Below are 144,179 nucleotides of genomic sequence, written 5' to 3' on the forward strand. Positions count from 1 at the left end.
CAGGAAATGCGTGAAGGCCATGGCCTAACAAGGCTAAAATCCATTTATTATTCTTTGATCAGAATGCCCTTGCTCCTTTTCTAGACTGGTGGATTCTGACTTATCTTTCAAGACGAGTCAGTTCCTCTTTGAAGCTTTCTCTGACTTGGCTAGGAAAAACATTTCCTCTTTTGTACCTTGCAAGCTCATTCCTTGCACATTTTCTGGAAGAACTCTAATCATGAAGGTATCTGAAATGCCTCCCCTTTTCTCCATACCTCAATGAGTGCAGACCTCAAAAGTTCTTTATGGATGTCCTCTAGAAATAATTTTCCTTATGGATGCACTATACAAACAAAAGCATCAGTGAGCACTGCAGATTTTGTGAGTAAGGAAGGGATCCCATTGTTCAGTAGCTGTGCTTCGCCCATTTAGTTTGCTTTTTTCTACTTTTGGACCCTTGGAAGGGAACATAATACTCTTCTTGTCTCACAGCATGGCAGGGCCACAGAACCAAAAGACCTGGAAAGCCAACCTCTGGCCCTAGCAGGTCTTTCAAGCACTCGTTTTTTATATTTTTTTAAAAAACAAAGATGAATTTCTAGGGACAAATAACTTTACTAGAGACTAAGAGAACACACTTATATTTATATTGTTGTATATATTCATACGTAATATTATTCTCCAGTAGATATGGTACTCCAAGGGGGCAAAATATCTACATGTTGCATTTAATAAATCAATTGTGTTCCTTAGTACATGCTAATCTGCTATATTGGATAGAGCCGACCAATGTATAATGGCCCAAACACAATGTAATTTTATTTCTTACTCCTGTAGTAATCCAAAGTAGACGTCCACGGTGGTAGGCAGCTCTCTTCCATGCAGCAATTCAGGGATCCAACCTCCTTCCATATTGAGACTCCATTATCTTGTAGGATGCCATTCTGGTCTGCCCCAAATACCAGAAACAGAAAGAACATGGAGTGGCCTATGTGGCTTTTACTCAAGCCTAAAAAGAAGTAGAGATCATTTCTGGATAAGCAATCAGTGGTATCTCTCACATTGCTCAGGAGTTTCTAGCTTTTTCGTTGTACTTAACTAGATTAAAAGAAAATGGTATTGCTGAATATTAATACTTAAATCTACCCTAAGAAAAGCTTGCATAAAACTATGCTTTAATGTTATAATCTCACCCTCCCCTGAAGCACTTTTTTCCTCCTTTAATAATTACACTTACTGAGTGCTTACTATGTGTCCAGCATTGTATTAAGTGAATGATGGGCATTATCTGATTAAAGTCACAAAGTAAACAAGATGAGGCTGGTACTTCGAGACCCTCATTTTGTATATAAGGGAATAGAATCTTCACATGGTTAAATGCCTTTGCTCAAGCTCATACAACTAGTAAGTGGTGACAACTAGATTTGAACTCAAACCTCTGGTTTCAGAGTCTAGGTCCTTAATCAGTACACCATATTGGGTTTGTTTTCAATATTACTAAGCATCCTTTCTACCTGTGTTCCTCTGACCAATTCCCAGGTATCAAGACTTGGAAAACTTTGCCCCTACTAGACCAGCTGCAATAATATTAAAGCCAATACTTACCATAATATTTGGTTTCTAGGAACTCAGAGGTATTTTTTGCATTTACTTGCTGTTATTTTCTTCACTAGAAATTTTGGATAAAATTTTTTTATCTCCCATTATTATCCCTTTATTTTTTAGTGCTTAACTTTTGTCTTTTGCAATTTTGGGGGGAGGGTCTTAATGTATTCATGCTTTGATCAAGAACCATTTTGGAGGAAGAGGGGATTATAAACAAATCTAATGGTCATATGGCATGCATGCTGAAGGCTAAGGAATGTAAACTACTGGCGTCTAGAACTTATTTTGAAATGCACGTAAAAGTTAAATTTACGGATGGATGAGGAATGGATGAATTGATCAGTAAGTGTATAATAAAGCAAATATTATAAAAGTATAATTGTAGAATCTAAGTTGTGGGTATGTAAGTGTTCACAGTACAATTTTCCAACTTTTCTACACTGCAAACTTTCATCGTAAAATGCTGGAAAATATGTCAATAAGAATCTAGACCCATTTTTATAAGAGTCTTAGAAAAGAATAATTCCTTCTAAGTATCAATATTTAGGCTTTTTGTTAGTACCAGCTCCACCATTCCTCAAATCACACAGCCCACATGTGCAAGCACTAGGGAACGCACACACACGTGCACACACATACACACACATCACACACATGCACACTTTCCTTTGCTGTTTTATTAACAGCCCAGAGTTCTATACAAGGTTATGTTTTATATCTCCAAGTGGAAAGATCTCTGGGAAACCAAGAAGAGGTATCTTGGTAGGTTGAGCAGTCTTTTCCTCCCTCCTTCCCTCCCTTCCTTCCTTCCTCCCTCCCTCCCTCCTTCCCTCCATTCCTTCTTTTCTTCCTCCCTCCCTCTCTCCCTCCCTCCTTCTTTTCTTGCCTGCCTGCCTGTTTCCTTCTTTCTTCTTTCTCTTGTCCTGTCCCTTCCTCCCTCCTTTTCTTTTGTCATTCCTTCCTTCATTACCTCCCTCCCACAACATTCCAGGACTGTGTCAGTCACAAGGGACCACGAAGACCAGTCAGATATGAAAGTGCCTGACTCAAGGAGGTACGAGTCAAATAGATAATACTAGTATATAAGCAAATAAAAATAGAACAGTCTGAAGGGTGTATACAGAGGAGGACCCAGAACGGTTTCTCAAAGTAGGAGATGCTGGATTTTGAGAGTAAGGATTCTTCTGGCTGCCAAGGGAAGGAGAATATTTCAGGTAAAGCACCAAGTGCCAGATAGTAGAGGCATGCATCGAGTGTTGATAGCTCAGAAAAACTGAGCTTTCTGAGTCTTGGGTTGCAAAGGGTGGAGGGATGATGGAAGATGAGGCTCAAGAAGTAAGCAGAGGCTGAATAATGGAGAGTCTTATGTACCAGGCTAAGAAATTGGAACTTAATGTTCAAGGTAACTGAATGACTTTGGAGGATTTAAGTAGGCAACTAATATATAAGGTAGAGGCTGGATGCAATGACTCATGCCTGCAATTTCAGAACTTTGGGAGGTGGAGGTGAGACGATCACTTGGGGCAAGGAATTCTAGACTAGCCTGGACCACAGAATGAGACCCTGTCCCTATAAAAATAAAAAATAAAATTAGCCTGGCATGGTGGCATCCACCTGTAGTCCTGTTTTCAGAAGGCTGAGGTGGGAGGGCCGCTTGAGCCCAGGAGTTTGAGGCTGCAGTGAGCCAAGATTGTGCCACTTCGAGCCAGTCTGGGTGACACAGCCAGACCCTGTCTTTATTAATAAATATTTAATTACACAAATAAAATGTAAGGGAGACCTAGTGATGTGGAGGAAGAGTGGATGGGGATATGGTGGAAACAGAGATCAGTCAAGGGCTGTTGTAACAGTTCAGGTGAGAACTGAGCAAAGGGAGCAGCAGCGGGTGAAAGGATACAGGTGAATTCAAGAAACTCTCAAGAGAGAAATAAGGAGACATAACCCTGAAGACATGTAGGGATATGGGAACATCTAGGATGACTCAGGTGTCTGGTTTAGGGCAGTGGAAGTGGCAATGTTGTTTTCCAGGCTGAAGGCCACAGGCAGAGCCTTGCTGCTGAGGTGCCAGCACTGAGAGGTGCCTATTTCCCTCTCTGGGAAGTCCTTCAGCCCCACCATGGCCTGCTGAAGCTCGAGATTTCTCCTGCATGAATGAATATTTTTCCTTTTCTTGCTTCCAAGTGAAGTGAATGCCTGCTCTGCCTTCCTGTTTGGTCAAAGCCTGCTGGGAAAAAGCACTGCAAATGGCTTCCAACATGCTTTCCAAGCCATCTGGAGCACAGGTTGGAGAAAAGCCCCCCACCCCAACACAGACCCAGCTCTAACTCCTGGATCTCTGACTTCATACCCCCTGTCTGCTATCTCTAAGAAACAAACCCTATACGGCCTCACTTTATTATGAAATTAAAATTGTTTCCGAAGACCTCAAAGGAGGAAAATGAAATTGTTTTCAGCTTTGATTGCGGTCATAATAAAATAGCTATTTGCAGGGGGATTGTGTTATTCTTGGATAAACAAGAAGCAAAAATACTTTTTTACAGTTTGCCGTAAAGACAGCAATAGAATTTTTCACTAGACAAATGCAATCAATGATTCAGAAAAGATGAGGACATCTATATTTGTTCTCCCTCGGACATCACGCACAGTGGGGTATTTGATCTCTACCAAGCTGAAAAAGTAGCAAAACAGGCTTCTGATCTACATTCCCAGATACTTCAGTTCCCTCCAGGGCAGAGTCCTCCTCCCATTGCTATGCCCCATATTGCTTTCCTGCACCTCTCTCTTAGCTTCCTTGTTGAAATTAGTGCCTGGAGCCTGAATGAGATTCAGTGTGTTTATATTAAGCACCAACCATATACACTAAGCACATGCGGAACATTCTCGTGTGGCCACCTCATTTGGTCATCACAACTCCATAAAGTAAGGGATGATTCTTTCTATTCTCCAGATGGGAAAACTTAGATGAAGTGACTTGCCCCAGGTCTCATAGCTGGTGAGTTTAACAAACGTCACATTTTGAATGTAGATCTGTCTAAAGTTCTTTTCCCTACTCCAGATTTTCTCTTCTTGGGACTCAGGCCTTTATAGGGCACTGCCAAGTGGCATTGTCTAGAGGAAATGATTCGGGATTCAGTGACCAATCCCTGTGATCTTGAGAAGGTTGCTCTGAGACATTTTGCATCTTGGTATTCTCACTGGGGTAAAAGAGGAGCAATACATTTGATCTAGTGGGTTGGATGTTGTAAGGATTAATTGTTAGAATATGTATGAAATATGCATTTAAAAGTAAGGGATCCAAAAAAGTTAGTTACCTAATGAAGCATCTGTCAGCTCATTCTAGAATATGATGCCTTAACTCCCATGAAAAGGTAAAAAATGTTTTAAAATGATACTTAAAAAGACAACTTCCATATGACTTGCTGGCATGGGCCATGGGGGGTACTCTGACTCCAATGGCCTTGGAATAACCTGACATATCCCACTGTGTTTTAGCCATCCACAGATTCTGTACCCAGTCAGTACACCCTCTCTATCTTCAGCCTGAACTTCAGGCTGTGGTCAGAGTCAGTGAAAGCATTGCTTTCTCTTCTATCCAGAGACAGAAGGTTTATATACTACTAGAGTACTTCCAAAACTCAGTCTTTAATTCAGCATTTTCACTTCCCAAATGACCCAAAATGGTCTTGAAGAAAGGTTGGATTTTCAATCCCCTAGGTTTGCAAAACAGTATTTTTGAGTACGGGTCTCCAGTCTGCCCCCTTCTAAATGCCTGCGTGAAGAAACAAGTTACTCTCCAAACCCTGATTCTAGGGGGAAAGAAGGCAAAGGAAACTATGGCAGTGTGCACCTGCCTGATGTTTGTCCTCTGTCCCCACTCACCTCTGACTATGCACCTTGGGTGACTCAGATTTGAAACAAGCTGCCTCCTAACAATTAGCCCATGCTTTTCTGAGCCTGGTTCTGAACCTATAGATTTGAGTTGCTGCCAAATTAGATGCCTCTCCCTTTAACTCTCTTTTAAGTTTAAACATTTAAAGTCTTGGCCTGGAGATTTCATTGGCATAAAGTATTTGAGTTCTTTGATTTTCGAATAATAAATAAATCAGAGGTTAGAGTAAGAGCTGTTGAAATCTCAGAAATCTGCCCCCAGTTTATCACAAATCTTTTTATATATTCAGATGCTTTGGATACACATTAAAGATTTCAGCCCATAATTATGATTTTGATCATTGCTTTAGCTTTTGACAAATGCATCAATAATTGGCATGGGAATGGAGCAGGACCCACTTTGGCTGATGCCCCAACTACTGGCCTTTCTTGGCAATAACTTCTTATGTTTATGAGGAATCAAGGGTCATTTACATGTGTGAACACAGGTCTTTGCTCATTCACAGATTGTGTTTATGTGTCCTGGGAACTCAGAAGCCCTTGGAGAAGTAAAATTATCCTTAACATCATCATTAGAAGACAAGAAGACAAGGGAATATGAGTCCCTCTCCAGTAAACATGGGAGGGAGGGTGGATGCTGTGGGGACACAGAGGAAGGTGCTCATGTGAGGTCACATCAAGGACATCTGAAGGCCCACCTTCATCTCAATATTTTCTCTTATATCTGGCCTGAATCCAACAGCACAACCTTTCCTACCCTGGGCCATCAGTGAGTAGGTGAGTCAGGGACATACAAAGGTGCAAAGAAACTAAAGTTGGGAAGTTGGGGTAGAAGAAGAGAAGAAGAGACATGAAGGACACACTTCCCCACCCTCATTGCTTACTTTCTGATTGGAATTGGGACATTGTGAGAGGATCACTGGCAAAGCAGGATGCATGCAGATCAAGGAGTCCAGGATACAGGGGGGATGACAAACCACACCAGGTGGGAAAGAGCTGAAGAGTCCAAGGCCATTTTATGTGGAAGAAAAGGAGGCATGGGAGGGCAGTGAGAGCTTTTTGCCAATATTTGAAAGGTGAACATGAGGAAGACTTGCTCCTCATGGTCAGAGAAACCAGAACTAGAAAGCTACAAAGGAAAACATTCCCACAACATTTTAAGAGTTCTAACAATAAAGGAAGGGAGAAATGGAATACCACCATTTATTGAGCACCCACCATGAGCCAGGGTCTGTACAAGGCTTTTTGTATGTTTTTGATCATAAAGTCTTCGCCCTAGTCCTGAATATTGACCTGATGAGAGAACAAAAAGTGAGAGAAGTTATGGAATTTATCTGAGATCCCAGAGCTAGTGATGAGCTAGGGAAGAGCTTGAATTTGAACTTCTACCACTTCTCTACACTCACCCTATTATGCTCAGTGATCAAGCAGAATTTGTGTGACCTCATTTTAGGAGACTGAAGAAGGATTCCTGTGTGAATAAGGACTCATACTAGCCATTTCCTAAGGTCCCTTCCCATTCTGAGAACATTGTGCACAATCTTGGTGGCCTGAGACAGTGGCTGGAGTGTCGAGGACTGGAGAGAAGAAAGAGAAGGAATGTTTTGTGGGCAAGTCATCTGTTCAACAGAGTGAAATGAATGGCAAATGGGCTTCCCCTGGGACTGATTCCCTCCAAGTGTACTCAAAAATAAAATGCTTCACAAAGAAACCTGACAATTTAGTTGTTAATTCAAAACATCCTTCTCTAAGCTGCCTATAACTGCAACCTAATTGTTGCAAGTTGGTGGTTTAATGAAGGAAAGAAAAGAAAGTAAAATCACATTAAATACAAATGTGCATTTCTTCTGCAATAACTCATTCTGTTCCTATGTTCATTTTACTCTGTAGTCTTTCATGTTACCATCAAATACTTAATCTACACACTGAACATTTATTTCTATGAAAAGTTTAATGTTATTTCAAGAATTTACAGGTTTTCCACTCTATCTTGTAAGAGGCAGCTGAGTGATGGAAACAGTCTGGACTCTGATACATAGAACTTGATTTTAGACCTAGGGAGGAACGGCAGCTAGTTGGTGACTCAGGCAACTTCTTCAACCTCTTTGGATTTTGGTTTCCTCATCTTAAACTAGATAATAACATTACCATTACCATTGTTGGGATGATCAATAAGATCAAATCTATGAGAAGATATTTTAGGCTCTAGTAAATAATACCAATGTTTGTTATTCTTTTCTGGCTCAAAGAGCTTGCCCCATGAGGCATTATTTTGACTCCTGGGGCAGTTATGTATTTATTAATTTATCATCCATCTATCCATCTAATCAACCATCCATCCATCCATCCACCCATCCATCTACCTACTTTGCTTTTTATTTTCAAAATGTTGATTGAGTTTCTGCCATGTAGCACATACCAAATCAGGAGCTAGGAGTATAGGCGTGAACAAGAGAGACTACAATTCCTGCTGCCAAAGTCCTTCTGTCCAGAGAAAGGGGCAGACACACTTATGTATAATTATGCAATAAAGTCATCATGGTAGATCTCTTAAACCATGGGGGAAATGTAACAATTTCAGACTATTTTTTTTTTCTAATTGTCTATTAGAAACAATGGAGAATACCATGAGAATTTGAATTGCCAATTGTTCTGCACTGGGAAATAGGGCAGATCTCGGATATACAGAAGGAAGAGATTTTTCTGGACCTGGGGGCCAAATGGGGATGCCGAGGGAAGACTGCAGAACAATCCTGGTGGTAGGCACCAACTGTCTCTGCTTCATGGAGACAGGCCAGGTGAGAAGAACCTCTGAACCTCAGGTCTTCCCTTCTACTTAGGGCATTGGTGGTAGTGCCAGGGACAATAGCTGTGGGGAATGTTTCTTTTTCAAACTATCTTGGCAAGCAGCAATTCAGAGAAGTGAGAATTATTGGAGGACTCAGGAAGAGCAGATACTACCCCCACAATTATGAAAGATAGCTATTTCTTAGCACAATATTACACCTAACCCCAGCCAACCTGGCATAGTGGAAACACCACGGGAAAAAGATGTGCATGCATGAAAAAGATGATCCTAACTCGTTTCATGGGTAAAACAACTGGAAAATTATGGTATAGTTACCAGAGCCCTAGTTAACTGTGCTGGATTCCGGCTGGAGCTTCAGACAACAGGGAACTGAAGGTCAAGCAGGAACTGAAGGTCAAGCAGGAACTGAGAGAAGCAGACCTGTGAGATGGGCCTTTGCAGTGGGATTAGGTGGGCAGGAGCTTCCACCATGTCCTCGGTTGCAAGATTAATTACACCTAATGGGAGAGATGGGAGCCTGATGTTCTACCAGGTGGATCCTTATTGACTTAGTGGTATGTTGAAGAATTTCATTCTCTGCAGCTTGGCTGGTTGAGTTGGACAGTGCTGGTAATGTTTATCATATACTCTCCTTTACATGTCTTTATATACCCTCTTCCTATTCTCATCTATATACAAATGCAAACACACAACTTTGAGAGGTTGATGTAAGATTGAATTTTTCTATTCATCACTTCATTCTGTGTAATTATAGGTCCCATTTATGTTTCACTTATTATACATCAGTTTCTACACTAAATACTTTGTATGCATTATCAATATTTCTGTTAAGAATCTTTATGTAGGAAGTACCAGAAAAGTCAACTCAAATTAGCTTAGCAACAAGGCGGTACTTTGGCTGCTGCAAAGGAAGAATCCTGATGTAGGTTTGTTCAAGAAATCACCAATATTCAGTTTCTTTCTACCTCTTTGTTATACCATCCACAGTTCAGCTTCATCTTAAGGTTGACTCCATGGTCACGAGATGTCTACCAATTGCACTTGGGCCTATGTTCTTCCTTGCTCAATGTCCAGAGACTCACTTCCCCGACTAACAAACAATTGGAGTTACAGATTGGACCAAGTTAAGCCAAGTGCCCATCTCTGAACAATCACAACAGCAAGGAGGTGGAAGTGTGCTGATTGGCTGAGACCTACAGCAGTGACCCACTCAATAACTGACATTGGCATCCTTCCCTTCTTTGTCTCACCTGCCCATCCCTCTTCTCCATTTCTCAAGATCTAATTCTTGGGCTATCCAATCTAAAGTAGCACCTTGCCCTCCCTAGTCAGCTACAAGAACCTTCAGCCATCCTTACTGCAACTAAGAAAGTGCCATGGACATAACAGGTGCTGATAGGTGTTGGTTGGATGCATAAATACCAACCCAGGAATGTGGTGACCACACGGAACAGGGTTTTGTCCTGTAGGCACAGGGAGTGTGACTATGACCCTCTTTCCGGTGTCATTATTTCTTCACTGGGTCCCAGAATAATTTAAGGACAACAGAGACTGGTCTATCTTACTAAACCGTAGGAAAGTGTTTGCCTTGAAACTTTCACTGATATCGTGAGAGTAAACTATAACTGGCACCTGGTTATAAAACAATGCCAGAGAAAGAACGTTAACAGAGATTTTATAGATGAGATCCCACAAAATAGTCCAGTAGCTTCTCTAATGCCTTTCCAATTGTATCCCATTCCCAATTCCATGACAACTCACATAAAAGTTAGAAGGTAAGTGAAATGACTTCTGATATTTTATTCTGACATTGAAGGTACTACCCTACCAATTAAGGCATTTTGATTCAAAATATTCCTAATCTTTCCAGACTACCTATTGGAGAATGTAAACCAAGTTCTTTAGGGGGTGACAAAATATTAATCTCTGGTTGGTAGAGTGAGAAAGAAGGGGAGTAAATAGATTTTATCCTTTGCTGTTCAGAACAGTATAATTCTCTTTGAATTTTGGGTTTCTACGTGGCTAATATTAAAGATATAATATTCACAAAAATTAAAAACTAAATAAATGTGTATGTGTGTGCATTCATTTGTCTACAGAGATTCCGTATTATAATCAAGGTTAACTTCTAGGCAATACAAGTGAAAATATGGTGAAAAGACTTATGAAGGGAAATTAAGACTTTCCAGAACTTTCCATCTATATTTTTTATCCATTGACCCGAAAGACCTCAAACAATACTTTGTATGTGTTACATAAAAATATGTGGATAGTTATTTCTACCCGCGCTTAATGGAAACATCACAGAAGCCCACATAAGAAAGAATGATTTAGGCAAAAAGAAGATGAAAGGGAAGGAATTCCACATGTGTCATAATGAACAAGCTAAATTCATGGAGTAAATTTAGAAAGCAACTAATTATTTTTTAACTTTCCTGAGGGTATAATTGACATACAATAAACTTCACATACTTAAAGTGTCCAATTATGCCTTTCATAATTCCCTCCCTCCTTGGCAAAGTTATGCTTCAAGATACAACAAAAAAATACGTGATGACTTTTAGTGAAATGTGCCTGACATAACTGAGTGAAGCAAATGTTATACAACTCAGGGTCATCAAAGAGAATATGTTTCAAGAATAAAATAATGTTATTAAGTCCATGATTCATTCATCTTTGTACCTGCCCAAGCCCCTGACAACGGTCTTGGCACATAACAAGGATTTATAGATGTAGTTGATTTTGTACCAACTCATTTTTAGGTGTTGACTTCCAGGTTATGAACAAGGCCAACTAGATTCATGGTCCACATGCCTGTTGGCTATTTATTGGCTGAGGCCAAACAATCTAAGAGCATCCACTCTGAGGCCCATGTTGTCTACTTAGAGTGGTCACCTGCTGACTTTCAGAATCTTCCTTTCTGTTACTCAGGACTTGGGATGTGAATCCTAATTCCTGTTTTAAATCCCATATTCCCATAATGTCCCAGAGGCTCTATTTTCCTGACAAAACCTAGGCTGATAGAGGGGCTTAATATTCTGGGCAATGGAGAGCTTCTGAAAGTTCTTGACTAGAAAAGTCACATTGTCAAAGGAATATTTAAAGAAAACTGCATATGGGGAAGCCAGGAGCCTATCCAGCTGGTGTTGTTGATAACTACTTCATTTTCTGTGTCATCCTGCTTTGAAGATGTCCCTGGGGTGGTCTGATCATCTGAAGCAGAGGCTGGCTTGGTGTCATGATCCTCCCCTAGCTCTAGCTGAGTTTGTCTCAGTACACATGTTATGTGGACATAGGATGCATGACAAGAAGGCAGCATAGCATTCTTTGTTCACACTTGGTCCTGGTCTGTCACAGCCCAGGAAAGAGCCAGCATGATATTCGGAACACCTGGCTTTGGCTCTTGGCAACCATGTGAACCTGAGCAAGTCACTCTCCCCAGCTGTGCTTCCACCTACTCATCTGTTAATTGGTCCAACAAAGTAATTGTTCCAGAGGTGCCTTTGGCCCTAACATTCTGCAAGTTTACTGACAGCAGGCTGATTTCCTTGGCTCGCAATGTTCCTTTAGGCTGGGCCTAGGACAAGATCAGCAAGGACTAAGCCAGGCCTGGAAACTGTAAGCTCTCTCCTGGGCCTATGACAGCTGATTAATGGACATGACCTTGTTTTGGGATGGAACTTGAGGACAGCCAGGGAGGTGAGAATTCACAGGCACTAGAGAAGCAAACAGTTGTCCACAAAATCAGGGCCCAGCAAGGGTGTGGCCACCTTGGCTGCTGACAGACAAACACAGCGACATAAATCAATCTTGCCTCTTGGACCTTCCCTTGAGGGAGCTACTGCCACGTCTTACAGTGTGATGATTAGGTTAAGAATAAGCTATAGTGTAAATTTATGGTGGCTGCAAGCTCCCCATATTTTCCTGAAGAAGATTCCTTCACTAAACAGTCTCGCCTGTCCTGAGGCCCCAGGCTTAAGCCACATACACAAATCTTGATTTCATCAGAAGCTCTTTGTTCCCTCAGCTGCTCCTCCTTTTCCTCTGAATGCACACCCTTCCCTGGAAGTTTTATTGTTCCCCCACTGCCTAGTTTTCTCATGAGTTCCTTCCTGGGGAGCTGGGGCTTAGCCAGCCTCTTCTTATGGGAGATAGACCCTGGCACCCACAAAAAAGCCCCCTTCTCTCTTCACGGTGTCTCTTTTTGTCATTAAAAAAAGAAAGACAATAAAAATCTCTCTTCCTCCTGGTGCTCTTTATAGATTTTCTCATTAAGAGAATTAAGAGCAGTCAAAGCCAAATCCATGGCTGCTTCTCTTTGAACAAATCATCTTGAAACTCTTTGCTCCTCAAGTGAAATATGATGATTGTTTGCTGCCAACACTAAACTCCCAGTGGAGGTTCCCATCATCTTCTCTGCAGTGCAGTCAGAGGAAAGGAGAAAAGCAGTTGGTGGTGTTTGAAGCTGCACGTTTCCACCCAACGGCCATATTCCTCTGATGTTTAAGGGGAAGGAGCTCTACACTAGGTTTCTGACTGGGCTCTGTACAGGGCCTATACAATTGTTCCTTCTGGAAGCCATCCAGACCCAGAATGAGTAGAGATAATGAGCTTGCCATTCCTGGAAAGATTTACACAGAGGATGGCTGCTCCTCTATTATCTGATGAATTAGACTAAATGACTACTAAGTCCACTTCTATTTGGAGTGTCCTGAATCCAGGGTCCATTTGTCACTAGTCTTACAATGGTGTCTGAACAGCAGGTCCATCAAGGAAAAATCTGATGGGATATAGAGCCCAGGTACAGCCATCAGGAATGGGTAGGAAGAAACCCTCATGGCAGAGGATAGCTGTAATCCAGGTAGACATGTCTAATCAAATTCTTTGCAGCCAGAAGAGAACTTCTCAGGGCAGTGGTAAACATTTCACAATATAACATGTAAAATGCAATAGGCACATTTTAGGCTTCCAGTACATACTGAAAACCAGCTTATACTGACATTAGTTTGATGACTGTGAGACATTAAATTATATTGGAGCATCCAAGGATCTGAGAGTCAGGAGAACTTGGTTGCTGTTCTTTTCCTCTGTGTCCTTTTGGAGAAGTTGTTTTCCCATTCTATGCTTCAGTTGCCTCATTTGTAAAAATCTAGGATTGGTCTATATCTGCAGTCCCCAAAGAAGGTTCAAGGGAAACTAAGTCCTATTAGATACTTAACATGAAATTATATTATGGTATAATATGTTTAGAAACCCTGCATGTAACAATGCCCCTTAAAGAATGACAATGCTGATGTGCCTGTGAAAAGTTCCAAAAACTTCTGCAGTGAATACATCTATTTGTCCTTATTTAACCTTGTTTTTCTGGAATACATTTGAACACAGAAGTCTTTTATCCCAATACATACCTTTATCACCCAAGAAACCAATGCTCCTCAGCACACACTCTGGGAAATAGCGATCTAGATAATCTCTAGATAGTTTTTCTAACCCCTATGGCTCCGTAGTCCTAGGACATTATTTGCTACTCTAATTAGCCAGAGAATCACCAATATAAAGCTTTATCAAAATGTGCATGTGCAAGACCCATGCTGCCTGCGTCCCTGGATTGCATCTCTGATTACCCTCTCTCTCTATGGGCTCTGCACGCACTCTTTCCTCTGCCTAAAACACCTACCACATTTTTTGACTGGCTAACTCAACCTTCTCATCTCAGCTTCAGTGGTATTTTCTCCGGACTTCCATCTTCATCGCTCTGGTCTGGGATAGGTATACGTTGTATGTATCTTTTACTTTCCAAACCAAGTCTACAGGGGAATCCAAGCTCTGCAAAGGCTGGGGCCATGCATCTTGTGTTCTCCATTCTATCTCTAGTGCCTAGGAAAGTGTGAGACATATAGGAGGCCCTTGATTAATATGTATTGAATGATTAGATATAAATCAAGTGACTTTTGGGACTACTCTCTTAATTGGAACCGGGGGAGAGTGATGATCTCTTATGGGAAGCTTATTTTTTCTTGTCCCAGTTAGGAAGTTACAGATAGGAAGACATCAGACTTGTTCAAGACAGTACTGGCTGCCTCTGTAGGAGATAGTATCTCATAATTGAACACCTTTACCATAAACCCAAAGAGAACATCATCTATTGAAATTTTGACTTAAATGACTTTGACATCCTCTTCTAATGCAAAGAATCTATAATTTAATTCTTCTTTAATCAGCATTCTGTATAATTTACAGATCCCTATAAAATAAGGCCTATTTGGTTAAATGTCTGGTTTTTAAGAACAACTAAATTTAAACAATAACTAGTTTGCTAGCAGTCTATTACATTAATGCATTACATTATTAATGCATTAATAAAGTGAAGCTTAAATGCTAGAGTCAAGAAACAAACTATATTATACAGTTATCAATTATGATAGAGATTGTAACTTTTTAAAAGTTTGTGATATAATGTTCATTGAAAATATACAGACTCAAACTAGTATTATAGAGACAGAATGATCACAACCTGGTTACATGCAGAAGAAAAAAGATGGGAAGGAAATAAACACAAAGGCAGAGTATTTGGGTAAGGACAATGGGATCAGAAGTAGTTTGTCTATTCTGTTTTTTAATTTGCTCCTGCAAAATTTGTCTCTTTTTAATGTGCTTGTCTTAACCGTAAATTTTTCATAGATAAAAATAAGACTGGAAACAACAGAAGATACGTTCTTTGGCTTTGCAAACTTTATCTTGATTTTTTTCCAGCTGAGGTTTTGGGACCTTGTTCAAAGATGACTGGACCACAAGAAAGAATAATTCTGGCCTCCCTCTTATTTCCAAGCTGTTTTGAAACGTCCTTCATAACAAGATAGAATGACAACATCACCTCCAAATTTAAATACTTCATTAAATCATTGACAACCCCTGAGGAACCCAAGGTGGAAACTAAGCTGAGGTTGAAAATTTGATGTGTTTGGCCTTTGTCTGCCCTCATTTTGGGGTTAAGTTGATTTTTTATTTATTTTTTGAGAGGATGGGGGGTAGGAGGGTGGCAGTTAGCCCAGGTCAGGAACCTTTATTCTTTGTCCTAAGATAAATCCCAAAAGCTATTACCAGGAAAAAGAAAAAAAGTTTGTGTTTGGCTTTTTGCTGTTCTGGCCATAAACAGCAGTCTGAGATCATGGGGGTTGTGGGTGCACAGGATTTAATCTCCGCCAGGTTTTCTTCCCATAAACATCCTTTCAGCTGTCCTGGCCCAAGACATCTTTCCCTTTCTGAGGCTGACACCTGGTTCTCAATGGAGTGGCCTGCTGCAGCGTTCTCAATGGACCCAACTACCTGGTCTGACCCTTCATGCCTGGAAAATTTCAGTTCATTCATGCTTGAGATATTTGGACCCAAGACAGTCTCTCACTTGGCAGTTAAATATAATTTGATGGAACAGTGAAGCCTGGCATAGTAGAAAGACCATGGCTTTGGGGAGTCAGACAATCTAAGTTTGAGTCCCAGTGCCTCTGCTTGCAAACAATTTGACTTTGGTTAGACAAGTTACTTAACTTCCAGAAGCCTTCATTTCTTCTTGAGAAAATGGTATAATGATTTCTACCTGAAGGTTGTTTCGTAGATTGAAGAAAATATCAGATGCCTAATACAGTAAACCTGAGTTCCCATTCCTTTGGTAACTACAGTCACAGACTGAAGTGTTGAGCCACATTTCTGAAATACCACTGAGGAACTAGACTGAGTCCTGAAGAAACCACCCGAGATGGTGAGACGTCTGGAACCCAGGTCCTATAAAGAACAAGTAAAACAACTGGGCACATTTGGTGTACAGAAGACCAGGGTGCTGTAATAACTGACTTCAAATCTGTGATTCACTCAAATCTGAAAACGGGAATGATTTGTTCTGTCTTTATTTTTTCTTAGTTACTGAATAAATATTTGTTGGATGCCCTTGCTGTGCCAGATGCTGTGTTTATTACTGAGGATAAACTAGGGAACTGGAGATTTCCTACCTGCCTTGAGCTTGTGATCTAATTAGAAAGATGAACTTTGAATGAGCGATTTGAAGTATAATTGGTAATAAAAAGGGGAGAGACAAGGGCACTGTGTGGTTTTATAATCTGTCAGAATTAGGACCAATAGATAGTAACTATGGGGATGTTGGTTTCAACATCATAACCCAAAGAGAATCATATTATTGGACAGTTTATGTGCTTCACAAAGTTCCAACTGAGGGACGATTGAAGACTGGAATCTCAGCCTTATTTTATTCCTCAACCATGCATTTGCTTAGAGGTGACACCTTTTTTTTAGATTTGCACAGAAGTACCATATAGTCTAGAAAAGGTTCTGAATTGAAATCTCCAAATGGTGACCCATGAAAATATCTGGACTCTAGACATTCTTTGTTGGTCTATATATATATATATATATTTATCACTGTTGTTTTTGTTTTTAGTTCAAACTAGTCAGATTTTATAAAGTTCAGGAGGTTTCACATTAGAACCTAGATTTCTGGGTCCTTTGGATAAATTGGGAAGTCTGATTACAGGGCCACATGTTTCTTCATGGAGAATATTAGCTGGAGATGATTGATCCCTGCTACCCTTAAAAAACTATAGATGTCTTCCCCTTCTATTACCCCACTGCCTCAATCCTTTCACTCAAGTGATTTTTCTTCCCTGAGTCCTGGGTGTTTACATTTGCTATCCCTTCTCTTTTTGTGCCCAGAGCTGGAGGGAATGGGCTGCCCATTGAGGTGATGGATTTCATCCCTGGTGCTATTCAAGCAATGGCTGTGGGCTTCCAGTCAGGGATCCAGTGAAGTAGCCTCTTATACCGGGTAAGAATTTTTGACTGACCTTGAAGTTTTGTAGGTACCTGAAACTCTTTGGATGATAGTCTATCCTTGGTCTCAGGACACACTCATTATGTATACAGTACAAAAGTATATGGATCAAAAGGAGCTTTCCTTTATATGTTTTTTATATGGCTATGCCAAACACCTGAATTTATTCAACAAACCTTTAGGGAGTTCCTGATTTGCGCCTAACACTGCATTACACAATATGGAAGTGGTCATTCCAGTCAGAGCCTGACACCAGCCAATATTCACAAACGTAGTTTATTTTAGCTTTGTCATTCAGCCTACTAAATGACTGAATAATCAACTAACTAACTCGGTAATTGTTATGGGCTGAATTATGACCCCCAAAATTCACATGTTAAAGTCCTACCTGTATGACCTTACAATGTGACTGTGTTTGGAAATAGGGCCTTTAAAATGGTAATTAAGTTAAAATGAAGTCATTGGGATGGGGACTAATTCAATATAACTGGTGTCCTTATAGGAAGAGGGGGTTAGGACAGAGGGATGACCATGTGAGAATATAGCAAGAAGGTGGCTATCTCCAAGTCAAGGAGAGGGGTTTCAGAAGAAACCAAACCTGCCGACACCTTGATCTTGAATTTCTAGTCTCTTGAATTATGAGAAAATAAATTTCCATTACTTAAGCTACCCAGCCTAGGGTATTTTAGTGCAGCAGTTCTTGAAAACTAATATGCTAACAAACTAAGAAAGAAAAGTTAAAATCATATTTCCTGCCCTGGAAGAGCTGATATAATAAGAAGGGAGGCTTGACTTGTAAACATTTCCACCAATAGTCAGAATGATCTTACAGCAACAGCTGGATCACATTGCTTCCCTATTCTCAACCCTCTAGTGGCTTCTCCTTACACTTAAAATAAAAACCAAGCTGTGTCCTACAAAGATCCTAGTGTGACCCAGCATCTGCCTAATGGCTACCTCATTTTGTGTTCCCCACCTCTCCTCATAACACATGCCCCCCTCTCCCTTTTCTGCTCCTCTCACAAGCCTAACAAGCACGCCAAGGTCTGAGAATGTTCTGCTTTTTCTACGTAGTTCAAGCCCTCTTCTCATCACTCCCTGCTAGGGCTGCAGGAAGGGGAGGCAGAGGAAGAAGAGGGAGGAATGTCAGTTTTCTAAGCTACAGATGCATAGGAGGCAATGTGCTCGGTGCTTTGCATACATTATCTGGAATATTAACCTCACTTAACAGATGAGAAAACTGAGGTTCAGAGAAGTCACAAAACCTAAGTAGGAAGAGTGGATTGTATTTGAACCTAAGTCTTCCTGGACTGGAATGCCCAGCCTGACCCTGCCTAGTCATGCTGCTTGGTCACCTGCTTGAGGGGATGTGGAGGGGCTTGTTGGCCTTTTTCTTACAACTGTGAAGTCTTTGTGTTAAACAAGCCCCTCTATAGGCTTTCTTGTTAAATGCACATGACCATTGACATCCCTCCCCTCCCCTCCTCTTTGCTGAACTTAATGAATAAAGCTGTTCTTTTATTTAACCTGGCATCTTCAGAAGAGTTTCTGCCTGCGGCTAGACCAAGAAGAAAGGAGATTGAGCAGAGCAAATGAGAGAGTAAAGGAGAGGAGAGGGTGGGTAGGACACAAAGCTGAGGTGACTGGAGCAGCAGGAAGTAGGCAGGGCAAGAAGAATTGGGATTCATAGCCCTTGAATTTAGTCCCCAACTTCACTTATGGGGTAATGCTCCAAGTCACTCAGTCCCCCTGAACTTCAGCTGGAGAAGGGGAACAGGAATAATGCCTATCTTCCAGGAGCGTTCTGCATAAAACTGAAAGCACGGGTTAAAAAGTACTTTGCAAATTATAAGGTATCATAAAAAGGAGAGGTGTTGATATTATTATAATTTATATTGTTATTTTGTAAAAATACTGAGGGTGAAAGGAACCTAAACTCAGTCCCTTTGACCAGAGACAAGGCTCAAAGATTTTGACTTGGTTATAGAGTCATTGTGACCTGAGTGGGGCCCAGTGCATGGAGTCCCTGGGTACGGAAATTAAGCTTTATCCTAGCTAGGGTCAGTGTCCAAGGAGGTCCCAGCTGACAAAGCGAGCTATACTTTCTAAGCAGCCAGTAATGACCAAAATCCAGCAGGTACTGTCATTGAGGTCTGAAGTGATCATTCCAGTCAGAGCCTGACACCAGCCAATGAGCCAGGATGGTGATTCTGTTTCCCAAAGAGAGAGGTCAGAAAGAACTGGACAGTTGTTGGGCCGTAGCCAAATAAGCTGGTGTTTGAGGTAGGCTAAAATAACCAGTACACTGAATAAAATCCGAGGCCAAAGCCCAGTAAGATTGACAGCATACTGGGTAGATAGTGTCCTCTAGGTGAAGAACTTGTTGCCTCAGCTGCTGAAAGTTTTGCTGGCAGAAGGTTCTTCAGTTGTTGGTCCTCTCATAGACTGCCCAAGGTAACCAGGATCACACCCTGCCCATGGATCCCACATTCAGTGATTGATCAGTGAAGGAGTATAAAGTCCTGGCTATCATGACCCGACTAGGACAACCCTAAAGGGCCCTCCTATCTCCATAGCTTCCAGAGGGTGGTCTGAGGCTGTCCTGGGACTGCATCACAGCTAGACTTCTCCCTCTGCCCCTCCCTTTCACAGGTGTGGACCCCAAGGCCACTTCTCAATAAACACCCTATGTCCTAGACTCTGTCTTAGAGTCTGCTTTCTTGGGAATTCAACCTACAACAAATACCCGTTGGGGTTTAAATAAATGTACAGATTGGTGGGAAAGTAGAGCCAGGGTTCCTCTCAGGAAGAGAGGACACCAAGTCAATGATGGCACGACTCATTCCAAGCCCAAGAGGCTGGTTCAGCAGCTGGGCAACTTTGGGTGTGGAGTGGAATTCTCAGTAAATGTATATGTGCAAGGCTCAGAAGACAGAAACAGACAGGAGCGAATGCACACAGATTCACCATCTCACACGCTCAGAGTTTCATGCATAGAAACCATGTAAGCCCAGGGCTGGAGATTACGTTTCAGAGTGCTAACTACTGAAGGCCAGGGCTTCTGGGCTGAGAGGGGTATATGTTGCAAATATTCCTTCTGAACTGCCAGGATGCAGGTGGACTAAACTTTGAATTGACGGAACTAAGATATCTCCAGGTGCCATATTAACTCCTTCTGATCAGAGCTACTAACAAGCAGCCTTATTATTAGCCAGACACTCTGCTAAGTACACACCATAGGTGATCTCACTTAATGCTCACAACAAGTCTATGGGGTAGGTATGCTTCTGGTTTCCACTGTATGGATGCTGTGATTTGAATGCATGTGTCTCTACAGAATTCATTAGTTGGAGCTTAACCTCCAAGGTGATAGTATTAAGAGGTGGGGCCCATTGGAGGTGATTATGAATGGGATTGGTGTCCTTTTTTATAAGGCTCAAGTGGACTAGTCAGCTCTTCTGTCCCTTCCATACTGTGAGGACACTGTATCTGTTCTCTCTAGAGGATGCAGCAATAAGGTGCCATTTCAGAAGCAGAACACAAGCCCTCTTCAGACACTTGCCTTGATCTTGGACTTCCCAGCCTCTAGAACTGTGAGAAAAGAAAAAGAAATTCTGTTGTTTATAAACTACCTTGAGTATTTTGTCTTAGGCATTTTGTTGAAGCAGCAGAAATTGACTAAGACAACAGATGAAAAACATGAAGTTCAGAGAAGAAAAAGAAAGACTCACACTCAAGTACTCTTTTGCTTATACGGGACTTGTCCCATTAGACCCTTCAATTTCGCATATAGTATCTTCATAAGAGGTTTCTTTATTGCCTTTATGCCTTGGAAGTGGCTAATGGAATTATTACAGGTATCAGGGCACCCTGGGTAATAAAGACATGGGCTTCCTTGGCTTTTGGACCCAATAGTTGTCATCCTGCCTGTCCAGAAAGAAATTGCATTTGGTTCTTTTTACATCATAGTAGCATAAGTCAAAGCCCTTATAAGAGGCAGTAAGTATATAAAAAAGGAAACCAAGTTGGGGCAAAATTTAGTCGGCTTGTCTGTTAGAATGAAATAAATAATTTTTAAATAAAATACTGAATGAATGGATAAATTTACTTGAGTTTAAATGAGTAAGAGGTTTGCTATATATGTGGATGTGTGTGAATTATTGGTCTAACTCTGGTTCTCCACAAACTGTGAGATAAATCCAGGACAAATTTAATATCAAAGCAGTATTTGGTTTGAGCTCTCCCCCGATAACATTCATTCATTTGACAAAATTTTTATTAAAGTACCTACTCTGTGTCAGGTGCAGCTCTAGATGATTGAAATGTATCAGTGAATAAGACAAAGAAAAGTCTCTACACTCAGGAACTTACATTCTAGCGTGTATGCATGGAGCAGGGGAGAGAGGCCACATTAAAAATACACATAATAAACAAATCCAATGAGATATTTTAGGAAATAAGAACTGTCAAGAGAAAAAAAAATAGAGCTGGGAATCAGGGATATGGTGTGGGAATTTTTTGTATTAAAAGGCACAGTCAGGGAGGGCTCATTAAGATGACATTGAGCAGAGACTTGAAAGAGGGGGAGGGTATGCACCACACAGATATCCAGGGAAAAGTGTCTCAGGCAGCAGGAACAGCCAGTGTCAAGGCCCTAAGGTGGGAGCATGTTGGGAGCATTCTAGTAAGGAAGCTAACTGGCTGAGAGGAAGGGGGCAATCAGAAGATTAAGAGAACAAGCAGAAAGGTAACAACCGCAGGATCACGTAGTCCACACTGGCCTCTGTTAGCTCTTTGGCTTTTCCTCTGTGTGCTCTGGAGCCTGTGGAGGGTAATAGAATGGGGAGTGACATGATCTAATGTTTTAGAAGTATCCTTCCAGCTGCTGTGTTGAGACAGATGGCAGAAGTGCATGAGTCATAGGCATCGCTGTCCATCCTGGAGATGTTCCTCAATCAGAGAGGAGGGTCCACTCCTTCACTGCAAGCTTTTGGACTCTCATGGAGTTCTGGGGTTTCCTCAGGCTCGGGGTCCCTGGGGCCAGACTTCATCTGCAGGGATGGTCTGCTCCCTACCTATGGAAGCCACATTGCATAGTTTGCCCTTGTTCTCTTCAGACTCAGCTGCTGGCCCTTTCTCAGACTCCAGCGGATACCTCTGCTGGATTCTTGCTGCCTGTATCACAGGCATACTAAACTGAAACTACATACTAAACTGCATACTAAGCTGAAATAACTGACATTTCTGTCTGTCTTCCTAACTGATCTTGGAAATAGAAGCTTCCTTATTATTACTTTAATTTCAAACACAAAGTGTCTTATACAACTATGTTTTCATTATGTGCTTGATAACTGGCCCTATTCATTAATGTATAGGGCCAATGGGCAAACATTACAGGACATTTGAGCCTATTGGAAAAAAATTATAACAGCCAGAGCTGTCCAACAATGGAAAAGGCTGCCTTCTAAGGTAGAGAACTCCCCATCGTCAGACAGTCCAAGCAGAGGCTAGGTAACAATTTGGCAGGGCTATTAAAGATGATACAGGGAGTGTTGAATTAGGTCTCCTGGAGCAGCATTCATTAATGAGGATCTGCGTAAGCTTCAGTTTAAGGATGCAGTAAAAATATAACATTTCATCTGTGTGTTCAAGGTGAGCTTCAGGGATTGGGAACATCCTGTTAGGTAGTAAGGTCTTGGAGGTAATACACTTATCTCACACCTCTTCATACTGTCGGTCAGACCATTTGAGAAAGCTGCTGGAGTCAGAGAGGTGGAGATAAAAATTTGTTAAAAGCTGATGGGAGAAAATAGCTTGGATCTCTATCTCAGCTGGCTCCGTAATTCCAGTCCCCACCAACCGAACTTCTTGACCCATTTATGATGGATGGGCAGTCCCAGACCTTTCTGATAAAGACTCTAATGAGAGAAAACTTGAAGGGCAGATCCACACATGCTGGTGTCCTTCTTCCTCATCTCATCTGCTTTGTGGGGAGCAATTCATGGGCTGAGGAAGGGGTCACAATTTCCCTACCTTGAAACTAAAATAGAAATTTGTTCCCTGCAATGAATAGTTGAGAATGGGGAGTCAGTGTACTGTTCTAGGTACCACAAATGCAACAAGACAGCACACCAGGCTCTAAAGTGGGGGCTGCTTGCTGGCCCCCCTTGCCCTGAGGCGGCTGAGTCCTGTGGAGGGTTAGCAGACAAGCGCTATGCTTCTGTTTGATGGGGGAGAAAGACTCTTACAACTGAAGCTTTTACTTTAAGATACAATAAAAGACACTGACATGCTGTGTAAGCATTGTTCCTGGCTGTAGTTATTCCAATTATTTTTTATGTTTTCTCCTTAAATGAGAAACATATCAGACACTAACTCAAACACGGAGATACCTATTTATGCTTCAGAACAAACAGTTTAAGGGCATTATATACAGATGTCTAAATATTTAGAAAGTGTCTGTTTATGGGAGCAAAATGAAAAGTACCTGTTTTCATTTGAAGGATTTTATGTGAAATTTGCATGTAACAAAAGACAGCCCCAGTGGCAAAGGGGTGTTAGAGATGAGAAGTGTGTGCAGGCGTGAAGTTGTGGAGGAGGGGGACACGGGAGCATTGTGGGGTGGGGGCTGTCCTTTGCACTGACCCAGAACTGGGGGGAACTGGCAAACTTATGCTGGGGTGATGTTTCCCCTTTGGCTGGGGCGTAAATAAATTCCTTGAAGACATCAGAGTGTTTTAATGACCTAAAATGGGCTTCTGAACTCACAACTTTATCTTCTTATTAGACATTCTTCTTAGCCCCAAAGGGGCATTTAAAGAGTAATAGGATCCTGATCATTTTAGAAAAATGTAGTAAACTGGGGATTATTAGACTATCTGGGGATGCTGCGGGCATCATGGGAGTTTAGATGGAGGAACTGAGAGATCATCTAACTCTTTATCTGACATGGAAGCAGGCTTCAGCTCAATTTAAGAAAGAGCACAATGTGTGAAGACACTGTGTATGGTTTTGGGAAGTAGAGAGGTCTCTGTTGACTGAGGTGTTCTAAAATAAAAAGACCTTCTATCAGAGATGTTTTAGGGGATTAGCTAGATTGCAATTTTTCTCTGGCCTTTTTAGTCCTCATGATTCTGAGATTAGGTGATTCACAAGAGTTCCAAAGGCACTCTTCTTCCGCGACTTTGTTTCCTAGGGACGTACTGACAGCCCTGCAACTCCTGGAGCTGGCGACTCCTCAGCAGCTGATTGAATCTGCACTGAGAAAGTCAGAGCTATTTCTTGAGTGATCAGGAGCAGAACCTCACTAACTGGAGAGGGGTTGACAGGAACAAAGCAGGTCCCTCTTGCCCCTTAGAGGAAATTGGTGGCTAGAGAAGCTACCAGAACTTGGGACCAAACAGGCTAGTCCTATACCAGGAAGCACCTAGTAGAAAGTCTTAGCTCAAAACCTGAGTTATCTAGAGGTGCCCTAGCTAATTGGAGGTGATGGGGAGGGCAGCACAGAAACTTGATGGTTAACACAAACCACCCCCAGGCCAGACCAATGGAGAGGCAACTTAGGAAAAACAGTGGAATCCTGAACTCAGTGCCTGGGAAATGACTCACAGATGAAGCTAATAAACAGAGACAATCAACATTAAGCCCCATTGGACTGGATTCTGAAGATGCTTGAGGACTTCCTGCCTTAGTCAGATTTGGTTTGGAACTGGGGCAGGGCCAGGCCTGCAGGTGGAAGCAACATCAGCCCCAGCTGTGGGTCCTTCTGACCTCTTTTTCTCTCTACCAGAGAACTGGCTATTTTTACCTGTCAACTGGTAAGGTTTTAGGGAGATTGAGTTCAATTGACATTTACTTTGTGCGTGTCTTCACACCCAGACCTAGAGATAAAAGAGACAGCCTCTGCACTAGAAGAGACAATGCCTAGTGGGGAGCAGGCCTTCTAAACAGCCAATTGCACTGCAAAGTGGCAAGGGCTTATAATGGATTTGGATAAAGAGCTTGGGAGTCACGTAGAGGAAGAAGCCCATAAACATGCTATAGAACAGGCCCCTGACCATATGCTCATGAATGAATTAACAATCTGTTATTAGTTTTTACTTTTTTGTGTGTGTTTTGGTTCAGAGAAGGATGGATAGAGAAAAGCATCATTACAAAAGGTGAAATTTGTGAATTTTATCCTGGCTTTGAACATTGAGTAGATGAAGAAGACAATTCCAGACAGAGGAAACTCCACAATGAATATCATGGAAATTTGAAAGAACACAGTGGGCTTGGGAAGAGGTGAGTTGTTTTGTATGGCTAAAAAGAGATGAGGCTAGAGAGAGTAGGTGAAGTGCAAGGATCTTGAACACAGTGTTAGGTAGTTTTGCTGTGTAGCAAGCAACCACAGGATTTCAGGACACAAAAAAAGCTAGCATTGATGTCTAGCACATGCATTCACAAGGGGCTGGGATGGGTGTTTCAGGCTTGAGGTCAAGTTCAACTCTGTCCCACATATCTTACTGTGGGCCCAGGCTATCTGGTAGCAGTTTCCTGGGGTATGTTCTTCTCATGGAGCAGGTTGGAAGCTCTTAGAGGAGTAAGTGGAAATATATAATGTTACTCAAATTCTAGGCTCAGAACTTAGACACTGTTACTTCTACCAGTACAGAATCATGCCCCATGCCCAAGATGAATGGGGGCAAAAGAGCACTTTTCCAATAGAAGGTGATAGAGGGAGTGAGTTAAAATAGTTGTTTAACAATTCTCTTACCTGCCTTAAATACTATGCAATACTATTTTGTTTTGATTGTGGAAAAAATCGGGGATGTTGCCAAGTCTTCTTTGTAGTTGAGATGGTTCCATTTTAATAGGAGTGTTCAGAAACACTCACCATAATGCAAGGGGACATTTTATTCACACCTGAATGTAGTTAATATTCTTCACTTTGTTTACATATTGGAGTATCTGAAAGACGGGCACTGTGATTCATTTATCTCTATAGCTTCAACACTGAGCATAGCTTACAGCACACAGTAAGTGCTCATAACATTTGTTGAATAGAATGGCCTTACATTGTTCTCAATGTATGATTAAAATTTAATGGGCAATGCACATTTCTCTACCTCCATTGACAGTTCAATGTAAGGGTGGGGTAATGAGTGAAGAGCAGACATGACCCACTTGAGGTGGGAATGAAAATGCTAATCAGAGAAGCCAACAGCAGTCGGAAGCAGGTGGCCCAAACCCCAGCTGCTATAGTCAAGAGGCCACTTGATGTTGAGAGCCAAGAAGGACTTTGAATAATGGGACTTCTTCCAGGTAACCGTGGATTTGAAAGATATGTATATATTTCTAATGATAATGACTGACATATATTGGGTGCCTCCTATATGCCTGACACAATCTTAAAATGTTTTATTTATTATTTCATTTAATTGATTCTTCCTTTGGTCCACAGTTATTAATGAGAGATATCATTGAAGAGAATCATAGTCTATTTCTATTGTACTAGAGTTGCATTTTTATGTGCTGGTTCAGTGGCAAACAGGGACAAAAGAGGCTCAAGCAATGTAAATACAATTGAGTATTGTAAGCACAGCTGATGAAGTCAGTAAAACTGAGCAATTGCCGATGAAAGACTGAGAATGCACTGCAAATAGTTTCAGTTCTCAAATAAAAACATGACCAGATCAGTGAACAACAAAGAATGAGGACAAAAGAATGAAGGAGCCAGAAAGACTGATTCCCTCTCTACCACTTTTGGTTCAGAATTCCATTGATAATTCTGGTGAGGAAGCACTTAGGTCTCAGGGATCCTGTACAGTATATCTGGGCCTGCAGACCCTTGAGAGCAGGAATGTGATTGTTCACTTTTGATGCCCCAGAGCCTAGCATGGTGCTTGGCAAATAGTGCAAACTCAACATTCTTTAAAGACCTGAACTCTAGCCTATTATAGGGTTGGAAAGAAGCTTAAGGAAATTTACCAACCTCTTGACCAAGTTTCCACAGAGAATGCCTCTTTCTGTTCCTCTCTGTTAGAGATCTCAGTGGTGGAAGCACCATCATCCCAAGGAGACTTAGGGTAAGTAACTACTCTTCAGTTCTCTCCTTTAATATCTGAATATAATCTTTTCTCCATCCCTGTACCTGCCCTTCATATCTGGCCCAAGATCTTGGTCTGCAGGAAGCAGGCAGATGTCAAGAGGCCATTGAGCAAAGGCCTCTTGTGCTCTGAGTAGTGCTAAATTGTGGGGATGTGACTTTGAAGGCTGCCATGGGAATTACATGAGGCTGTGACCAGTGAATGGTACAAGCTTTCAATTCATTACCAGAAAGAGTATGCACTGGGGCCGGGTGCGGTGGCTCTCGCCTGTAATCCCAGCACTTTGGGAGGCCAAGGCGGGTGGATCACAAGATCAGGAGATGGAGACCATCCTGGCTAACATGGTGAAACACCGTCTCTACTAAAAATACAAACAATTAGCTGGGCGTGGTGACACACACCTGTAGTTCCAGCTACTCGGGAGGCTGAGGCAGGAGAATTGTTTGAACCCGGGAGGCGAGGTTGCAGTGAGCCAAGGTTGTGCCACTGCACTCCAGCCTGGGCAACAGAGTGAGACTCCATCTCAAAAAAAAAAAAGAAAAAAAGAGTATGCCTCGCTCCCAAGCCATCAGGAATTACCAAAGATTGTGCAAAAAACACCCCTCAATTTTTTTTAAAAAAATTCCTTCTTAGATCTAGTTCTGTCAAGTTCATCTTGAATGGGGAGGAAAGGGAAGACTTTTCATATCTATCTCCCTAACCCAATTCCTATAATATATATAGTAGAAATTGGCTATTAGACTGAGTAATTTCTAAAGAAAGGGGGCTTATTTGGCTTGCAGTTCTACACGCTGTACAAGCACAGCACTAGCATCTGCTACTGGTGAGACTGTCTCACGTGTCCGCGTGAAGAGACCACCAAACAGGCTTTGTGTGAGCAACATGGCTGTTTATTTCACCTGTGTGTAGGCGGGCTGAGTCCAAAAAGAGTCAGCAAAGGGTGGTGGATTATCATTAGTTCTTATAGGTTTTGGGATAGGGGTGGAGTTAAGAGCCATGTTTTGGGGGCAGGGGGTGGATCTCACAAAGTACATTCTCAAGGGTGGGGGAGATGATAAAGAACCTTCTTAAGGGTAGGGGAGATTACAAAGTACATTGATCAGTTAGGGTGGGGCAGAAACAAATCATAATGGTGGAATGTCATCAGTTAAGGCTATTTTCACTTCTGTGAATCTTCAGTTGCTTCAGGCCATCTAGACGTATACGTGCAGGTCACTGGGGACCTGATGGCTTAGCTTGGGCTCAGAGGCCTGACAGAGACCTCAGGAAGCTTTTAGTCATGGTGGAAGCTGAAGGGGGAGCAAGTGTGTCCAACCTGCTCTCATGTGAACTATGAAAGTGAGAACTCATTACTATAGGCAGGGCATTTCATGAGGGATTTGCCTCCATGACCCAAATACCTCCCACCAGACTTCCACCTCCAACATTGGAGACCGTATTTCAATCTGAGATTTGATATCTGAACCACATCATGGGATTAGTGCCCTTATAAAAGAGGCCTAGGTCTCTTGTTTGCCCCTTCCACCATGTGAGGCACATAGCAGGCACCATGTATGAGGAACAGGCCTTTACCAGACTCCGAATTGGCTGGCACCTTGATCTTGGACTTCCTAGCATCCAGAAATGTGAGCAAAAAATTCTGTTGTTTATAAATTACCCAGCTTAAGGTACTTTATTGTTGCAGCCAAAATGGACTATGGCCCTCTGGGTGATGGATTATGATGCAAGCATCTCTACGGCATTATGCAGGCAGAAATAAAAGGGTGTAGAATTGTGTACAGTCTTCAGAGGAGAGGTGCCCTTTTTCACTCGTGTCCGTGTAAAGAGACCACCAAACAGGCTTTGTGTGAGCAACAAAGCTGTTTATTTCACCTGGGTGCAGGCGGGCTGAGTCCGAAAAGAGAGTCAGTGAAGGGAGATAGGGGTGTGGTCGTTTTATAGGATTTGGGTATGTAGTGGAAAATTACAGTCAAAGGGGTTGTTCTCTGGCGGGCACTGGCGGGTGGGGGGGGGCACAAGGCACTCAGTGGGGGAGCTTTTGAGCCAGGATGAGCCAGGAGAAGGAATTTCACAAGGTAATATCATCAGTTAAGGCAGAAACAGGCCATTTTCACTTCTTTTGTGATTCTTCAGTTACTTCAGGCCATCTGGATGTATACGTGCAGGTCACAGGGGATATGATGGCTTAGCTTGGGCTCAGAGGCCTGACACCCTTGAGTCCAGTTTAAAAATAAATGTCCATTTTCAACAGTCTGATGATAATGTAAATTATTAAAAGGCAGGTAGAGGGAAGAGCATTTACATGGGCATGGAGGAATAATAGAAAATGGCGCGTTTGGGGAGCTTGAAGTATCTCTATTTGGCTAGAGTGTATGATCTCTACATGAAGGCAAAACAGGAGACAAGTTTTTTGTGTGTGTGGTTTTTTTTTGTTTTTTTTTTTTTTGAGATAGAGTCTCACTGTCGCCCAGGCTAGAGTGTAGTGGCGTGATCTCGGCTCACTGCAACCTCTGCCTCCCGGGTTCAAGCAATGCTCCTGCCTCAGCCTCCTGAGTAGCTGGGATTACAGGCATGTGCCACCATGCCCGGATAATTGTTTTTGTATTTTTAGTAGAGACAGGGTTTCATCATGTTGGCCAGGCTGGTCTTGAACTCCTGATCTCAGGTGATTCACCAGCCTCTGCCTCCCAAAGTGCTGGGATTACAGGCATGAGCCACTGTGCCCAGCCAGGAGACAAGATTTAAAAGGAAGATAAACAGAGTCTGCCCTACATCTTGGGTAAATCATTTTCCATTTCTAACTTTTAATCAGTTCCTTTATATAACTGGACTAGAGTCCCTGCCTTCCCTGATTCCTAGGGCTTAGCTTTAGAATTTATTTTAATTATTTTAGAGACAAAGTCTCACTATGTTGCCCAGGCTGGTCTCAAACCCCTGGCCTTCAGTGGTCCTCCCTCCTTGGTCTCCTGAAGCACTGGGGTTTCTGGCATGAGTCACCTTGCCTGGCAATTTTAGAATTATAAAGGGAGACAATATCAGCCAGATGGTGGAGTAGGAGGCTCCGTATTTTCTCTCTTCCTACAGATACATGGAATAAACAGCTACACATGGATCAATTCTCTGTGTGATAAATCTAGAATTACAAAGGTGAAAAAAGGGGCCCTTAAATATCATCTAGTCCACAGGTTTTTAAACCGTGTTGCCAGGGCTTCTTTGGGGTCTTGGGGGTCAGCTGCCCTCAGGATGGGGGCCAAATAGGCTGAGATCCCTGTCTCCAGCTTCAGTCAGAGCAGCTGTGCTTTGCTTTGAGTATTGGGCTTCTGCATATGAATAAAGAAAAAAGATGAGGTTCTTTATGTTAAAGTTTGAAAAATCACTGGACTGGTCCAACCTTCCCACTTTGTAGATGAAGAAAATTGAGAGGCAGGAAAAGTAAGGAAATGACTTGCGTGGGGTCAAGAATGAGTCAATTAATGGGCTTTAAGAGGAGACTGGGCTTCCTATTATTGAAGACACATTTTCATGCTCATTTTCTTCTTCAGATCAATCAAGGTGTCCCCCTCCTTCTTCTTGGAGGAGTCAGGCTCCTGCCAGCCAGATCTTCCACAACACTTGAAAGACAAAGGATCAAAGTGAAAAAACAAATGCTAATGCTCCCAACCCTGCTGACCACCTACTGGGCCCAAGAGGTTCAAAGCTTCAAACCCTGGAGGAAAAGCCCAGCCCCCTCCTATCACCTGGGCTCTCTGCAGCTTCTAGGACCACTCTCCAGCTTCCCCTTCCACATGGCTTGCTAGAGCCACTCAGGCCTCCTGACACACTTAGTCCAAAGAGGCTCCCAGAAGGCTCTGACCCCTAAATAGTCCCCATACCAGGACGACTACGTGTTTGCCTGGGGTTAACTGTGGTGGATAACTGTTCCATCTGTTCAAAATATGTTTACAGGCTATAGGCAGAGAAAAGGATTGGTAAGTACACACACTTCAAACTGCTGAAGAATTTTGTGAAAGTGTTCTGTGTGTTTTTAGGCAAACCACTCCAGTTTTCTGGGTCTCAGCTTTCCACTTTTAGAAATGAACAGCTGGAGGAGTTATTTCGAAGGCCCTTATCGGCTGACAAATGCCGCTCAGCCTTGTTGTTTTCTATTCTCTTAAGACATTCTTTGAAGAGAGTTTTCCCGTGAGGAAAGTGCTTCAGAGAAGAAAATACACCAGGTATGTGTTCCTAGCGGAACACATGTTTAGGACAGTTAGGAGCGTAAGACATTGTAAAAGATGGAAAGAGAATGGGGACAGAAGACTCATGCTGAGTCTGCAGCAGGGATTTGCTGCTCCTTTTAAAGAATGTAAAGAGCCACTGTGCCAGGAGTTGGGCTCTGAGCCCTGTTGGGAATCCAGGGAGGCCCATGGTGGCTTGATCTGCAGCAGGCTCAAATTCACCCCATGCCTGGCCCCTGGGAACTCTGACACCCTTAGACTCCAGTAAAATTTGAGTAGGGATGCATTCCAAGATTAAGTAGCAAAGAGTGCAAAGTGAAAGATAGTGAGAGGGCACCACCTGTGCCTTGTGCTTTTGTAATTCCTGCTTTGAACCTTTCCCTTTTAATGGTAATTTAAAAACACAGGTAAGTAAGTCACTTTTATGTTGTCATTTCCAAGACCCTCCTCCAGGCAGGACTGATATATAGTGGGTCCACATACCAAATGGGTTGTTTACTCCATTTCTGACCTGATTAGTCAGTCCTGTGCAATACTGGATTGTTAAATATTTTGAATACCACTCAAAATTCTAGGACTTTTTACTTGGGGTTTTGGAGCAGAGAGACAGAAATCCTCAGAAAGACTTCTTTTCATCAAAATTCAACTAAGCACCTACCATGTGTCAGACTCTTAGACATGTCTGCAGTCCCCAAACATCAGGTCTGCTAGGTGTGGTGCTGTCAAGAAGGAGCTATGATTTCCCAGTATTATCAGATCCAGTAAAGAACTCAGTGAGAATAAAGGCTGTAGAACTAACCGCAACCAAGTCCTAGTGCACCTTAGGCTGCAATAATGCCACCGCCCTATTGTCTTCTGGAGGGCAGGAAGTATTGGGCAGGAGGGAGAATGGAGGAGAAGCCCAATTGGGGTTATTATTTATATAGAATATAATTAAATTCTATAATTATATAGACTATATAGAATATATAAATTATATAGCATATAATTAAAAATTATTATTCTAAATAATTTTTTGCAATTATCTGAAAGGGAAAGGAATTGCAATAGCAGGGAATCAAATCCTCCTAACCTTTGCTTATCCGGAATTTCCTTCTTTACCTATTTTCTGAGAAGGAGGTTACCTCTTTCATGAAGTTTTGGTTTTCAGATTTTAGAATGGACTTCACTCTCTTTTTTGCTTCTATTGCTATTTGTAAGGTCAGCTACTACAGTCTCATAGCACTTTACTATATTTATCTATTTAAAATATTGTCTTCCCCAGCCAGACCCAGATCTTCTCTAAGAAAGGACTGAGTCCATTTATCTTTTCCTTCTCAATGCCTAAGAGTGCCTGGTACATAATGGAGCTTTGTAAATACTTGTTAAATGAAAAAATGAATGACTAAGTGAAAATGAATGAATAAATAAACACATTCCTAGACTCTGACTCTCTGTAGGCATCACTAAATTATGTTGCCTATCTGGCTCCTGGTGGCATTTGTGTTCTAGCCCCTGCTGTAGGTGATAATTAATTAAAATTAGGATCAGCTGGAGTGTTAGGAAATCCTGAAATAGCAGTGGCTTAATAAGAATCAAAGTTTCTTTCTCATCGAAAGTCTGAAAGAAACAGCCAGGGTTTGCATGGTGTTCCATGGTTTGTTTCTATCTTGCTGTGCATGACCTCCACTGCTAAGGTCTTTTATGGTCCAAGATGATTACTCCAGCTCCAGCCATCACATCTGTATTCCATCCTGCAGAAAGGAAGAAAGAAGGTAAAGAGCACATTATCACTCTTTAAGGACACTGTTTAAAGTTGCACATTCCATTTCTATGTAAATCCCATTGATTGTAACAGGATGAAGTCACATGGTCACACGTTGCTCAGAGGAGGTTGGAAGATACAGTTTTTGTTGTTAATAGCCACCAAAAATGTGGGAGTTTTATTACCATTGAAGAATGGTGATTGAAGAATAATACACAATGTCTGCTATAGTAACCACTTATGGTTTTTTTCTCTGTTTTTTGGCAAGAGAGTGGACGGATGAAATCAATAGTATAGAAAGATCAATATGGTGGCTGGAAGGAATAAGACATTAGAGAAAGAAGATACTGGAGTCAAGCAGACCAGTAGGAGGCAGTCTCACAAAAGTCTAGATAGATGAGATGAAATAGGACAGTAGCAGATAGGATGGGAGGGTAGATGCAGATTGGTAAAGCAGTTTGGTAGTGAACTAGTCAATGCCATGTGAATATCACTGGGGTGAGGAAAAAGAAGGAGTCTAGAATTAGGCTCCCTTTGTGATTGGTGCCCTCTGAAATGGAGCTGTCACTGATTGATTTGGGGAATTTCAGGAAGACCTCAGCAGGTGAGGTAGAGATGAGTACTGAGAGCAATGACTTTGATTTGGGACGCTTAAAGAGCTGAGCACTGACTGATTCAGGTAATCCCTAGAAATCTAGGTAACTCCCTAGAGTTTCCCAGAGTGCACCCCCAGAAGGAAACTCTAGGGGTTATTTGGATCAGTCAGTAAGAATGGACAGTTAGTCCAGTTGGAATGAGTATAGTGGAGTAGGAAACACAGTTGGAGGGTGAGGGTAGGGTCATCTTCCTGTCTTCTCTCTGGTACTCGTGGTCATTGCCCTGTTAGAAGGGCCCTCATTGTCGTAGGGGCTACCGACCAATTCTCAGAAGAGTTTGAAGACAGAAGTGATTTCAAATTCTCGCTAATTAAAATGGAGGCTATCAGCATGTGCCTGAAGTCCTGCTGCTGCTGCAGAGGAAGTAGGGAGGGGTTCTCAAATCCACAGCCAAGCCTCTAGGCATCATCCTGACTCCAGGGGGAGGTGCTGGGAAGCTGGGGAGGGGCAGCCACGTGCCAGCTGGCTGTGCCAAGTGAGGGAGCCACACGCCTGGGGTTCTGCCATGTGTTTGTTTATTTGGTTTGGCTGATGTAAAACATACACACACAGACTCACAGCCTTAGGGCCTGTGTGCAGAGCCCATGTTTAATCCTCAACTAAAATCAGGAACAGTACAGGAAAAAAGAAGGAAGCCAAAATAGCAGACTACAACCAGGTAGCAGAGTTTGTTCATTCATTCATTCATTTATTCATTCACTCATTTAGCAAACGAATACCAGGCAGTATGCAAGGCACTGGGGCAATAACATGAATACAACATTTCCCCAAGGAGCTCCAAGACAGGGTCTGGGAACAGAGACAAGGGAAGAGGTCATTTTAGTACAAAGTGAAAGGTGCATGATACAGATTTATAGCACAGCTCTAATCTGGGCATTTCCTGGCTCAAAATCCGACAGGGCTCCCCTCATATCTAAGAGGCTTTCATAGGCACGATAATGACACCCTTAAGCCTTCACCCATGCTCCAAGTTCAGGGGAATTCAAGCAGCTCCAGGATCATGCTGCCTCTCACATCTCCTGACCTGCTCACGCTCTGTTTCTCCTGCTTGTTAGGGCCTTCTTTCTTCTGATCTTTGTTGCTTCCCACTCAGCCTTGAAGGTCAAGTGTCATCATCTCCCAGTGACCATCCTCTGAGTCCTCACTACATGCCCTGCAGCCTTTATTGCTGGCACTGCTCAACTGCTACTTTCACCTGCCCATCTCCCCTGTGGCCTGTGAGCAACTCCAGCAGAGATGGATCTTGTCCACGTGTGTATCCTGGCAGCTAATCGATGCCTGGCACAGAAACAGTCTTAATAAATGCCTGTCCAAATGAACGGACATAATTTAGTGCCACTATGGATAGCCTCAATGTGCCATAATTAAAATACACTTGGATTCTGGAGTCAAACCCTGAGCTCTGTCACCTCCACCTTATCGTTCCCTTCTCTGAGCCTCAGTTTTCTTATTCTTCAGCTTAAGCTGATAATATTTCTGAGTATGTCTTATATGAAAATGCTTTCTTTGGTGTGTGTTCACCTTTCTTTAATGGGATAAACATGGAGCATTTATTTATTACTTTTATGATTATCCTCCTAAGAAAAAGACAAGGCCCTGCTCTGAGGAGTGAAGACACAATCCAGCAGGCAGGAGGGATGGCTAAGTTCAGTCTTGAGAATTGCCCCTCATGGACACCCCAGGGTGCCCATCTCCAGGTTACCACCAGGTAATATGGCCTTTCAGGTCATTACAAAGATGCATTTGATAATATGAAAGAGTGAAAACATTCTATTCATCAAGTTTGCTTTCTTGACATGTAACATTTAAATATTTAGATGTATGGTGCTTCAGTCTCTAGTTAGCTTGGGCTGCGTTTTAGTAAGTTTTGGCTGCCACAACAAAACATCATAGATGGAGTAATTTATAAACAATACAAATTTATTCCTCATGGTTCTGGAGGCTATGAAGTTTAAGATCAAGGTGCTGGCTAATTTGGTTTTTGGCGAGAGCTCTCCTTGCTGTGGCCACACTTTTGCAGTGTCCTCACATGGCAGGGGGCAAGAGGGGAGTCTCTTTTTACAAGGATGCTAATCCCAACATGAGGGATGCATCCTCATAACCTAATTACCTCCCAAAAGCCCTGCTTCCAAATACCATCACATTAGGGATTAAGGAATAAACATACGACTTCTGGGGAACACAGCTTAGTCTGCAGCAGCCTGCCTTGGTATCCTTGCTCTAGGTGCCATAAACGTTAGGGATGGGCCTTGGATGATGGAAGTGCAGGGGAGTTAGCTTCCCATGGGGGGGATCCCTCGGACCAGTGAGAAAAGGGAAAGGGAAAAAGAAGGAGCCAAATGCATAAATACCCAGTTAAAAGAAAAAACTTTAGACAAATTAAACTTTACACAGTTTAATTGGGCAAAGAACGATTTGCGAATCGGCCAGCCCCCAGAACCAGAATAGGTTCAGAGCTACTCCACATGGTCGAATATTTATGGACAGAAAAAGGAAAGTGACCTAGCAAAACCAGAAGTGAGGTACAGAAACAGCTGGATTGGTTACAGCTGGGCCTTTGCCTTATTTGAACCTGCTTTGAACAGTCAGCTGCCTGCGGTTGGCTGAGACTCTGGTACTTGTTACAAGAGTAGGTTACAGTCTGTTTACACATTAAGTTAGTTTATGGTTCACTGTGTATGGAGAAACCTTTAGGCCAAACTTATAATATGTATGGAGGCAGCTGTAAGGAAACTTAGTTCAGCAACTCCTTCCCTTCTCTCCCCTTCCCTTCTCCATTACCCTTAGAGGTGGTTTGTCCTTGCAAATGATCTAGCGGAATTCCAAGTTCTGCAACTTACCTACCCAGCAAGCTGCTGTATCTCAGAAAGAATCATGGGGAGGTGGTGGCCAGCTGCTGTGCATCACATTGCATCTTTTCTTGCCTCATTTCCCTTTTCAACTCATTCTCACCCTGGGCCTTACCCTCAAGGCCCTGGTTTTGCTTCTCCTAAATGTCAACACTTTAACCTTGGACTTTGCTTTCTAGAGGACTGAGAGTGAAGAAACTGCCTCTGTCACTCACTTGCTAGTTATGACTTTAAAGCAGGTTACTTGACCTCTTGTGCCTCAGTTTTCCCCTCTGTAAAACAGTGATAAATGATAATATCTCCCATAGAGAGTTTCTGTGAAGAGAAGACTAAATGAGTTATTAATATGTAAATTTACTGCCCCATAACTGTCAGGTTTTATAATTCTTCTTTCTTCAAGGATATTGTATTAGTTTGCTCAAGGCTGCCATAACAAACTACAGACTGGGTGGCTTAAACAACAGGAATTTATTTTCGCATAATTTTGGAGACTGGAAGTCCAAGGTCAAGGTGTTGACAGGGTTGGTTTCTTCTGAGGCCTCGCTCCTTGGCTTGCAGCTGGCTGTCTTCTCGCCATGTCTTCACATGGTCTTTTCTCGGTGTGTCCCCATTCCCGGTCCCTCTTTTCCTCTTCAAATTTCCTCTTCCTGTAAGGACACCAGTCAGATTGGAATAGAGCCCACCCTGAGGGCCTCCTTTTAACTTAATCACCTCTTTCAAAGCCCCATCTTTGAATACAGTCACATTCTAAAGTACTGAGTCTTCAAAATATGAGTTTTGGAGGGACACCATTATAGCCCAGGACAGACACTCGTTAAGTGCTACCTCTGTGTAGGGTGACCAACTCAACCTCAACCAGGTTTGCCTTGGATTTTCTTGGTTTTAGTACAGAAATTCCGGCATCCCAAGGAATCCCTCAGTCCTGGGTAAGCCAGGAAGATTGGTCAGCCTAACCTCTTCCAGAAGCTTTACCCAAGTCTTTTGCAATATGTAAGGACTAGAGGAACTCAATATGTATCTAGAACTCCATCCTTCCCAGTGGACTTTGACAGCCATAACTTGCTTAGTCCTCACTTCAGCCTCGTGGGGTAGGTGGGGAAAGAAATAATATTCCAGTTACATAAAGGAAGAAATAGGCTCAGAAAGATTCATCTTGGCTCCCTTGGTCCTGTTTATCTTTCTCTGGGTTCTTTCATTACTAGGTGCTTCCAAGACCAAGATAACTAGGCAATCATAGTAGATGCATTAGTACATCTTTGCCCAAGGGCCTAGACAAGAGGTAAGTAACCATGATGTATCAGTGAGTGAGTCCTGAAATTTCTCTTGTGCAATTTGAATTAAACAAATTACACAGATAATCAAACCTGTACTACTTGGGTAGCGGTGATAGGTGGGCCACAGCCTGGGCCTTAGAGCAAATGCCTCTGGCTGGAAAACTGAAGAGTGGGAGGGAAGCAGGGAGAGATGCAGGCTATGTTTGAGGATCTGCTCTGAAAGGCAGGGAGGGAAGCCATTGATTAGTGAGCTTTGTTTGATCTGCTCAAGGATCAAAGGGACAAATACCATGTGGGAAGATAAAAGTTGACCTGGAAACCCTGTGTCCCAGCCTGCTGGGATCCAGTCTGCCTTAGGCCCATGGCTCAGGCTGGAAGACTCTCATAGGAACCACGGGCAAGACTGCAAGCTCACTTTTTCCTCAATCTGACCCCTGACCCCTCCCTTACCCATTGCCTTTAAGAAGAGCTTTCTCCTATCTCTTGGGCACTCTCTGGGGCAAGGGGTGCTCAAGGGTAAAAGGGAGCCCAGAGATCAAGCATTATTTCTGGCCTTTGAAGAATATGGAGAAGTCACCAGATGATATGTGATGAATGCTGTGATTAAGCTGGGCTTGGAATACTGAAGGTATACCACTGAGAAATCCCTAAACCTACCCTGTGGGGCACAGAGGAAGGCAGCCCAGCATATGTCTCAGGGAATAAATTGATAGAGGAGATGGTTTCTGGTTTTCCTTTGGGAGGAGGGAGAGGAGGAGCACATATACAAAGCTAAGGAGGTGATTAACAACATAGTACAGTAAGGACCAGCCAATATTAACTGAATTTCTAATCTGTGCCAGGACCTCCATCATCTCATGGAATCCCAATGGCATTAAATGAAGCAGCCTTGGGATTCTTCCATTTCATAATGGAATGAGAGAAATGAGGCTCACAGAGGTTTGATAACTTGCCTGAGGTCGTACAATTGACATACAGCAGAGCCGGAATGTGAACACAGATCTGCCTACTTGAAAACCTGGCTTCTCACCCGTAAAGGTGTGGTTATATCCATGTTTTCGAAAGTTCCCTCTGGTTGCTGGGGGTAGACTGCAGGAGCTAGAAGTAGTGTCTGAGGAACCAGTTAGGACTGTATTGCAATAGTTTCAGATAGCTCGTATAGTTTCCTAACCCACAAGATCAGGTGTGCAAAACTGAAGCGAATTTTATATAAACTTGAACCCAAGTCCAGTGTTGACAGATATTTAATCTTAGTTCAGGGATTTCTCCATCTCTTCCTTCTCCTTGTAGTAGCATCTAAGTTCCACATGAGGAAGGGATTATATAGCATCAAGTCATGGAATGAGGATGAATGAGAGTTACAGTTGGGGGTTGGCAAGGGCTATCATCTATTCACACTTTGACATCCAGGGCCTTCCTGGTCACTTTTTCACTAAGATCATCATGTGACCTTTTCATTTTCTAGACAGGGAGATCTAGACACTACTTTTTTGAGGACTCTCCAGCTATGCTTTTTGGGGAATACAATGGGTCTGAATTAGATCCTAAACCTAGATGTCTGAAGCAACTACACCTAACCTTACTGTTCTGTTCCCTGATAGCTAACAGGAGAATTCTGGAGGTTGCCATCTTTCCAGGCAGAAGATGGGCAGGGGAGCACAGGCTCTCTGTGTCCTCAGATCCTTGAAATAAAAGGGAGAACTATTTTCTGCTTCCCACCCTTGGGCTCAGACTAGGCATGCAGGACACAGAGACCCCTCTCAGGGGTCCAAACAGGTATTCACTTGATTAATCTTCTGACTATCTGCCAATTCTACCAGCTCTTTAAACCTTATGCTTTCTGTAAGTATTCTTTCTAGTCTATTGTTCAGGCTAGGATTTTGGCTGCTGCATCCGTAATTAATTTGCTCTTTGTTTTTCTGTTATAGCTACCTTTCTCTGAGGCAATGGATGCTCAGGCTTTATGTTCTAGTTTTAATGGAGGAAAGACCATGGATGTGTAGAAATAATAATGGGAACAAAAGCACTGGAGTTAATGTTTCAAATTACTATTCTGTTATACATACAGGATATCTGAAGGTCTGGATCATGGCAGTGGCAGTAGGGGAGGCAATGAGGGAGTAGATTAGAGAGAGCTTTGAGGATCAGAATCCAAATGTTTTGGCGATTGGTAAAGTCTGGAGGATAAAGAAGAGAGATGTTTTCTGTATCTCTTTCAGGTCTTGTTTAGCTTCACATGAATTTTATCACCTTGCCTAGAATCAGCCACCATCTAACAGGGTAGGCTGTGGCTGGGCCATATCATGTAGAACCGAATCAAGGGTACCAAATTATTGTGGACTTACCCAATATCTGGCTTCCTTTTGTTATTTACTTAGGCCCCTGACTTTTTCTGGAATTACTAGACACTAAAACCTGCTGGGGAATTTCATGTAAATCAAGATGACTCAACCCAGAGTCCATTTCAAGGCTAGGATGCTAGAGGACCCCAACAATGGAGTAGGGAAGTGAAACAGATCAGCTCACATCCAAGTCCTTGCATGATCAATCCTGTAGTAGGACTGCTGCTCAGTTGGAACTCGTGACAGCCTGGAAGAGGAAAAGACAGCTCTAAGTATAGCAAGGAAACTGTTATGGAAAAGACCCAAATGTTAAAATGGTGGACATAGTAAAGTGTTTGTTCTACTTAGGGGAATCTAGATCCCCACATTTGGACCTCCACTGGAATCTCAGAAGAACAAGTGCCCGGGGGGCTTGTCACAGAGGCCAAGGTGGTGAATATCAGGCACATCACAGTCCCCAAGATGGGGAGAAGACTGAGATGCAGAGTAACAACCGAAATCCATTCACGGGAGCCATGTTTATCTTAAATCATTGACAGTGAGATGAGGATCATGTCAGCCTTCATACCTTTGATGATGATCCCAGGCTGCAACAGTGACACATAGAACTGGATTCAGTAACTAACTACAAATTCCATCAACCAGGGCTAGTAAAGTGAAAGGCAGAAATTGGGAGGAGGGGCTTCTTTCTTGCTTATAAAACTTATTTGGTTGTGTTGAGTATGTGCATGTATGTATGAAATCCCATAAAGCAGTCTTCTTAGGAACAAACCAGCATGCCACAAAGTAGGAGATCTTTGGAGCACTGGCCTAAATGGGCAGAGAGCTCAAGGTACTCTGCTTTGTACATGGCATGATTTGTACCACCACCACTATCCCTATTTCAGAGCACTGTCCAAGCCCGGATTTCTATGTCAGTTACTTGTCTATAGGGCTTGACTAATAAAAGCTAGTTTCTGAAATCTGCTTTGGTTCTGGAATTTATTAGAGGGCTTTTTCTTCTCATTTTATTACTTGTTTTTATTGTCATTGGTATATTCTCTTTTATAGTGAAAACATTCACAGGCTGATTGAAGAGAAGATCTGAAATTATTAGGCAGCAAGCATACAAAGCCACTGCTTTATAAAGATAGTATCTTAAAGGCCTAATGTCTATAGTTTAACATAGCCTGGAGATGTTGGCTAAATCTTCCATCATGGAGCCCTCATGGGATCTGGAAGTCCTGTTTGAATTACTGATTTATCTTCCTTCAGGCCCCGTAAGTTGGTTTTCCACAGCTATAGGTTCCACAACCAACCCTGGATCGAAAACATTTGAAAAAATAATAATATAACAATAAATAATAATACACATAAAAAGACAATACAACTATTTACATAGCATTTGCATTATATTAGGTATTATAAGTAATCTAGAGGTGATTTAAAGTATATGAGAGAATGTGTGGGAGTTATATGCAAATACTATACCATTTTATATAAGGAACTTGAGTATGAACAAATTTCAGTGTCTGCAAGGGGGCCTGGAACCAATTTGCCATGGATGTCATTACACAAAGACTAATTAGGAACTTTTGCATGGATATGGCACCCTTGGCTATTTAGAAGTGCCTTTGAGGTTGGTAGAGTACATTATTAAGTTTTAACAAAAACCTCTTGAGGTAGATAGGGTGTATGGTAGTATCATTTTTATTTAACATAGAACAGTGAGGTCAAAGAGGACCAATGTTGCTTGCTGCAGGCCATGTCATTAGTCTCATCCATTTGTTCATTCATTTATCTCAAATATTATTGCTTGCCTAGCCTACCATGTTCCAGGCTCTGGGCTTGGTACTTACTATGATGAAAGAAACAAGATCTAGTACTGAGCTCAGCTGCTCACAGTCCAGTGAAGGATACAGACACACAAAAGAACATTATAAACCAACTAATTTATTCAACAAATATTTATTGAGATCTTACTCGATGTCTGGTACTGGGAACATAGCAACAAGTAGGTCAAAGTCCATGCTCTCCTTTTTGGGAGACACAGATAATAAATGATTATGTAATATGTTAGGTGGTGGTAAGTCCTATGAAGAAATGTCAGGTAGGAAAGAGGACAGAGTGTGGCAGGTGTGGAACTGTGGCATTTTAGATAAGCCAGAGAAGGCCTCTCAGATAAGGTGGCGTTTGGGAGAGAATCAAGTGCAAAGATCCTGAGGCAGGAGCAGGCCTTGTGTGTTGAAGGAACAGCAGGAAAGGCAGTGGGGCTGGAGGGGAACGAATGGAGGAGGACAAAGGAGCAGATGAAGGCATAGAAGGAGAAGAGGGCCAGGTCATGGAGAGTGGAGGTCCAGCAGGCATGGTAAGGACTTTGGATATTTTTCAAAAAAGATAGGAAGCCACAAAAAGATTTTGAGCAAAGAATTGACATGACTAAATGATGTTTTGACAGGGTTACCCTGTAACTGTGCTGTGAATAGACTGTGAAGGTCAGGAGCAGAAGTAGAGCAGCCAGTTTGGAGATTGTTGCAAATGGGCCAGGGGAGAGGTCATGGTGCCTGGTACCAGAGCGGTAGCCAAGGAGGCAATGAGAGATGAGATTAGGGATATTTCTGTGACACATTTACTGACGTTTGGGTATTGGCTGTGAGAAAAGGAGAGGAATACACAAAAACATGGGCACACTGAGGAAAGACGCTGCTGTTGGTCAAGTTAGGTGGGAGACAGTTTCTAAGTCTTTTAAGCTTTGGGTGCAGGAGGTTTATTGGGGCACATTCTCAGAAACAACACCTTTGAAGGAGCGAATGCAGTCCAGAGAGGAAGAAGTTGTGCTGTGATACAGTCACAACAGAGGCTGCAGCTGATCCTACAGGAAGCTTGGGAACTGGGACAACCCTTTCTTATTGTCTCATTTAAGCAAAAGGGCCAGAAGTTTGTAGCCCCACATCAACCAGTCACTATTAACGGCACACTGCCCCAGGGATGGGGCATAACCATGGGTGAGGTGGCTTCTTTTTGCTGAGAGCGAGTGCTGGAGAGAGATTCTCCTGTGACTTCTTAGCACCCAATCCTATCAGCAGCCCAGGGGGTGAGAGCCTATGTCCTGAAAGGTGCCTGGGTGCCACACCACACACACACTGTCAACTGCAAATGCCCACTCCAGTCTAGGCAGGGAAGAGTCAGGGAGGACTTCCTGGAGGAGATGATACCTAGGCTGGTTTCAAAGCACCCCATGCTACTTTTCTTAGTTATGTGATTTTATTATGAGCAAGAAGGTGCTTAAACACTATCCTAACTCAAATACCCTAATTATGCTCATTTGTTAAATCTTCAATGAAACTGAACTCTGATGTTAATTGCCTTTTAAACTAAAGCATTTTCAGCTCCCCAAATTATAATAAATCCCTCTGATTTACAGCTAGGCCATTATATTTTTTAAAAAATGTATTGATTCAAAACATATAACTATTTTTAAAATCTATTAATTCAGAGCATACAACTGAGGCAAAATTGATATTCCAATTGTTCAAATTTCTGGCAACCAAATATTCCTCAATAAACAGAATTCTAACATGCTGATATTTTTATTAGCTCTTATTGGCAGGAAATCCCTTCCAAGAGCTAACATAAATCCTGTTTGGTACAATTTGGGACATTTCCTCTAGATTTTTCTGCAGAGGAGTTGGAGAATGGCTAGCAGCCGGATCTATGCGATAGGCTATTCCTGCACTTAAAGTCTTTTTATTTGGATGATTCTCATCGTTTTGAGAGAAAAATGTTAGAGTTAGACCCTGGCAACTGGCAGAATATATTATAAAATATATGCCCCATGAATGAGCAGGCATGTATATGTGTGTGGCTATGTATTTGCATCTGTAAGTATGTATAGTGCTGTGTGTATATATGCATACACGTGTATGTAGGCAAGTATGATGAGTATTAGGAGAATGTGTATATGAATATTTTTGCTTGTGTTTGTGTGAGAATCTTCATGTGTAGGGATACGTTTATAATGTATGTATGTCTGGGCAAGTGATTCAGGTGTGTGTATATATTGAGGTTTGTGCATGTGTGTGCATGAGAATAAAAACATGTGGGCATGTCAACAGTTCTTCCCAGACACATGAAGTAATCAGATCTCATGGTTCCATGGCAAGAATGTAAATGCCAAGGTCAGGTTTCTTGCCTGTATCAACTTTACTCTAGTGATCTCGTTCCAAACATTTTCCTTAGGGGCCTCTCTAGTTCCTCCTTCTCTTCCCACCAGGGGTGCAGGCCCAGAGGGTCTCAGACAGCTTCCCAGCCTTTGGAGTTGTGCTCTGATGTCTGCCCCAGGAGCCTTCACTGTGGCAGTCTTGTCATGTTGGACTCTGCTGTCACTGCCAAAGTGACAATCGATGATCAGAACTGGAGCTGCCCAGAAACCCAACTTCTGTGCGGGGCCCTTTGATCTGCCCAGGCTTGGAATGGAGCAGAGTCTGGCACAGGTGCCTTTGATGAGGCCAGGCCAATGAGGGGGCTGTAGGCTGATCCCACCCAGTCCCCACAGCCTTTGATGCCCACCTGCCCTGCAAGGATCAGGCTACAGAAGCAGGCTAGTTGGAGTAGGAGCCAGCCGCACTACACTCTGCTCCTCAGCTTCGTGGAAAATCACCATCTGGGTGTTTGGCCTGGAGATGCTTGGATCTTGGGGCTGCAGAAGCCAATTCTTAGAAATATTGTTCTTGCAACCACCCATCTATCAATTCAGCTAGTATTTATGGAAAACTTACAGAGTCAGCAGAGCTGACAAGTTATTACATACACAGCCTTTCGAGTCAGAATGCTTGGATTAAATTTGGCCACTTATTAGTTGTTCCAACTTGGGCGAGTTAAATAACTTGCATGTGCCCCTCTGTGTCTCCATTTTCTCATCTGTTATGAGGTTGTTATGAAGACCAAATTAGATAGTGCAAATAAGGCGCCTGATACCTATTAAGACTTCACAAATGTTATCTATTATTATTTCAGGGGGCCTGCATATTTGAGTGGAGAAGTCTTATCAGCTCTGAAGCCCTGACTTGGGTTCAAATCCCAGCTCCAGGTCCTGGCCCAATCGTTTTCCAGTTAACTTATCTCATGGGGTTATTATGAGGAGTAAATGAGCAAATATATATAAAGTACTTAGAATAGTGTCTGGCACTGAGTAAGTGCTTCATCAAAGTTAGTTTTTAATAATGATAATGACTTGATACGAGGCCAACCTGGGCCAGAAGGTATGAAGTTCTTTGACTATCTCCAGAATAAATCTTCAATCTTTGATTTATTTATTTATTTATCTGAAAGATCAGATCTACTCCTATAATTTTGACTGCTATTCTCTGATTCCCAAATCCCAAATTCAATCATGCCACTTTGCTGCTTAAATTCCTCTAGTGGATTCCACTTTCCAGAGAATATTCCAAACCACTTAACGTAGCATTTGAGACTCTCTGCCATCTGTCCTCTGCTGATCTCCTCAGTGTTGTAACTCATAACCCTTCCTGTTCCTACCTCCCACATCCACTGCCAAGCATACTGAGAATGCAGGCTCCATGCACCTTTATGTGCTTGTGCCCTCTACCTAGAATGCCCTTTCCTCCATTGTCTGACTGTGAACTCCTTCTGTTCCTTCAAGACTCAGATCTCAGGTCCTTCCCACATAAAGCCTAAAGCCTTCTTTTTTCTTTTATCTTTTTTTTTTTTTTAACTATTCCCTGCCCAGTAGAGTTAGGCATTACTTCTTTTATGCTTCTGTCTTAGACCCAGGACATGCCTTGGCTTCTATGACATGGAAGGACACTTGCTGGTCCACTTTCCTTATAGATCATGAGCTCCCAGAATGGGATCTTGAACCATCCCACTCTAAATCAACAGCATTAAGCACAGGGCTTGGCACCTAGTAAACACTCCATAATCATTTGCTGAGCAGATTAACTCAAGCTATCTCTCCCGCTTCTCAGGTCCGCTGACCTCCCGGACAGCTTCCCCTTGGAATGTCATGGCTCCTCAAGTTCAGCTGATACATGCCATTCCAATATCACTCTCCCTCATGCTGTTCCTTCTTAATTCAATGAATGCCACCATCCATCCATCCAATCTCCAGATATGGAAACTGGAGGGTCACTGGTAAAGTCCTTGCTCATAGTTATTACACACCCATCCCAAGCCATTTTGATGTCTTGGGACATCAAAAGCCCCAAGACATTTTTATTTGACCCCTTAAATGTTTCTTCTGTTTTTCATTCTTCTCCATTTGCATCCCCATTTCCACTCTGGATGATGCCTATTGAAATCTTCTCACATTCCTCCAGGACTTGAAAAGTTTCCCATCATTTCCAGGATACCATCCAAGCTCCCTGGAGTCACTTGTATGGTCCTCCAGGATCTTACCCCGGCTTTATTCTCCACAGTTACATCTCCTCATTGCATCCAGTGCTCTTATTATGCCAAACTCATCCTTCCAGAATATGCCAACTTTTACCCGCCACTAGCTCACTGGACAGTTGTTCCCTGGACTCCTTGGAATGCTGTTCTCCCACTTCCTCCCCTAGAATATTCTTCCTCTCCCTAGAAACTCAGCAAAAATGCCACCTCTGGACACCTTTCCAGACTTTTCTTCTATATCCTCCTGCCATCTCCTGCTATGGCCACGCTGAGACCATTGTTTCCCCCTGGGTGCTCTCACAGCTCTTAATGATCAGCTGACCATGCTGTACTGTATCTACTTATTTTAAAGAATGTGTTTATCCCCTGTCTAGACTATGAGCCCTTTGAGAACAATTGTGTGAACTTAAGTTAATAATTCTGTCTGACTCTCAGGTTCTTAATCTATCAAATGGGGATAATGTTAGCCATACCTTCTTGACAGGACATTGTAAGGGTGAAATGACACAATGTGTGACAAGGGTCTGGGCTCATAAGAGGCACTCAGTAAACAAGCATATCTGTATGATCTTGCTGGCAGGAACAATACCTGTCATGAGAGAGTTCCAGAGATGAGAGCCCAGAGAGCACCCAATCGCCCCAGCTGAGTTTTCAGCAGCTTAATGGTGCTTTCAAGTAGACTTAGTGAAATGGCTCCATCAATTTCTTCAACTCTCTACAACTGAATGACTTTGCACTTATTATCTTGCCTCTTTGTATCTCAGCTTCCTTGTTTGAAATATGGAGATAGTAATACTATACTTACCTCACAAGGAAGTTTGTTATGAGAATTTAATAAGATGCATGTAGGTATTTGTGTTAGCTATTGTTATTATTATTAATGAGTGAACATCGTGGAGCAGATGGATCTATGCTTGAATAATGCTTCATAAATAAATTATTAGCATCTTAAAGGGGCTACTTAAAGATACAGGTATTTGAAGAGATGGAAACTGAGAGATTCAAAGCCAGTGGCAGCAATGGTTGCAAGGAGTTATAAAGGTGAACCATGAAATCCCAATTCAGAATGGAGAATTCCTACCCTGCTTGCAGGCTTGAAAACAGAGGGGTGAAATATGTAGCCATCAAGTAGCTCAAACCTAGAGAAGGTTAGGAAGACATTTTTTAGTAATGCTAAAATGATGCTACCCCCCTCCCTAATCCTGAAATTAGAGGTCAGACCTCACTTCTACTTCCTATTCTTAACCCCTCCCCTACCACAACACCCTGTGATGATCAAAGGGCCTCTGGGTGTTGGACCGTGCTCAAAAGCTCTGGCTCATGCTAGTCTTGCCTAGCCCTCACCTCACCCAGCCAGCATCATGGTTAAATTCTGGGCATGGACGTGTCAGTCTGCATGGATCACATTAACAGCTATAAGGCTAAGACCTGGGGTAAGTGGGGGGAGTTAGTTGGCCTTTTTCAATCTCTGTTTCCTTGCCTGTAAAATAGAGATATTATAAGGATCAACCTCATAAGGTTGCTATGAGGATTACATTATATAATGCATATAAAGATCACTGTTTGATATATAATAACCTTTCAGTAAATGCTAGCTCTTTTGATTAGTTGCCTGCCAGCTACCACACACTTTCTCCTGGAACCAACGAAAAACCTGCTGGTTCATATGTCAAAATACTTTTCCCCACTTCCTGTTAAGTGGGCCATAGTGTATCCTGAAGGCTATATCACTTCCAGCACCTCAATAGACCATGTCTCAAAGAAGAACAATGCCCAGGATCCACTTTCTGGCACTCAAGAGTTCCCAACACAGTCCTCACCTCCAGCTGTATCTTCAGTGACCTTCATTGCCACACCTGACGCCTCATCCCAACTGGGCTTTTCCCAGTGATCCTAGCCAGCCCTGCCCTTTCTTGTCCCTGGGCTCTCCTCACCTCACTTCGCTTTTCTCAAATTCCACCTCTTCTATGAAGCCCCTGTTGATTTTTCTTTTTCACTTTCTTTCTTTTCTTTCTTTTTTTTTTTTGACAGAGACTCGCTCTGTCACCCAGGCTGGAGGGCAATGGTGCGACCTTGGCTCACTGCAACCTCCACCTCCCAGTTCAAGCAATTCTCCTGCCTCAGCCTCCCAACTAGCTGGCACTACAGGCACCCACCACTATGCCCAGCTAATTTTTGTATTTTTAGTGGAGACGGGGTTTCACCATGTTGGGCAGGCTGGTCTTAAACTCCTGACCTCAGATGATCCACCCACCTCAGCCTCCCAGAGTGCTGGGATTACAGGTGTGAGTCACCATGCCTGGCCCCCCTGTTGATTTTTCTAATGAGAGGGAACCATTCTTTCCTTGGTCTCTTCCCACTTCACCTTTAAAAGTGTATCTCATTCCTACTTCTTACCCTGGCCATCCACACTTACTGAATGCAAGCTTCCTCTGGGAAAAGATTTCAGTTTACTCATTGCTGTATCCCTGACATAGGTTCTAGCACACAGTAGGTTTTGACATATGACATTTTCCTTTTCATTATATACCCATCAAAGAGAATTTATGAGCTGCCCACTTCCCCCAAATATCTCTGCTTTGGGAAAGATAAAGCTGTAGGGGATAGCAACAGCCACCTAGCTAATGTGGTACCTGGATGTCTGGTCTCTCCCCAAGCAGAGCCTGAGAGAAGAACTTAGTTACAAGGAGATAATCCCAGTAAGCAGAGATTGGGGAGGAAAAGTCAATATAAAGGTGTATTATTGAGGTTGCTGCTTTGGGCCTCAGGGGCTATATTCTGCTGCAGGCTTCTGAGTGGTGTCTAGACCACATCCCAGGATGACTCATCTGAGGGACAGGAAGCTGGATGATTTACCTCTCAGTTCCCATAACCCCTCAGTTTAGGTTTGCTCACTTGAGGTCAATAGTTCATCTGCGTTTCCAGGCTCTGCATATGTAAAGACCAAGTGGCTTCTCACAGAGCAGATGAGGGCCCTAGATCCTCATGAAAGTGAATAGATGTGCAGCCTATAGTTGAGGTGGGGTCTGGTCAGTGTGAGGTAAGTCTGAGCTTGCATGGTGGTATTCGCTGAAGCTGTCCCTAAACTCAGAGGTGAGCTCAGAGGAGGTGATGTGGAGCCCTGTCTTAGGTCAAGGTTCCTGGAAACAGACTGTAGGTGATATTGGACAGCGTTGTGAAGAATAACTCAGAGGATAAGGGAAGCAGAGTTGGACAGAGGCAGAAATTAAATGGTAATGCACTTGCAACAGGGGATCTGCCAATTCCAGAAGGATCCCTGGAGCTGGGACGGTCTTTCAGAGATGTTCCAAGTCAAGACAGGGTACCTTCACTTTGGTACCCTCACACCAACCAGTCATTGAATGTGTCTTGCTGTAGGGAGGGGGCATAAATTAGATTTTCCCTTCTACAAAAGGCAATTCCAAGGAAAGAAGCTCAGCAGAAGCCATCAGCATGTGACACTCTCAGCAGCTGGAGAAATAAGAGCTTTAGTCATGAAGCAGGGACCCAGTTGGTGCCCACACAATCCACTGCAGACACCAAAGGCATCTCCAGACTCAATACAGGAGGCTTGGTTGAATAAACTCATTGGGGATTTTTAAATAACTGTGATCATCTCTCTTCTTCTACCCATTTTAGATTTTCCTCACCTTTGGTAAACACTTCAGGTTGTTTGTCCTGAGTGATCTAGACTGAGTGATTTTGGTGATCTAGACTTTCATCTCAGAGGAGTCTGAGTCTTAGTGGTCTTGCTCTGGTTAGGCCTTGAATGCTGCCATTGTTGATTCACGATTTCCACTAGTTGTAGAAGAACCAAAAGACTCCCTTTGAACTTTCTGAGTTCTGGTCACATTCCTCTTTGCCCTCACTTTATAGCAGTAACCTAAGTGCCTCCAGCAGGTCCCATTCCTTTACTTCCTGCTCTACCTGATGAGGAGCCCAAAGTGAGCTGGTAGGAATCATAGTTTCAACTTTAGTGGAATACTTATTGTGTCCCCTGGTGAAAATGCTCTTTCCCTGGGAAACAGAGCTATTAATCCAGCAGAAATTAAGGTTAGGGGGATGGGAAACACAAATACTGCAGGTGGGTCATGAGAGTGAGAGAGGATAATTCTACTTTCACATTTGGTTCCTGGACTACAGGAACCAATAGTGGGCTCAGTCATGGCCCTAAAAGATATCAAGTTTTCATCTCTGGAATCAGAAAATGTAATCTTATATGGAAAAAGTGTCTTTGTAGATGTAGATTAAGTTAAGGATTTTGAGATGGAGAGATTACCCTGGATTATCTGAATGGATTCTAAATGTAATCAAAGCATCCTTAGAGAGGCAGAGATGCAGACAGAAGAGAAGGCAATGAGAAGCTCGTGGCAAATGTTGGAAAGATATGGCCACAAACCAAGAAAAGGTGGCAGGAACCAGGAAGATGAGAGAGGCAGGAAATGGATTTGCTTCTAGAGCTTCTGAGAGAGGCATGGTCTTGCCAACACCTTGACTTTGACTCAGTGATACTGATTTCAGACTCCTGGCCTCCAGAACTGTGAGAGAATAAATTTCTAAGTCACCAAGTTTATGGCAAGTTTTTACAGCAGCTGCGGGAAACTAATACAGAAACACAGCATAATATATTGCTGTTTGATTTATGCTGATACCACATACTAGAAAACAACAACCTTGCCCTTCAGGGTTTTACTCCAAACTGGTGCCTAGCTGAGTGTTTAAGGAAGGGCTCTTCCACTATTCCAGTAGACCTGTATTCACTGATTCATCACCAATATTTGCGAGAAAATACATCTTTATAGACATTTTGGCAACAACATTTCTGAGCCCACCAGATCTGAGGCTATGAGGACTAATATGAATTTATATAAGACGCCTCTCCCCCGAGGTTCAGAATGACCTTGCTAGGCTACAGGTAGACAAAAGGCAAATGAGACCTTGGGCCAGAATCTATCTTCTACTTGGTTCACTTTCTCTGTAGAATGCTCAGATCAAATGGGTTTCTGATTTTTTAGCTATAGAAAGATGCCTGATGATAGCTGTTTCAGTTTTAGAAGTTTACACTTTGCATATGTTCTATTTTAAACTCAGATACCATGCTGAATTAAGAAGTAAAACATCTGAACCTCAGCAAGACCCTTTGTTTTCGCTTTTCCTTTCTTCCCTGCCACCCATCCCCCCCACCTCCCCACCATGTGGAGGGATCTTTATAGCTTAAACCTTCCTCTGCAAAGCAAAATGAGTCCACTTATTCTACCAGCCGACAAAGCCTGGGCCTGCCTTCCTCTGTAGCACAGAGTGCATGTCCTCCTTGGCAAGGAGAGAAAGAAAGGATATTGAATACTTTTATTCCCTGTGTGTTTGATAAAAAAGCATGTTTGTTTTTGTTCATAGATTTAAAGCCCAAAATGGGCCAGTACTGTAAATAAAACATGCAATCTCATTTGAAAAATTTATTATAAGGAATTTTGTTTATGATTTCATGTTCTCCAGTAATAATTAATTGGAGGTCTTCTGTGGTCCCCGCAGACCAACAATCATTCAGACGGTACAGAAAGGCGAGGATCCAACACAGCCTCTCTCCTGTCTCTAATCCATGGCCAAAGGAACCATCTCTGGTTTTGCTACCACTTTACCTATATCAAGGAAGTTAAATCCATAATATGACTTGCCTATTACAGTTTTTGGGGCATGTTCACTGTCTGTGTGTGACGCTGATGTCAGAACACCCTCTTAGGAATCCCTCAGGTCAGGAAACTCTACCTTTAAACTGTACTGAGAGTTTGAATTATGGCTCACCTGACTTCTCAAGTGCTGAGAATGGAAGGTTGTTGAAACAGTTTGATCTAACAAAGGAAACACTCTTATATACACACATCCCTACCCACACAAATACAGCTGCCTCTCAAACAGTGAAGGAGTTGGGAGTGCTGACCCCCATACAGTCAAAAAATCTGTGTATAACTTTTGATGCCCCAGAACCTTAATACTAATAATCTACTGTTGACTGGAAGCCTTACTGATAAGATAAATAGTTGATTAAGACGTATTTTGTATGTTAAATTGTGTTCTTACAATAAGGCAAGCTAAAGAAAGAGAACCGTCATTAAGAAGATCATAAAGAAGAGAAAATCTATTTACTATTAATTAACTGGAAGTAGGTCTTCATAAAAATCTTAATCCTTGTCATCTTCATGTTGAATAGGCTGAGGAGGAGAAGGACGAGAAGGAATTGGTCTTGCTGTCTCAGGGTGGCAGAGGTGGAAGAAAATCCACCTATGAGAGGACCTGGGCAGTTCAAACCCATGTTGTTCAAGGGTGAACTATAATGATAAAAATAGTCCCAGTCATACAAATGATAATAACTAAGGTTTATTGAGTATTTTTGATGGATTGGATAATGTACTAAGAGCTTTTCATATGAATTATCTCAGTCCTTACAACAGTTGTTTTAGTCAGTACAGGCTGGGTTGGGCTGTGTTAACAAACAATTTCAACATATGGTTTACCATGACAAGACTAATTTCTCTCTTTGTTCCCTCTTCATGGTGGATTGGTGGGGTCTGTGCTCCAAAGTTCTCAATCTGGGACTCAGGCAGCCAGTATCTGGAACATGGATGGCCTTAGTGGTAGAAGAAAGGAAAGTTCTAGAGGACCTCACATCAGCAGGTAAGTGGCACAGATGACTTCTGCTCACAACTTATTGGCCAGAAATAATCGCATGACGCTTCCTGCTCACAAAGGGATCACCCCCTCCTTAGCATAGTAGGTATAATCCTACTATGTTATAAACCTTATAAGGTAGGTACTTTTAAAAACATTGCTAATAGATTTACAGATGAGGAAACTGAGGAACAGAGAGGATATGTAACTTGTCCTAAACCATGCATCTAGTAAGTGCTGGAGCCAAGATTGAGACTCAGGCAGTTTGATATTTTCCTGCCATGTGCACTCACACATGTGCATTCATATATACACACATTTAAACACATGCACTCACATGCACACTCATATCCCAGGGTACTGTGTAAGCGGCCAAATGCTGTTGGGTCAATGCATTCTGTATACGCATCCAGGAGTGAAAATAGAGTGGTGAATGTGAGCCAAAGTCCCTAGAGAGAATTGAAGGTCAAACAGGGAAACTATGTTTAGCCACTAAATCCAAAAGGAAGGATCAAGGCCAAGAAGAAAAAAACAAAAAACAAAAAAACAACTAAAAAGCAAGGGTCAAGAATAGGACAAACTGAAAGCGGAACATGGTTGGCAGCAAAGAGGAGCTGGTCAATGCTGGACACTGACCACAAAGAAGCCTTTGTGTTGCTGTAGCGTGGGTGGGCTTGGCTGAAAGGTCCAAGGAGGAAGCAGCGCATGACACATTCTCCCAAGGCTGCCTCTGCCAATCCGCATTTTCACTGGGGTGTGCATCCTTCCCAACATGCAGGAGGTGGGAAAGACCTCAAAGATGGAGTTGGAATCTTCTTTGGGAATCGGACTTGGCAGTGTTGTTACTCAAAGAGGTTCTCTGGCCCTGCCCCTTCATGTGAAACTGGCCTGACCCCTTTTCATAATGGATTTAGAGGCAGAAGCATCACTATGCCATGATTTCTTTTCTTTCTGGCTCTAATTCCTTGATCTCTTATTATTGATGCTAGTCCAATAATTTTTTGAGCTGTGTCTGGCAGGGTTTTTCCTGTCTAAGAATGATTGAAAGAATTTAATGAAGGGACTATTTACAGTGGAGTGAGCAGGGTTGAGGCAACTCACAAGAGATGATAAGCACCCTGAGGCTGGCAGCTGTGGGATCCTGCCACTACCCCTAGGTCTGAAGGGGTAAAGGACAGGTGCGCTTACCAGTCCTAGGCTGAGCTATGGCTGTAGGAGAGCATTTACTGATAGGGGTGAGGGCATCAGTAAAGAAACATGGCAAGGAGGGAGCTGGAAGAGTAAGTATTCAGACTTCTCCCTTTCCACCTCTGATCTGCTGATGAAGCACCCCACTGGCTGAACTCAACCAGAAGCCAAAGGAAAAAGTAATCTGAATAATGCCTCTATAAAGCCCATCTTTTCAGAATGTAGAGCAGGGTAGAAAAGGGTGGAGAGGGGCAAAACTACCCAGGATATATGCTGTTCTTGAATCTTATGGTGCTTGGTTTCTAGTCTTGATGCTTCTGAGGAACCTTCTCCCATCAACTCACACTATTACCAGAATCTCCTGGGGTTACCCACTTCTATAACAGTAACTGTGGTTCTTTGGCTGCTACTTTAGGGATTGTTGCTTACTCATCCATTTAGTAATTTGTTCAAAAAAAAAATTTAGCACCAATTGTGAGCCAGGCCCTATTTTAGATTCTTGGGATCCCGCAGTGAATAGAACCAAGTGCCTGCTCTCATGGTGCTTACGTTCTGGTGAGGAAAACTGATAATAAACAAATTTACAAAGAGTGACATTAGAGAATGCCAGCTAGGAAAATGGGGCAGGACAAGAAGGCAAAGAGTAACGGAAGCTGCTATGTTAGATGGGATTATCAGGAAAGTCCTCTCTGAAGAGGTGGCATGCTGAGTCACCACATACATGCACATAGGATTGCAGTAGCATGTGGTGCATACACTGTCTCTGTCATTTGGAAATTTCAATACTTTTGGGAACAAGGTATTACATTTTTAAAAAATGAAAAGACAAAGGATAATTAACAATTCAAGACCCAGTGCGGTGGCTCATGCCTGTAATCTGAACACTTCAGGAGGCCGAGGTGGGTGGATCATGAGGTGAGGAGTTCGAAACTAGCCTGCCCAGCATGGTGAAGCCCCATCTCTACTAAACATAAAAAAATGAGCCAGGCATGGTGGTGCATGTCTGTAGTCCCAGCTACTCGGTAGGCTGAGGCAGGAGACTCGCTTGACCCTGGAAGGTTGCAGTGAGCCGAGATCATGCCACTGGACTCCAGCCTGGGCAACAGAGCAAGACTACGTCTCAAAAAAAAAAAAAAAATCAATTTAAAGGGGATTTTCCAAAGTTGAGAGAATGACTCAGGCATTCTTTAAGAACTTAGAGCTCAAAGGAGAAGTAATTACCTTAGACAGATCAGGGAAAGCTTCCTGGAGGAGACAGTGCTTTGTAGTTCAGTGATGGATAAGGTCATTGACGAGACAGAAAGGAGTAGGATAGTTTGGATGTTTGTCCCCTCCAAATCTCATGTTGAAATGTGATCCCCAGTGTTGGAGGTGGAACCTAGTGGGAGGTGTTTTGGTCATGGGGACAAATCCCTCATAAATAATGTATTACCCTGCTTGTGGTCATGCGAGTGTTCTCCCTCTATTAGTTACCTTGAGATCTGATTGTTTAAAAGGGCCTGGCCTCTCTTTTGCCTCCTCTCTCACTGTTTGACACATCTGCTCCCCTTTCCTTTAGTCATGAATAGAAGCTTCCTGAGGCCTCATTAGAAGCCTCAGATGCTGGTGCCATGCTTGTATAACCTGCAGAACTGTGAGCCAAATAACTTCTTTATAAATTACCCAGTCTCGGGTATTTCTCTGTAGCAATGCAAAACAGGCTAACAAAAATAGGGAGGACATTGGTGGTAGTAGGAGGAGCATGGCAGAGGGAGGCAGTTTGGTGGTTGGGAAGCCAGTGTGAGCAAAGTTGTAGAGATGACAGGGAGTTAGTGACAATGGGGGAGCACGTGGGAGAAAGTTAATGAATTTTGCAGGTTGCAGGCAAGAATTCTACAGATGCTTTGAATTACTCTCCAGCCAACTGGCAGCAAAATATTCTAGGATAACAGCTGATTTGGTAGCAGGACCAGGCCTAGGTTGAAATTTTCTTGCTGCCTGAAACTTTCATGCAAGTTTCTCAACTTCCTTGAACTTCAGTTTATTGATCACTAAAGTTAGAAGAAAAACCTAATTGAGATGATATTGCCATGATTAGATGTGGAATATTTGGCACACTACTTAGCACACACTAAGCACTAAATGAATATTCTTCTTCTGCTTGGCCTAATCAATGAACATTAAAAGACAAGTTGCTTATCTGGAAAAAAAAAGAGCAATTAATTTTCAGGTAGGAAGCTGACTTTCATGGCAGTTATAAACACAGGCAATCTGCATTCAAAACTGGGTTTCTCCATTTTCCAGAGTGAACTGGGGTAAAATGGTAAGTAACCTCTTGGGGCTCCAGCCTTTTTTTAATTCATAAAATATGATGTTTGTAGTAGTTATTATAGCTTGTGAGGAGTCAATAAAACACTGAAGAGATAAGCAAGGTCCCCAGTACAGAGTATATGTAGTTGGAGTGTCTTCATTGGATTAACTGTCACTTTTCACTCAGAATCATCTCAGCAGTGCTCTGATTCCCATCTGCACAGGGAGAGAGCTTCTATGCTGAGGCTGGGAAATGGTAGTTGGGGAGAGGATGTCAGTTGTCTAGCTGTCATTCCTAAGATGTGAAAGGGAGATGTGTAGGTGTATTAGTCTGTTCTCACACTGCTGTAAAGAACTGCCTGAGACTGGGTGATTTATAAAGGAAAGAGGTTTAATCGACTTACAGTTCTGCAGTGTTGGAGAGGCCTCAGGAAACTTATAATCATGGTGGAAAGGGAAGCCAACATGTCCTTCTTCACGTGGCAGCAGGAGAGAGAAACGAGTGCCCAGCATAGGGGGAAGCCCCTTTTGAAACCATCAGATCTCATGAGAACTAACTCACTATCACAAGAACAGGATGAGGGAAACCACCCCTATGATTCAATTATCTCCACCTGGTCCCTCCCACAACATGTCGGTGTTACGGGAACTACAATTCAAGATGAGATTTAGGTAGGGACACAGCCAAACCATATCAGTAGGAGAGAAGAGTGTATGTGTGCAAGTGTGTGTAAGCATAGCCCCATCCACTGCCTGAGCATTCCCATTCCTACCTCAGCCCTTACCCAGCCAACAAATTGCAGAGTTGGAAGCACCCTTGGGAAACCACTTGCTCACATTACAAAAATAGGATTCAGCAGAATTCCAGTGCACTGAGTTTGAGTACACAGAGGCATACAAGGTAAACACACCAATGTGCATTGTGTGTGTGTGTGTGTGTGTTCACTTTAAAACACTACATGCTCCTTCACCCCAGGGTGCTTCTGCAGCCTGGCATGGGAATCTGACAGATCAAGAAAAGGGCAGTCTTGTCCAACTCAAAAATAGTATGTTTGCTGGACACAGCCCTACCCAGTAGCAACATTGCTTGGGTGAAGATCAATCACATTCCATTTTCAGAATGTATAAGCTTTAATTATTCAGGGAAGTTGCAAAAGCAAGAATAGTTCAAGCATTTCACATTAGTTTTGAAGCACAGTCAGAAATAGATTTATCTCTAAGTACATATATATTTATCTCAGAACCTATGCCTCATCAGCATTTTTTAAATTAAAAAAGTATTTTATGAGGTGTAATTTATGTAATAAATTATAAATTATTTACAATAAAATATACAGGTCTAAGTATTGAGTTTGACAAGTTTTGGCAATTGTGTACTCGTTAGTAACCACTACCCAAAGCAAAATATAGAACATTAGATCATCTCAGAAAGTTTCTTCATGGTTCTTTCCAGGCAATTCTTGCCTCCACTAGAGACAACTGCTGCTTTGACTTCTATCACTATAGATTAGTTTTGTTTATTCTTAGATGTCTTATCAGGGGAATACTACAATACGTATTTTTAACATTTGGCTTCTTTCACACAACGCATTTTTGAGAGTCATGTATGTTGTGCATATCAGTAGAGACTGTAAAACAATGATCCCATGTGATACCATGTTATACTCCAACAAAGTATGAGAACTCCAGATGCTTCACACCCTCAGCAGGGCTTGGCATAGTCAGTCTTTTAAATTTTATTCATTCTAATGAGTATGTAGTGAAATCACATTATGGTTTGCCTTGTCAATTTTATTTGTTGAGTATCTTTTTTTGTGTTTATTTGCCATCCATATTGATCTTTTGTAAAGGTATGTTCAAATATTTTGCCATATTTTTACTGGTTTATTTATTTTTTATTATTTGCATTGTAGGAGTTCTTTATACATCCTGGATATCTATTCCTTTGTTAGATATATGTATTAGAAATATTTTCTCCTAGTCTCTGGCTTGCCTTTTCATTTTCTTCACAGTGTTTTTTAAATAACAGACATTTAATATTGATGAAGTCTGGGTTATATTTTCCTTCTGAAGTTCATACACTTTGTGTCTCATCTAAGAAATGTTGTTACCCCCAAGGTTTTAAATATTTTTCTCCTAAATTTTCTTCTAAAATGTTTATAATTTTCACTTTTAAATTTAGGTTACTGATTAATTTAGAGTTAGCCTTTGTGTATGGATTGAAGTGGGAGTTGAGATTCATTTTTTTCAATATTGATATCTAGTTGTTCCAGCATCATTTGTAAACAGACAAAAAGACACTTTTCTTTCCCCCATTGAATTTACTTGGTAGTTCAGTTGAAAATTGATTGGCAATATAAATATGGGTTTATTTCTTAACTATATATTTTGTTTCATTGGCCTATTTGCTGAAATAAATTATTATTTTGCCCAGGCCATACTGTCTTAACTACTGTAGGGTTACCATAAGTCTAAAAATCAGCTACTCAAAGTCCCCCAATTTTGTTTTTCCTTTTAAAAGCTTTTTAAGGCTATTTTAGAGCCTTTGAATTTCCATATGAATGCTAGAGTCTCCTTGTTAATTCCTTTAAAAAGGTTGCTCATACTTCAAATGAGATTACATTAAATTGAAAGATCAATATGAGGACTTTAAGCTTCTTAACAATATTGTATCTTTCAATCTATGAACATGGTATATATCTGTATTTATTCAGATTTTTATGATTTTATTGCCAAATATCTGTCCAAAATAATTTGTGGTTTTTAGTGTAGAGGTCTTGTATGCCTTTTGTTGAATTTTTTACTATAAGTTTGATGTCTTGCCATGCTACAGTAAACCTCAAAAATTATATTTCATTTTGTTTACTTCTTATACATAGACATAAAATTGATTTTTGTATATTAACTTTTTATCCTGTAATTCTGCTAAATAGGTTTATTAGTTCCAGTAGTTTTGTTTGTAGATTTCATGTTTTCTATGTATACAATTATTGCACATGCAAATAAAAACAAGTTTACTTTTTTATTTTTAAACTTTACACTTTTTATTTTACTTCTTGCCTTATTACATCAGTTAGGCTTCTATGTATACAATTATTGCACATGCAAATAAAAACAAGTTTACTTTTTTATTTTTAAACTTTACACTTTTTATTTTACTTCTTGCCTTATTACATCAGTTAGGCTTCCAGGATAAAATTAATTGAAGTAGTGAGAGCAGACATATATCATTGCTCTAATTCTGATATTAGGGCGAAAGTGGGCAAGGCTTCACCATTAAGATGCTATTCATAGGTGTTTTACAGACTCATTTTATCATTGAAGAGGTTGTCTTCGGTTTCTAATTTGCTGGGAATTTTTTCATGAATGTATGTTGAATTTTGTCAAATGCTTTTTCTGTGTCTACTGAGACAACATATGGTTTTTCTTCTTTAGTTTGTTTATGTGGTGAATTATATTAATTTATTTTTGAATTTTACCTCTACTTTGAATTCCTAGGATAAATCCCACTTGATCATAGTGTAGTGTGCCTTTCACATATTGCTGGATTGGATTTGTAGTATTTTATTTAAAATGTTTGTGTTTATGTTTATGAGGAACATTTTTAAAAATTTTCTTGTAATATCTTTGTTAAGTTTGGGTCTCTATGTAATGCTGGCCTCATAAAAGAAGCTGATAATGTTCACTTCTCTGGAAGAACTTTTGCAAAATAGTTTTTCTGCATTCCTTAAATGTTTCATAGAATTCACCAGTAAAACCCTCTGGAGTTTATGTTTACTTTGTGAAAAGTTTTTTGTTTTGCTTTGTTTTTTGGTTTTTGTTTCATTTTTTTTTTTTGCTTTGTGAAAGCAATTACTTTGATAGATATAGGGCAATTTATATTTTTCTATTTCATCTTGTGTCCATTTCTGTTTGTGTTATTTTGAATTTACTGGCATGAAGTTTTTCAGAACCTTCCTTTATTATCCTTTAAGATCTCTAGGATTTGTAGGGCTATCTCCCCACTCATTGATGAAATTGATTGTGATTTTTTTCACCTTTTCTTTAGTAGTCTTGTTAAGGAACGATCAATTATATCAAAGAACCAGAGTTTGTTGATTTTTCTGCTGTTTGAACGTTATCTATCTTATCAGTTTATTCTATTGTTTTACTTCTTTTCTTCTATTTATTTTGGGCTTAATTTGCTTTTCTTTATCTAGATACTCGAGGAGGAATCTTAGATCATTATTTTTACAACTTTCTTTATTCTTAATAGAGACTTTAATTTTTTTCTTTTAAAATTAACATATAGTAAAATTGAACCTGCTTTTGCTGTACATTTCTATGAGTTTTAATACATGCACAGATTTGTACAACCACCACACCACCAGACACTAAACAGTCCCATCACACACCCCCAAAATTCCTGCATGCTTCCTTTTTGTAGTCACCCTCCTATGACTTCCAGCTCCTGACAACCACTGATCTGTACTCCATCACTATACTTTTGTATTTTAGAGACTATCATGTAAATGAAATAATGCAGTCTGTAACCTGCTAAAACTGACTTCTTTTACTCAACATAATAATTTTAAGATTTATCTCAGTTTTTTCATGTATCAATAGTTCATTTCTTTATATTGCTGAGTGATGTACCACAATTTGCTTATCCAGTCACCTCTTGAAGGATATTTGGATTGTTTTTAGATTTGGTGATTATAAATAGAGCTTCTATAAACACGAACATATAGATTTGTGTGTAAATATAATTTTTTGCATGGTAAATAACTAGGAGTGGGACTCCTGGATCATAAGGTAAGTGCGTGTTTAACTTTATAAGAAACTGCCAAACCTTGCCAAACCAAAATGGCTATGCCATTTTGGATTCCCACCAACAATATATGACAATTCCAGTTGCACTGAATCTTCACAAACACTTTGCATTGACAGAATTTTTTATTTTAGCTATTCTATTAGGTTTACCAGTGGTAACTCATCATGATTTTAATTTTTCATTTTCCTGATAATGATATTGAATATTTTTCATGTCATTTGTAATCCTCTTTCATGAAGTGCCTATGTAGGTTTTTGTCCATTTTAGAATTAATGTTTTTTGTTTTGTTTATCATTTGTTTTTCACCTTTTGTTTTCTTTATATTTTGTTTTTCATCTTTTGTTTTATTTTCTGTTAAGTTTCAAATATTCTTTATAAAATCGACTTACAATGCCTTTGTCATATATGTGATTTGCAAATATTTTTTCCTAGTCTGTGGTTTTACAGTATCTTTAACAGAGAAAAAGTACTTAAATTGGTGAAATTCTATTAACAATCTTTATTTTATATAATGAATGTTTGGGGTTATATCTAAAAATTCATCACCAAAACCAAAATCACACAGATTTTCCTTGACATTTTCTTCTAAAATTGTATAGTTTTATTTTTTTGCATTTAGATCTGTGATCCAATTTTAGGTAATTTTTCTGTAAGATGTGAGGTTTAAGTGTAAGTTTATTTGCAAATGGACTTGACGTTGTTTCAATGCAATTTGTTGAAAAACTATCTTTTTTCCATTGTACCTTTTGCAACTTTGTCAAAAATAAGTTACCCATATTTATGTGGGTCTATCTCTAGACTCTCTATGCAACTTAATTATCTTTGTGTCAGTTCCTATACTACATTGTCTTAATTACTGTAGCTTCATAGTAAATCTTAAAAAGAGATAGTGTGATTTCTCTAACACTTTTCTGTTTCAAAATTGTTCTGGCAGTTCTAGGTCTTTTGCATCCTGTATACATTTTAGTCTTAGCTTGCTTATAGTTACAAAAAATCCTGTTGGAATTTTTATTGGAATTGCATTAAATCTATTTACCCATTTTGAGACAATTGACATCTTACTATGTTGAGTTCTCCCAATTCACGACCTTGGTGTGCCTTCCTACTTATTTATGTTTTCTTCTATTTCTGTCATCAGTGTTCAGTAATTTTAAACACACAGATACTATATACATTGCTCGATTTATACCTAATTTTTCTTTTTTTGAGTTATTGAAAATGTTATTATCCTTATGACTTTGATTTATAATTGTTCATTGCTTATTGCCAGTGTATAAAAATTTGATTGATTTTTTGTTTGCCTTGTATATTGTGGATTGTTAAAGTCTTATATTAGTTCTTGAGTTCCAGAAGATCTTTTTCTTTTACTTTCTTTCTTCCCTTTTGGGGGAGATATGCTTATGTATCTTCAACATAGATGATAATATCACCTGTGGATAAGGATAGCTTTATTTCTTCCTTTCCAAACTGTGTGCCTTTTATTTATTTTTATTGCCTTATTTCACTGGTTAAGTCTTCCAAAGTGATACTGAATAAGAGTGGTGACAGTATACATCCCTCCTCTGTTCTCGATCATTGAGGGAAAGTGTTTAGTCTTTCACTATCGAGCATGATGGTAGCTGTAGGTTCTTTGTAAATGTCCTTTATATTGTTGAAGGAGTTTTCTTCTATTCCTAGTTAGTTGAGAGATTTTATCATAACTTGATGTTGAATGTTGTCAAATGTATAGATCATATAGGTTTTTTATTTAGAATATTAATATGGTGAATTATGTTATTTGAGGTTTAGATATTGGGCCAGTGCTGAATTCCCAGGATAAGTCCTCATTGGTCATGTTTAATAATTTATTTGAATTCAGTTTGATAATTTTATGTCGAAAATTTTTGCATTTTTGTTCATGAGAGGTTTTTGAGTTTTGAGTTTCTTTTCTTGTAATGTCTTTGGTTTTGGTGTCAGGGTAATATGGGCCTCACAAAATGAGTTGTAAATCTACCCTCTTCTGTTTTTGAGGAAAAAAGCATGTAGAATTGGTACTATTTTTTCTTTAAATATTTGCTAGATGTGTTATTGAAATCATACCTGCCTGAATATTTCTTTTTTCAAAGATATTAGTGTAAATTCATATTTTTTAATAGTTATAGGACTACTTAAGTGATCTATTTCATCTTGGGTGAGCTTTGGTAATTTATGATTTTCAAGAAATTGTTCTATTTTATCTAGGTTGTCAAATTTATATGGGTAGAGTAGTTGCTTTTAGAATACACTTATTAGCCTTTCAAAGTCTGTAGAGTCCGTTGTGATATCCTCTCTTTTACTTCTAATGTTGATAACTTGTAGTCTTTTAACGTTTTTTGTCAATATTAGTAGAGGTGTATTAATTTTATTGCTCTTTCCAAAGAATAAGGTTTTTATTTCAAATCCTCTGTTGTTTTTCTAGTGTGAATTTTATTTATTTATGTTTTTATCTTTTATTTTGTTCTTCTGCTTGTCTTGGGGATTTTTTTTTCTTTATTTGCTCTTTTAGTAGCTTCTTAAAGTGGAAGCTTAGATTATTGACTTAAGATCTTTCTTCTTTGCTAATATAAGCATCCAATGCTCTAGACAACCCTCTAAACAATGCTTTAGCTGTATCTCACAAATTTTGATATGTTGTATTTTCATTTTCAACCAGCTCAAAATATTTTTCATTTGTTCATGAGACTGCCTTTTTGACCCATGGATTTCTTTTAGAAGTGTATTATTTAATTTCTGAGTGTTTAGGGACTCTCCTGTTATCTTTCCGTTATTAATTTCAAGTTTAATTCAATTTTGGTCAGAAAATATACTTTGTATGATTTTAGTGCTTTTAAATTTGTGAAAGTTTGCTTTATGACACAGAATATGGTCTATCTTGGTAAAAGATCCTTGTGCACTTGTGCTGTGGGGTGTAATGTTCTCTAAATGTCAGTTAGATCAAGCTAGTCTATGGTGTTATTTAGCACTTACATACCCTTGCTGATTTTCCATCTACTTGCTCTATCAATTATTGAAAGAAAAGTATTGATGTCTGTAACTACAATTGTGAATTTGTCTATAATTTCAGTTTAGTTCATTGTTGCTTCGTTTAGTTCATTGTTGCTTCATATATTTTAAAGCTCTGTTGTCAGGTTTGTACACTTTGGGGATTATCATAACTTCTCAGTGAAATGACTCTTATATCATAGCATAATATCTTTCCGTATCTCTTAATATTTTCTTTGCTTTGAAATCTGTTTCTTCTGATACTGTTTAGCCAGTCCAGCTTCCTTTTGACAAGTATTTATATGGTATATCTTTTCCTATCTTTTTACATTTAACCTTTCTATATTACTATATATGAAGAGCTCTTTCATAAAAGTAGATTTTTGAAAAATCCATTCTGATGATCCCTGACTTTTAATTGGTGTGTTTAGAAAATTTGCATTTGATATAATTATTGATATGTTTGGATTTAGGCCTAACATATTATTATTTGTTTTCTATTTGTTCCTTCTGATTTATTTCCTCCTTTTCTCCTTCTTTTGAATAATTTGAAACATGCTCTCATTATTCCAATTTAACTCATTTCTTGTGTTTTTGACTATATAAGTTTGTCTATTTTTATTTAGTCGTTATTAAGGAATTTAAATATGCATACTTACCTTTCCATAGACTACTTTGAATGTTTTCTACTTCAAACGAAATGTAGAAACCTTGACACCATATAAGTTTCTTACCCTTTTCACTTATGTTGTACTTGTTCTGTATTATATCCACATGCATTGAAAGCCCCATCAGACAATTTTATGATCTTTGTTTTCAACCATCATATATTTTAAATAATTCAAGAGGAAGACAATTTACTTACCATTACTGTTGCTCTTCCTTTGTTTGGGATGTTCCAGGTTTCCTTCTGGTATCATTATCCTCTGTCCAAAGAACTATTTATATCAATTATTTTAGGGCAAGTCAAGTGGCAACAAATTCTCTCAGTTTTCGTTCATCTAAAGATGTCTTTATTCCTCCTTTATTCCTAATGGACATTCTCACTAGATGTAGAACTCTATGTTTACAGCTCCTTTCTCTCAGCAACTTGTAAGTGTTGTATTACTTCCTTCTGCTATGATACACATGTCAGAACCTTTGTTTTTAATCTTACATGTCCCTAGGGATCTATTTATTTTAATTAATTCATTCTTTTTTAGCTCTGTTTTTCAAGTTGGGTAATTTTTCAAGCTCACTGACTTTTTTCTTTGTGCTATTGATGCCATCTAGTGAGTTTTTAAATTTTGTTTAGCACATTTTCAGTTCTGAAACTTCCAGTTCTTCTTTGTGACTTATATTTCTTTTCTGAGAATTTTTGTCTTTCTACTTGGTTCAAGAGTACTCACCCTTAATTCTTGGAATATTTTTGTAATGGCTGCTTTATAGACTTTGATTATTTCAACATCCATGTTATCTCAGCAAGGGATTGTTTATCTATTCCCCTGTAACTTTAGATTTTCCTAGTTATTCATACATTGAACGTTTTGGATTGTATCATGCTCATTTTGAATATTATGTTATGAGACTCTAGGTCTTGAATAACACTATGGAGAAAGTGTTTATTTTAGGTTTATCAATCAGCTTGGTTGGGCTCAGGCCACAAGTTCCAAACAGGATTTTATGAGTTTTTGTGTTAATATGAGTTCTTTTTTTAAAGATCTTACAATGATATTTGGATCTGTCCCGTGTGTGCAGCACCACCCAGTAACCTATCCGGATCTGGACGGTGGGCTATCCTATAGTTCAGTTCTTAAAGTCTTTGGTATTCTGTTTAGGGTCAGATGAACTGCCTCAAGGAGAATTCTGATTGATGGAGTCCACTTCCAGGATGACTGTGGAGGATGCCTGTATGTTCTGCACTGGAAAATGGTAAACCATTTGTGAGTCTATAGTGGTATTGCCCAGGTGGCATGTGGGACCTGGCTAATGTGGTACTGATTCCAAGTTTACTTTTTCTTAGCTGTCTAATTCAGACTCCCTCCTCAGCTTTTACACTTTGAAAATGCAGATATCATTTATCTAATAGGCATGTGGAACATATTAAATGGGATACATGATGTAAAGTGCCTAGTCTAGTGTGTGACACATTGGAAGATCTCAGTTACCGTTGAGAATTCATCTGACCTAGTGAAGAAGAGCTGGTATGTCAGTAGGCAGAAGTTAAGAACTAGTTCTGAATTGCTCCAATGCATTTCCTCTGCTTTTCTGTGGATATTGTTAGAATGGTAAAAGGGTCCTAGTCTTTCTATTCCCACTCCTTGCATCAGTCTGAATCACAACCACTGCACAGCTGCTGCTTCATAGAGTTGCAGTGGGAGCCACATTGTGCAAAAGGCATACCAGGCAGCTTTTGAACTCTTTGGGTAACCACGGGCTGGAGCCCTAACACACAGCTCTGGGGAGTCCTTCAAGGCATCTTTCCATTTGAGATAAAGATGATGAACTCAGCCCTGTAAGTAAAGTCTTAATGGGAATCATGAGGGTCACAACACCAAAAAGTATTATCAATGACCCCAAGGTATTTTATGGCTGAATAAGAGCCAAAGGGATAGGATGAGGAGGAGAAACAGGTGTATGCATGGTCCCTGTCTTGACTAATAAGTTAACTGGACTATAGAAAAGTAACTTGATGAAGACTGAGCACTATTTCTCTAGTTTCTGAATAATGATATACACTTAGAGATTATTAGAAACTGAATGGTCAGAAACATCCTTATTCTGGGCTTAAGTCAGACACTATTAACCAAACATGGCACTCTTCCCTTTTGAGCCTATTCATAGCCTCAGAACACTCCTCAACAGAACCATCAGAGATGAAGCTGAGAAGAAAGTTGCCATCCTGGGTCCAGACCAATACTTTAGCAAGAGAGAGGCAAAATTGGGATGAGAATCTAAATCTTGTAATCCCTAGTTATTTGCTCTTTTACTTGCAACACATTGTCTTTCTGTTTCTAAAACTCATAAATAATGGTGCTAATCCCACATGTTGGTAGGCACTTTACAGCTTCCAAAGGAATTGAGGACAGTTTCCATCTATTTTTTTTACCAGAGATGTGCAGGGAAGACAAGGAAGCTCTAATCCAAATGATGAAAACACTTACGATTACTTTTGGTCTCAGGAAGACTGTCGGAAGCATTGAAGAAGATATAAACCCTCTTCAATGACAGATACGTTTCATGTGCTTATATAACTTTCACCATCCATACTGGACTTAATTTTTTATGTGTCAGTGTATACTTAGAAATGTAAGTGCATGTGTGTGCCCATGAGCGTGCATGGCTTTGTATGTATGTCAGATCTGTGATTCTTGCTCAGTGTGACATGTGCAGGTATCACGTCAACATGCATATTTTACATGGCGATCTATGTGAATACCACCAGCAGCATATGAGAGCACATATGCTGGTGTCTACACACATATGCATGTGAGAATATGTGGATTTGACCCACAGTGCTTGTCTCCGAAGCTATGGGTATAGGAAGTGTTGTGGCAGATGCCACCACGTTGCTTCTTGGCTGATTCCCCAGCCCTCATTAACACCCACAATTGCTGTACATTCTTCCTATCACTAGGCTGTCCCAGTATCTGGATGCCTGCCAATTAGAAGCTGAAACTCCTGACAGTATCCTGGGGATCCACATATCTGTCCCTGTCAGCCACTTAGAGAGCCAGGAATCCTCCCAGGGTCAGCAGGAGGGAATTCACAGAGTTTAGTCACTCCACATCTTAAGTGCCTCTTCAGCTGGGCCCTTTATTTGGCACCTTAAGCATCAGACTCCTGTGCCTATCTCAGCCCTACAGTGAGCCTGTACTAAGGAGGGGCTGAGCCATGGATGGCAGGCCAGCATTTGCTAGACTTGTCCTGGAGCCTGGGCCTCATTGCGGACAGAGATGTGACCTTGGTGATAGGCATGCCTTGCATGGGAGCAGCTAAAGAGGAATTTCTTCATCCAAAGGGCCTTTCCTCCCATTACTATTTCCAGTGCCGAATACATAGTTCTCAATATATATGTCATAAATTACTGAGTGACTTACTGAAAATATATAGATAACATAAGCTGAGATAAAAGATGTGGCAACATTTAGGAACAGGGGCTGTTCTCTCTCTGATGTGCATGTTCTACTTGAGGCTGATAGAGTTGGATTTAAATGTGACCTGCTGTTTCATTCAGTTTAGCCTTGATTAAGCACCTTCTATGTGTCACTGTGCCAGATACTCAAGAAGGGGTCCTTCTCCCTCAAAGAATGTCACAGTGTTTGGGGTTGGAGTGATGCCTAGTGAAGCACCCCAGAGTGAGTGGCTTACACAACAGAAATGTATTTTCTCACAGTTCTTGAGGCTGGAAAGTTGAGATTAAGGTGACAGCAGGATTGGTTTATACTGAGGGCCCTGAGGAAAGTGTCCGCTCCAGGCCTCTCTCCTTGATTTGAAGATGGGTCTTCCCCCTGTGACTCAACAGCATCCTCTGTCCCTGTCTGTGTTTAAATTTCCTCTTCTTATAAAAACATCTGTCAGATTGGATTAGGACTGAGCCTAATAACCTCATTTTAACTTAATTATCTCTTAAAGACAGTGTCTCCAAGTCTGGAGACTTCAACATAGGAATTTGGGAGGGGACACAATTCAGCCCATAATATAGCCCAGGTCTATATAATGAAAGATACCTTTCATGTGCTCATGTCTTTACTAAACATCACTTTCTCCATGAAGACTTTTGAGCTTTCTTGGATGGAATTTGATATACTCTCCTTGGAGCTACTGCTTGGACAACTGCTTTTCTGAATTTGTAGTAGTAGTTATGTGTTTAGACAAGTATCTTCCTTATTAGTCCAAAAACTTCCAAGGAGGCTGCAGGAGCTCAATACTCTATTTCTAATACCTGGGGTAAACTTGGCATCTAGGAGTAAAGGAGAGCTCTGTTGTATGGGTGCATAGATAGATGGATGGAACTGATAAAAGTTGAAAAAGGAAAGACAATACCCAGGGAACACATCTGGAGGATTTCATGGCACCAGTGATGAGAATAAGGGGGCAACAGAGAGGACAGTTTGGCAGACCTTCTCAGAGAGATCCCCTGCACCAGGATTGATCCGCAAAGTTAATCCTGATGTGCAAAGCAGTCAGTAAGAAAAAAGTGTCCCCAAACCAGAGGTAACTCCTCCAATTAAGGGTGCATTGTTCTGGACTTCTCTAGCTTCAACAGGAGGATTGGTCTGATCGGCCCATGACTGCTGAGATCACCTGGCAGAACATCTCTCATCCTGTCCCGGGCCTAGCCTGCCTGTTGCCACGTTCCTTTCCTGGAACCAGTATGGGGGCAGTCCAACAAGGGTTTTTACATTTTAAAAACCAGAATAGAGGTTGAAAATAGTCACTGATGCTCCTCCCCTTGGAATGAAGCCCTAAGTGTGTGAAGATTGTTACTGAGTGGTAGCCGCCTTTCCACACCCCTCGTCCAGAATACTTCTCTGGTACAGCCAGGCTACCCAGTGGACCCAGTGGCTCTACTCCCCTACATTTCTGGGGTTGCTGTCTTCACTTTGCCTCCTCCTCGGAAGGTCTCAGGATCTAGGACAGGAGAAGTCCTGTCTGCACCCCACCACATCATGGGGCTAGTTTCCTTAGACTCTTGCCAGCCTTATCACGCAAGACCTGGACTTCTTTCATGCCTGTTGCCTTCCTTCTGGCTGAAATTTCCAGAAACACCAGGCTTGGTACCCAATGCCATTCAATGCTCTCGACTCTACCCTTTTGAAGCTACACCCTCATCCCTCATCCTGGTGGCTTCCTGCTGGGATGCCTGGCCCCAAATAGAATTGGAGCTGCTTCTTTCTGGTTAGGACACCTCCTGTGATTGCTTACTCCCTGAAAAGGTCCTGCTCCAGTTCTTCCTGAACACCTTCCCCTTGACCTGGGGCTCTCTGGGCCTGCTGAAGCCTGGGTTCAGGGGAAGGAGTGGATTGACAGTCGTGGAGTGTGACTTCAGGTGGCCCTGAAGTGTAGTGGCGCCAGGAGCACCCTGGCACTGCTCTCAGTCCTGCCTAGGGACCTCCCTAGCAAATAGAACTCTGGGTCAGACAAAAGTCATTAGAAATCATGATGACATCCATACCTTGCCATGTCCCTGGCATAAAGGGCCTGGCTAAATACCTTTGCAAAGCTTGTATTGTGCTGTATCCTGCGCCGCCTTCCCAAACACCCCTGCACTATCAAATCTTTCTAGGGCCCTTTGTTGTGAAACCAAATATAGCACTACATTGTCTGGCCTTCCACCCATTCTGGCTGGATAAAGAGGCCCGGTCCCCAGACTGGGGGCACATGGCTTCAGGCGGCCTCTCAATGCTATCTCACCACCACAGCCCACGCCAGGAGCCTGCGGCTCTCCCATCCACCCTCTCTGCTCCCGGGCCGGCGGCTGCTTCATTGATATGGTGTGTATTCTTTTCCATAGGTTCCCACGAGCATGTCACTAACCATTTCCTGGGCCTTATCACTGGCAGGAAAAAAAGCAGCGCCTTTGAAAAGTGGAAACAAAACATCAAGCCCCATTGTTGTGTGACTTCCCTGGCCACAATCTGGGCTCTCCATCGCTCGACACGCAGAGACTACAAACACAGCCTAATACAGATACTCCAATCGGCAATTTGAAGAGGACATTTATTGTTCTGTATCTGCAATCTCTGCTCTGCTTGTTTGTGTCTTTTAAATCATCCTTTTCATTTCTCTCTGTTGACTCAGGGCAAGTCAAAAGCCTCTAACGGCCGTAGTCACTGGGAAAGGCAACTGAGTCAATTTGCAAACTTTGATGTGCCTTCTTGTTCCTTGGGAACTCACAGTGGATACAGCCTTGTTCACCAAGTTCACTTTGTCCTGTTTCACCCCTCTTCTCTTCCTCACATTTTTTTTAACTTTTTCTCTTTCTTCCATTCTGTCTCAGTCTTTCCCTCTCTGATCCATTTGTTAACTCTCACTCCTTACCTAAATGATCAAGTAGCAGAGGGCACTTCTGGTTAATCTCTCAGAATGAATGAAAGGGGAGAGAGGACTTTATTCATATTGCCCTAAGGAGCCTACATTGAGGGAGGTTTCCCAGGGGCAGCACCTGAAGGAGCAAAACTTTCCCAAGCCAGTATCATTGCCTCTCTTGGGCTGGGCCTGTCAGTGAATTTCTATATCCTTCCAGCATAGTGATCTTATCAAACATAAGATGCACATGATTCTAGACTATTTTATATGAGAAACTTCAGACGTGAACTAGTCAAAGCCCTTATTTTTATGAAGGAAGAGTCAGCAGACGCTCTGAGAGTAAAGTGACTGGTTCAACACCATCCAGTGACTTGGCAATTGCCAGGACTAGAAACCAGCTCTACTCAGCTGCCTGACCATTGCCAGGAAATGCTGTGCCCTAGTTGTCTCTCGGGATCTCTCTGAGAGTCTTCGTGATACATTCCCATTTTAGATGTCTATCTGAGATGGGGACTTAAAAGTCATCCATTGGTCCCACCTTAGGGATCACTAAGGAGCATTTCCTAGCATAGCACAAAGTGGCTAAGAGCACAGACATTGCACACAGAAAACCCAGGCTAGAATCTTGGCTCTGCCATTTACTAGCTGTGTGAACCTGGGTAAGTCACTAAACCCCGCTGTGTCCCACATTCTTTATTTGCACAAGTAGAACTTGCCTCCTAGAGTCTTTGAGAATTAAGTACATTCAATTATATATAGTGCCTGGTACATAGCACACACTGTACACACTTTTTAAATTTATTTTATTTTAATTAATTAATTTTATTTTTTTGAGACTGAGTTTCGTTCTTGTTGCACAGGCTGGAGTGCATTGGCGTCATCTCAGCTCACTGCAACCTGCGACTCCCAGGTTCAAGTGATTCTCTTGCCTTGGCTTCCCAAATAGCTGGGATTACAGGCATGCGCCATCACGCCCGGCTAATTTTGTATTTTTAGTAGAGACAGGGTTTCTCCATGTTGGCCAGGCTGGTCTTAAACTCCCGACCTCAGGTGATCGGCCTGCCTCGGCCTCCCAAAGTGCTGGGATTACAGGTGTGAGCCACTGGGCCAGGCCACACTGTATAAATTTTAACTATTGAAGAGTTCCCAGGAGAAAATCTTGTGTTAAAATCCATTTTTATATCAACCATACACCCATCTTGTTATCTTATAAATACTGACTTCTCAGAACTTTTCATACAGTAGAGTTCTTGTATATGCACACTCTAGTTGATTCCAAAGCTAGGACTCCTGCTCACCCTTGCAACACAGGCGCTTTGCCAATAAACATGTATTTATCTGTTCAACGGTGGAACACATACTCTGTACTAGTCACTGTGCATACTCCTTGCCCCTGTGGTCAGGTGCAAGAGATAACATTAAACAAATAATCACACTAATAAATATGCAAGTACAAAGTGTGACATGAAGGAAAAGTAGAGAGTGTGATTAGAAGTTGTATTAGGGGACCAATTCTAAGTTGAGAGTTTAGGGAAGGCATCCCTGAGAGAGTGAAATTTAAGTTTAGGTTTAGAAGAATGACAGAAGAATGACTACTGACTAGCCAAGTCAGTAGTCAGAGAGCACCCAGGCAGAGGCAGGATGGGACCACCTGAAGACCTGACCAGGGATGAAAGGAAGGCTGGCATAAGGGGAGCACAAAGAGAAGAGGAAGGCCAAGAGGTCCACCGAGGGTACACTGATCACTCAAGGCTGCAACTGATTTTGGAATTTCCCCCTTTAAAGTCAGTACAAATACCTTAATAGTTTCTGAGTAGACCGTGGCTGGTGAGTTAGCCAATGGATAGAGCAAGGCAATTAGGAGTGCAAGAAAGAAGCTCTAGATCTAGTCCAGGTTAGAGAGAAGAGGAGCTTGGACTGGCATGATGGATGTGGAAATAGAGACAAAAACTCCAGGGATATTTTGAGTAGAATCTATAAAACTTGGTGATGATTAGACTATGGTGGGGAAGAGAGAGGTTTGAGTTAAGGATGCTTCTGAGATGAGCATCTGGACTCATGGAGCCTCCACCTACTAAAAAGGGGAAACCTAGAGGGAGATCTGGGGATCAAGGGCTCTAGCTGTGTTTGAGATGCCAAGTAGGCAGTGGAATTCTTGAATCTGGAGCTCGGAGTAGCAGTCCAGGCTGGAGACATACATTTGGGTATTAATTACATTTTATGCACTGTGAATGAAAGACTGAATGAACAAAGTGATCATGCTAAGATCTGAACTCAGATTTGCCTGGCTTAAAAGTTAATATTTTATGCTCTGTTCAATCACCTTCCAGTCAACTGAATTCAATTAAAATTTTGGTTTTTCCGGTATCCAGAGACTGTCAAGTCCAGGGGCAAATGTGTTGAATGCCAAGTCCAGAGAGAAGGCTAGATTCTTAGAAGAATTCTTGAGAACAGGCAGAATCTGAGAGTGCCAAGAGCCAGGGGTTCTGGCATAACTTCTGGAGATGCATAGGAAGAAGCTAAGTCTTGGGGGATGTAGGGATCCTTCACACCCTCAAACTTCACTAGGCCAAAACTCTCCTAGAGTAGACATTCATAAGATTGTTTTGAGATAATTTACTGGAAAGAACCTAATACAGTGCTGGGCACATAGAATATGCTCAGTTGTCAGGCTGGACTACACTAGATGGGAAGGACAAACAATTCCAAAATCTCAGTGACTTAACAGAGTCCATAGGAGTCAGGCAGTGTTCGGGAAGGCACTTTTCCAACAGTGACTCAGGGATCAGGGCTATTTTCATCTTTCAACTCTGATTATCTCAACTGTCTTCACTTCTCCCACTGGCAAGAAACTGGAGAATTTACACCTGTTCTTACCAGCTTTGAACTGGAGGCAACACAAATGACTTCTACTCCCAGCCTGCTGATCTGGCAAGCATTCCAACATAGCTGCAAAGGAGGCCAGGCAGAGGGCTAGGGGAGCACGTAGAGATTCTGTGAGGCTTCATTGTCTGTGCCTACTCAGCAAATGCTCATGCTCTGTCCTTCTTCTGGTGAAAGGATGAAGCAAGGAAGATGACTGGAAGATCCAAGTGGGAGATGAGGTGGTTAAGGCTGAGGATGATGGGGTTGGAGCAGGAACCCTAGACCCTAGTCAGATCTTTGACTCTAAGAGCTAGGATCAGAAATCTGTGCCTAGAACTTAGTCCGTTTCTAAGCATAAAAAATGTGTTTTCTCCTATTCTCTATGTTTGTTTCTCTCAACATTCTCATTGGAAAATACTGGAAAATAAAGGGGAGGTTAATTTAATTTACTGTCACAGTCTGAGGTCTGTGCCCTCCAGTGACTTTTGCCACCCATGATTCATAAAGAAAGGATGTCTGAGAGATTGGGACAAGACCATTCCCTGATAGCCGGCTCCTAAGGAGCCCACATCCAGGAAACTGCCCAGGGGCATCACCTGAAGGAGCAAAACCTTCCCAAGCCAGTATCATTGTCTCTCTCTTGGGCTGGGCCGGGCGATGAGTTTCTATATCCTTCCAGCATAGTGATCTTATCAAAGCAGATTAAAAATGAGAATGGGCCCATAAAACATGCATTATGGGTTCTCGTAACCTCATAAAACCAGATAAATGCTCTGTTCCAGAGAACCCTAGATCGAGTTTACAGTTCTCTCCCTCCCCATAATGGAATCATCAACAGCAGATAATTGAAGTTAAAAAACAAATCAGTAACTTGTAAAGTTCAACTCAGTGGATTGATTGTTTGGCCTCATGAGTTGCCTGGAGAAAAAGCAGATTATGCCAGAGACACCTGCCTTTCCTTGACCCCAAAGAGCTGCTCCATGTTTTCCATGAGGTTTGGATAAAAGGTACAGAAAGAAATCTGGGTTATTCTCTCTTTCCAGGTGGTCCGTCTACTCTGCCCGTCTGCCCACTGACACCTGAGTCCCCAGCCCCAAGCTGAAGTGTTTCGATTCAGTTAGATATCAGGCTTGCTATGAATCTACCTCCGCGATTCGGACACTTTCCTGGGACTTGTCTTTGACTGAAAGAAGGGAAAGCTGACAATCATACAGCAGGTTCTCTGTCCCTGTCCCACCCATTTCAGCTCATCCTTCCCTTTCTGCTCTCAGGTAGGGAGGATTGAAGGTGCTGGTTTTGAACAATGGGCCTCATTATTTCTGTGCCCCAAGCTTGACAAGTGGTTCTGCTCCAGCTGCACTCAAGTCATTGAATAAAAACTGTGCCCTCTGAGAATGGAGACTGTCCCCGGGATGGGAATCCTGCCTGGGCTTAACCAGTCCAACTACTGGGACTTCCACCCAAACCCTGCTTTCCTGTGAAAGCTCACTTTGCAGAAGACAGTTGCTTATTCCTGATATTTGTTTGTTTGTCTGTTTGTTTTTGAGACAGAGTCTTATCCTGTCACCCAGGCTGGAGTGCAGTGACGTGATCTCAGCTCACTGCAGCCTCCACTTCCTGGGTTCAAGTGATTCTTGTGCCTTAGCCTTCCAAGTAGCTGGGACTACAAGCCTGCACCACAACATCTGGCTAATTCTTGTATTTTTAGTAGAGACAGAGTTTTGCCATGTTGTCCTCAAGCCGCTGGCCTCAGGTGATCCACCTGCCTCAGCCTCCCAAAGTGCTGGGATTGTGAACCACCAATCCCGGTCTATTCCTGATGTTTGAATAAATCCTTCCATCAACCATCCTCTCTATGCTTATCCTAAGCCCTGACCCGAACTAGTTTGGTGCCCCTCACCCTACAGAACTCTGAGCCCCTGTTATGGCAGAGACAGTGAGGAAGGAAGATAACTCCTGTGAGGATTTTGGGTCTAGTTTCATGGCTTTCCTTTGGGCTGAGTGTGGCAGTTCAGCCAACATAGATGTCAGCCCAAGTTCCCCCACCAGGCTAGAGGAAGACACATTCTTCCCAAGCATAGTGTTTGTGCCCTCTGTACCCACTGTCCTGACTGTGGAGATGGGCAGGCCTCTCTTCTCACAAGAGCCTCTGTTCTCTCTCAGACCTAAAGCTTAGATAGCAACTGGATGAAATATCCTCCATACCCGGCCATCCAACTGCAATCACAATCTCCAGATTGGTCCCTAGTCCTATAGCACTGCATGAAGACCACTGACTTATCTCCAGTTATACTTTATTGTCATTATTTGCTTGTACATCTGCTTCCTGACTAAACCATATGGGAATGTGAAGAGCAAAGGCCAGCTTTGGCTTATCTTTGTTATCTCCAGTGCCTTACACAATGCCTGACACATAGTACGTGCTCAATAAATATTTGTGGCATGAGTAACAATACTTACTTGTGTCTGCTTAGTTCAATTCTAAGCAGGCAAGAACTTTTGCAATGTGTTGTGATTGTTTTCCTGTAAACGGCACAGGGAGGCACTCTGACTCTGTGACCTCCTCGATGGGTTCTACAGTACAACTGAGACAGAATAAATGTCTGACTGCTCTGTTTTGACTGGTGACAAGAGTTGCAAGCTGATTAATACATTTAAAGTGGTGATCAATTTGTCTTATTCATATCCTCTTATCCTGATTGTAATGAGTAGATCTTTTAACATAATGAAAACTGCATATTTCACTCAAATTCACAGTTTTGCATTCCAGAGGAGTTGAAATGCTGTTCTTTATTTAATGTTAAAATGAAGTATAAGCTCTTGTCTTGGGAGGCCAGGAAAGGTGACAAGCTGTCTCTCCTTTTGAAGGCCAAATGTGTGGAATCAACTGAAACCTTTGAATTTGACTATGAAAATAGATTTCAGAACTGTGAAATGGGAAGGCACATCTATCTCCTGCCTGGTTTATGGGTACATCGGCCCCGAGTGCAGACCATCTAGTTTTGGCTTGAATACTCTCCGATGATAGAGGGCTCACCACTGCTCATTTTATTTTTCAAAGCCTCCAAGTCAAAAAATAATTCTTATATTGGTTCAGCATTGACCCCCCTGTTGTTTCCATTTGTTTCTGTTTCTGTGGACTTACCTGCTTCTCTTCCTTCTTGTCTCCCTCCCTCCTTTTTTTTTCCATTTTAAACTTCTTATCGTTTTCCCTTAAAATGTATAATATCATAATAACCTCTTATACTTTGCAAAGGCTTCGAACTTTACTTGTGCTTTTCACATAGCTTTGCAGTGGTTTTCTGTTGATTCTGTGGCATTGCTGCTTCTCTTGGAACAGCCTGTCCTAAGAGTGGCCTCTCTGATCCACACACCTTTCTCCCTCACTCACTGCCATATATCTAACACCCAGAACCTTGCCTGACACACAGTGAGCTCTCAGTCAATGGTCCTTCAATGAATGAATGAATGAGTACATAAATTCATGGTGGTGCCTAGAAAGCATTTTATTGACTGTGACCCTGAGACCCTGTCCATGGTTGCTTGGTATCCCTCCACTAAACAGTCAGCATCACACAGGGGCAACATGGAAATGGAGACAAATATATTCCCACTGTCTTCTATGGTTGAACCTGTGTCAGAAAAGCTCAGGAGTTTTGAGGAGGCTGTGATTTTGCCAGGGGACCAAAGAAGTAGGGGAAATCTGAAAACAGAGGAAAAGAACAGCAGGTGCACAGAGAGGAGTGGAGATGAGAAGCAGAGAAGGTGCAGAGGGCTTAGCAGCCCTGGTTTCCAGGGGTGCCCGAGGCCTAGCGCTGTCCCTGTCAGGGCTCCAGAAGATGACCTGGCTTCCTTCCCCAAATTCCCCTTTATTGCTCAAGCCAACTCAGAATAGTTTATTTACTTGCAACCAGGCATGTCCAACTAAATACAGGTAGACACGAAGACGTCTGCTTCTTAGCCTTGGAAAGGAGGCTCTGAAGGGTAAGAAACTCTCCCAAGGCCACAGGAACAGGAGTGGCAGAATCAGGTCCACAGCCAGTTTTCCAATTGAATTGTAACCCGATGCCCTCCCACTGTGCTTTGCTCTATGCAGTCCCTGAAGTGCGTCCCTGGCCCTGGCTTGTGCTCTGCCCCTGCATCTTGCTTCTAACAAAAGAAAGAGTCACTTCTGGAGCAGCCAGATGTAGCAGAGCAGTGGGAACCCAAACCAAGAGGAATTCACTCTCCATAAATTATGCTTTAATAGATGTCAATTATTAATTCCTAAATAAATATTTGTTAATATTCAAAAGAGTTTGCCTACCAAGAAAAACTCAGGCTACACAGAATAATTAGTGCTTCTTACTGTGTGATGGATGCAGCCCATAATGATTTTTTTTTTCCTGTTCTGCATCTTTATTTTTTCTGAAGTGTGAATGCCTGAGTATGCTGGGTTTCCTGCGGGGGTTGGCTGGCCCTCCTCTGAGCAGTCTTGGTTTGAGGTATGTGCACAGAAAGAATGCAAGGAGCTGAATGCTTCCATAGAAGCTGCCATACTGGCCAGTGGTTCTTTCTCTTTCTTCTTTGTAAAGGGAGATTTTAAGAAGAACTGAAGCTGAAACATATCTAATGAGAGAAAGTTGTAGATTTAGCCAAAAATTGGCATGTGGGGAAGCCATTCAATTGAACAAAAATCTCATGTCATGTATCACAGTTTTGAGCACTGTGCTAGGGCTGGGTCAGCAGGCAAGGGTGGGAGTGGCCACAGAACAGAATAGACGTGTCTCCAGGGTTCAAGGAGTATGCAAGACTAATAGGAGAGAGCATCGTGCTAAGTTCTTTGCTCAGGGGAGAATGAAATTAGTCCACAAAAAGTTCAACAAAATGCCAGGGGTGGCTTGGAGAAGCTAGAAAACACATTAAACTGGGGACAAGGGAAAGGAGTGATTCATGAAAGGAAGTCAAATTTGAGTCAGAGCTTGAAGAATGGGTACATTTCGATGGGGCAAAGATGGCTTTGGCATTTGAGTTTTGAGCAGGCATTCATTTGTTTTTTCATCCATTTAAGATACATTTATTTGGTGCAACTGGTAGGTGCCAGCCAGCCTGGTCTAGATGCTGGAGATTTATTTTTTAATTCAAAAAATCCTGTGTCTGTGAACTTAGAGTTTACAGTTCAGTGATATATATTAATAACAATGACACATATAATGTTACCTAATAATTTCACATAGAATATAAAAAATAATTGCAATGCAGTGAGACATGGATCCAATAGAATGACCACCTCCACTGGTGACATCAGAGAATTCTTCAAGTGGTGGAGACTCTTGGTATAAATCCCAAAGGAGTCATTTATCCAATTACTCATTCACAGCAAATATTTACTGAGTACCTACACATACCAGACACACTTTGTGTATCCGGATAGTACGATAAACAAAACAAAGTCTTTTTCTCATGATGTTTATATCCTAAAAGTTTAGCAAATGAGGGGAGGGAAAGCCATTCCTCTCAGAGAGAATAGAACATGCAAGTCATAGAACCGTGATGTCCTGGGGTGATGCTACAGTTAAAGTTGCACAAGGAAGGGGGTTGTCAGGAGGTGAGACTGGAGAAGGAATTAGGGGCCACATTTCAAAGGACCTTACAACTGGGCTAAACATTTAGAACTTTATCTACAGCCGATAAAAAAGGTTTGGTTAAAACAAAGTTCGAAGAAAGTGATGTTGAAGGCTCTGTGGAAGCTGGATTGGAGGAATATGAGGCTGGGGGCAAGACACCAGTTAGGAAGTGATTGCAATAGCCCAAAACACTCATGACAAGGGCCTGGATCAGTGTGGGGATAGAGCAAGGACGTGTTTAAATTGGAAGAGTGGCTCTTAGCTTTGTGTGTATATGTGTGTGTCCAAGCTTTTTGCGAATAAAATGGAAGCTTCTGCCCCCAGGAAAATGCTCATACTCGCCTACACATATTATTTTGCAAGCAACTTCAAAGGGCATGAATTCCAGATTAAGAATCCCTGAGTTATAGGAAACAGTTGGGGTGAGTGGGGGTCAGGAGGTGTACACATAAAATAAGAGGCTACAGCAATGGTTTGGACATGAATCCAGTGCTATTCTAGTTCCCCTTTCAGAATCCACCTTCTTGGGTCCTTCTAACTGTCCACATCCCATGACTGGAGTGGCTCCTGGTTGACAGAAACTTTCAGCTACCCATGAACTTGCCTGTCCCTCATTCCTTCTAGACCAAGCTTGTGCCTGTCTCCATCACTCAGATGCCCACCAGAGTCAGAGGCCAAGGAGACAAGTTCCTTCCGGTCTTTTCAGTCCTGGGGGAAAGTTAGAGTATTCCTCAGTGGTGTCAGTACCTCATGGTCCAGATCAAAGAGCACCTCCTTATAAGATGCCAGAGTACTAGAGGTGGGAGGACCCTCAGACATCAACAAATCTTGTTCCTTCATTACACACATGAGAAAGTTAAGGGACAGAGAGGGGAAGAAATTTTTCCAGAGCTATGCAGAGTAAATGGGTGAGCTGGAACTAGAGCTCTCATCTTTTGCCCCTCACAGAAGGTAATGGCTCCCTTCATTCTTCTAGAAAAGCAGCATGTGCCTTATTAATGGTACTGATTGCAGCCATGACCTGAACCAATATCAGTAGATAGCAAGCTCTGTCTATGAGTGTGTCCACACTCAAGAGTATTGAATGCAAACCATGACAGAGGAGAGATTGGATGCCTTTAGGTGCTCACCAGTTTTCTCTGCCTACATCACCATTCCATGTAGGGAAAACAGCAGCCCATGCATTTATTTCTCCTGGGCTCCCAGATGCCTTTGCAGTACCACAAGGATGATGATACCCAATTCCCAGGGGTGTTGCATAAGCGAAAGGGGAAGAACATGTGAACAGACTCCCACTGCCCTCTCAGAAAACACTCTTTTCTGCTTTTCTTCTTGGCACCTCTTCCCACACTCACCTTAAATAGTGCTGTGGGAAGAGCTGGGGCTGGGGAAGGTCAAGTTAGTGGTCAGAGAAGAAGGCAGAGGCTGAGTTTTGCCTTTGTTGTGGCCTAGGGCTGCATCATTTTCCATATATTCTATCTCCACATAAACCCACACAGACACCTTTACAGGGTCATTCAGAACTGAAGTCAGAAAGAGCAGTAAGCAAAAGAAGATAGAACTGGGATGTCCCTGGCAGATGCCACAGGGATGGCAAGGCCCAAGCAGGCTGGCTGGGCCTGGACTTGTCAGGGAACATAGAGAAAATCATGTTTTTGCCAGACTGAGTGAGCAACTTGTAGTCACTGAGAGCCCTGGCCCTCACCAAGAGATTTCCCAGGTTCATGGGTAGCCATGCTGGTGGGCAGGGACAAGAACTGGAACGTTCTTCCAGAGAAGTACAAATGCTGTCTACAGATGGGCAGGATCCAGAGAGGTGGGATCTGCATCCAAATCATAGGGAGTTGTGACTTCTGGGTGTCCCACATGGTCCCAATTACTTTGAGTCTGGATCATGGACCTGTACAGTGAGAGCTTGGGAGAGACACTGTTCAGGAGTCAGGTGGTGGCTTCTCACACAATGGCTGTGTGCGTTTGGGAGAGTTAGACTCTCAAAGCCTCTGTTTCCCTAGTTTCTCCATCCACTGGATATGAACAATAATAGGTTCCACCTTGATGTTGGGCTGAGGAGTAAGTGAGATTAAGGAGAGCCTGTATTAGTGAGCAATCAAAAAGTCCATGACAAAAATTGGAGGGCAGGAGGGTAGACCCTCCTGAAGCCACCTGCTGTTGTCTTTGCCTGAACAATTGCCTGCATTCTTCTGCAGCCTTCTTCTTTTTTAAAGTAAACTTTTTAAGAAAGGAAAACATACATATAGAATAGTGTGCAAATCATAAGTTATAGTTTGATGAGTTTTCTAAAGTGAACATACCCATAAAACTGGCTCTCAGACTGAGAAAATGCCCCTCATGGGACTTTTAGGGCCATACCTATTCCCCTTTCTCACTCCTAGCATCATGGATTAGTACTGTTTGCTCTTGGAAATTTCTATAAATGGGATCATATAATATATATCCTTTTGTGTTTGGCTTCTTTCAATTAACGTTGCGTTTGTGAGATCCAGCCAAGTTGTTATATGGAGTTGTAATTTCTTTATTTTCATTGCATGTACTATTCTATTATAGGAACAAACCACAATTTATTTATGCATTTTATGGTTGACGGCCTTTTGGGTAGTGTCCAGCTTTTGACTATTATAAATAGTGCTGCTAGACCGTTCTTATACATGACTTTTGATGAGCATATGTATGTTTTTCTGTTGGCTATAGATTAAATTGAATCAAATTAAGTTGACATTTTTGTAGATCAAAAATTCAAACACTGACAATTTAATATGGCTCAATCTAATACTTTGGAGTAAAAATGTTGGGCCATTAGGCATGTATAACATATGCAACTTTCATAGATACTGACAGTTTCCCAAAGTAATTGTAACAATGGACACTCCTACCAGTAGTGTGTAAGAGTTTCAATTTCTACAGTCTTTGAAACAAGGGGTACTCAGGTTCCTCTGCAGAGCCTTATGTACCCACTTCCTCTGTTCTGAAGGGTCATTTTGCAGCATGAATTTGCAGTATTCTCTGCATTTGCTTTCCCCTTGGGAAGGTCTTTTTGACAGTTCTAATCCTAACTGAGCCATGTTTTAGTGTATGAAGAATGTGGTTCCACATAGAACAAGTGTAACGCTGGCAGAAGGAATAAAACTGTGAGAACAAAGAACAAAGCTCATTCCCCTCCAGTGATAACCTTGAAGCACCTGAGTTTGAACGGTATTAAGAAGGGTGACTTCTCCTTATACCAATGGTTTTCAATCTGTCCCCAGACAGGCTATGGAAAGTAAGAGGACAGGAGCTAAGCCTCTTCTCTCTTGCCCAGATCCGAGAAAGCTAGATATTTCCAGGGTGTTGGTGTTGATCAGAATCCATCTGCCAAATGGAGGCAGAATGGGAGGCTCTTTCTCCTTGGGTCTGGCATGGCTGCTGTATCCATTAGCCACAGTAGACTGAGTGCCTAAGGTTGCAAACATTTAGAGGGCCTACAAAAATGTTGTAATTCTCTTAAAATCAGAGAATTTTAGGACATTGTAGGTCAAAGAAAATGCTTAAATTTATAATATTAGTATTTTCTTCTTTATATTAATGTAGTCATAAAATATAATTTGTTTATTTACTTATCTAAATGGAAGAAAGAATCCATGAAAATAAGAGTACCTAGGACCCACTAAGGTCATACTGTGACCCTGGGGCCTAAGCCACCTGCAGAGTGGATAATTCGAATTCGTGGCACTTTCTGAGTTTAGTTCCCCTTCAGAATATCTTTTTGATAGTTCTATCCCTGTTTCACCATGCCTCGGGGTATAAAGAATCCTGTCTACATTTGAACCAGAGAGTAAAAGGAGAACACTGGGAAGTTCTTCATTTCACCTTGTTCCCAAAAGTAGGGTAAAGTCTAAGGGTTCCTTAGACCTACCTTTGGAGTCAGTGTGAAATCTGAATCTTTAGACAGCATAGACATAACTCCCTTGGGGTGCAGGGCAAGGGGTCTGCTGAGGACAGGATTGTGTTCTCTAGCTCCCAAGAAGATCCCAATATGGGTATCTGGACCCTGGTCATGGCTAGACCTCAAGCCTGCTTTAGTTCCTGTTTGTTTACTCCTTTGTTCTTTCTCCTCCCGATATGCACATACCCAGAGTCTAATTTAGGGGCTGGAGACTGAGACATCAAGATCTTATTTCTTCCAAACATGTCTCTGTTGGGCTGGCCTTCAAGGAACTATCGAATGATGAATAGCTGTTTGCTAGCTGGAGGAATTTAGAAAGGACAAGCTATTTAAAGCTCTGTGAAGAGCAAACAGGTTGGGAATATATCTTTTATTAAATAGGGGGGAAAAGAATTATTTTGCAAAATACTAATGATGTAAAATATGAACAGCATGAATCTGATCGATTTTATTTACATCTTTATGTTTGAATTAGAGAGAGAAATGGACAAGGAAAGAAGAAAAAAGCAGATGGTTGGATGCAGAATCAAAAAGAGAGGGTTCTACCAGTAGCTGTGCCACAAATTTGCTCCATGATCCATAAAAAAGCACCCAACCTCTCAGAATCTCAGTTCCTGTATCTGCAAAAGTAATGACTAGATTATCCTGGAGGTCTTTTTTAGCCTTCAAATTTTAACACACAGTAGGGGCTCCATCAGTAACTGCTGAGGTAGTGAGGGAATGCAGGATTGTGACTAGACCAATACTACACACGTGTGAAATCCAGCAACAGAGATGGTGAGCTCATCAACAATAGCAAGGAGGCTGGGAAGCAGAGCCCATCTGTAGACAGCATTTGTACTGCCATAAAAATAGCATAACAAGATTATATTGAAATATCCCACTATTTAACTTAATAATTTAAATGTTTGCCTAATGAGGTGGACTTGATTGGATTAGGGCATTCACAATTAATTTTGATAGATCACTTTACACATTAGAGGTGCATTCTTCTGAACCAGGAGGTGGAACGGAAGTGCAAAATGTTTACGTTCAAACGAGCATGTGATTTTGCAGAAAACATTAATCCCAGATCATGCACACTAAGTCAATTTCAGAAATGGCTTCTAGATATATTATTAGAAATTGCTCTTCAAATATAAAAAGCTTGTAATAGAGTTCTGTCCATTTTTCCTTTGGCTGATGGAAGTTGTTTTATAAATATGCCTATGATAGGATGTTTTCTTCATCCAAGCCTTTTGGTACTAATTGCAACTTTTTAAACACTGTAAGTAGTAGCTGTCATGAACACTTTGAATCCTATTACAAATATGTATTTCTGAACAATTTCACATTTAGGGGTGCATTCTTTCAACTATTTTTTGCTACTTTTTCCCCCTGTTTTTTAAAAAAGAGTTTGAATTGGAAACTGTGGATCTCCCTTTTTTGTTAAGGAAATAATTTTACTATGCAATAGAAAAATGGCATCAGCCCCCTCCTACATTCTCTCAAAAATTAAAGATCCAGGAGTGTTCACATCTGCCCCAGGAGTCAGGAATGAGCAGAGGCTAATGGCCTCTGGAAAGGTAAATTGGAATCAGGCCATAAAATCCATCCCAGAGTTCCAGGAAAAACACATTCCTCGATGCCATTGCTGTCAGATCAAAACTGCATCTCTGTTTTCTATCAGAAAATTATCTCATGTAGAGTGTCCATGGGCAAGGTGCTTCTTGAAGAATTCTTTGGGTCTCAAGCTACCCTTCTGAAAGATGGAGCTAAAGCACCCACATCTCAAACCTGAGAAATGGAGGTCCTACATGTGGCAATGTTTAGTGAGAGAGCATGCAGTCATAAAAGCACTGGTTTGGGACCGAGTGACCATAGCTCAAATCCTGACTTTGCTCTTATTAGCTGGTTAACTTGGAGAAGGCACTAACCCTTTCTGAGACTCAAACTCATCATTTAGTAAATGGGGACAATCACACCTGATGGCGAGTGTTGTGAGAATCGAATGCTACATCCCCTAATGCATGATAGCAGCTCTACAAGTTTTAATTCCCGCCACCCCACATCCAGTCTCCTTCTCTGGTAGGGAAGCAGTCCAAAATTCAAGGCACCATTGCCATCTTGGTTTCCGCAAGTGCTCCTGACAAGTCTATGGCACTTAGGACATGGGGGCCCTCTTCTTCCTGGTCTTGGGAAACATGAGGTCTGCTCTGAAGGCTCCAAGCCACCTTTGTTAGCAGAAGCACCTGAATCTTCCTCCCTTCTCCTCCTCTGAGGTCCAAGCTCTATAATGAGACTTCATTAAACTCACCCAATGTGAGGTTTCAGTGACCTTCATAATGAAATCCAAGTACTTTGCAAGGTGCTCCGATTTGAATACATTCCCCAAAAGTTCATGTGTTGGAACCTTAATTCTTAATGCAGCAGTGCTGCAATGTGGGGCCTTTAGATGGTCATTGGGTCATGAGGGTGGAGCCCTCCTGAATGGATTCTTGCCATTACCATGGGAGTGAAGTACAGATTGCTGTAAAAAGGGAGCTCTGGAGCATCGCGATGTCTTCCGCACCTGCTTGCTTTGCCCTTCTGCCTTTCCGCAACGGGATGACGCAGCAGCTTTCCACAGTTCAGTTACCCGTGGTAAACTGCGGTCCGAAAATATTAAATGGAAAATTCCAGAGATAAATAATTCACAAGTTTTAAATTGCATGCCGTTCTGAGCAGCATGATGAAATCTTGGCCCTGCCCAGGTCATGAACCATCTTCTGTGCAGTGCATACCCTACCTGCCTGACAGTCACTTAGTAGCCCTCTGGGTTATCAGACCGACTGTCACAGTGCTTGTGTTGAAATAACCCTTGTTTTACTTACAGTGCAATGCAATAAGATATTTTGAGAAAGAGTGATGACATTCACCTAATTTTTATTATATTGTTATTATTGTTCTATTTTATTATTAGTTGTTGCTAAACTCTTACTGTGTCTAATATATAAATTAAACTTTATCATAGGAATATGTATAGGAAAAATGTCTTTTATACAGGGTTTCGTACTATCCATGGATTCAGGCATTCTTGACGGAGAAGGGAGCACTACTGCATTCTGAACGCATGAACTCTCTCCAACCCGGGTGCTTTGCTTATTTTTGCTGAGGGCTCACTCATCCTGGGATGCCCTTTCCTCTATTCTGCAACTAGGAAAGTTCTTATATTTCAATATCTAGCTCAAATGCCTCCTCCTCCCTTGTGGGTATAGCCACCATGGCTTTTTCTGGTCCTCTTTGGGTTTGTAATCTGTCCTGACGCAGGTATTATTCTGATATTAAAGCATTACAGGCTCCCTCAGGAAACCTCCATGCCTTTGCATCTCTGTGTCCCTGGGATCCTCAGAAACCAGGCTGATCATAAAGCTCTTAAAATCCTCCCAAGAATCCTACTGAGTTAGGCACTATTATTGAAGAAATCAAGGTTCAGAGACACTAAGTAGCTTGTCTATAGTCACACAGCCAGTGGGTGTAGAACAAGGATTTGAACCTTGAGAACGTCACCTCCAAGTCTGTGCTCTTTCCACTGCTCTATAAGCCTCTCCATGATCTCCTTAAATCTCCCACCAACCCAGAAGGCAGGCAAGGAAGGCCTCTTTATAGAAGAGGGAACTGAGGCTGACGGAAATGGTCACTTCCGAAGGCTTCCTGACTCATTCTGGGAACTGACTAAAGTTCTGGGTTTCTGATTCCAAAACTGGGCCCCTGCACAGCCGCAGGCTCCTGTCAGTGACCTGCTGAGTCACCCGCTCCAGAAAGCCACCTGCAGCAGGGTAGGTGGAGCCTGGGCTATGGCAATGCCTGACAAATTCATGTGCCTCTCAGGGCCCTTCTAAGCCCCCTCACCACAGAGTTGACGAGTAAATGACAAGGGGCATCTCTGCTCCCAAGGGATTCCAGTCACGCGAACTCCGCCAATTAAGGCTGGAACGATGTCATCTCCTGAAATAGCATTTTAATGAGTGATGGTTCTGGGATAAATTGTTATCTTGTGATCCCTCATTAGAGAGCTTAATTAGATCCATCATAAAACATATTGATCAATGGCACTGAGCAGGTCCACAGGACATTCACCATCTGCTGGAGCATTCCTGCTCACCCTTTGGTAGAGCCTGGTGGGACCAGTCCCTGGGTCCTAAGAGCTGCTTGGGTGCAAGTTCTTTTTGAGTACCTGGGCACCATTATCCTGGTTCTTTCCTTCTTCTCTTATTTTCTTTCACAAATATTTATTTTAGCACCGTCCGTGTGCCAGGCACTGTGCTGGCTGCTTATGCTTTAGTTTATCCTCATGAATATCTGTTATTTCCTTATTTTGAAAATGGTGAAACAAACACCCCAAGCTGTCAACTGGGTGTAGCCCCAACAAACTGAGTTATATTTCAGTTAACTTCTGGGGAGTGGCTAATGCAAGATGGACAAAAGTAAAACTGAAGGGAAGAGTAGATTGATTAAACTCCTAATCCCTGCTGAGACTCTCTGCTGGGCAGTATATATATGTCACATTTAACCTTCATATCAATGGTGAGAATTTTCATCTTCATTTTATAGTTAAGAGAACCGAGTCTCAGAAATGTTACTTGCTCAAAGTAATACAGACAGTGAATATCAGAGCTGGAATTAGAACATGGCTCCAGGAACCTCAAATCCAGACAGGTGTGGGTTCAAACTCCAGTGCTATTATATATGCGCTATATAATTGTGTAATTTCTCAAGTTACATAAACCTTCTGAATATCAGACACTGCATCTATAATACTGAGGGTAATAACTGGACCCATCTCATACAGTTATTTTGAGGATTCAATGAAATAATGCCTGTCAAGCATTTAAATAGTATCTGACCCACCCTAAGTGTTCAGTAAAGATTTTTCACTGAACATCCCAATTGTTTCCCCTTGGAAAGAAGTGACCTGTTTCCTTATCTATAAAGTGAGTATAGTAACCCTTGCCCTTAAACAATTCATAGGAGAGCACTTTAAAAAAGGTAAAGTATTCAAACTGGTTGGTCACCTTCTGTATACCTGTGTGCTGGCAAAAACTGGAGTCAGCATCTATTTTATGGAAGTTTTTTTTTTTTTATCTCAGCTTACTGCAAACTCTGCTTCCTGGGCTCAAACCATCCTCCCACCTCAGCCTCCCGAGTAGCTGGGACCACAGGCACACGCCACCAAATCTGACTAATCTGTTGTATTTTTGGTAGAGATGGGGTTTCACCATGTTGCCCAGGCTGTTCTTAAACTCCTGAGCTCAAGCAATGCACCTGCCTCAGCTTCCCAAAGTGCTGGAATAACAGGCATGAGCCACTGAGCCCAGCCTGGAAGAATTTTAAATTATTATTTTTATTATTAAAATAATGCACTAGCACAATGGTGGTGGGGATGGGAAGATGGATCAAGAGAAAAAGGTGGGGGTGGGTAATAAAATCAGAGTATTGAGACTTCAGTGGAAGGTAGAGGTTACTTTGGTGGCCCAGGAAGTGGCCTGGGGAGTCTAACCAATGGGGCATGACTGCATTGATTCAAGGGTCTGGGCTCCACAGGGTGTGCGTGCAGTGGTGGTATGTGCACATATCTGCATTGTGCGTGTGTGTGTGTGTGTGTATGTGTGTTGAACATAATGCACATAGGATTGTAGAACTTTGCTATACAAAAGAAAGGACTCTGGAGACTCATCCATGGATTGTGCAAGCAGGTGTTTGTGTGTGTGTGTGTGTGTGTGTGTGTGTGTTTTCTCCTTTTGTGTATTGAGGCCGGTTTCCATGAGAGGGTGACTTTTTTCACCTGTGTACACTTGGAGTTTTTTTCCTTTTTTATTATAGTAAATGTAGCTTGAAAGCTGGGGATAGCATAGCTTTTCCCTGAACACAGATCACATCACATAATTTTTCTTTCAGAGAAAAGTGCTGCAAAATAACCTGCAGATGGTGAGTCTCTTTCTCTTTCTGTCCTGCTCTTGCGTGCTCTCTCTGTCTGTCTGACTCTTTGTTTTTCTCCATCTGTCTCCATGTCTCTCTGTATCTCTGTCTCTGAAGCCCTATTTATAGCTTAAAATGCTTTCATATTTTAACACTTGGCATGTAAAATGCCCCCGTATTACACAACATAGCATGCATTCGGGTTTGTAATTAGATCATTGTTTCATCCCAAGTTCCACACATAATGATGCTGGACCTTGTTCCTTATTCCCTAGTACTACCTGCAAATACTGCCAGGTCTGGGTATCCTGCCCTAACCCTTTTCCCAGTTTTGTTTTTGCCAACTCCCAATGACAATCCTGCAACCTCACTGCTCCCTGCTCCCTTGCTGATCCTCTCCTGCAGCCTTCGCGATGGGTTCAGTGTTCCTCGGCGACGGCTCAGAGCAGCCCCTACCTCCTCTCCCTCTTTCTCTCTCTCTCTCTCTCTGGCATAGCCTGAACAATCGCTTCACTCTGTTAGCAAGGCTATCAGAATTTCTGAACACAGTCACAAAATTTACATCCCTCCAACTGTCCCAATATAAACACTACCCAGAGGAAAGGGAGGAAAGGTCTCTTTTCTCTAAAATAAGAAGATGCAATTTTTTAAAAAAAGAAAGTGGGGAGGAATCAATATTCATTTTTAACCAATCTGGACATGTGTTAGAGGATATTGCTGAGAACAATTAGGGATGTATGAGTGAGAGGTTTATTTCTCACTTGCTTGTCAGGTCAGAAGACAATCTGTTTATTTTCCTGCTACAATTTTATTCGATAAACTGAAAGGATGGGAGCTAGGAAAAAGGGTATGAACAGGATGTGTGCTATCAATTTGTCAAATAAATAATCGTGCTTGGAAACAACAGATTTTATTAATTAGACAGGATGGTGTATTATTACCATTAAAGTGTTATATTGCATTAATTTTTATATTTTACTCGGCTACTAATTACTGTAAAAGATTTCGGGAATGAAGCAAAATAAAATCATGCCGCATTATACATAATGTAAAGATAGCGTGAATTAATTTGTCGGCCGCTCCCCGCCTGCCTCCGGGAGACGAAGAGGCATGGAAGGGCCTCCGCTGCTCGGCTGGCCGGCCGCTCCAGAGCTCCGCACCAGCGCTGCTCCCGCCTTGTCGCAGGAGGCAGCTGTGAAGACCTGAGGTTCAAGACCTGGCTCAGCGGCGAACTTGCTTGGTACCCTTTGGCAAATCACTTCTCTGAGGCCTCGGTTTCCTCTTCTGTAAATGTAAACATCCCTTCTTTTTTTTGCCTTACGGGGTGGTTGTAAAGATCTAACGAATTCCCGAGAGTAAAAGTGCTTTCAAATGTCAGAGGTGGGGAGACGGGTTGAGATCTAGCACAGTAAGAAGAGGCAGACAGAGGTGGGGGACATCCAGAGTTCAGACCCTGCAGGGGCAGCTCTGGTCAGACTTAATGCTCAGAGACTGCCAGAGTCGGGGGCCCGGATAGTTAGGGCTTGGGGAGGGAATTAGGGCTCTCCAAGGCCATCCAGCGGTCGTCTCAGCCACCCCCTCACTGGGCAGTGCCTGGGAGTGGGGGCCCATGGCCACACCCTGGCTGAGCCGAGTTCCTCACTGTAAATGCAGACTAGAATACACCTCCGTTGTCCCCAGGTGCTCACACCAGGGAATCCCTCACTGGGTATTGGCACAGTGGGAAAAAGCACGATTCTCGTCAGACAGGACCGGGTTTTAATCCCTGCACAGCCACGCAAGAGCCATGTGGCCACAGCCAAGTCCCTTAACCTCTCTGAAGGGCAGTTTCTTCTTCAGTTTAAAAAACAAAAAACAAAAAACAAAAACTTGTTTGCTCAGGAATAAAATTCCCACGCTGGGCACAAGTTCTGGCTAAGGAGGCGGCGGCTGGGCCCTCACGAGGGTGCCAGGGTCCCCAGGGCTCCCCATGACAGCACAGCCTCATGGGGACTAGGAGCCTCAGCAGAGCCCTCCCCGTCCAGCTCCATCCAGGCGCTGCCTCCCGGGTCCTCGCTGACCTCCGCTCGGGCAGAAGCCACCAAGTCCCAGGGCGGCCCCCAAGCCCCACCCCGGGGGCGCGGTTCTCCCTCGCTCGGCGGCCGAAGCCCAGCCACGTTTTTCTCCAGGCTGGGTCTCCGCAGCCAGGGCCGGACGAGGGCCATTTCTCACGACCCACTGCCACCTACTGTCCGCAGCGGAGAACTGCAGACCGAGCGCGGCAGGCCTCTGGGAAGCTGCCACCGGGAGGGGCCAGAGCCCCAGGCGGCGCTCAGGCCCCTTGGCCTGGAGCCCCAGTTCCCAATGTGTTACGGATACGTGTTGCAGCCCTGCGGGAACAACTCAGCTGGCCACCTGAAGCCCTGATGCTCTGGCTTGCACTATTACTGGGGTAACTGGACCCCTGGGGACACAGGAGCACTAGGGCAAGGGCCTCCCTCCCCATTCGGCTACAGTCCGCTTTAGAGGCCTGAAAATCCTGCCCCTGGGTTTGGAGGGCTGTCTCTGGCTGCTTGAACTGGACCTGATGTAGGGCTTCCAGAGACAATTGTCCCTGTTTCCAGTTTCCAGATTAGAACTTCGCCTGTCCTGCAAGCCTGACCTGAGTCTGAGCTGGGCCTGCCTTCAGCTTTCTCCCTATTCTCTGGATGCCTTATGTGACCTTCTCTTGGGGCATGGATCAGGCAGCCCTGCATAAAAGCATGGTCCCAAATCTTGACTTCTCCACTCACAAGCTGGCTGATCTGAGGTAAGTGACTCAGCCTTCTTGTGCCTAGTTTTCCTCATCTTTAAACCAGCAATATCAATAGTAACTTCCATATAGGGTTGTCATGAGGATAAAATGAGTGGATATATATATACACACATACACACACACAAAGGAATTAGAACAAGGCCTGGCACACAGTAAATGCCTTATACGTACATAGTAGTGCATTATCCAAGCATTAGGGATTATCTGTGTCAGTGTTATCTGTGTGCCTGTCGCAAGACTTCCATTTGATTGTGAGCTCCGTAAGTGCAGAAATCATCTCTGATTCAGCATGAATCCTCAGCTACTTGCACACAGAAGGTTGCAGTACCAGTTATCCATGCATTCATTCATGCATTTAATAAATATTTATTCTACTAAGTGCCAAGCACTCTGTCCCGGGTTTACAAATATTAAGAAAGACAAAGACCCTTCCCTCATGGAGCTTATGTTGTTTGGAGAAGACAGAAAGAGAGCAAACAAGTAAGTTGATAAAATGGGCACATCTTGTAAAAAGTGCTAGAAAGAGAACAGCCAGACTCTTTGGAAGAGGATGATGGAGGAGGAGCGTGGAAGAGAGCTTTTGGATGGTCAGGGAAGGCATTGCTTCTAAAGGCCTCTGAAGAAGTGATAATTAAGCTGAAATTTAAATGAAAAGGAAGAAGCTGGTGCATGCCTGGGGTATAGGCCAAAGATGGACTGCAAAGGAGGAAACTTCCTAAGGTGATGGAAATGTAACAGTGGTTACCTAAGTATATTTATATAGTTGTCAAAACTCATCAAACTGAACCCTGAAAAGGAGTGAATTTTATTCATAAAAATTATGCTTCAGGATGGGCACAGTGGCTCATGCCTATAATCCCAGCACTTTGGGCCAACGTGGGTGGATCACCTGATGTCAGGCGTTCAAGACCAGCCTGGTTAACATGGTGAAACTTAGTCTCTACTGAAAATACAAAAAGTAGCCAGGCCTGGTGGTGTGTGCCTGTAATCCCAGCTACTTGGGAGACTAAGGCAGGAGAATCGCTTGACCCCGACAGGCAGAGGTTACAGTGAGCTGAGATCACACCATTACACTCCAGCCTGGACAATAAGAGTGAAACTCCATCTCAAAAATAATAATAATAATAATAATGCCTCAATAAAGCTGTTTTAAAAATAAAAGATGGTAGCCAAGTAAAAAATCAAGGAAGAGCATTCCAGACATTGCAAAGAAGAGCTGATGCTTAGCCTCTGAAGCAGGGAAAATTTTTTGCATCCTGGGAAGTCCTGGATGAAGCATGGTAAAGAAGAGGGAAGGTAGCAAGAGATGAGGCAAAACCATGACATGCTGGACTTGGTGAGGTTAGGATTTTATTCTGTGTGAACAGAAAAAGCCCTTGATTTGCTATCAAAAGTCCTAAACCCTGGTCTGGACTTTCTAGCTGTATTGTCTTGGATGAATCATTGAACTATTGTGAACATTTTTTAAATGTGTAAAATAGGACTACAAATGATATGCAGGGATCCCATCAAAGGGGGCTGCAGCCAGGGCTGACTATGAAGGCAGGCTGACTGACACCTGACACCTGGGGATATACCCACATACTTTTATTGGGCACCCAAAAGATTGTTTATTGAATTAAAATAGTACATGCCTGTACGGAGTAGAGACCTATGACCTTTCAAATAGCAGTTCGTGAGTGGTGGGGTGGAAGAATGGGAATTATTCCCATAATTAGGGCATTGACTAATTAGGGCATTGAGTCCTTCAGTGTGTCCTCACTTACCCAATACTGTTTTTCTCTCTTATAGGCAATTCTTCTTTTCCTTGGTCTCATAGCATGTGTCACAGTTTATTATTATGCATTTAAATTCTGTACATCTTTGTTCAGTGTCTGACTTTCTGTGGACTGCAAGTTCCATGAGGACCAGGACTGTGTCTGTTCTCTAAACCAATGTACCCCAGTATCTAACACTATCATTGGTACATAGGAGGCACTCAGTAAATACTACTTGAATGAATGAATGAATGAATGAATGAATATAACCATTTATCCAAAGACAATTAACTATCCACAGGGCCTTTCTGGTTCTTCCCAAATAATCCACCTTCTGCCCATTACCCTCTGGAAGCTCATCGCTTAAGCCTTCCTTTTTGGGTTTTCTCCATCATCCTCATTCTAAATTCAGCACTGACCAACCCCACAGAGTTTCTTTCTATTTTAATAAACATCTACACAAAATTAAGGAGATAAAGACTGGTGGTTGTGTTTGATTTCACACTGGTTTTGGCCTTGGATATTGTAAACTACCTTCACTTTAATTTGGTTTTCTGAAGTAGATACGGTTGAATCGACTATAATTCCCATTTTCCACATGAGGAGCCACACAGTTGACGAGATGGATTGACTCATCCCATGGCATAGCTAGGGAGTGGCAGGGACACAGATAAACCCCGGGTCCCATGGCTCTAAATTCCATGATCCTTTTCCCTCCAGGTTCCTCTGCTTGATGGTTCTATGTGCAATACATTTCTCCCTTCACACCTTAGGCACTGATGGTGCATGACAAACCGTGGTGATGGTTCTCCACTGAGAAAAGATGATAAAGTCTCTCAGAAGCAATACTCTTCTTACCGTAAGTATCTAATCCACTTCCAGTGGCCATCAGAGCAAATGGAGGACATTATAACACGATTACGTGCATAGATCCCAAGTAAGGCCTCTAGAGCCAGATCTGCCAGGTTTGCATATTGGCCCTTGCCACCTTCCAGCCCTCCAACCTTGGGTGATTTATTTCAGGTCTCTGGGCTACAGGCTCTTCATCCTAAATTGGAGATAAGAATAGTGACTACCATATAGGGTTTCTGGGTGAATTAAATGAGTTAATACATGTAAAATGCTTGGAAAAGTGCTTATCCAATAGAAAGTGGCCAATTGATGTTGTCCTTCCTTCCTTCCCTCCCTCTCTTCATCCCTCCCTCCCTTCCTCTCCTTCCTTACTTTCTTCCTTCCTTCTACCTTCCTTCCCTCCTCCCTCCCTCCTACCTTCTTTCCCTCCTTCCTTCTCTCCCTCCTTCCTTCCTTCCCTCCTTCCTTCCTTCCCTCCTTCCTTCCTTTCTTCCTTCTCTTTCTGTATTTCTCTCTCCACTTCTTTCTCTGTTACTTTTTTTGTTCTCTTTTCTTTTTTCTCTCTTGCTCTATATTATTCTTCCTAAATTCCTGTCTCTTCTCTGAATGTAACTTCACAATAGTGCATTGATAAATATTTGCTGAACCAATACATAAATGAGTAAAGAAAAAGGAAAGGGAAGGAGGGAGCTGATGCCTGGCACAAGATGTGAAGAAGTGAGGATAGAACAAAACAAGATAATCTTGGGTTTTTATATGTTTGTTTTTATCTTAATGTATGAGCTATAACAGGTAAGACATTCTCATCCTGTTTTACCATGGGAAAGTCAACCAACCTCTCTGCACCTCCATTTCTGCATCTGTATGGGAGCAGCATTGAACTAAATAGTCCTTATGTTTTCTGTCTCTGAGTCTACAATTCCATGTATATGAAATGTGATGTTGACTTTTCCTAGCATTTGAAATGAGATGGGGAGGGGTTGAAATAAGCCAAATGTACATTTCCAAATGAAACCTGTTTCACCTGTGGCACCCATACAAGACTTCACAGGTGAGTACTTGCTTTGATCTCACCCTAGTGTTGACTTCTATCTCCTACTCTGCCTCTTAATAGCAATGGGACTTTGAGCAAGACACTCAACATCTCCAAGCTTCCCTTTCCTCATCTTATTATGAGACTAAATGAGATAATGCATTGTAAGATGCTTAGCACAGTGATCAACATGTAGTAAATGTTCATTAAATTATCACTGATGTACGTTGTTAAAGTGTATATATGACCTCAAGCCTTGACAAAACCCATTCTAAGGCCAAATGATGAGTTTCCTATTAGCTGGTATTTTGGGCATTTTATGATTAAGCATTCATTGAAAATCCACTATCTGTTAGAAACTGAACCTCATGATAGCATAGGGAAGTCAAGGTTCAAAGGATTACATGCATTTTTTCAGGTCCCAATATATTTCTCATACTTTGCTATATTATGCCCTTTAGTCCTTCTAACAACCCTATAGGTAGGTTTTGTTGGGGTTGCAGGAATGAATTGAACTCAGGAAGTTGCAGAAGTAGAGCCTGCAGGGAGCAGGTGTGATGGGAATTCACAGGACTCAACCTGGACCACACCCAGCTCCTTCCCCTCTGTAAGCCACAGTCAGCAAATATCCTGATTGCAGTGCCAAGGATGGGAGTGCTGTTGAGACTCTCATCAACCCTGCAGAGTGGGAAAAAATATGAGTACCTCCCTCATGAATTCTCAGTCCTTGCTTCTGGCTTCCTGTCCCTTCCCTTCTTTGACTTCTTCCACGCAAGGCTTGGGCATAAATAATGTACCTGAGCATGAATAAACACTGTGACTGGCTTCCCTCTCCCAGGGGATGTTTTGCTTTTGCAGCTGGATCTCTCATATCTTCTGGACCCAAACTCCAAGCCTCCACATTCTTACTTAATTAGAATCCAAAGGCCTTAACCCAGCACGTGGGCTCTTCCCCAGCCTCCCTCCCTCTCTCCCTCCCACCTGAGTCAACTTGCCTGTGGTTGTCTTCTCTGATTCCAGCCCGAAGACCCTGGTCTATTCGACCCCTCCTCATACTCCCCATCTCCAGGATTCTACTGATGCTGCTTGCTGCTTCTGCTGGAATACTTCACATACCCAAATACTGCCTCTACTTTAGGTCTCAGTTCAGAGATCACCTCCTCCAAGAAGGCCTCTGTGATTTTACAGCTGGAAATAGTTTTTCTCTCAGAGAAATCATTACAGCAGTGGTTCACAACTTTGAATATGAATTTTTGCACATGAATCAGCCCAGATATTTTGTTAAAATGCAGATTCACAGACAGTAGGTCGGGGATGGGGTCTGAAATTCTGCATTTCCAACTTGCCCACCCGTGATGTTTGCTGATGCTTCTGGTCTGTGAATTACCCATTGAGTAGCAAGTCATTGACCAATCTGGCTGTGTATCAGAATCACTTGACAAGCTTATTGAAACTGTGGATCCTGGGGCCAGAGGTGATCCAGGTTTTGTGGGGCCTGAATTTATTCCATCTAGAGAGTCCTTTTAAAAGTATATATATAAAGTTATGAATAAGAAATTGCCACCTATTGTCCCAGCTGCTTGGGAAGCTGAGGTGGGAGGATCACTTGAACCTGGGAGGTAGAGGTTGCAGTGAGCTGAGATCGCGCCACCGCCCTCCAGGCTGGGCAAGAGAGCAACAGCCTGTCTAAAATAAAAGGAATTGCTGGATCTTCTCCCAGGTCCCTGGAAGGAGCTGTGCAAGTGAAGGGTCTTGACGTATAAACTTCACTAGCTGCAAGGTAAATCCATTTTTGCCTGGGGCCCACACAACAGCAGAATCTTGGAAGGCAGGAACTATATGTGTGTTTTGTTTTTAGAATTTCTCCAGGTTATTCATAGTGACCAATCCTAGACCTACCCCCACACCCCTTCTAGGAATAGAGCACTTGAACTCCTGTCCATCCACTTACCTCCCTCTATTCCTTCCATCTCCAAAGCGGCTGTGCCAGGCACTGGGATAGACCCCACAGAAACAAGGATCAAGGACAGGCAGGCTCCTGCCCTCAGCAAGCTCATGGTCTACTGGAAAACTGGTCACAGCTTCACAAAATGAACTCCTATCAGCTGTTCGTCCAAGTGCTGCAGGGATCAGAGGAGAGAACAAAACTCAGTCCTGATAAAAAGACAAGACTGGGAGGTCTCCCAGAGGGGCTGACATCGAGCGAGCTCTTACCAAATTACTGGGGCTTCTCCAAGCAGAGGGAACACTCTGTGCAAAGGCAGGGAGGCCTGAGAGAATATGTTCTCTTCAAGAACTAGCCAATCAAATCCATGTGTGGCAGAAGAGCAGGGCATATTTTGGGGGTTGGGGGCAGGGGGCAGGGCTGTGAGGAACGGGAATGGAGAGGTGGCTAGGCTCTCAGGAGTTGGGGCTCTTTGGGAGTGGATGGTGGGCAGTGGATGGTTTTCGGGCAGGGGACTAGCATGATCAGGTCTTTTTTTTACACGTGCATGCATTACTTTCAACTTCCAACAATAACTAGTTCTTTCCATGACATCACATTATTAGATCCAGAGACCTTTATTTCTTTTTTAAAAACATCTTTAGTTCTTTAATGACTATTTCTTTTAAAGTAATTGTTGAATGTCAGATAGCCTGCAAAGTATTTTGATCTTATTTATTCCTCCTACAAACTCTGGGAGGCATAACGGATGATGTCTATTTAACAGATATATGAACTGAGGACAGGAAAGTTTAAGGGACTTGCCCAAGGTAACAGAAATAGAAAATCTGAAAAGCCTTAAGACCCATAGACAAGCATGGTGCCAGGCACACAGCAAGGACCAAAAATGTTTGGTGAATTAAGAGATGAATGCTGAGGTTAAAGAGTTTCACTTGTTAAGGCAATTTAGGGAAGCACATGCCAGTAAGTTTGAGGGATGTGAGGCCTCCTTTCTGTTTCCCTGGAAATCCCAGGTTCTTGCTCCTGGGGGAGAAAAATTCTTCCTAATATCCATGCATGTGCCCTCCTACCATTCCCTTCCAGAAGCCATGCCTTCCTTATGCACTCTGCCTCAGTCAGAGAAAAGATACAGCAGAAGCACAGACTGTGGAACTTAGTGAAGAAAGTTGTTTTGGTGATTTTACGTGATTGCATGGCAGGTGGATTTTAATAGGGCTTTTCGAAACCATTGCATTCAATACAATTCAATTCCATTATTCCAGTTAGGACAAATGAACTTGACTTTAAACATATTTAGTGAGTGCCTAATATTGCTACTGGCAAGTGATAGTGAGTGAGAATCCCCAGGATACTGGAGGCCTCTGGAAACAGGAGTTGAACTTGACATAGATCCTTGATTTTAGTTTTCCCTCTGGAATACATTCTAATCTATAGCAAAATGTGGCTCCTCGTTCATGGCTGGGACCTTCAGCCATTTCCTCCAGTGAGTTCAGCCTCATTTCCCTGCTCTCCTTGCCAAAAATGATGATGGTCATGACGTTTCATAAGGAATGTGACAGTATTTTCTGGACTTGACAATAGCACAGGAGAAAAGAAAAGTTAGATCATTATGATTCTTCTCCTACAGAAGTTCAGAGAAGTTCAAAAACCTGCACAGTTAGGAAGTTGTGGCACTGGGGCCAGAACCCGATTTTCTAATGCCTGGTGGGGACAATTTCAATATCACATTATTGCTAGGTCACCAATCTGGCAGTTAATTAACATCTTTGTGATGATATGTTCACATGTTATTCTCTCATCTGCTCACACTTGTCAGTTTTTTCTTTCCAAATAAGCTGTAAACAAGTTATAGGAAGGAAGCTATGATTTCACTCCTATTCTCTTATATGCCAAACACTGTGAGGTATTATTATGGGGGATACTAGGGTTACAATTACGAACAAAATAAACATACTTCCTGTCCTCTGACGGTGTATCATCTAACTGAATAACATATTTTATGACGTTTTGAATTTTCACTATGTCTTAAGTATTGCGTTCTCCACTTTACAGATGAGTACATTGAGATCCAGAAAGTAACCAGGAACTTGTCTAGAAGGGGAGAGCTGGGATTCCCACAGATTCCTGGATTTCTGCTTCCCAGAAGCTGGCCCAGGGCTGAGCCAACACAGTATGCTATGGCAGTTTAAACACATGGCTTTTGAAGTCAGACAGATTCAAATCTCAGACCAGCTAATTACTTGTGTGATCTTAGACAGGCTGTTTCCCTTTAAACCTCAGTTTCTACATCTGTAAAGTAGGGGTCATGACAACCGGCTCCCAGTTATTTTGTTACATGGGTCAGTTGAAAATATGAAGAATGTGAGACTCTTAAATGAATACCTGGTGCAGTGCAAGGGCTCAATAAACAGTAGCTATTCTCACTGTTACTATTAACCATTGGCAGACACAGCACCACTCTGCCTGCAGTTATGTGCATGGTGCTTTAATAGTTTCTTTTCCCCCTGAGTTGTTGAGAGTAAAATACTCTGTCCTCCCCGCTTCAGCTCCCCACATTCCAGAAACAGAGACCACTTACACAAGCAGCAACAGGGTCCATTTCTGTGACCAGTGGAGCCAATGGCCCACTCGTTGGAAACACCAGCAAGCAAAGTGTCAGGACTCAGAAGCCGCCAACAGGCTTCAGGACCCTGCCAAGCCCTCGTGCCCACTCGAGCAGCCAGGGGGAGGGGGTGACTATGGCATAAACACACGTTTGCTTTCATTTGGCTTAGCTGACTGTGTGTTTTGTTAAACAAATTTAGGTTTGGAAAAGATTATTTTTGGTACACTGCTGCATAATTAGATGAATTTTCATGAGTTTATTCTTGAAATAAACTTTGAAATTGTCCGTGTTTTACTGTTTTTTAATCATCTGCAGATACTGTTTTTTGAGACTTAGCATGAAAAAAAAACCTTGTTACATATCAGTTTAATTTAGATTCAAATAAAATAATTTTTTGAATTTGCAGCAACAACAAGTCTGCGAAAGTGGTTGTAACTGGTGCTGAGTTGTTTGAGGATCAAGATAATTACAGTATAAAGGATAAGAGAGAATATAATATCCTGGCATCCAGTGCCTATTCAGCTAATCCCCAGCCCTTGACAGATGTTCAAACACAGTATTTTTAAAAGCTGACTTTTAAAAAAACAGGGCAATTCACTTATTAGATATAAACAACATGATAAGAAATTCAAAGTCTGACATCCATTACGAACCGTCCGTGTTGAGAAGCGTGAGAGACAAGGCAGAAAGTCAAATGCGCTGTGCTCATTGCTGTAATGGGTGTCCAAGCAGGGCTGGGATTGCAGAAAGACCAGGCCCCCACTTTGCCAGGGGCACAGGTTTCATCTGTACCAGCCCCCGAGAAGCAGAGCCCCAAAGGCAGCTTCGATGATGCTGTAAGCCTACGCAGCAGCCTTTCTGGCGGCTGCTTGAAGCCGAGGCTGCCAGCAGCCAGCACCAGGATAGTCTGGCCGGCTTTAAACAATAGCCACGTAGTGATAGGTGGTCCATAAAGATGGTCAGGCAGATGGAGGGTTAATGAGTGGGGAGTCTGTTGGCTCAAAGATCACTCTTGTCGCTGGCCTCTGACACTCCTCCACTCTCATTCATCAAACATACTACTGAGCCTGAGTATCTGTTGAGAATCAAGGCTGACTGCTAGCCTCTGGGTTCAGAGAAGAATAAGACCTCATTCATGCCCTGCCTCCAAAATCCCACAGTGCAGCAAAGGAGATAAATTATATCCATTGACAACAACTACAATTATTATTATTATCATTATCATTATTAAACTTTGTTTATACGCTAAGCTTAATTCTAAGTGCTCTTCCTAATTCCCACAATAATTTTATGGAATAGGTGTTATTATTGTGCCCATCTTACAGATGAGAAAGCTATGGCACCGAATGAATAAGTATGTGATGAAGTTATTTCTGACTGTGGCTGGTAGCAGTGGTGGAGGAGGAACCACAGAAGGCTTTATGGAAAGGGTAGGGTTTGGATTGCGTCTGTATGGACAGTGGGGTTTGAAACGTGGAGATCCAGAAAAAGGACATTCAAGGCAGAGAGAACAATGGAGAGAGAAGAGCAAAAATATTATCTGGTGAAGTAAGATACCAAGCTGCACTGAGGATGGCATGAGATTGTCTTTTTTGCCTTCCTATTGGAAAGAAATTCTTTATAAAAAGCCCTTGGCACCCTGGGAAGCACAGGCTCAACTGTGGATGCTGACGCTTCTTCCCTTTCTGTCAAATATTTTTTCTGGGGTCCTTAAAACTGCCTCTGTAATAGCAGTGGTTCCAAGGTGGCCAAGTGCAGAGGTTCAGGGGAAACTCCAGCAGATGCTTCTCTCCTGGCCTGGGCCTGGACATATAAGTCCAGGCCCAGGAAGAGCCAGGCTTCAGCATCAGAGGGTGCCAGTACTGTGGATTATTCCAAGTGCAAGCACATTCAAAAGGCAGACCACCTGTTTCACTTGTCTCTTGGTTTTCATTGCATGCTTCAATGATACATATCATTTCACTACCGCTAATCTGTTTTTAGTATTGTGTTAAGAATTACCTTATCCGCATAGTACTTTAATTAACTAATTTATTTATCTTTAGAGACAGAGTCTTGATCTTTCACCCAGGCTGGAGTGCAATGTTGTGATCATGGCTCACTGCAGCCTGGAACTCCTGGACTTAAGTGATCCTCCGCCTCAGCCTCCCAAGTAGTAGAGATTATAGGCACATACCACCATGCTCAGCTAAGTTTCCTTCCTTCCTTCCTTCCTTCCTTCCTTCCTTTTTCTTTTTCTTTTCTTTTTTTTTTTTGAAACAGTGTCTCGCTATGTTGCCCAGGCTGGTCTCCAACTCTTGACCTCAAACAATCTTCCTGCTCCCAAAGTGCTGGGACTACAGACGTAAGCCACCACGCCTGGCTCAACTTTAAAACAATTGCTGAAAAGGATCTTCTTTCAGAAAATATTCCCTTTTCTCCCACCCCACCCATCCCCGACGTGCACACAGAGCACATCTTTCCATGAGGACATGCATGCAAGGCAAGGGAGAGGGGTCTGAAGATCATGCGAAGAGCCTGCTCTCCGTCCCCTGCTGTAGGGTGGCCAGGGCTGACACACTTAGAATTCAAATGGGCCCACCCTAGACTGGCTAGCTGTCATGGCCTCAGAGCCAAGGAGAAAGTGGTCAGCTGCTGGGTGTGACCTGTACTCCAGGAGTTTGCCAGACAAGTATTACTTGAGTATTTTCTAGAGACCAGATATCAGCCACTCATGAGAGACAGTCTGTGTTGGGCTGTTTTAGCTCTTGCCCAAGAGGGCCATCAGGAGTGGGCGTGGGAGCATAAAGCAGGAAGAAAGGATTAACTTCTCTATCTCATGCTTACCCTGGGCTCCACCTCAAGGAAGCATGGGTCCCCACTCTGGTTTCAGCCACACACTCTCTTGGCAGCCTTCAGAAATGTACAAGGCTTCCAAAGAGCAGCCTCTTTCAAGGAACTTCTCAGCCCTGGCTTAGTTCTAGGGGAGGAGGTGAGCCTGGGCAGGGTGTGCCAGGGCTGTTCTCCTGCTCCTTCAGCTCCCCTGAGGTGGCCTCTACTTAGGATGTCCTCATGCTCCTGGGGATTCCTGAAACAACCACAGGATTCGAGGATGTGGGGCTGTGGTCATTGCCCTCTCACTCTTTACATGTTTATGACCAGACATCTCAGATTCTCTGAACTCAGGCTCAATTTCAAAAGCTTCATACCTTTTCTCCCAATATAATAATATTAACTAGCCTTCATGGAGTGTTGTCCAGGTACCTGATGCTGCTCTAAGAATTTTACATATATTATCTAATTTAATTCTCACCCAATCTTAAGGTCTGTAAGATGAGATGCACCCATGTCCTGGGGCTAGTCCATGCCTATCCTTCCCCACATTTAACAGAGATTTAATTAAGGATAAAGATCAAATGACAGACAGACTGAACAAATGAATGAATGATAGGAGGAAAGAAAGAAGGTCGCCAAGAACATGAAAAGAACCACTGAGCTGAAAGTGAAAGAAACACTCAGCCACTTACTAGTTGGGAGTGACTTTGAGCAAAATCTGTAAGCCTTAGTTTTCCCTTTGTAAAAAGGAGTTACTGGCACTAGAGTAAAGGAAGGTATAAGTTGTGAAAGTACTTTAATTTGTTTATAGTAAGTGCTCACTTGTTGTTAAATGCATATATATATATATATTTTACCTATTACAGGGACAGATTCCACTTTTCTGTATGGCCTGTCTTGGGGAGGGCATCAGAATTCTTGGAAGCAATATAAACATTCTGATGTCTCCTTACACAAATAGAATTAGAACCACAGCTTTTGATTATTTTTTAAAATGTCTGTCCAGTCTGTGCTTGATCACCTTCAGTAACAGGGAGGTCACTACTTCTTGAGACATTTTAATCCATGGTTATGTCACACAGTCTTCATGGTTGACCAGTTGCTCTTTGCATTGTGCTGTCCTGACTGCCTCACTAGACAAGAAACAGAGCTTTCTTGTCCTGGGCTTCAGCTCTTCTCAAATTGGAATGGAAAAGTATAGATTCATAGAATGTCAGAGTTTAAAGAGACTTAGAAACCCCCTATTCTGGGTCTTTAATTCACAGGAAACCAGGCAATCTCTATGCGAGAGACAGCATTTCAATTGGTTGGCAAGTGGAAAATTCTTTATTCAGCCTTTGTCCAGAGTGTTGTACTGAATAATTTCTCCTTGGAATATATTAAGAGGAAAGGCACTTTGGCTTCATATGTATGTACAAGATGCCTATTTCAGAAATGAATTATTTCTCCTAAAACATGTTCTATGGTGATTGTGGTAGATTGTTGCAGTAATGGATTTGAATTGTTCACATCATCCTATACACCCTTGGGAAGTGCCCTTTATACTATTCTGGAGGCTATGTGACTTGCTTCGGCCATTGTGATGCAAGAGGAAACTTGAGACGTGTTTGTGCATTGAGACATCCTTTCTTACTTCTCCCATAACCCCATGGCTGCCTTCTCTAGCTTGATGAATGTTGCTCCGTGGCCCCACCAATAGCCAGCTAATCCCCAGAAACAGAGCCACCTCACTGACTGGCAGTTAACTGCAGATACTTGAGTGAACCCATTTGAGACTAGCAGAAGAACTGCCCAGCTGAGCCCAGACCAAATTAGCAACCCTCAGAGTCATCAGCTAAATAAATGGTTATTGGTTTAAGCTAAATAAATGGTTGTTGGTTTAAGCCACTAAAGTTTGGGATGGTTTTTTATGCAGTCCTCCTCCAAATAAAAGCATATGGATCATTTCTCTAACTAGCCTGTCAGCTCAGAACAACCTCGTAACTGACAAAACCACTGGTCACAAAGTTTAAAGCTAAACAAGGAAGAGTTCTTTTACTTGAGCTTTTACTTGAGTTTTTACTCTTCAGTTAGTAAAAATTTAACAACCATGTTAAATGCATCATTTAACAACAAGGATATATTCCGAGAAATGCATCAGTAGGTGAGGTGATTTTATCATGGTAGGAATGTCATAGAATGTACTTAGACAAACCTAAATGGTATAGGCTACTACACACCTAGGCTATACGGTATGGCCTATGCTCCTGGGCTACAAACCTGTAGAGCCTGTTACCATACTGAATACTATAAGCAATTGTAACACAATGGTAAGTTTTGTGTACCTAAATATATCTCAACATAGAAAAGGTAGAGTAAAAAATACAGTACTCTAATCTTATGGGACCACCATTGTATATGTGGTCCATCATTGACCAAACTGCGGTTATTCAATACATGACAGTACATGTCTATTCTGAGGTCCTGAGATCTTGCTGAAGGTCACAGAGCCAGCTGGTCATCAGAGAAATCAGAATTTAAACCCAAGTAGGCCTGGTTCCAAAGTTTACACTCTAATCTTTTAAGGGAAGCCTACCAGATCTTTCTTCAGGGCCTTTATCTCCATAGAGCCTATGGGCTGTGCTCCTGACTTCCTTATGAAGCCTACTTTGCTACCACCACACAAGACTGGGACCCACCGTGATGGAGCTGTCACAGAAGGAAGGGGAAGAAGGAAATTATGCCATACTCTGCACTAATAATTATAATCACTAACACTGACCTCTACCACTAACTATGTGCTAGACATTCTTCTAGCCCCCTACGTGTATTATCTGATTGAACCCTCACCACAGTCAACTATAGGTATTACTAACCCCGTTTTACAAATATTTAACTAAAATGGCCCAGTAAATAAAGAGCAAGAATTTAAACCCAGGTCAACTGGCATTGGAGCCAAGATGTTCACTTCTGTGCTGTGCTGCTTCTTGACAGTGATCCTGGGGTTAGGAGATTTACTTAGGTGGGCTTCGGAAAACCAGGTAGTTGGAAAATCTGCAAGGTTATTTACAGATACTGGAGCCAATGCTTCCTGCTCTGCGCCTGGGTTGCTTAGGGCAATGGAGAGTTTATTGCTTTTTTCTGTTCATTGTTTTTTAAATGGTCTCTGTATGTTCTAAAGACTGCTCCCCAAAGGCCGGAAGAGAAAACACAGTGGCCAGTCCTTGGTCCTCAGAACCCCATAAAAGAATACAAGCATATCTCAACATATTTTTATCACTGTGGCAGTCGCTGTGCTAGGTCACCCCCGTATGGTGTATTAGTTAGCATGTTCCTTGCCACTACCTTGAGACATCAGTGTGCTATCCCCATTTTACAGATCAAATTAATAATATACCTCAATTGATAGAACTCTGGATAAACCGTATTTTCATGTAATTGGTACTTTTCCAGGGTTGCAAAATAATTTAGCTCAGTAAACATTTTTCCAACAATTTTGTTTGCTTCATTCATTTACTTAGCAAACCCTTTTCCACAGAGGTAAAATCCCATTAATAGAAAACTCTAGGGATATCCAAATTGTTTTCTTGACAGAAATTCTGATAAGATGAGTAAGTGACTGCAATTCTTGTTACCAACCTGTGAGATTCTGTAATGTAAACAGGTGAAATGTCTTGGTCACAGAGTTCCACCGCCAGTTGAGTGAGTGGACCCTTTAACATCTGTGATTTACCATATGGATTCTCTAACCCCACCCCCAGAGTGTCTTCATTTTCTTGTTGCCCTTCAAGTTCTGTTGGTTTTGTTCAGATGTTTTTAATGAGTTTGTCCTGCGGCAGCCAGGGAATGGCTAACAAGTCTTCTGGGCCCTTAAAAACCCATTAGAATGTTATTTCTTACAAAGTGAAAAACTAACCTCATGCCAGATGCAAATAGGGCTCAAGCCATCAGAAATAAAATTTGATTCTGAAGGAAAATTCCACTGAGACATGAAAGTTCTTCAGCTTGGGGAAAATAGTCTTTGATGTCTAGTCTGACTCGGCAGTCTAATATGATTATTAAGAGCATGAGTGTTGCAGAAGTTGGAATGGGTTCAAACCCAGTCTCTTTTCTTTTATATACTAGCTCAGTGATCTAGGGCATGTTGCTTAACCTCTCTGTGTTTCAATGATCTCACCTGAAAGACCTAGGAATAAAAATAATACCACATAAAACTATTGTAGGATTAAATAAGAAATTATAGGTATAGCAATTAAGATTATATTCAAGTATAATTACAAAAGCAACAGAAAAGTAACTTGAATTAGTAGAGGCTTATTCCTCCCTCATTTAAAATAATTTTAAAGATTGGCAATCCAGTATTGACAAGGCAGTTCCACAGTTGTCAGGAGTCTAAGGCTACCTCTACTTTTCTACTGCACCATTTTTAGCACTGGCTTTCATTCTCAAGGTCACCTCATGCACCTCATGGTTCAAAATGGCTGCCAGGTACCAACTCTCAGTCCACATTCTAGACCAGAAGCAGAAAGAAAGGTGGAGGGACAGAGGACATGAAGTCATATCTCTCACATGGTTATTTCAGGACATTTCCTGGTAGTTCCAACCAACACTTCCTTAGATCTTTTGGGTCCTCCTTAACTGCCAAGGAAATTGGGAAATGATGATCTGTGGTTAGACATTCGCTACTCACAGTTAAAACTTGGGATTTTGTTTGTAAAGAAGGGGAGAATGGAAGTGGATAGTTAACTAGCAGTCTTAGCTGTACCACTCAAAGTACTTAAAACAGTGCGTGTTACATACTTAGCTGTAAATCTGTGCCTGAAATAGGAGGTAGCCTCTGTATTGAATTGAACACAGCCTTTGGAGTTCAGCAGACTTGAATTAAACCCTACCTCCATCCCTAACTGGGGATGACATCGTAAGCAACTTATTGAATTTACCGATGAGCCTCAGCATTCTTGGTTATCAAATGTAGTTGTATATATTGGCCTTTTAGGATTTCTGGGAAAATAAAGTGAGAATGAGTATTTAAAGGGCCTGGCACATAGTAGATGTTTAGTAAATGTAAGTTCCCCTCTCTATGTCACCCCATTAAGGCTTAGACTTTCAGTGCAAAACAAGGATCAGAAGAATAATCCCCACCCTGACCTGGGAAGTGGTCAGAAACCTCCCAGAAAATAAAGCCATGCTTTGCCTCTCAGCTGCCTGCTCTCTGCCCACAAAGTGCTAAAGTCAGTGAAGCCAACCCTGTAATCAAACAATACCAGATACTTTAATTATAGTTTTTTTGCCATGATCTGAATCACTGTTTTCGTGTGCATTGCTGTGAATTAATCTCATAACAGTGGAACAGTGGTGTTAATTCCTTGATGCATAAAGAAGTGTTTTAGCTATGGAGATATTCCACAGAGAAGGGAATGGCATTCACATTTAATTAGCTCCTACTCTCTGCCAGGCACTGAGCTGAGTGCTTTGTAAACCTTATGTCATTTTTTTTTCACAATAACTCTGTTTGATAGCTATTACCCTCCCATTTTATAAGCGAAAGCAGAGAGACTCAGAAATGTTAAGCAACCTGGCCAATGGCACAGTTTGTGCAAATCCCAGACCTGAGATTTGAACCTGTTTGTCTAATTCCAAAGCTCATGCTCTTGTCATCATATCCTGCTATTTTGCTGCCTTCTCAGACCCCAGACCAACCCGTCTTTAGAACTGGACTATTGTGGCTGGGCGCAGTGGCTCACACCAGTAATCCTAGCACTTTGTGAGGCTATGGTGGGCGGATCACCTAAGGTCAGGAGTTTGAGACCAGCCATGCTGGCCAGCATGGCAAAACCCCGTCTCTACTAAAAATACCAAAATTAACTAGCCATGGTGGCATGTGCCTGTAGTCCCAGCTACTTGGGAGGCTGAGGCAGGAGAATCACTTGAATCCAGGAGGCGGAGGTTGCAGTGAGCCAAGATCATGTCTGTGCACTCCAGCCTGGGCAACAGAGTGAGACTCTGTCTCAAAAAAAAAAAAAAAGAATTGGACTATGGAGCTAGCTGGTAGAAGAAAGAAAAGAAGACTGGGCTGCAATTTGGCTCAGTTCTTCTGAGTCCTGGTTCTGATCTCACAGCTCAGAGACCTCTGGTGAGATATTGTCTCTGGGGCTTCATTTTTCTTGTCTGTAAAATAGTTGGCATTGGGATTTAATGGGATGGTCTGTGATCTCCCTTGAACATCTGAGAGTCAACAATTATAGAGGGAAGGTATCCAGCCTCATATCTGTAAGTTCCAGTAAATATTCTCAACTATACCTGACTTGTTGAAAATAAAGAAAAAATAAGATGTAGTCTCTATCTTAGGAAAGCTAAAGTGAAGTTAGGAGAAAGAGCAGCAGATTTTATGTAAATATATGAAAATACTTGGAGGTGCTTTCCAGAAAATAAATCCATCCTAAGGTCTATGTCAGAGGGTAGTAGGCTTCTTGTCCCTGTCAGAGATCCTATACATATGGCTGGATCGCCATATAATAATGGTGCTATTACAATATTGAGCTTTTAGGCAAAAGGATATCTGAGACCAAACACCCACCTAAAACATGGTCATTAGAATAGAACGAGAAGATACAGACATAGCCAAATTGAAAGTCCCCGTTCTGTCTTTCCCCCAATTCCAGTCCCTAGTGGCAACAAATATAGTGGACTTCCCTCCAAATCCCTTTTCAAGATACTGTCCTACTAATCACATGTCCTGAAATTTCTATTCAGCATGACCATCTTTCCATGGTGACTCCTGAATGACTGACTTCATTCCTTTTACCAGCGACACGGTGTTCCACAAATGAAGGGGACAAAGTTCATTACTACAGATATATTTTATGCATCCTGTTCTTTGCTCATTCCTCTATCTCACCCTTATCTGCTAAAGATATTTTTAAAATTATTGGCTCAGATTAATTTTTAAGCTTATTTATGGTGCTGTTTTCTTAAACATCCACATACAGCTTTAAAAATAGACATGGTCACTTTTGTCAGCATTTTCTCTTCTGACTTTGAACTTTGATAACTTGTTTCAGAAAATATCCTTCTGTCTTCTATATGTCTGTGGATTGAGTTTTAGCTGATACACTTGGGCTTGGCTGGGCTTTGCTTTAAGCTGTAGCTTGGGATCAGTTCTGCTCCAGGTGGCCCTTGTCCTCCTGGGATCAGTGAACTAGCTGGGCATGTTATCTTCATCGTGACTGTTGATGCACAAAATGCTTTATGTATTTGCTCATGTCGTGCCTACTAACATTCTACTGGAAAGCAAGTAGCAGGGCCAACCCCAGAGACCTGGGGTAGAGGATATTTAGATCCCACTGGGAAAAGAGAGAAATAAATATCACATGCCCATGATTTTTAAACAATAATTTCATATTCTTTAGTTGTTTTATAGTTTTATTTTGTATAGATCTTTATCTGTATTGATTTATACATGCAAGTGTATATGTATATGTGCACATTAGAGATCTAATGTTAAACAAGGGAGTGAGCATAAGATATGGTGTCAGGATGTGGGAAGTGAGCCACAGCATCCTCTGCTAATGATGGAGAATGATGAAACCACTAGATCACCACTTTCCAAACTGGAAGGCTGGTGCTCCATGGGGAGGGGTTTATTTGGAATTTACAGTTCATTGATCATAGAATATATGATGTGGGTTTAGGTATGGGAGAGCTTATCAAATTAAGATGCCTATATTAGATTAGTTTTAGGGCTTTGGTTAATGGTGGACAGTCTTACCCAGGTTTTAACCCTGACAAAACAAGCACTTTTTTTTTTTTTATAGAAAACCTGCAGGAAGGCAGTGGTAATAGACAAGGAATAATTTCAGGTTCAAATATAGGATATAAAAAAGCAAAAAAGAGACAATCAGACATGCTGAGGTACAGTTTTCTTCATTGTGTCTGTCCTGGGAAGAATGACAATGCACCCTCCCTTCCCTTCTACTCCAGGCTTCAGGTGTGAGGAGGCTGCTGAATATCTGTGAGCAGGACAGAACAAAGTATGGGGCTTTCCTTCAAGCCTACAGACTTGAAATATTCATTCAACACTTATTTACTAGGGAAGCTAATCACTACAGGGTAAACAGTGAAGAGTGAAGACTACCAGGGGTGGGGCTCTGCTTCTCTACCACACTGAACTATTCCACCTGGCCGCAAATGTGCATACCTCCCTTAGCAAAATGAAGCCCCCCAGCTAACCAAACCCACTATTCTCAGGATGCTATTCAGCACAGGTCTTTGGGAAAGGTCCTACACTTTACTGAGAGGCTTATCAAATATTTTGTTTTCGAGGTATCCTAACGTATATCTGTCTCACTGCTGCCCCCTGCAGATTGCTATCCAATTCAACAGCTCTCTAGAGTACAACACAGCCACTGACCTATTGCCCTAGAAAGAGGGAAGCCTCAGAAGTCTGAGAAATCAGCTACAGTTGCCTTCTAACTTGGGCTAATGCTAGGGTTTACTCTATTAAACAACACAGTGGCTGTCTGTGGCAGGAGCCTAACAAAATGGTAATAGAATATATGGGTGTTTCCTCCAGCTTAGAGACCCGGTTTACTTACTTTTCCTGTGTGATTCTATGTGCCCCATCCCTGTTCAGTGCCTCCATGCAAAGTCAAAGCCAGCAGGAAATCTTCCTGGGAATGTTACCATTTATTTCTCTTTTTTATATAGCTTATCTTTGGGGAAATGCAGAAAGATTGCAGAAATAAAGTATCTTGTCATGGGGGATTTTGTGGAGCAGGGCTTGTCAGTCTTGAAGTCTTAAAGAGTTTAGGCATGCACTTCCAAGAGTGTGTGCCAGGCCTCATATCTTCTCTGTATAGCTCTGTGCCTTTCAATCATACATAGTATTCTCTTTGAGAGGACTTCTCTCCAATACAATTTTCTTGATTTCCCTCCATTTCTCAAAACCTTTTAGCATTCCGTTTGGTACCCCTTGAAGACTGGCATCTTGGGCAACTTCCTACTGATCTATTTCTCCATTGCTTGAGGTGGAACCTTACAGGGTTGTCAGGGCCTCTGTAGCCAAAGTTTCTACCCTTTCAGCATCCTTGTGAAGGCTCAAAAGGAGCCCTGTGATTAGAATTGGGGTGGACAGGGAAATCATAGAGGTCTCAGCATTCAACCATTTTTGCTGAGTTCTCTCAGTATCCCAGCTGGGAGAGGAGCCCCTCAGGACCGAAAGCTTGGCATACGCAGTGTCCCGTGGTAAATGCACAGTGCAGTCCATCACAAATTTGTTCCCTTTATTGAGAAGAGTAAGTGATCTAATACTTTTCATGTGGCTGTGGAAGTGCTTAACTGTGACACTTTGTAAACAGACTAACTGGCTGAAATAAGAGAAGCAAAGGATTCCTTCTAGTTTAGCAAGCGGCTATATTTGGAATTATGGATTTATCGATAAAGGCACTGCCTTAATATTCTGTCTTCTGGATTCCATTTAAATCGTTTTTTCTTGACCCACAATTATTTGCTTTGATCAAGTATTGGTCAGGATACTCTTAGTTGCAAATGACAGAAACCTAACCCCTGCCAACTTGAGCAGAGAAGAGAATTTAAGTGGGGCTAGACTCAGAGACTCCAGGGTCTCCCACAACACCATCAGCACTTTTCCTACCCTTCCCTGCCATGCCTTCCCTCCCCCTTTGAATTGGCTCAGCTCCTCTGTGAGTTGGTTCTATTCTTTCCTCCTCCAGCTTGGCTTCCTCCGTGTAGCCAGGAATGGTGGTGGTGTCGGCTGACATTGCTGAAGACAGCTGGAGGCTTACAGCACCTCGGCCAACACCAGAAAGAAAAGAAAATTTTTCTTTCTAAAGTTTGCATACCAAATCCCAAAGAAGGTTTCTAAGTTGCCCTGCTTGAGATGGACTCTCATCTTCAAAGGGTTGCTTCAGAGCCTTAGGTGAATATTTATCTGGATGCTTTAAAAAGTGCCAATACCTGAGCCCTGTGCCCAGAGATTCTGATTCAATTGGTCTATGTGGAGCTTGGCTTTGTGTAAATGATTCTAATGGGTAGTCAAGAGCAAGAACCACTGCTTTAGACTCATTTGTTCACTTATTCCTCAAAAAACCCCACACATTTTTGAACTCCACCCCTGTGCTAGGCAGTATACTAGGTACTGATAGAGCAGTGAACGAGAGAGATAAAAGCATTCTCCTAAAGTTCACACACTACAGGGGAATACAGGCAATGTGCTCATTAATAAATAAATGGTGCTAGCAAATAAATAAGTGTCATCCAGAGAATTAAAACAGGACCAATGTTTGCATGATGGGATGGAGCCAGTCCTGAGCAACTTGGAGGGAAGAGTATTCTGGGCAGAGGGAACAGCTATTGCAAAGGCTGAGAGGCACAAACAGGCTTAACCTATCCCAGGAATGGAAAAAGGCCAACGTGGCTGAAATACGATGAATGAAGGAAAGAGTGACATGGGATGAGGTCAGAGAGACCGAGAGCAGCCAGCTGCCATGAGGCTTAGTAAGCCAGGCTGAGGGAAGTGGATTTCATTCTATAGGCAATGGATTATTGGCAGATATGAAGGACTGATGGGATTTGATTTATATTTTTAAATGTTTATTCTGGCTGCTGTGTGGAAAAAGGACTAGAAGGGTAAGAGAGGAAGCAGGTGGACCAAGTAGGAGACAAATGCAAATGTCCAGATGAAAAATGCTGTTTGCTTGTACTAGGTTGATTTTGGGGAGAAGTGAATGGATCCTGGCTAAGTTTGTGCAGTTGAGTTGACAGGACACTAGAATGTAAGCCCCTTTGTTATTCTTTTGATATCCCCAATATCTAGAGTGGGGATAAGGGGGTAATGTATATGAGCCAGTAAGTGCTCCAGAAATCCTTGTTAAATTAATAAAACCAGAGTCCAGAGGCATGAGGATGGAGGAGAAGGAATGGAAATAAAACTCTGAGCCTGCATAGCCAAAGAACAGACTCCTCTGATGGAGGCCTGTGCCCAGCACAGTGCTAACACATAGAAAAGAGGAGTGGAGGGGGACACAAGTGCTAGCTGGAGGAAAGTGTATTTAGTGCCTCTGAAGCTTGTCTAGGAAGCAAAAATATACAGGAGAGAGATCCAGAAAAGGCTTTCAGCTCTGCTCCCAGGCAAGAGGTTTGACAGAAGGAGACACCGCATCATCATCACAGTAATGAGATTTAACAACTCTACTAGTCCAAGTATAACTAGTACAACCAGTCAAGAGAGCTTAGTGAAACTAAGTAGGGATATATCCTGTGATCCAGTAATCCTAGTCTTTACCCTGTTACCCAGAAATCCTAGCCTTAGTTCATTTTTTAGAAAAATTCTTATGTGAGTCTAACTGGGACCCTGAACAAGGATGTCTGTCATGATAAAGCTCAGAGTAGAGTGAAGACAATACAAGAGTCCATCAGTGGAAAACTGGATACATAAAATGAAGTAGATGTTATGAAATAATATGCAGTTGTTAGGAGCATCAAACTCTGTATGTACAGAACAGCATGGGAGACTAAAAACATAGCGTTGAAAGAAAAACATATGAGAACACCATAGATTAAACATAGAATAATACCAATATGTCGATTAAAAACATATACACTAATGGCATATTTACAAGGAAACGTGCATATTTAAGGGCATATGTCAAGCACATTAGAGTAGATATCAATGAGGATAGGGAATAGGTGTAGAATTAGGGATTATGGTAGGAAGAATAACAACCTTCCTCCAAAGATGTCCACGTCTTAATTCCCAGAACCTGTGAATCTGTTTTGTTACATGACAAGTGGGAATTAAGGTTACAGATGGGATTAAAGTTGCTAATCAGCAGACAGAGAGCATATCCTGGGTTATCCAGGCGAGTTCAATGTAATCACAAAGGTCCTTAAAAATGGAAGAGGGAAACAGGAGTCAAAGGAAGATATGACTAAGAGAAGGCAGTGTAAGTGGGACTAGGCCCGAAGTTACTGGCTTTGAAGTTGGAGGAAGGAGCCATGAGCTAAAGAAAGTGGGAAGTTTCTAGAATCTGGAAAAGGCAAAGAAACAGATCGTCTCCTACAGCCTCCACAGAAGGAATGCACACTGCCAACACCGTCACCTTACCCCAGACCATCTCCTAGAGCCTCCACAGAGGAGTGCACCTGCCAATACTTTCATCTTATCCCAGTGAGATTTGAGTTGGACTTCCCATCTATAAAACTGTAAAGTAATATGTTTGTGTTGCTTTGAGCCACTCAGTTTGTTGTAATTTGTTACAGAAGCAATGGGAAACTCATACAAGGGTAGAGGGAGTCACAGGGACTGATGGGGTAACCAACATGCCATGAACCGAGGAGTCTGAATAACTCAGCTCTCCTCATCTAAGATTCAAAACAACAGCAGCAGCAGCAGCAACAACAACAACAATGTTCAAATTGAAGGGAGAGAACAAGAAAAGAAACACTCTCAAAATATAAAACCAGATTCCATGGAAAACCACATACCTGAAACTGAGCATTCATTGTGTTCTAAAGACCAAAGTAAGAACCTTATAAGCATGATCTCTTTGTTGGTTCTTGGAGGACGGGGTACTGGGACTGGCTTTCTGGTGCAGGGGAATGATTGATAATAATGATGATAATCCCACAAAGCCTGTGCTTGTCTCCCCCTCCAGTGAACATCATTGTCCACATCTTTAAACCTGCAGAGAGAGCCCTTCCTACTTCTCTTCTCTCCCCCTTGTCTCTAGCCTCAACCCTTGTTTCTGACTCACTCACAGCACCAAGCACAGCACCTGGGGCACAGTGAATCGAGATCTCATGTAGAGCTGAGCCCATTTTGATGCTTAGGAAAGCTTCCGACTATCCTGTTGCCCACCACATCCCAGAGATTTTGTATCAGCGAGTCCATTCATAAAAGAACCCTGGGACTTTCATGAGCTATTTCTTCTAAACAACTTAGAGCAACCCTCAGGGCCCTAGTGTGATGTTTGTGTGTCTAATTTCCGTGAGCTATTGATAAGAGCCCACTCCAGCCAGCTAGTTGTCAGCCTCTACTCCAAGGGCCTGGAAAATGTACTATTTGCAATTACTTGAAAAGAAACTAATTAGCTCTAAGGAGGAAACCATAGGTAGAAATGACTAAAATCAGCTGTTCAACTGTGCTTGGCAAAAAATTAAAAGGAGTAGGTAATGATACCTCACATTTGTTTTATTTGAAAGAAAAGTAGGAAGAAGGGGGACCTAGGTAGAAGGGGTTTCCGTGGCATTTTCCCTGTAGGGACAGGCCTCTGAGCACAAGCAGTGTCAGCCTACCTGTCAGGAGGATGAGGGTTGTGACGTGTCCTTGAATGCTACGTTTGAACTTCGTTCAGTGTCAGGCAAAGGAAGGTATTTGAAAGGAGGAGTGATGGTCAGCTCAGGACTCTCTAAGTGTGTGTTGCTCTTCAATATAAGTGTTGGACTTCTGCATTTGGTAAATAAGTTATGTGTTCTCTTTTAGAAGTAGCCATCGTGAATCATTTTTCAAAACAAATTTAAAAAACACAATATTACCATTTCTTAAAGCCTGGCACTTGCCTGGTATGCAGCAAGCAAATGGTAGCAGTGAAATTAGGGGTCAGCACCCTGGCCATGGTGCGGAAGCCACCTCGGATGAGAGAGGATTGCAACAATATGGAGGAGAGATGAAGAGGCAACAGCAAGAGAGCAGAGAAAAAATGCTTCCGACATGAGTCAGAGCAGTAACAATTCAATAATAATAACACTGGAACTGGACATTTATCAAGTGTTTGCCATATGCCATGCTTTACATGCATTCTCTACTGTTATTTCCATTTTACTCTTAAGAAAGCTGAAATTTAAGTACTTGTCCAAGGTCACATGGCTCCTAAGTGGTAAGGCGACTGTTCTGAGTGCAGAAGAAGACTCTGAGCAAAGGATTTGGGTGTCAGTTCATTTGCGAGGTGACTCCATGAAATAACCAGTAAAGATGAGAAACATGAAATACAGAATGGAAAGAAGATAAACGTTGAGTTATCCAGCTACTTACCATGATGAGCAACTGGAGCTCTGTCTTGCTGGGGAACTCTCTGAGACAGAGCAAAACACTCTTGAGTTACTATTCCATCCTAGAGGCAAGAACACTACGGTGTTAATCTATAGATCCCTTATCTGCCACTGGTTGATGCTGTTTCAGGGACATTAACCCTCCACCCTTCCTGCTTATCCTGTGCTCAGGCTGCTTATGCTCCACAGGTGCTTGCTATAAGCAGATCTCAGCACCAGAGAACCAAGGTCACCATCAGTATCTGCTACAATGATCCCACATCCAGTTTGCCTGGACAGTCTCAGTTTATGTCTATTGTCTGGGAATAATTATTAATTTCCTTTTTACTCTCAGAAGTGTCCTGCTTTGGATCATGATTTATATGGCCACTCCTGTAAGAAAAGGAACAGATTTTCAAATCCTGCTTCATGTGGTGCCAGAATCTCTGCTTTTTGCCTCTTTCTCATCCTCTGTGAGTGCAATTGTGGCTTTCCTCATCAGGTGTTCGGCAGTAGCCCTGGGTGAGGTAGGAGGATGTGGGTCCTGGACGACACATGACTGCTCTCCAGAACCTAGAGCACTTCTCCAGGTAAGTCCTGGGTCACCATATCAGCATTGCATGTGGTGCTGATTAACACACAGCTTCCTGGGTCCTTTCCTTAACCTACTGAATCCAAATCTCTGGGGCTTAGGCCAGGTGATCTGCATTTTTAGCAATCTCTCTGGCTAATTCTTCTGCACAGTAAAGTTTGAAAACTACAGGGCTAGCAAAGGGAGACAATGAGTGTTAGCATTTTTTTTTTTTTTTTTTTTTAAAGCAGCCAAGTGGGGTGGTTTATAGCAGGGCCTCTGAGCTGGCTTGCCTTGTTCAAATCCCAGCTCTGTCTCTTACGGCTAAGTGATCTTGTGCAAGTTACTGAACTTATGTGTTTCTCATTGAAAAAACAGGGATAATAATAGCATCTACTGTAACAGGGCTGTTATGAGGATTAGAGAAGTTAATCTATACAAAGCCCTTAGAACAGTGCTGGGCACGTAGCAAACACTTGAAAATGTTAGTTAGTGTTATTACCTACTTTTAGCATTATGCCAGTGATCTTACCTAGGCTGTGGTATTAATCCTCAGAACAGCCACACAAGGAAGGCATTATAAAGGATTTGGGGTAAATAACTGATGTCAGCTGCAGGGTTAAAACACAAATTGCGGGGTGGGGGTGAGGGGTGGGCTGAGACATGATCCCAAACCTTTTACCTCTACCTCTGAAGTCCCGGCTGTCTCTCTGATATCAAGCTGCCCTTGGCAGTCTCATTCCCTGTATCCACTGTGGCATCCAGTTTTTTGCCCCAATCCTTGGGCCCACCAGGGACTTCTGGGCATGGGGAGGAGGGAAGCAGCATATTGGTAGCATTTACCTGCTGCATCCAGTCCGCCTTGGCTGGGCTGGAGCTGCTCTCTGGGATCTGGTTAGCAGCTAATGATCAGTGGGCTCTGGCTATAATGATCGGATTAGCTGCGCTTTAATCACTGTCTATTGTTTCAGCAGGGAGAGAATTTCACAGCTCATTGACTGCTCTGACTCCTAATCTACACAGAGGAAACAATGTTGCAGCTCATCAAATGCAATCAGCTGCTAATTGAAAGGAAATGGAATTTTACAATTACAGGCCACCTTTCAGTGCTCAGGATTTCTAAGCACTTCTCCCCACCCTCCTTTGCCAGCTCAGCACTGGCAGGAGCACTTGACAACCTGCTAGAGACTTCCCTAAAAGCTGCATTTAGGACCTGGCCCATTTCTCCCCAGCTCCAGAGCAGCAGCAAAGGGAAGCAGCGTCCTCGCCAATTCCTGGGCTGTCCTTCAAGGCTCAGTGCAAGGAAAAACACCCGGGTTGGACACCAGGCGAGCTGAGTGCTGGTCCTTGTTCACCTTCCCCCACGCCTTGTGGCAGTGTGACCTTGGCATGCCCCCCTTTCCCTCTGTGCCCCACTCCCTTTCTCGCTAAAATCAAGAAGCTGAATTTGATGACCTCTTGGTTCTTATCAGCTCTGATGATTCTGTTTGTCCTGTTCTTGCCACTATCCTCATCCAATGGAAGACATCTAAATTGACACCCTCTTTCTTGCCCAGTTATCTGCTGTTCCAAATGCTTCCAGGGTGACTGTCTTAGGTCTCCCAAAAGATGTATCCTGATGAGATTTTAATGGGCCAGAAAGCAAATTTGGGAAACATCCTACTCAATCTTCTGATCAGACATCGCTCTCCCCGTCCTGGATCCATTCACTTCCTTGGACAAATATCAATCATGATTAAATCTAAAGACAGTCACATAGATGTTTCTGGGTTCTGTCTTTTTCCCAGTGAGATCCTGTGGAGACAAGGCTGGGATGAGGGCTGCCAGCCAGAAAGAGCATTGCTGCTTTTGACCCTGTCTCAAAGCTCCATTTCCAGCCAGCTTTTCCTCTGAGAACAGGACTAACTAGCATCTGCTTTGAGGTCTGGTCTGTGTCATCCCACAATAACACTTGTTCTGTCCAGGAACACATCCGAGGCTCATGTAACCCTGCAGTGCCATTTTCTCTTGGTTCCCATGATCTGTGGGCTGGTCTAATGTGCTTATCGGATACTGGAATATCACCACTTTCCTTTAGTCTGATGAGTTATGGCGTATATAAAAAAAAAAAAATTTAAGCACAGTCAAAAATATTTTTTGTTTGGCCAAGGTTCAGTCTCAGTCCCATTTCCCTCGATCAGAGGAACACTCCATCAGGGTCTTAGTCTGACCTGTTTGCCTAGAGAAATGGGCTACAAATGAGGAAAAGAAAAGCAGTGATGGGCTGGCTGGATCTCCCCTCTAACAACACTGCAATGAGCATGCTGGGTCCAGGAAGCTCCTGATGCTTTTCTGGAACTCTATCTTTAGGGAAGGCTGGGGAGAGAGAGGACAAGGTGGGGTATCCATCAGGATGGGAGGGGAGGAGAGTGTGAAGGAAGCTCTGGAGCTGTGGGCTTGCACTGTAATGTAAATAGGACAGGAGCTGGAAGTGGGTGCAGGTTGGAGGCAGGAAGAGGACCACTTGGGCAGATCCCACCTATAGGTCTATTGGCCAAAGGGTCAGGGTTCAGACAGCCAGTGTGAAGGGAAGAGTGATTACCAAAGGTAAGAGTGATGGCCTAAAAAGGGAGGTTAAGAGCCTGAGAGATGTCAGAGGGGAGTAAAAAGCTGCTGTGTTCGAAGGGCCAGGCGACATGGCCTCATGTTGATACCGGTCACTGGTCAAAGCCCTGCCCATCCTGGAAGAAAAGTGCTGGTTGTTATGAGAGCTGGGATTGGTCTGTCCACTGTAGGTAGAGTGGACACCAGCAGAAATTCCACTGGTGGGCAAAATGTGGCATCCAGAAAGTATGAAAATAGGCACTCTATGGTATTTCAGAGATGTAGTTGGCACTTGAGGTCCTAACCCAGACCCTAGAATGTTCTGATGTGTAAATGGAACATGATGAAGGAGATTCAGACAGATTTTGATCAGGGAGGCAGCCCTGAGATGTCTAATGCTGTCTACATAAAAGTTGTTATTAAAAAAAGAAAGTAAGCAAAGCAATTTACATTTCTAGGTTTTTAAAAATCTTTTTCTTTTTTGCCTTGATCATCATTCTGTTATGTATTATATGAAACTTCACATTAAAACATTGGTATTTTGACCAAGATTGGGATGCACTGAATTTAGAAGAGCCTGAGCAGTGTAGGTCAAGATACTTTTTTTTTTTTTTTTTAGAAAATCATGTTTTAAATATAACTGGAATATTTTGTGGGGCTACCAAATTTTGAGACACTATAGATAAGTCTCATGGATAAAATTTTCACATGTCTGCTTTCAGATTTGGGGTATCTTCATTCATTCAACAAACATTGATCAAGTACCTATTACCCGTTGGCTACACGTCAGTGAACAATACAGGCAAAATAATTCCCTGACTTCTGGAGCTTACCCGCTGGTGCTAATGCAGCATTTGTTTAAATTAGTCAATCTTCATTTCATTTTAAATACACTGTTTAACATTTTCTATCTTTTATTAATAAATAAATACTTTTAAACATGTGATGTAGAAATGGTCAAGTAGGTACATAGTTGTCAAAATATTTTAGGGCATACATAAACGAAAAACTTTGAAGTTTACTGTGATAGTCTATCTGCCATGCAGAGCAAAAATGTCCTCTATAATGTGCAATTGCCAAATTGTTGCCTAATTTTTGCTTGGTCTGTCATGATACTGAACCGTCATATTCTTTTCCACACAATTCTGAACAGGTGGAAAGTTCTTTAGCTAGGACTCCTGTACTTTAGTGTCCTCTAAAGGACTCTCTTTCTTCCCTCAGGGACTACTTACAGCCTAGCTGCACAACGTGTGGTCCTCAGACCAGCATATCGCATCACCTGGAGGCTTGTTAGAAATAAGGAATCTCAGGGCCCATCCCATTTCCCCTCAATTAGAATCTGAATTTCAATAAGATTTGCAGGTGATTTGTGTGCCCATTTAAGTTTCAGAAGTACTTATGGACTGTATGTCTGCTCTTCATTTCATAAAGAGCAGCTTTTCAGTTATTTGAATAGCTACTCGGCTTTTTGAGGTTAATCTTTTCTTCTCTAGGCCAATTTGGTGATGAGGTGGAACCTCCAGGTAGAAAACAATGTCTACATATTGGAGGAGTTCTGCACAAGTGAGGCTTGGGCCCAGCACTTGGAGAAGCTGGTTTTACAGACTGGGCAGTAGTTCTGTCTCTACCAATATTTGATCCCTGCTGCTGCTGCTGTGGGCCTTACTCTGGGCCAAAGCCAGTGGGCTTCATTCTTGACCAACATTGGTTAGTTCTGAGGTCCAACTGTTGAATAGAAAGGGCTCTGGCCTTTGAATCCTATGAGCACCATTGATTGAATAATGTAGTTTGTATTTTAAATTAGACCATCCCAAATAGACCCTCTAGATTTAGCAGAAACACATTCTGTTGTTTTGGTATAATAAACAATGCAATAAGTGTGAAAACCAGAAAGTTGTTCGAGATCCAAGATGGCTCTAGAGACCGTCCCTCAGAGACCAGAGTTGATTGCTTCTACCCTTTTGCTGCTGCCATCTAATCACCCTATTTACACTCCATGCAAATTTCATCTTTGTCTTGCTCATTTCTGTTTACTCAGAACTTCTAATGTCTCATGGTGTCCAAGTGGCCTTCTCCTTGTGTCTTTTACCTTCTGCTATTAACTGACATTGCGTATCTCAAGTTCAGATATTTGTTTGCTCATAACTAACATGTTAGTGAACGCTGTTTATCAAAGTTCTCCTCATATGCAGTTCACGAGGTGCAATCCAGCTTCCAGAATAGCTGTCTTGGGTCTGTGCCCTCCCTAGATTCAATTAAATCCAAGGCTGATGACTTACGAGGAAGGAGCCCATAGAAAGAGCTCTGTGTATGGCAGTCCAGTTCAGTACATTCCTCATCTCATTTATTTGTTCTTCAAATATTTATTGAGCATATATTTATGCCAAGCACAGTACCTAGAATAAATACAAAGATGTATACACAAGACATAATCTCCTGTATTACAAGGTTCACAGTCTAGTGAGGGAGGGAAACAAGCAAATAAATACCTTTTACACAGGATAAATGCTATAATAGATATCTGTATAGTGTGCTACAGCGATGAAAGAGAAGAGATCAATTCTACTTGAAGGTGATAAAGGAAGATTTCACAGCGGTGAAAATAAATGCACTAAGGAGTAAGGTTGAGTAGAAGATTTCAGGCTGGTAAGTTGCTCAGAGTGTGCTGGGGAGAAAGCTGGCTATGCCTTCCTGGTATGTTTAGAGGGTAAGGTTTGGGCTTCCAGGCCAGAGATGATTTAGCAGGGTAGGGATCAAGTTACTATGGGCTTTACTGGCTTTGCTGAGGAGTTCGGCTACATTCTGTGGAACAAGGAGAAAATCCCTGAGTGATTTCAGTAGGGGAATATCATGGTCAGATTTATGTTTCGGAAGGAGACCACTTAAGTGGCAGAAGTAAGAATGGATTGAAATGTGTGACAATGGAAGATGAAGACCAACTAGGAGGCTGTTATCTGGAATGAGAAAATGAGGGTCCAGGTGAAAAATGGCAAAACAAATGCACACATGCTGCTATTTCTTGAGCCAAGTCCATGGTAGATATTGTTAATTGATCATGGCACTGCCGCACTGGATCATGGATCCATCTGAATCCAGGTGAAATCTCACCATCCTATTCAACTTAGCATATGAGACAGACATTTCCAAAAGATCAATAGATGAAGCCTCTTTGCAGCCTAGGTCTCGTCCAAGTCACTGATAGAGACGGAATAGGAGAAAGAGGCTGGATATGTTTATGTTCCCCCAAACCATCCAGTGTTCTTTCTTTGAGTTGTCTCTCTTACTGCTAGACAGATGTGTGATCACATCCTACATTGCATTCACTTAAAACTGGGTAGTGCTTTAAAGATTACAATAAAAGCCTCATATTTTAATTCTCACTCTAACCCCGCAAGCAAGGCTAGGAAAGAAAGCCCCACTTTTCTTTACATTCAGCCTAAAAAATTGAAGCTTAGAGCAGTTGGACATCTTTAGCACTTTGGGTTCTTAGGGCACTTTCATCCCTTCAGCAAGCATTGCCTGAGAGACTATTACCTTCAACGTGTCATGCACTAAGGATATAGCTAAATATGACTTGGTCTTAGTAATTTTTTTATTACCCATACTGGATTTATCTGAGTATATTTGTTTTATACCTTCTTCCAGATTGTCAGTTCCCTGAGGGCAAAATATCTGGAAAATATTGCTGTTCCTAATCACAGCCTGGTCACCGCACACGAGAACGCCCCACAGAAACCAGGCATGCGGCCTGGATTTGCCTAACCTTGGCTGAAACATCAGAGCTCAGGGATCTAGTTGCAAAACAGCCTAGAAGTCTGTTTCTGATCAGCCTGGCAGCCATCTTTAATGCCTGCTAGTCATTTAGACTGGCAGAGAGTAAAGGCCTATCCCCCAAATAGAGTGTAAAACCACAACCACAACCCATAAGACGTTGAGACGTGCAAATCCAGCAATTACCCAATGGCAAGTACGGGTTTGCTGGAGGGCTCTCTCTTACAGAACCTCTACATCCAGATTCACTTGGATCACCCTTCACTGAACGGAGATGGACACCCATGGGATGATTGACCCTTCAGCTCCACTAACCCTGACAATCTCAGAATCCTGAGGATAACTTTGAACCTGAATGCTTTGTAGGTTTCATATTATCAAATCACTTGGGGGATTTGGCAAGAAAGAGGAGCAGTGGGATTGGCTGGCAGTGATGTAACAGCCATGCCAGCACCGCCTGTAAGTGGCTGTCGGCCTCTTTGACTAGCCCTCACCCCATCTTGATTTATACATGATATTTTATAATAGCCAAAGCAACACTCAAAGAAATTTCCTTAGCCTCAGCCTCCCACCACCACCCCAGGCATGTAATAATGTCCCAGAAATACACAGCCTGTCATGTCTTATTACTTAAATATAGGCCTGAGAAGCTTCTCTACACGACAGCATGATGTGAGTGCTACCCAGGAATGGCCCCGGGGAAGAGGGAGACAGAACACTATCATCTCAGCTTTCTTAAGCGGAGTTATCTCCCAGCATCATTCCAATTAAAGCTGGAAAACATGGAACCATGGTGCCCAACTCTCCTTTCTGGCATGTCAGTGTAGAAACACAGCAAACAACGTGGGCCCAGAGGTCTGCTTTGTTCCCCATGTCTGCCACCCATTGCCTGAGTGTTTTGGGAGAGTCGCGCTTTCTGAGTGGCAGTTTCCTCCTCTGTAGAATGAGGCATAATGACACAACTTGCCGGACAGGTTTTGGATAGGATCAAGTGAAAACACTTTGTAAAGCAGAGCTGTGCAAAAGCAAATATTATTTAATGATAACGATAATCATCAATTTACATTCCTGTTAGCCTCTGTAAAACAGCTATTTCATACTGAATGGTATTATCAACATTAAGTGTATATTTTACAGTTTTGCAGAGGACTTCAATAGCCATCCTCTCATATTTATTATTTCCCATCTATAAAGAAGGAAGGTGTTTCTTGGACAGTTTTAGTGAATCGCCCAAGTCACACAAGCAGTGAAGGAGCAGAGAGGGGCCTTAACTCCCATCCCCTGAGCCTAAATCTCATGCTCTTCTTCATGCACACTCCACAAGTAACAGTGGAAGCAATGGTTGGTGCCACCGTGTGTGGGGGTGCAGAAGGCAGAAAGGAAAAGGCTGGCCAGTCTCCACCCCAGCCACGTGGGGCTCTATTACTCTGTGCCAAGCAAACCCCAGGCCTTGGTCCATCTACACGGAGGCAACTACAGTCTATACCTGAAGCTTCTATCTTAAGTAATTGTGTTCGTTGGTCTTATTGTGCCCGGGCCCCCTCCTCTGTGCTATGGTAACTGTCATCTGTACTAATTTTACTAAAGTAATCCTGTCCACTGGTTCTTTGGCACTGAAAAAATAATGTGTCAAGCACACACTTTGTGCTGAGATAGCTCTGCCCCCTGGTTAGTCTGTGCTTGGGCAACTGGGTCACCTCGTCCTTCTGCATGAAGGCATCCCTGGCTTCGTTCCCTTTGTTCTCAGGAATTCATGTGCTCTGGTTCTCCAAGTCAATGTTGCTGGGCCTGGAATGTTTCTGTGCCCCTTGCTTCTGGATGTGGGCAATTCCTGAGTTTCCCTGGAAACAAGAGTCTGAAGCAAATGCAATTGCATGTAGATATTTTATTTAGGAATGGAGGACACTTGAAAGAGAGGTGATAGAGTAGAATAGAGAGGTGACAGAAAGAGAGGTGACAGAGTAGAATAGCATAGGACAGAAGGCTAGTGCAAGTATATGGTGGGGAATTGGCTGCTGCTGCGAGCAACTGATGCTCATCTCACAGAGCCTTTGGAGAAGCTGCATGAAATGTGTCTTGAAACTGTTAACTAGGGGTATGAAGGGAGAACATATCTATCTATCACTTCCTTTGGTCAAGGGTAGCCGTTGGGTAATTTACTTGCCTGCATTTACAGTTGCACATGCATATGGGTAAGCAGGGCCCATGGTTACTTCTCCCCTTCAATCAGAGAAGCCCCAAGGCAGGAGAGGGAGTACATGATGTGTACCCAGGTGAAGAAAGCTCTGTCAGGTAACCCTGGGGAGAATCTGGTCAAGTTCCAAGCAGAACTGGTAGAGGTGGGAGGGGCTGGAATAGAATAAGAAGTGGGATTGAGCGGATAAGCAGCAGTGCACAGGAGATGTCCCGGACCATAAGAGAATCATCTGGTCCATCTGGAGCTCATGACTTCAAGGTAAATGTTCACCAGAGCCTGCCTCCCTGTGGGCATCTGAACTGACTAATGTAAGGCCATCAGAGGCACTATCCCTTAGGCTGCACATGCTCAAAGCTGTGGCCTAAAAGGACTATGCCTGGATGAATCCAGTCATGGAGTGAGTGTTTGATTCCAAGGTGACCAGTTCTCTCTGTGACCCGAATCAAACACCAGGAGCGGCACAAGCCATTAAGTGTTTAATAACATGATTATGACAAGGTAACATAGTGTGGGAAACAGAGAGGCACTCAGCAGCCTCAACAGCATGCTCCAGGCCTCACTGAGGGCCACTCTTTGAAATGAAGGGAGGTATTGAAAATGCAGAGCAGAAAGATTGATAATTATTTGAAACAAGCTTAAACATTTGGATTGCTCCAACCGCCTTAAATCACTCTGCCATATTTATACTTGACTAGTGTTCTACATAACAACTTCGAAATCAAAGACTTTTGAAAATTTTCAATCACTGTGTTTTGAAGTGATTGAGAGCTCAGGGCGTGAGCAGTGTAGAAATAAGGCATATTAACATTATTAGCGCAACAAATTTCCTGAAGTAGTTACATTAAGAAATGATCAAGGCCTTAGCCTCTATAAAGGAGAGGGAGCGGTATGTGGCTCAGGCATCTGGTTTTGAAAGAATCTTAACTCTTTTGATGCTGAAAGGAGATCAGTGGTCTGAAAATTGATGATTCCAAATGGATTCTGTTTTCAGGAAGAGCTCTTCTGTCATATTAGTGCAGTGGAAGAGAAGAAACTAGAGAGAGAGAGAAGGAGGAAGGAAAGAAATCATAAAAATAGCTATTACAACAGAACTTACTATATGTCAGGTGCTATTCTAAGTGCTTTACATATATTAATAACTTGTACTTATTCATCCAATTTATCTTATGGGGGTTACCCAACCCCACGAAGTAAGTACTATTGTTATCCTGTTTTACAAAGTGGAAGGGGATTTAAGATTCTATATTTAGATAGTCAAGAAGTTGGGATATAAACCAGACTCACTCCAGAGTGTCTGCTTTTGACAATGGGAAGGATAAGATGTATTTCTAGTCCCATAATGTGCCAGAAACATTTTCTCATTTAAACCTTTGAAGAACCTTCTGAAATTTTGCCTCTCATTCAGCAGATAAAACAGAAGCCCAAATAGACTGGCCAAGGTTACATGGCTTGTGAGTGGCAACTACAGGATTTTAATTCAGACCTATCTTTCTGGACCTCTAGTTCCTCTCTGGGATGTTTGTTAAGGGGTGGGTTACACTTGATATGCAGAAAGAACTAAATAATCATAACATTAACATGTGGAAGTCAAAGACGTCTTTCTATCTACTGATATCAGGCAACCAGCAAAGCCTACTGCCATGAAAACAACACTGTTGCCAACAATAATAATTGTAAGAATTCCAGGCTATCATACAAAACCATCTCACTAGTAGTTATGGCTCTACCCCCCGGAGGAAGTTAAAGTGAAATGTAAACTGTTAACAGATAGGATCTCAAGAGGTTCTTGCCATGGGACTCAGATAAAGTGCCAGTTTAAACTTGACTCAGAAGGCAAACGTTTTCATAAACTGAACATTCTGGCCCCCTCCCATCTGTTCTGTCTCTTTCTGAATAGACTCCTGAGGTGCCCTCTTCCTATTAGGGTGGGCAGGGAAAGATGGAATAGATACCCAGTGGCCTGCACCTTAGTTCTGAGACATCTAGCCCTTCATCACCTGGTGCAAAAGGAAAGGTTTCCCTATCTCTGACGTCTTTAGATATTCTAAAAGGATTCTAGCAAGACTTCTGAACACATTTAGGCTGTCCACTCTAAATAATCTGGAGTTTCAGAATACTTGATAGAACAAATGCAATTTATTTGTTTTCCTTCTCTTGTTCAAGCAGGCTGAGACCTTAAACAAGGCTTAAAACATAACAGAGCTATTGATACTTTACCTATAGTGTCTAATTTAAACTTCACACTCATTCTCAAGGGTCAGAATTATTATCCTTGTTTCATGGGTAAGAAAACTACTGGACAATTATACCTCATCTATATATTAAGAATGATTTGATTTAAGCAGATAATAATAGTTGCCCAATATTATTTTTAGAATGATCTGATGATTGATTATCAGATAAATTCCAAGCTGTGCCTGTAGTGCAAAGACCACTTCCTTCAGATGTTGGATCACTATTGCTTTCTATGAATCACCCTGCAGCTACCCTGGGTTTGAGAGACTTGGGGGCCCTTGCTGGGCTGAGAAGCCTCACTACGAAAGGATAAAATCTTAGTCTTTGTCAGAGGCAATCACGTGTTATAAACATTAATAATGTGGTCAGCTTCTATAGAATTAATGTCAAAGCTTCTCCAGATCAGTGGATTTTGTTAGCTATCCCTAAAGTGAATATACCCCCCTGAAATTGTTGGTTGCAGCAGTTACCAGTAACTTCCTCCGATAGCATTTGGGAAATCTGGATCACAACAACATCCCCCAGGACTGTAATTGCATGTTTCATGTCTGTCTTCCTTGATGAATTCTAAACCTCTTGAGGGAAGGGACTGTGTTTTATTACCCGTAAGTATTAGTTCTATCAACTCACTTGATGATGGATGAACTGTAGCCTACCACACTTAACAGCTCTAGGATCCACTGGGTTCTGCTAGTTTCTCTTCTCCAGATTGCGGCATCCTTTACTGGGCGACCCTGCAGTGAACTATAGCACAGTGTGAATTTATGAAGCTTTTCTCAGATTTTTTGTTTTTTTCCCCAAAAGACTGACTTGCTTATCCTTTGGTACCCAGTGTCCTTTGGGCTAGGTTGAATAAGAAGACAATAACACTGAAGTACAGGGTAGTGAGGTTGTGGTTGATGTTAGGAGTTCAGGGTTCTAAAGGCACATCTTGGCTGGATGAGGGGGAGTATTTTGCGGGGAGGAAGGAAAGGGGGAATCAGTTGCAGCAGGTGGTCATGGCATTTGAAAGCTAGGTGAGCTGAAGGGTGTGGTTCAAGACCAAGCCTATGAGTAGAGATTATGTCCTAAGGTACAGCTTTTACATAGTATCTGCTCCATGCCACGAGTCAAGGTAAGGTGGTAATAGTCTGGGCACTCAGAAAATTATGAGGGGTGCTGCTCTATCTGCTAAGCCTTCTGCCAAATATCAGTGTAATGGGCTATATTCCAGTGGCTGTAATGAGATTTTGCATTTGTAGTAGTTGCAAGTGACTACACTTGTCAGATTTGCTGGACTTTGGTCAAGTTGTCCTGTGCATCACTTATGCCCAGGATTCTTGGAGAGAAAATGTGATGAGGAAGCAGCTAGCAATCAGTCCTGCATCCCAGACCACACAGACCCCACCTCGGGACAAATGAATTAATGTAACAGTGCTTTGTAACACTCTGTAACAAGGTGTTGCACAGATGTGAGGGCCTTTATGGCGAATATCACACAGGATCTGAACAGAAGTGTTGGCAAGACCCTTGGTACACAGTTCTATTTGAACAGTAAGTTCCTCTGCTGGGCTGAGATTGTGTGAATCTTTAGCCCAGAAAAACCAAGACCGAACCCTTGAACTTTTAGGCGAGTATAGAAATGCAGATGATTATTCAGCTTCATCTTTGTTTGTTTTGGGTTCTGTAAGAAAGGTTGCATACGGGAGGAGATGCACAGAAGGAGTTTTCCAGTGAAGACAACCCAAGGACGTCTGCAGCCTTCACTCCCTCTCCCTCGTTTGTCATAGTTTCAGCCGTCTTCTTCATCAAGCTTTTTTCTTGGCAAGCTTCCTGGGATGACTTCTGTCGAAGTTGGATGATTATTGTAATATTGGATTCCTATAGCTCTGGACAGAGCCCAGAGCCCACACTGCTGTTCCTGTTTGATCTCCCATTCCACTTTCTGGAAGAAGTTGACTGAACTGAGGATCAAAGATTTCTCCACTTGCTTCTCTTTCTCCCCTATGACAGCCTCAGTGCTAGCAGTTTAGCACAACAGCAAATTAACTCCTTGACTGATCATTTGCTCAGAATTTTTCAGATCCTTTAGAAAAGGCAGCTGAAATGAACCTTAGATTGCATAGGAGGAGATTTTTATATCAGCTTGAATGTACCTTCAGGTAAACACATAGTTCAGTTTTCATCCACTCCGATGGGACCTCTCAGGGGAGCTTGCTCATTCTGGCGAAGTGATTTTGTTTGATGAACAAAACTCCTTGTAAAAAATTGTCCTATAAACACAAATAACTTAGATGGTTTTGTGGAACCTCTTGAATTCTGAAATGCTCAGACTGGAAACTTAAGAATTTTCAGGCCGGGCGCGGTGGCTCAAGCCTGTAATACCAGCACTTTGGGAGGCCGAGGCGGGCGGATCACAAGGTCAGGAGATCGAGACCACAGTGAAACCCCGTCTCTACTAAAAATACAAAAAATTAGCCGGGCGCGGTGGCGGGCGCCTGTAGTCCCAGCTACTCAGGAGGCTGAGGCAGGAGAATGGCGGGAACCCGGGAGGCGGAGCTTGCAGTGAGCCGAGATCGCGCCACTGCACTCCAGCCTGGGCAACAGCGTGAGACTCCGTCTCAAAAAAAAAAAAAAAAAAAAAAAGAATTTTCAATGATGACTTGGGCTTTCCAGAAAAGAGGCATATTCTTGTACAAAGAACACATGTATGATCAGAGAAACTTATTTTCTGTTAATAAGATTTAACTAATACTCTAGTAATTAATTATGTCATCTTTTCTCCCTCTGGGCCTCAGTTTTTTAAGTCAAGCCATCATTCAGGAAAAAAATCAGTTCTTAACTTTCTATGATGTGTCTGGCAATGTGCTGGTCGGTGCTCTAGAAGCTTGAGCTCCAGAGCACGGCTCCTCAGTCCTGAAAATGTTTACTAATCATCTGAGGATCTTGTGAAAATACAGACTCCGATTCAATACGTCAAGAGTGGGACTTGAGATTCTGCGTTTTTAACTGGGTCCTGCATGGTGCTGATGCTGTCGGTCTGGAAAATGCACTTTGAGTAGAAAAGTGTTGGAGTGGCTAGTGTTCTTGTGTAGACCAGGAGAATTTACAGCAGATTTTAGCATCAGTTTAAAGGGAAGTCTCACATGTAACAGATAGAAATTGAATTGTTTTGGTTGAAGGAGGGGAGTGTGGTAGAACCTTGAATCGATCCAGCTCAGCCCTCTTCCCTCGCCCCTGCCTCTAGCCTCATTCACTGATGAGGGAACTCACAAGGCACTTCCATGGTGCCACAGAAGGTGCAGGTTGAAACTCAGAGCAGTGAGTGATCTCTGGACATGCTTCTCCCATTCTATGGCTGAAGATGAAAATGTAGAGAAATGTCAATAACATTTTAAGGGAAGGAAGGAACATGGACCCAGGGATAGCTAATCTTACGTGTAGACTTGGCTAGGCCACAATACCCAGATATTTGATCAAACACAAGTCTGAATGTTCTTGTGAAGGTATTTTAAAGATGAGATTAACATCAAATCAATGGACTTTGGGTAAAGTAGATTACCCTCTATGATATGGGTGGGCCTTGTTCAATCAGTTGAAGGCATTAAGAGAAAACAAACTGAGGTCCCCTGAGGAAAAAGGAATTATGTATCCAGACTGCTTGGACTCAAGACTGCAATATCAACTCTTCCCTAGGTTTCCAGCCTGCTGGTCTACCCTGAACATTTTGCACTTGCCAGCCCCTACAATCTCATAAGCCAATTCCTTAACTCACTTTCTCTTTCTACTTTCACATCCTATTGCCTCTGTTTCTTTGGAGAATCCTGACTAATACAGCTCCTTCAAGCATAAAGGAGTTGACTAAAATAAAACCCTCTCTTCTAGCTTAAAGCACCCATGACCATTTGATTCTGCAAATGTGTGGTTTGTGATCTGTGATCCCAGGTGTGGTCCCTGTGGCATGAATCTGTGGAAAGCCCATGCTGGCCCTCTTACCACACCTTCCTTTGTTGTAGTGAAACATGGAATCTGGCCTACGTCTGAACTCAGCACAACTGGGTTGTTGTCTCTGCTATTAACATCCTGGGACTTGGGAACAAGCTGCTCTCCCTGACTGGGACTTGGTATCTTCCTTTATAAAATAATATGACAATCTATCTCATCTTTTAAAATAATTTTCTGAAGAATATTAGGATCCTATGGAAAAAGATCTGTCACCAAGTAAGTTTGGAAAATGCTGCCTGCATCATCCTCTCCTTTGAGAGTCACAATGAACATCCATTTTAAAGGCCCTGAGAAAACTTGCAGCAAAGAAGCCTGCTTAATTCTTGTCCTCAAGCTTAGTTGATGCCCAATGCTAACACCTAGCAAATCTAGCAGACATATTTTGGGAAATGTAATACTAGGTGGTTGTTGTGGCTTACTTCAGCTCTCAGATGATTTATTCTTTTCATATGATTCGCAGATTCAAAGACAGAAGCCAAGAGAAAAATTGTTCAAAATCTTTTCCATAATACTTGAAAGGGGGTCCTGCTTTTTACATCCCTAAAATAGGAATGTTAATAGAACTTACCACACTAGGTTGTTGTAGTGATTAAGTTAAATAATGCATGTAAAGCCCTTAGCATAGAGCCTAGCACCTACTAGGCAGCCAGTAACTTTGTTTAACTTTGAGCCAAAAATGGTCATATTTGAAAAGTTCAGTTCTAAGAGGAACTCAGGCATTCAATCCTTCAAACCAAACCCAAACCATTTTATGCTTGGATTATTTCACCCTGGGTGAGGGGCAACTTCCAGGCATTTGAAAGTTCTGACATCCTGCTGGCAACCCAGGAGCATTCTGAAGCCAAGATACTAATGATTTAAGCATTAATAAATCCAGAGATAGGTCATTCAATTTTCTTTTAAATCCAGATCATAAAAGAGGGAGGAATATTTGGGTAAAGATGTACTGAACTTTTTCCTGAATCTGAAGGCTTTGGAACATTTTGTAAGCAATGACTAGGGCTCCACTGCATTTTCTCTACTCCGGTGTTCGGAGGGGGGATATGTGAACCTTGAGCAACAGCCTACTTCGTTTCTGACCCTGAACATACTCAAAAAGTTATGTTATGCTTGCATCGCGTTTTCAACCTATCCAAGGATTTCCACATCTATATTTTCTCTTCAACCTCTCAAAATCCACCGACTTAAGAAAGGCTGGCAGAATTGCCTATTTAACAGATGAGGAAACTGAGGTCCAGAAAGTTACATGATTTGTTCAAAGTCCCAATGTGAGTTGGCTGAAAGGCTGGACTAGAAATTCCACTCCCTGACCCCCAGTCCTGGGCTCTTGTCTACTGGACCTCACCGCTACACAGGTGATCCACTATAGCAGGAGCACAGCCCTGGGATCTGAGCAGCTCGCACGCGGGATGTAGCAGATTGGTATGCAAGCTTAGTGGGCTCTGGCTAATCTTGCAGGGAACCCTTCAATCTGAATAACAATCAACAAGATTTTAAAGAAATTTGGGCCAATTTCCTGGAAGTCTATGATTAATCTAATTGCTGGGTTTTCCTCTGTTTTTGTCTCCCACTGTTAATTTCATTTATTTTTTTTCTTTCTTCCCCGACACAGACTGCCTTGTCTCTGTGCGCGATTTTGTCACTGTTGTTGTTTGTCCATACATAGTTTATCATTGGCAATGCATTCAATGGGATTGTTGTACTCTATGTTTGGGGAAAGAGAATCTTTCAATAGAGACAACATCACACAGCAGGAAGAAAGAGCACTGGGCTGAATTTCAGAGACACTATTTCAAAGCTTCACTTTGCGGATACCTGCTATGCCTCCCTGGCTCCTCAGATACTCCAGGGTTAAGGAGACCTCCTGCTTTTCCTGGCCTATTCCCCCATTACATAATATCTGGAGTGTATGAGAAGCTTTAGGGGCTGCACTATGCTGCCAGCTATTGCAAATAAAGATTCAAAAATAGATTTTAGTCAAATATAATAGAAAATGTTTCCTTTTAGCAAGGGGGTTTGGTTCTCTAGAGGGCATGTCAAAGGGATGGGATGGTGATAATATTTTTATAACCAGATGGACAAAGGTATTCCAGCACTTGGATGAAGACAGAGGTGAAGGAATGAGTAGAGGAGAGATGGGGAGAGTAAAGGAAGGTGTCAGCAATGGCCATGGCTGTATGTGTTAGAAGCGTCAGAGGTGATCGAAGAGGTCTGGACAGAGATAGAGCCAATCTAGTGTATTCATCGGGTGAATGACAAGTGCAGCCAACTTTTCTGTTGCCTGTGTCTGTTACCTTGCATGTGCCTAGCTTGGAAGCATAACTAGTCACTGGTTGTGACATGGGAGACCACTGATGAGCAACTGGTCTGACCAAATCAGACCAGCATCAGAAATGTTAAACTCTTTGGGATAGCAGAGTGGCATTGCTACTGGGGATTGGGTCACTAAGGAGAGGAGAAGGTGAACTTGACTGTAGGGCAACAGGTCACCCCTGGTCACCTCTCTGCAGTCTACCACATGTAGATCCTACTTCACACCCCATGGGCTTTCTGGAAAAATGTGCCAGGAAGCCATCCAAGATCTTGATTCTTTATTCAGTCTAAGTCTTATTCAAGCATTATAGGGGCCTCTTTTTTTTTTTTTTTGAGATGGAGTCTTGCTCTGTCGCCCAGGCTGGAGTGTAGTGGTGTGATCTCGGCTCACTGCAAGCTCCGCCTCCCGGGTTCACGCCATTCTCCTGCCTCAGCCTCCCGAGTAGCTGGGATTACAGGCGCCCGCTACCACGCCCGGCTAATTTTTTGTATTTTTAGTAGAGACAGGGTTTCACCGTGTTAGCTAGGATGGTCTCAATATCCTGACCTCGTGATCTACCCGCCTCGGCCTCCCAAAGTGCTGGGATTACAGGCGTGAGCCACTGCGCCCGGCCTGGGGCCTTATTTTTGACTGTCATGGAAGACTAGAGCTGTCCTTTCTAACCAACTGGCTGCTGGAATGCTGGGGAGGCGTCTAGTTCTTGGTAGGTAACCCAGGAGGCAATAATAATAATGTCCCTTAATGTCAGACCCTCAATGTGTGCCAAGTACAGACCTGCCTTATCTCACTGTTCCTCACCCTGAGTATATGTTCTGGTAATAAATGTTTATTTGGTATTTGATAATAAGAACCAGCTACTTAATTTGCAAGGTCCAGTGCAAAATGAAAATACAGAGCTACTTAAAAAAAATAATTGGGAATTTCAAGACGATAAGAGCAGAGTGTTAAACCAAGTTCAGGGCCTTTATGAGAATGGGGCCCTGGAGGAACACACAGGTCACGTGCCCATGAAACAGGCTCTGCATATACTTTTAACTGAGATGTAGAGATATGAAATAATTTCCCCAAGATGACAAAGTTAATAAGCTGAGGGTCTGGCTGCAAAACCTGAACTCTTAACCACTCTGCAGAATTGTCTCAAGCTAGATAGCTGGATAATGGGTGGATCCTCCAGCCGGGCCAGCATTCCCCTGAATAGGCAACTCTGGGAGGAGCAGAGTTGATCCCCCTTGAGGAGCCTTGGCCTGGTTGAGCTCTGTCCACCACTCAGGAGACTCAGTGAATAGCCTGGGCTCCAGCCCCTGGTGCTCAGCACCCACGCCTGCACCCTTTGACTCTAGAGGCTGCAACTTCTGCTGAACCACAGTTGCTTCATCTAAAAACAACAATAGCTACAAAAGCAACAACAGTATCTACAAAAGCAACAGCAACAGCAATGAACAAACCTGCATATTTGGAAATGGCTTGCTCAGTTGGACCACAGCTCTCCCCCAGAACTGATGAAAAGGAGACCTATGTACTTATACACACACACACACACACACACACACATACTCACATACTCACTCACTCCAGGCTATGTTCCTAGTTGGGGGTCATTGGTCCCAATTGCTCTGCCTTTGCCCCTACAGCAGTGACAGAGATTGTATAGGGGTCTTCTATCATTTCTCTTGGACTTCTTGTCCTGGGGTCCCAATTTCTCTTTTACATTTTCTTCCAGGGTCCCAGAGCTTCCTATGCCTCCATATCTCAGGGTTGTCGAGAGGTGGAAGCAGGCTAGGCTGTTGGCTCTTTCTTCACCTCTCACAATGTGGGAATGTGCATCTTCACTCTCCAAAATGCAAAGGGGAAGGCTGCCACCAGAATCTCTCCTAACTAGACTCTGTGACACTTGTATGACACTCGGTGATACTTGGCACAGTTACAAATGGGACTAGGGTGTGAAGTCAGGAGGCTGTCTGGCCTTTTGCCTAGAAGGGGAGGAACACTGCCATGGTGTGAAGTTGTTGAGAGGGCTGACCCTGCACTCTGCTAGGCATGGAAGATGCGGCAATGAGTAAGGCAGACGTGGCTCCTCCCCTCCTGGAGCTTGTAGTCTAGCAGGCAAAATAGATAGCAAACAAATAAATTTTACAAACAATCACTTAATTAGAATTGTAAAAAGTAATGGGGAAATGCAAAATGAATAGAGAGTGTACACATAGATGGCTTGATCTAGTGTCAGGCATGGTCTGAAGAAGTGACATTTAAGCAGAAACCTCAGCAAAGAATAGGAGTTAGCCAGAAAGTGGGTGGAGGGGGGTGGTTGGAGAGGATTCCTGCAAAGAAAACAGTGACCCTAAGCCAGTCATGTGACTGGCTCTGACCTCAGTGGCACCAGGGAGGGTCACCAGGAGAAATACTGCTATAAAGAGTGACCACTTGGTTGAAAAAGGAATATAGAAGAGTAGGGCAGATGGAGAGAGGAAAGAACAACTGGAAGAGGGACCAAAGAGAGCAGGGCTGGAGGAGAGGGCAAAGTGAGGGAGATAGGGATGACCCCTGTAGAGAGGAGTGAGACAATTACCAACCCCATTTCTAAGTCAAATTCCAGGAACCAACCCTCAATCCTCAACTGCAGGAGAAGTAGCCCCAGGCAGAACTCCAAGCTTCCTGCTCCCTCCCACCAAAGGCACTGCTAGGCCGCAGCCTTCAATGGGAAGCACATTCAATCCCTCCTCTGCAGGGAATTATAACTTTCAGCACTTCTCACCTTGCATGAAGGTAATGGTGATTGCCCAGGTGTGGTGTGAGGATTGAGAGACGGAATGCTTACAGAGCACTGAGCATAGTTCTTAGCATGTGGGAACACCCCAGAGTGTCTGCCGCTTCTAACATTCCAGAATGGAAAAAAATATGTAAGCTTTGGTGTCAGAATAAACCTAAGTTTGAAACCTAACTGTCCCATTCGTTTTGTGATCTTGAGCTAATTACTTCACTTCTCTTAGTCCCAGTTTCATCATCTATAAAACAAGGACCATAAGGTTTACTAATGCAAAGATCTGTGGCACGCGGTTAATAACCATTCCTTCCTCTTCATTTGCTCTTAATTTCTTAATCTGTTTGTAAATTCAGCCTCTTTCAACATTTGAGGGAATCAGGGTCTTCATGCAAGCAGGATGCAATCCGCTCACTGTCCCTTCCAAAGGACCTTGGATCCTGTCTGGAAGATGAAGAGTTCTCACATCTACTGCCCCCAGTTTGTAAAGCCCATTTATATGCCTCATCTCAGAATCATCTCAGAAAGGGGCCTGGAGGTAGGAGTTATTATCTGCATTTCCTGGAGAAGAAAACAGAAGCTCAGAAAAGTCTATTTACTCCTCCAAATCATCGAATCTATAACCCATCTACTCTTCATCTCTACATAGGAGAACACACCAATTTACCAGCTACAGAAAAAAAAAAAAAAAAAAAAAAAAAAAAAAGCTGGGGTTTACACTCAGAAAAAAAGTTAAGTGAGTTTCCTTGAAAGGATTCTTCAATGGGAACCAGTTTGGGGTAGATGTGGATTGGTAGAGGTGACAGAGAGTGGGGCAAGGGAGGTGTGCCAGATCTAACCCGCTCATTATATTCAGGAAAAACTGAATCCACCAAAGGCCAGAAAGGGCTAAGAGTGTCTGTGGGGGCAGGCAGATTCCAGAGTTTTCTGCCACAAGAAGTAAACTCAGATGCCACTCCTGGCCCCTCCCTCCCTCCCCTGCAAGAAGAGCCTTCCTTCCCACTAACCCCTGGGGCTCTGCTCACCCTCCCACCTGGGCTCCATCCAATCCTGCTCTGCTCTTGCCAGGGGCTGGAGTGCTGGTGGCCGGCTCCTCCAGCTTGCCTCCATTGGCCTGAGTGCGTCCTAGCCCACTCTGGATATTAGAGCATTCTCTCATTTGAAAGGCTCCTTTATTTTTAGTGCTAAATCAACAAAGCTGTTACTGTCATTTTCCATCAGACCGTCATCTTCCACGGATTCAAAATTACACTCAGCTGCAAACTATTGACACTCCTCTTAACAAAAAAATGGTTTTAATAAATCTTTACATTAGCCTATGAGATAAAAAAAAATCTTTACCATGAAATATACAAGTGTATAAGTGTTTTATGAAAGTTTTATTAACTTTACAAAAGAAAAATTGGCAGTGGACCATGAACATCCTGTACTCCTAACACGTGGTTATAAATTACATGTTCTTTCCAATAACATCTGAAAAAGAGACTGTAATTTAAATTTCAAAACCACTTGGCATACCTACTATATAGTGCTGACATGAAGTAAAAGGAGGAACTAGAGAGGCCCAGACAAAGAAGGGAAATATAAAGACGTCCTTAGCTAAAAAGCTGCTGATGGGTACAATCCCCCCTCCAGCTGGACAGGGATCAAGTACTTGCTTGTCATATCATTCAATGCACTGTTCAATCTGGGATTCTTCCTTTCAACAAAAAGAGAACTTAAGTGCTAGTAATCATCGCTTGCAGAACTTTATCTCCCAGATACCTTCTTTATGTCAGGATTTCTCAATGACCGCTGCCGCTGGCAGAGAGATCAAAGTTGTTATTAAACACAAATGCAAACCCCAGCCCATGCAGGAGGTGTGCGCCATGGCGCTCACTCCCTGGGATGTAAGCCTACCACTACCTTAGTGATTTTTCATTTTCTGTCTCTGCTTCTTAGGCTATTAAAGAAACTTCCTGTAGGGTCTGTCCAATACAGGGGTTGGGGTCCAGCTTTTCTTTGCAAGTGAGTGCTTTAGTGTCAACAATATTTTGGGACATTAAGGTTACCTGGTGGGATTTGAAGAAGACCCTCGTAAGTGAGCAGATGGCACAGATCTGGCGGTAGCCTGCAAAGTTCACCACTTTGGGGAAATCAGATATCTACCAGGATCTCAGCAGCACTAAGCCTGCCTTCCAGGTAGCAACATTGCAGAAAGGCATAATATAAAGTCATGCAAACCTGGATTCAAAGTCCAATTTTGCTAGTTACTACCTATGTGATTCTGAGCAAGTTACGTAACCTCTCTCTTCTCTTTGAGTCATATTGATAAGGTATCAAAATCTGAAGCAGTTTTCTTTGGCCTTTAAGCTCACCATTTACACAGCTTGAAAATGGGGCCTAGGGCCACCCCTCCCAGATCCAAAAATTTGATATCTGTTGAAAATGGTTAGTGAGAGGTGCGAAGAGTGTTGTGCACACAAAGATGGCCCTGCAAAATACCCTCCCAAGGCCTAAGATTTCGTGGTTCCATTCAAGTGGTGAAATTTCCACTTTGCCACTGACAAAAAGCTGAGCCTCTAAGACGTGTACCCAGGTTGGGGTGCCATGTCAGACAGCCCAGGCTGGGAACTAGAAAACAATCCTGGGAGACCCTCTTCGTTGGGTGGCAGGTGACACTGCAAAGTTCAGCAGGGATTCTGCATATAGAGCCAGGCCCAAGTCTTAGAAGGAGTGTCTTGGAGTTTTCCCATAGTAGAAAAAACTGAATTTCCACTCAGATAAGGGGTATTTTAATGGTTCTTATAGAAACACCTGAGATGGGAGATTCCTGCTAACATACCTTCCTCTGCTTTCACTTGGCATGGTTAATTTTTGAATGCATTTCCTTAGTTGTTGGATTCATTGATTGATTGAAATCAAATGAAGAAGAAAACCCTGTGCTGGAATGACTTTGGAGATTAGACTATGTGGGATCTAAAAGGCCCCATTTCCCATTACAAAAGGGGAATATGTGCCCTTAATGGAAAAGCACAACAACTTTTGACCAAATAAATTATTTTCTTCCAGTTCAAAATAAGTGACGGTCCTTACAAAGCAGAACTTGCCCTCCTTCCAAATGTGTTGAAGGAAAGTGACATGTGTCTTGGATGCAGAATTACAAGGACATCATGCTAATCTGCTGGGGTCACATCACCCCAGATAAGAGGGCAGCCAGACGATGGGGAGTGGGGGACTTGAAGCTCAGTGCCTGAGAACAGCTGTGACTGCATGGAGGTCACAGTCAGGGACTAGGCAGGAGCCGGCAATGGCCAGCCAGCACCGCCCAAACTTCATTATGTAGAAAAAATGCACCCTGTAGCAAGATGCCGAAGATCTGAGAATCAGTGAGAAAAGTTCATTTGGACTGAAGGGAACTTGATTAATTTTAAGCCTGGTGTGTTGCTACTGCCTCCCTGACTTAGTCTTCAGAATATTAATGAGTGGTCTGAGGAAAAGAAACAGCACGGAAGATGTACCTGAGGATGCAGCCCACTCTTCTTAATGACAATAGCAGCAACAACAGCAATAATGACAACAGCTATAGTGACATGGAAAAAGGCTCAGGTTTATTGAGGGCTCATCATGTACCAGGCCCTGAGGTTGATATGCATTATCCTATTTATTCTTCACAACAGTCCTCTGAGGTAGCTATTATGTGTTCTTATCTCCAATTTGCAAATGAAAACTCTTTGGCACAGAGAGATAAAATGAGTTGTCCAAAGGCATATAGCCTGAGGTTTGCACCACATGTGATCTTTCATTTTCCATGGCCTCGTCAAATCTGAACACCCACCATGTGTGCTCACCTGCAGGCTGGGCCTTCACTGGAAATGATCTCCAGGGCTGACTGCCTTCTCCCAGCCCATCTCAGGATTTGGCTAGGCATGTCCAGATGCTCCCTGGCAGGCAGAAAGGCACTGGACTCTGACCTGGAGCTGTCTGAAGGAATGGGCATATGTTAGGGCATCTGACCCAGGGATAGGAGCTAACTTGAGGGGCTCCCGATATCAGGTAAAGCCTGGCATGTGAGGATGTCAGCCTCTCCCACCCATAATGGGAAGGCTGATGTAGTAAGTGGGTGGGACACAGAAGTGGGGAAACTAGGCTGATAGTTGTAATCTAAGAAGCCCTGATAGGCAGGAGGCAGGCCCTGTCACCAGCCAGGGAAGCAGGTGAGAGGCAGAGGACAGGAGCTGGGGAGAAGAATGGAGTTCCTTGGCCTGGAACAAGCTGGCCAGGGTAAGAGAGGGCCCACATCCTGGATGGGGGCTGGAGGCAGGGCAGAGCCCTGTCACAGAGACTTGGAGCCAAGCTCTAAGCCCAAATTCCAGCATCAGACACAGATTACATGGTACAGGGATAAGATGCTAGGGCATAGGGCTATTGACCCCCATGGAGGCACAAAGTCAGCAGTGGAAGAACTGCAAGGATGAATTATTCTTAAGTCATGGACTCTGAAGCTGGGACCAAACAAAACCCTGAACTCATTCAGTGATGCTCTTTCAATCTCCCTTGCTCTCTCTCTTCATTCATTCATTAATGCATTCATTCCATAAGTATTATCTGAGCAATTATTCTCTGACAGACATGGGTATAAAGATAAATGAGATCATGAGAGCTCCCAGTCTATCTACTAGGAGACAGTCCTATAATCAAATGTATATACCAGAGAAAAAAGGTCATAATTGTGGTTTAGATGCAGGGCTATGAAAGCCTAGAGGAGGGAACACCTGATTCTGCCTGGGGTCATCTAGGAAGGCTTTCTGAAGGAGGTGAGGGATGATTGAGTAGAATCTTAGGGTTTAATTCTTAACCAGGTTAACACAGGGCAATGAGGGAGGTGATCGAGGAAGAGGGGACAGCTTGGGCAAAGGTACAGAGGACAGAGAGCATATGGCCCATCTGGAATTGGCCCTGAAACCTGAGTGCAGACATATGGGGTAAGAAGGGAAGGGACTCACCTCATTTTCAGAGGAGGAAATGGGTTCATGCACCATGAACCAATGGTGAGCCAGTGCTAGAATCCAGGTCTCTCCACTCTCAGTGCCCAGTCAGACCACTTCAGAGAACAGTTAATATTGCAGAAGAGTCTTTGGTTGTAGACAGATCTGATGGGATCTCATACCTCAGCTATGTCCCCAACAAGGTGAGGAGTTGAAATTGCTTATTTCTTTGAGCCTGAGATTATCATTACAAGGGGGAGGGAGAGCTATTAACATGGACCTTACAGATTGGTCTGAAATGAAAATGGAGAATTAAATCAGATAATGCTGGAACTGAATAGCTTGTTGTTAGTGGAGCTTTGCCATTTGTCTTGCTTCGTTCATTTGTTTAGGGGAAGATTAGGGTGACTGCACATGCCAGGGAGACAGTAACAGGGCTCTGGGACAGGGGACCCCACTGGGGGGCTGAGTTAGTAACCCAAGCATGAGGTGATCAGGATGGCAGTTGCTGCAAATACGCTGTGCAGAAGGAGGGAAGCTTGTGGAGAAGATAGCACTTATTAAACACCTATTGTGTGCCAGGAGTTGCATTAGGAATTTGATTTACATCATTTCATTCAATCTTTACCACAACCCAGTGTCTCAATGTATGGTCTGGAAAATATGGCAGCTGGATGGAGAAGGAGGACTGATGTTTATTCAGTGACAGCTAGCAGGCACCAATTATTTTTCATTCAATATCTCACATATGCTTTTTACATACACGTGATATGCACTCATATTAATCCTGTGACAGCAATACTATTCCCATTCTGTAGATGAGGAAATAAGACTGGAAGGAGTTAATGGTTTGTTCAAGATCACATAGTTACACAGTGGGCAGGCTTAGAATTTGAACTCAGCTTTCTTGGCTCCAAAGTCAATGTGTTCTCCACCTCACTGGGTGTCAGGCAGGAAGAGGAGCATCTCAGAAGATTTC

The 144,179-nt window shown here is 42.4% G+C and overlaps 1 protein-coding gene across 2 annotated transcripts; it reads right to left on the minus strand.

The window, feature by feature from the left end:
* Positions 1-37,126: 37,126 nt before the first annotated feature.
* Positions 37,127-118,096, minus strand: LOC126936607 (uncharacterized). Of its 2 annotated transcripts, XM_050759424.1 has the most exons (5): positions 117,825-118,096; positions 103,808-104,048; positions 98,383-98,551; positions 38,042-38,167; positions 37,127-37,324 (listed from the first exon to the last, which is right to left on the minus strand). In XM_050759424.1, exons 3-5 carry the CDS (start codon positions 98,486-98,488, stop codon positions 37,146-37,148), a joined length of 411 nt encoding a protein of 136 aa, XP_050615381.1. In that variant the 5' UTR covers positions 98,489-98,551; positions 103,808-104,048; positions 117,825-118,096; the 3' UTR covers positions 37,127-37,145. The 2 variants fall into 2 exon arrangements, with proteins under 2 accessions (XP_050615381.1, XP_050615382.1); XM_050759425.1 differs by lacking the exon at positions 103,808-104,048.
* Between the last annotated feature and the right edge of the window lie 26,083 nt (positions 118,097-144,179).

The sequence above is a fragment of the Macaca thibetana genome, chromosome 14 (assembly GCF_024542745.1).
Source record: "Macaca thibetana thibetana isolate TM-01 chromosome 14, ASM2454274v1, whole genome shotgun sequence".
NCBI classification, from domain to species: domain Eukaryota; kingdom Metazoa; phylum Chordata; class Mammalia; order Primates; family Cercopithecidae; genus Macaca; species Macaca thibetana.

Bases quoted from the DNA above. Each gene is read 5' to 3' on its own strand.
- LOC126936607 (XM_050759425.1), bottom strand. From the start codon at position 98,488: ATGAGCTTGCTGAGGGCAGGAGCCTGCCTGTCCTTGATCCTTGTTTCT. The intron at 38,168-98,382 runs GTAAGTGGATGG...CCTGCCTTTCAG, and splicing joins GATGGAAGGAATAGAGGGAG to AGCAGATCCTCAAACATAGC. The intron at 37,325-38,041 runs GTTTGATTATCT...GTGTCCTTACAG, and splicing joins CCGCTACCCAAGTAGTACAG to GAAGAGGAAATTTGAAGAGG.